Below are 144179 nucleotides of genomic sequence, written 5' to 3'. Positions count from 1 at the left end.
AGTGAAGAGGGAAGACAACAGATGGAACTCCCAAATTATTTAACGTGTGATTTTGTCGGCAATAAAAACAAATGATGCTAGTGAATGCATTCGAAATAAATATACAGTGTCACATATTTCATATCTTATCTTCGTGAAATAAATGTAACCTCTGCGGTAGGAAATAATTCTAAAAAGTATAAAAACGAAGCGAATTATTACTTTTGATAACAGTAAAGTGTAGCAAGAGGAGCATACGCTAATGTAATAATTTCAAATTCACTTTCAATAATTCAACAGTCAATTTCAACAATTCAACAGTCACTATCAACAATTCAACAGTCACTTTCAACAATTCAACAGTCACTGCCACGAATTCCACAGTCACTTTCAACAATTCCACAGTCACTTTCAACAATTCCACAGTCGCTTTCAACAGTTCCACAGTCGCTTTTAACAATTCCACAGTCGCTTTTAACAATTCCACAGTCGCTATCAATAATTCCACAGTCACTATAAAAAATTGCAGTGGTACTATTAACAATTTCACAGTCACTTTCAAAATTCCACAGGCACTATCAACAATTCCAAAGTCACTTTCATCAATTCCACAGTCACTATCAATAATTCCAGTCACTTTCAGCAATTCCTCACTCACTATCAATAATTCCACAGGCATTATCAACAATTCCACAGTCACTATCAATAATTCCAGTCACTTTCAACAATTCCTCACTCACTATCAATAATTCCACAGGCATTATCAACAATTCCACAGGCACTATCAACAATTCCAAAGTCACTTTCAACAATTCCACGGTCAATTTCAACAATTGCGTATTGAATTTCAATAATGCCACAGTCACTATCAACAATTACATAGTTACTATCAACACGTTCACAGTCACATTCAACAATTCCACAGTCACTTTTAACACTTCTTCAGTCACTTTCAACAATTCCAAAAATATCAACAATTCAACAGTTTCCATTAAACCATTCCCCAGTCGCTATTTACAATTTGAAGGTCAGTATTAACAATTCTAAAGCAATCAACAATTCCACAATCACTTTCAACAAAACACAGTCACTATTAACAATTTGACAGTCACTATAAAAAATGCCACAGTCACTTTCAACATTTCCACAGTCACTATCAACAATTCCATAGTCACTTTTAACAAGTCAACAGTCATATTGAACAATTCCAAAGTTGCTATAAACAATTCAGAAAGTTCTTTCAAATAGCCACACGATAGCATTCGCCCGATTTAAAGAAGAGAAAAGTGTTTCTCCATGCGTTAGTTTGTTCGAAGGATTTGAATTATATCATGTGAAAACATAGACACAACATAATTTAGAAAAAAACATGATTTGTAAAGATCTATTTTGGACTGAAGTCATATATAGATAAAGAAGATGTGGTTTGAGTGCCAATGAGACAATTATCCATGCATGTTATTGATCGTACAACAATTCATTGCATACCATTATGAATTTTACAGCTAGATCAAGTTCTTTTGTTAAAATTTGGCATATTGTCAATAAACCATTTCTAGAAATGACATTTATATTTTGGACATCAGTTTTTTTTTTTTTAAACTAACGCTTCTTCATTTGTGTTTATATAAAATGAATTAAAACTATCTTCATCTTCATCTTGAGCAGTAGAATGTGTTGTTCACGTTCTCTGTTATTTGGTACCTCCCTTAGAGAAGCTGTTTCACATGCAGATTAATCTCACATGCTGAACCCCATACATGAAATGATTGTTAGTTACATTTAAATGCTCTCAATGGGTTTAGTTCTTTTCCATTTAAAAATTCTAGTAACTAATTATTTGAAATCCAAATCGAACTAAATAAATGACATTAGACATATCTGCCGGTAACCTTTAGTATAACTATATAGCTGATGTAGCTAAAGTAAGATGAGAAATCATCATCAACCATTTGATTTGTTCGGTTAATCAATTAGGAGAACTATTTTTACCGTTTTGAATATTCTTCGGATTTCAGTATTTTTTTGATTTTACTTTTTTCTATTTATTTATTATTCAGAGGTTCGCTGTTAAGTTTAAAAAATCTGATTTAAAAAATATACAAAATATCCACTGGCATGTCTATCAATAAAATATGTTTCACGTTTATTCATTGATTTTAGATGTCCGAACACGTAAAACAATAAATTATTTTTAACCGGTGAGCTCCTGATTGATATTGATTTTACACCATGTACATATTTGTATAATTTGTTATTTTTATCAACAATGTAACAGTCCATCTCATTTGTTTTATTAGTTGTGATCTGCGTAAGATCACCACTACCAGATTACCCTTGCCTGTGATTATTTGTTTTGCATGCTTTCTATTGTACTGCATTTTTTGGCGAGTATGTCAAATCCACAATAAAACTTTGCAAATTTGATACGGAAAAGATTGATAATCAAATTAGATGCCAACAAAACGAATACGCGTCTATGCGTTGTATCAAAATCAAGACCTTTTAGCGTTTGGCCCTATGATTTTCATCCCTACACTAGGACGACAGGATATAAACAAAATGTCTTTTCCTGGGCTCATTGGGGACATATAGTGTTTAGTATACATTGAAATGATTGTGTGGCCTTCTGTTATAGATGCTATGAAGCTTAAATATTTTTTTTATATAATATGGAACAATTGGTTTGTTAAAAAGTTATTTCATTCGGACTTGGTGTGTCAGCGATGACCGGATGCACACCGCATCCTCATGTGATAACTTCAACAAATATATAAACTCTTGGTTGTGTTGACCCTGTCCAATACTGTACATAACATCGCAAATTCTTCTTAGAAATTGTAAAAACATGAATCGTTTACACTTAAATCATTTTCTATGCATCTTTTTTATAAGAAGTTATTTGGTAAGAGTAGGTACTTGTTTAAATTTAAAGTAAAATGCTTGAGTTCCTATATTTCATTCATTTAGAGATATTTAAATTATTATAAAAAAAACAATAAAAGCAATCAGATAATTGATTTATATACTTTTATGTGACCTACTGCATTACACTATTTACCAAATTTGTTATTACATGAGCAACACGACGGGTGCCACATGTGGAGTAAGATATGTGTACCCTTCCGGAGCACGTGAGATCACCCTTTGTTTTCGGTGGGATTCGTGCTGCTACTAATGTGTGTCTGTTTGTCTTTTTCATTTTTAGCCATGGCGTAGTCAGTCTATTTTCGATTGATGAGTTTGTCCTTCTGGTATCTTTCGTCCCTCTTTTTTAGCTGATGAAAAAATTATCAACATGAATTTCAAATTTGTTATTACATAAAATTATTTGAATAGCAGTAATATTAGTATATACAGTGAACACATATAGAAAATCGCTCCAATAACGATGAGACTCCAGGTTTTTTCAATATCCATAAAATTCAATTATTTTTTTGATTATGCATATATACATATAGCATGAATATATCGTATCAAAAAACTTTTCAAAATCTACTTAGGTCTCAAATTGTAACTTTTCAACAAAAATCGTAGAAAATATAGTTTAAAAGGGCACAGAGTGGTGACTAGACTCGCTGATCTCTTCATCGTCTTCTATATTTACGGATGGCTCAAAGTGTTGGTGTGATATTCATTTATATCTATTTATTAATTAATTAATATATACGCATAATTTTATGAAAATTTTGAGATAAAGAATATCTCGGCAACGCCCTGTGCTCTCTAATATGAAATTGAAAAGTGACAGTTTAAGCCCTCCGTACATAAAGAATACTTTTATTTAAACAACATCTGTATATATTTAAAGGCTTTCATTTTATATCCCATTGCATTGATATTGAAAGACAAGGGGTCTCACTGTTATTTGCAGCGGACTGCAATATGTTTCCACTTTAGATTTTGAGCCCTTTATAAACTAAGAAGATTAAAGGTTTATCCACATGTGTGTTGCTGTCATTAGTATATATATATATAGTAACTAACGATACGCATATTATTATGAAGATTGAACGAACGGGAATATCTAGCAAACGCCCAATGCATGTTAACTTGCATTTCTGACAATCTTTATTTGAAAGTTGACACTTCCAGCATTCTGTGCATACAGAAGATGACATATGTCTTGGTAACACCATCTGTATATACTCAAATTCAATAATTGTATTCAAAGTTGGATATTGAAATGGTATTGTTTTTATGCCTTAGGTTTTTTTTGGTCCATACGACATTAACGAGGAGTTGCGTTTGGTGGTATGTTCAACTTCTTTAACATTGACCTTCCATGAGTACATCTTAGGTGATAATTGTCCTCTAGACTCTTCCTGTCTCTTTTTTCCGTTTATGAGACCATCCGAATTTTTGTTCCGGTTGATATATAAAAATGCAAGTATTAAACATGAGCGTTTTGCTACAAAATTTCATTTGTTATAGAAATCATTCGTTATTTTCTAATATTCAGCAATTATATTCTACAAATCCTAAGTCATTACATTTAAGATTGTATATATCAATGGGACGTACACGTTTACAGATTCATGCTGCGAATATTACACAAACACTTCCTCAGACTTGTTTTTGTAACATGTGTAGATGAGTTTTAAACCAATAAAATGCATTGTACTCTTAACATATCTTCCTTGTTTGATAATAATATCTAATTATCCTTTTAATAATTATTGATGATTCAATCACAAAACAATTGTTGTCAAATAAGGGGGCTACTATTTTTTTTAGTTTTATGCGGAGGTTAGGATGACAAATTCGCCCTGCCTTTTATTTAATTGTAATCTCTATCTATGTCTTTTTATTATCGTTCTACTTGTTCCTGCCTTTTTTCTTATGTTATTATCTTGATAATTTTTAAAATCAATTGTCATTCTTAGTGTCTCATCCTGCCTTTTGATAACTCTAAATTCCTGTCCTGCCTATTCCCCCCCCCATATATCATCAAAACACCCCCACCCCCTCCCCACCAAGTTAACCTGATATATTTATGTTTGTCATTCTAAGATGACTTGAATGATAAACAGGGTAATCCACAAAATTCCCTGCCGTTTTAGAAAGTTTGAATAAAGTAAACGATGAATAAATTTCATTTAAATTCTGGTTTGTCGTGATAAAACATATCAAATGAAATAAATGGTTAGACCCCAGGGGTCAATCATACCCCTGCTATTCTAAAATTTCTAGTATTTTTAGTTTCTAAAAAATGGCCGTACTTTCCGTCCCTTAACATTATACATTATGGTTTGTCATACCGAGATGATTTGAATGATATATAGCGTAATTCCAGGGATCACCGAACCCCTGTCATGTAAGAAAGTCCAAATACATGTATGGTAGTGGTAAACATCCATACCTCCAAATATTATATATGTTGGTTTGTCGTTGCTTAGCTCGTCAGATGAAATAATAGATGTTTTAAATACTCAACCCCTGTCATTTGAGAAAATTCGATTATCTGGTCAGTGGTCAATATCACTACCCTTAAATCATACATAAAAATTCTGGTTTGTCCTTGTCACGCACATCAAATGAAATAAAGAGCAAATGTTTAAAACCACAGGCATTTTCTAGTTTCTACTGTGAGCATAATGACAATACCTTCCATGTAATGTTTTAAGATAATGTATTTTTTTTAAATATATTGTACTTTTATTGTACTTTTAACATATCTTCCTTCTCTGACAATACGTTTAACGTTGTGACTAACTAAATGTATTATTGATAATCGTAAAACTAACGAGTTATTATTAGTCTAACAAACAAAAAAAAACAAAAAACAAAAAAACAACGGGCGATTGACATTAAGTACCTATTTGTATATAGTGGATACAAAATTATCACGGTAAAAATAAAATTGTGTAAAATAGTGTAAATCATTTGAAAGTTGACGATATATAGTGGCTACAATGAATGATTTCATAACACCAACGGTAACAGAAAACTGTATATTTACCTTTAGGTGTCTTCTGGTTGAATGTCTGATCTCCTTTTGTTCGTATCAATTAAAATATTCATTTAATCAATGTTTAAGTTTTCATGAAAAATAGTAAAGATAGTATTTGAAAATTGGCCAGCTTAAAACGTTGGTTTTACTGTCGCAAATTGATTTCACCTAGCGACGTGTATAGCAGATCTCGTGAGCGGATATTTGCAACAGTAAAACCAAGTTTCACGCAGGCTAAGCTTCCAATACAATACTGGTTTCATACTGTAATGCAGAACAATATAAATCAGTCATTATCTCGGTGTCAAATTTCATAAATGGAAATATAGAAAAATTGTGTTACTGTCGTATGTATGTATCCGGGGCCAAATTTAAACACCTGACATGTCTATGCATCTTGTATGTCTCAGAATATCAACACAAATAGATAAAAAAATCTGAACCATTGATAAAATAACAAAAAATTGCATCAGAACTATATGAATGAAATTTTGATTCATGAATTGACCCACGAAAAGTTTTGTGTAAAACAGTTTGGGTAGAATGGTTACTAGAACGTTGGCTACTATAAAAACTCCACAAATAACTCCCCATTTCTTGTAGCATTAAAGTTTTATGAACACAAAATCGCGAAAAAAAGTTTCTAACAAAGAAAACTGACTTCTTCATCAACATGAAAAGCACTCAGCATACGGTTTATGTTATCAATCGCACATCACCCTTTTATGGAATAGGAGAATCAAATACAATGTAATAAGGTAAACTTTATTCTATTGATGCTACGGTAAACAGAACACACAAGACATAATTATCAAAATGATTATATTCTATTCATTAAAATAATTATAATAATACCGATATCTTTCATTTCAAGCAGTAACTGTAAATATTGAATCATACCAATTAATAATTCGATCATTAGAGATAATCGCAGGACTGTGGTTGGTATTGCCTAGTCGTTACTTTTCTCGGTAGTGTTTTCAGACCAGCTGTTGCTTGTATTTTTGTCATTTCACCCTCTGTCTACCATACAGATTTTTTGTATTGTGTGATTTAAACAATAAAGAATATTGGGCGAAAAAATAGAATAGAGACAATTTGGGCCAAACAATGAAAAACAGAGAATAATATACGAGATGCTAAAATATAAGGAATACAGCTCGAGATTAAAGGCAAGCAATATAATGAATAAAGAAAAATAGCTAAACACAATTAAGAATACAGAAATAAAGAACCCCCGACAACCAATCTATAATTCTAAATAAAAAAACAAGCCTACATCATATACATTTCCAAAGCTTGAATTAATTTATTACTTTTACTTTATTTTGTTTTTATGATAATTTGTATTTGCTTAGTTTCACAACTATTCATTTTTGGGCATAACAAATGTACATCTTTTTTTTACTGTGTATGGCTTTTTCATCATTTAATAGTTAAACACAATATTTGTATAAATCAAAAGGTAATTTCAATTTCATTCGTAATTCTTTTTTGAAGACATATTTTGATATTCCGTTGAAACCACATAATTTAGAATGTTTTATAATTCCATAAACAAATATACGGAGAAAGGGAAACAACTATAATGACACCAGGTAAATTACATTATATTCACTTTAAGATAAAATGAAAACAGTATTACTGTAACAGCACGTTTTGCCGTTATATTGTCTTTTTCTTCATTTAATAACACCATCAGTTCCCCCTTTTTAGAATGAAGGAAAATAAAAAAAAAAACTGAACATGTTAAAATACGATCAATTTAACTGAGAACATCTTCTATTGATTTTAATTCACACACACAATCTCTTATGTGTGTACAGAAAAAACTTCTTACTAATACAGTTGTAAGATCAATTGTTTTACACACACAATCCCTTATGTGTGTGCAGAGCAGTTCATTTTATTAGTTCTTGTTTTGTAATGCAATTATTTATTTTCTATGCAGTGTTGAAAGTTATAATATTCTAAACATGAAAATTAATCATGATAGAGACAATAATATCGTCGATCTTTAAGTGAAATACACCATTCAAGAGGTGAACATAGTGAACAGACTGATTGTTTGTCAATACAGTAATATATGAAAATGATAGTTTTGTGATTCATGCTGTTTATTTATATAATTGATATATAATACTGTCACCAAACTATGATACCAACACAAATAAATATTAAGCTGATGTAATTAAGGCCGGTCCAGTCAGAGATATTTCACAAGTAGCAGCTAGCGGGATATCTATAGTCTAAATAAAATCAAGTAAATAACAATTCTGTTGTGTAAATTAGTATTTCGGGATGTAACGTGTAAACACTGGAGCATCTGTAATTTAATCAAATGATAACAATAGTCAACAAAGGGTCTTGGCGGAACTTTAAGGTCTAAATTTCCAAACGTCTCACATTGTATTGAAAAGTGAATGTGCATGATAACGTACACGAAGGTTACCAGGAACACTTTAGTATGCTCGAGATAGCATAACACAATCATTAAAGGATGTCTCGATTTGCCAAGTCAGTCAGCACAAGCATTCTATTATTAGTTGACTGATTGTATAATGAACTTAACTTTAACCATTATGACACATAATTCTATTAATATAGAAAAATGTAAAAATATCGACAAACCCACTATACATGGGATCCACCGGTCGACATACGATGGTATACGATAGACATCGGGGTACATTCTGCATTTCATGTTTTTGTCCTTTTGGAAATTTGGTACATGTATAATAGCTGTTACATTTTTGATAGTTCATTGAGTTTTTTTCCACTACTCCCATCTAGGTTTAATGAAGGACTTTCACATTATACATAGACCAATTGTTTTTTATTGAGACCGTACGAATTATTTCTTGTTATAAAAATGTTAAGGTTGTGTGATTAGATGTCTGTTTATTCTGTATCGTTAGGCTGCTGTCTGAGTAGGATTTAAAAAATGATTATCCTGATATTTTGTAAGAATTGAAAATAAATAAGATAGGATAAAAATGAATATTTTGTAACACTATTGGAAAGTAGGACACTGTTGTAAAAACAACTTTGACGAGGTGCTGGAAAAAAACATCCCTGTTTGAGGGTTTGAATTGAGTTATCAAACAATATAAAGTAATAGGCGGACAAAATAGAATAGAGATAAATTGAACCAAACAATAAAAATAGATATAAAACTGGGTGCTAAAATATGAGGAATATAGCTCTAGAGTAATGGCAAACAGTATAGTGCTGGAGATACATTACTTAAGGATAACAAAATACAGGTTTGAAGAACCCAAACCCAGACAACCAATATATTGTCCTAAATGCCATACCAATCCTGCATCATATACATTTCGAAGCTCGATTAATTCATAACATTTTCTTGTCTTTTTTATATTAATTTGTATATGCCTATCTATTTATGCAGACTAACCATAACTATTTGTTTCCTTGTATAGCGAACGCTAAACCCTTTATTTTGTATGGCTTTTTCGTCATCATATAGTTAAAAAATAATTGTCCAAATCTAAAGGTAGAAATTGTAATTTCATTGGATTATCTTGTTTTTCAAGAGATATTTGGGTATTCCGTAATAACCACATAATTTAGAATTTATTATCATTCCATAAACAAATAAACGGAGAAGGGGAAACAACTACAATGACATCAGGTAAATTGCTCTATATATAAATGAAAACATAATTACATTGAAATTCTAGTTGTGTTCTTTCTATAGCAATATTTTATCTTTAACGTTTAATGTTGTATTACATCATATATAGTCAATTAGATAAATCAAACACGTCCGTTCACTACTTGTCATTTGGTAGGGCTTATTTTCTTTAGGCACTAGTTTGCTGTGTAGTGTTTTGTAGATGTTATTTTCGTCACCCCTTTATTCATCGCATGTTTGGCTGTTGTAATGTCTTTTTTTTAATTTTCTATTTGATCTAATTGATATCATCATTTGCTTCCCCTTTTCGAAATGAAGGAAAATGTATACGATCAATTTAAGAGTGACATGATTTTCAATCGATATGCAGGCAAACTTATTCCTTTGTTACGAATGATCTGCAAACAGATGTGTTCTTTCTATGTGAGGTCATGATGCATGGTCGCCTTTTGTCATGGTGTCCGAATTGGTAATTCAGAGGAAAGCTAGAAAATTCGACGTCATACTCGTATTTTAACTGAGGTCGCGGAAATAACATTTTACGTTAACAACGTCAATACATCCCCTGTAACTGTATCGTATGCTCCTTAGCTCTAGAATATTTTAAACGGTGCAATCTATATGTCTCAAACTGTGTCAGATGTCGTAATCTAAAATTGATTAAGTTCTCACTAGACGCAATTAAAAAGAAAAAAAATATATGCGATAAATTTTCAGAACTAAATCATAACAAACGTTTGGTATTTGTCTGTCGTCATTTCATAATATGTGATTGATTTGGTGTATTCAAATTTTGTGATATTACCACATGGATGTCTGGTCTTGATAGCAGTTAATAAAATATTTACAAATACCATATTGGTAAAATTATGAGTTAGCTAGGATTCAGGAAGGCAATCACTAAGAGCCTTGGTGTAGTGGTTCGGGCATCAGACTACTAACACAAAGGTTCCTGGCTCTATTCCCTTCTGGGAAGAAAATTTCAGGAACTGAATTTTCGGCTCTCCATTAAACCATTAGCGAGTATGAACTTGAGGAAATGATGATAGTCCGTCGGAAGGAGACGATAAATGACTGACACGTGTTATGAGAGAGCCATATTTCTTGCAAGTTGAAGACACTTTTGTAGATTTCGAAAAAAGTGCAGGCTAATGTCGCTACAAGGCAGCATTCTCATGCATGATGTCTTTTAAGAACTAGAACGGAGTAATACAATTCATTAAGTGGTGAAATATATACCTTTATCCGAGGAATTCAAGAACAAGTTGACTATTTAAAATCCACGAGTTGACATTGACGGTCAACATATTGCCATCAGGTTCTCATAAATCTCTTGCAATCTTTTTTACAATTATAAAGAATTCTCCTCTTCCATCGCGGTGATACTTGTAGAGGTACAGTACAAGGCTTTGATAGAAGACAGTTATGTTAAAAGGCAAAGTTGGATCGGGCTACTTTTTAGGGTCATCTTGGATTTATAGCTCTCTGACGTGTTTGCTACTTCTACATTATTGGCTTTGAAATATTCTGATTTGAGCGTTCCTGATGACGGACGCATGCAATGTGTATTGTGTTTTTTTATTCCTTACATAGTATTAATGTACCTGTTAGACACTACTATATTAGACATGTCACCGGATTTATTATAAATTGTAAGCTAAACGATGGATACCACGTGTGGAGCTGGAGTTGTTTACCCTTCAGAATCTTCGGAGATCTTCTCAATTTTTGGTAGGGTCGGTGTTGCTCAATCTTTATATTTCTATATTGTTTTTGTAGACTTCTTTTTAGTCTTGTTGTCATTTTGACTTTCTTTTTAGTTTAGTATGTCTGTTTTTTTATGCATTTTACACATACAGATATTCATATAAAACAATACAAAACACTTCACATCCTAATAAACCAGATGAAGTGGGATCAAATGAAAGTGCAAAATCTGCAAGGAGTTTTGTTCTCACAACCAACCTCCTCCAACCCTCGGAATGTTTTTTTTCAATCCTGAATTGCCTGCGGCGAATGCAAGCCATGAATATTATTTTTATTGTTTCATACATGGATTTTTATCTTCATAAAGACAACTATGGACGTTTTTGTTTCATCAATTCTTTGACGATGACGATTTATAATAAAAAAATCTAATTAACAAAACTGACTTCGTCATGGCAAAAAAAGACAAACAGACAAATATAAGTACATAAAACACAACGTAGAAAACTAAAGACTAAGCAACACGAACCTCGCCAAAACTGGGGGTGATCTCAGGTGCTCCGGAAGGGTAGGCAGATCCTGTTCCATGCGTGGCACCCGTCGTGTTGCTAATGTTATTAGAAATCCGGTAATTATTCTCATTCGGCAGGTCACATATCGTAAAAAGGGAACGGTATTGTAGTTACAACGTAAAAACATATCCGATATAATCTGTGAAACGGATTATCCATAACGGTAAACCAGCTCGCGATGACGTCCGTGAACTTTACAAAGGAATGAATTCTACTTCTCCATTCTGAACTTTTGGTCGTATAGCTTCCTCTTCTATTAAGGAAATCATGATAGGAAATACAAGCCCGGGGATATCGTATCAATTGGGAGAAATATTTTCCGTATGCAAGTACGTACTGTTTGAATGTTGCTACATAGAAATGGAAAGTTTATAAATGACATCATCTCTTTCGTCGTAAATTTTTGTTTTAAAACCGACCGAATTGTCAATTTATCAATGTAAGTCAAGATATGAGGCAGTCTTAACTTTATCTATTGTATCTTTTATTTCTATTTCGATGGGATAGATGCGTTCAACATAGTCAATAAATTTTAAATTATTTGGTGAGATTACTTCTTATCTTTCTTTCAAAGAAGTTCCTGTATGAAATCAGCTTCATAATAATAAAGAAATAAGTCAACAAGAAGAGGGGCTCACTCGGTTCCCATTGGAATGATGACAATCTGTTGAAAAACACGACCTCCGAACGTAACAAATAAGTTGTCAATCCTGAATTCAAGCATCTTTATGTTGTCATTTACAGTTCATTTGTTGATTGAAACAGAGTGATTCTTTACAATAACATAAACGGAAACAATAGTTCTGCACCAGAAAGATCTATCCCTCCCTAGGACAATATACCTGTATCTACGTTGGCCATTCTTTTTTTTTGAAAAAATCAATACCAACACTATCAATCTGTCTTTTAGTTGGGAATGAGGAAGACTTGTGTAAAGTGTACAAAGTCAAATGTTTTAATACAAATGCAAGTTGACAGAGTCTCAAATTGCATGTACTCCTTACTTTATTTTAGCATCCATATCTGATTCATGCCACCTCTAAAACAGGCAGCTTCACAATATCTTTGAAACCCGGCTTTAATTTCTTATAAAATAGATGTTAATTATTCAGAGGTTTCTTAGAGTACTTGGAAAACCCAGTAATATACCGTTGTTTGTAAAGACACCTATGTAGTTGAGGTATTCAATACACTGATGGACAATCCAGTTGTTAACCATTGGTTGAAATTTCAAAGGAACATAGAACAGACTTATGATTTTCCAGGATGTTCTCTTCTGTAAGTGTCGTGAGGATATATGTTCAGTTTCCTAGTGAACATATTTATCATGCAGTGTATGTAATGAGATTTACACATAAAAACGATGGTATTAGGGTCTTTAAAGATTGGCGTTGCATGTGTATTGATAGACCCATTCAATGTCTTACTTCCGAATTGTATCAACGACCTCACAACCATAATCCATTTGGAAAGAGTATCTACTTTTTCGTTTTCGCGTTTAGCCCATTGCCTGGAATAATCCTCGACTGAATTCATCAGTATTTTGAAGTTGTGTTTCCAATTGATAAATTTAGGCTCACGATATTTCGTATAGGTAGAAGACATGTTTTATACAAACCTTTTATTTTGGATAAAAAGGATTTTTCTAATGAAATAATTTATGATGAAGAACATTGCCCAAGTTAACGCAATCGAGACCTTTGTTGGCAAAGGGAAGTTAAGAAAATATCTTTCCTCTTGTTTATCTTTTCTAATGCGAACTGGTTAAAAAAGTCTGCAACTTGCAATATCCTAAAAGATACATGTAACATTGAATAGGATTTAATGAGGGTTTTCAACAGTTTTTTTCCAAACATAAATTGAACAAAGAATGAAGTTTTGAAAAGGGAAATGAATTATGTTTCGTTTGTATGTAATGAATGCCTAATAGCTTTTGTTTAAATGGCAGCAGGTCACTAAAAGAGACATTATGCACAGTATGTGATGTATAATGACGATGACCTGGCTGCGTATACGTCGAGAAGTAGGTTTGAAAAAAATCATCACATTCACCGAGCTACAGGAAGGACTTCATATAAACCTATACCATCAATTGTATCAATGAAACCTTAAAGTGTCACAGTTCCCCATTGTTGTATCCAGTAGTCCTCTTTTTGTCAACGGAAAGGCGTTGCAAGATGAGGTTTTTAAGTCATGTGGTATCTATATATTTTCTAAAAATGCAAACTGTCATAGAAACGTTGGAATGATTAGGCTGATTTAAATGCTAGTAAAGAATTTCACTTGCATTGTTGTTGATGTCTTATATATATGGACGCACATACGTTTGTTTAGCCTTGCTGTTGTTAAACTGACGCATATCAATCCGCACTCTAATCCGTAGATGGCATTATAAGATTAACAACATAGATCAACAAGAACCCCACCAAAACCAGGCGTTGTTCTCTAGTACTCCCGTGGGGTATGCAGATTCTGCAATGTTATGGATTTTGTATAGAGTGTTTAGACTTTATTGTTGTTTTCTATATCCTCATTTATCATGTTCTTAATAATAGTATGAAACAAGAATGTGTCCCCAGTACACGAATGCTCCACTCGCACTATCATTTTCCATGTTCAGTGGACCGTGACATTGGGGTAAAAACTCTAATTTGGCAATAAAATAAGAAAGATCATATCATAGCGAACATGTGTACCAAGTTAGAAGTCGATTGGACTTCAATTTCTTCAAAAACTACCTTGACCAAAAACTTTAACCTGTAGTGGGACAGACGGACGGACGGACAGACGAAGTGACGAACGGACGAACATACGAACGGATGAACAGAAGAACGGACGAGCAGACGCACAGACTAGAAAACATAATGCCCCCTACTATTGTAGGTGGGGCATAAAAATATCTTCGCTCCTTTTGAACTTCATGCTGTTCATAATATTACTACATTATGGGTTAATTTCGTCTAAGTTAAATTAATATCAAAATATAGACCTGGACCAAAAATCAAGCTAACATGCTGCGGCAATTTCCGTAGTGGGATAAAATACAAAATATTTGGACTGGCATTGCTTCACTAGAGCTTGTTCAATATAAAAACAAATTTGATAAAACTTTTATACTTTTAAACTAGCAAGTCGAATTAGGATTTTTTGCCACACATATTCCATTTTATATAAACTGTGAGTCATAATCAGAGGCTATGGTTGTCCATTTCAAAAAGATATAATAAACTATTTTGTTTTTAAGAGACCCACAGTATATGACATAATAGTAGTGCTTAAAGGAAACTTACAATGTTAGATCTACTTGCTTTTGTGACAATGCTGCAATTCAGGGATATTGAAAAATAATGGCAGATTATCGTTTTAATCCAACGAGGCAATAACTAGGTTTGTAACATTTACTTGATAGTTTCCAACAACAATAAAAAGAAATCACTGTTGTTTCAATTAGTCTTCTAAAATCATGTATAGTTACTTCTATTGTCATGGATAAATGATAACAGATGATTTTGATATTATTAAAGTTCTTTGTAAACAGATGCTGTATACAGTATAACAGTACTTTGATCTGTTTATTTATTTCATTGTGTTAGTCATGTATGATTTTCTTTAAAATTTTAGTTCATTCATATGTTTGGTGTGACTTCAATTTTCATTGAACTAGTACACATTTTATTTAGAGGCAAGCTGAGGCCCTTTCACGTGTGTGGGACTATGTCGCTGTGTTGTGGACTCATTGGTTACCATCGGCTGTCTTCTGCTCTTTTGTCGGGAATTTGTCTCTTTGACACTTTTCCCATTTCCATTCTCAATTTATTCTTACTTCTATTGTCACGGATGTATGAATACAGATTATTTTGACAGTATTAAAGTACTTTGATCAGTGTATAACATGTTATCATACTTTTGTTGTCATTGATGTATGATAACAGATAATGTAGACAGCTATTCAAAACTGGTCTAATTATTTAAGAGTTTCAAACGTCTGTTGTTATAGACGCATAATACCATGTTGTACACAGCATTTACTAGTTTTGATATGCGTATTACTTTAGTCTGTTTTGGTTTTTTCATTTCTTTTTCTATCGCCACTATTGACCTAGTATTTGGTATCTTAGCAATCGTTATGTAAAGTAAGCATAACATCAATTGTTACATAGTGTTACAACACAGTCTTCCTTTAGAATATTTAAGCTAGTGGTCGTTTTTGATTGATGATAAAGCAGATATGACTTGTGCTGTAAAGTTGTTTTTAAGGCGACATGTGGAAGCTTGCCTTTCCGGAGCACATGAGCACACCTAAGCTATTGATGGGGTTCGTGTTTCTCAGTCTTTGATTTTGGGCTTAAACATTAGGTTCATATATGTTGCGTTCATTTTATTATTTCCATTTTGTGCCTTATACATGCACTATTTTGGATTCTAATATGACGTCCTTATTACGCTTTGTAAACAAAGCCGTGTTCTAATGAGCATAAAAAATATGTTTCACACATGCGCACGAACTTACTGTGTAAATAACGTTATTTCCATCGTTATCCTTTTAAATCTTTACATTTAAGCACTTAGCATAAACTTTTATTATATAGGTTTATAAAACAACATATATTTATCTTGCTCGTAGTTTTTGAACTTATCAAATATGAAATGTAATGCACAGACTCCTCGGGGAGGAAACGGGAAAAGCAAAACATTCTTACTGTTTTTTTGTACGCTTCGACCTATAAAAATACTGTATTTGTCCTATTAGAATTGAAATAATTCCTTCGTGTCATGCTCTATGCTCATTTTAACATGGGTAGGCATTAAAGTTGACCATATTTTACATCTCGCTAACGCTCAGTGTAAAATATCGACAAATATAATGCCTACCCATGTTAAAATGAGCATAGAGCATGGCACGAAGGAATTATTTCTTTAATAGTAAGGCTAATATTGGCTAATGTGCTATCAAAAATTATTCGAAATAGTAGAAATACTTGGTATAAAAACTTCTTATCCCAATGATAATTGTGACTAAGTTTGGTGTAATTTTTATTGATTATCATCGATATGGTAATATTTATAAATTTACTGTTCACAAAATACTAAGGCTTTTCTACCTAAGGCATAGATAACCTTAGCTGTATATGGCAAAACCTTTAGGAATTTTGGTTCTCAATGCTCTTCAACTTCGTACTTTATTTGGCCTTTTTAAGTTTTTGGGATTCGAGCGTCACTGATGAGTCTTTTGTAGACGACATGCGCGTCTGGCGTATATACAAAATTTAGTCCTGGTATCTATGATGAGTTAATTTAGTCTTGTACTTTCAGCGAAAAAAAAAGTTGCGACGACGACGGACTCCAAATGATGAGAATATCTTTTGGTCAGGTAACAAAAGGCGACACTGTCTAATGTCGTCTCGTACAGAAACACATTTTCATTGCGGGCCGTTCGAATAGAAGGATTAAGATTGTGTGCATTTCGTCTAAAAATTATTAGAGTAACAGATTTCCTACCAAATATTGTGCAATACAATATTGATTCCCTATCTACAGTTAAACTTTAAACATTTAAAACGCTCGGCGAGCTTGGAGTTTAAAATTTGAAAATTAAACTGTCTCTAGTGGATAAATAATGTATCACTCACGATTCAGTTGTATGATTTGTATGTATCAAGGTATTTGATGTATATGTTGTTCGTTGTTATTCTTGTTCGTTTGCATCCAGTTGTTTTCGTTTATTTTGGCACGGCTGTGTAATTTCCTAGATGCAGATATTTTGAGTTGACTGTTTGGAAGGACGTCACACTCGTATACACAATCGTTGGTTTGTTGTTATTAATTTTATAAAAAAAAATCAGATCTGTATTTACTAGATATGTAGTTGGAAAAGATAAAAAGAAGTATATCTATTTATTTTCTAATAACATCAAACTGTAAGATAAGAAAATAAATGTTAATTTATTAAAGTGAATAAGAATCATTCAGGAAATCGTTTTGACTTCACTTTACCATTAACATGATCACATGATAAAGCGAATACATTTAGTACGAAAGGGTACATATAACATATGATCTACATTGTATATTGATATAATTTATAAAAATAAACATCGAAGCTAACTAATTGCTGCTCAAGAACACAAGTGCATCAATGTAAGCATTGAATAGCTAGGTTCAAAAAGACTTCCTCACTACAACAATAGCAATAATTTCAGCCGTTTAGAAGTTTTGACATTCTTTTTTCTGCTGATCTACATACATCATCACATTGCAAAGCCTCGTTATAATAATGATAAGCTATGTCATTATGACCAGCTATCGCATAACATACGCCAAGTATTGTTAAACTATTAGAAAGTTCTGGTAAATGCCTGCAGTTTGATATTTTTGATAAATCAGTTAATGCCTGTTGTCTGTTAAAAGAATCACCAATATGATGATAGCAAAGAAATCTAAGGCAGTGACACATTGCAACCGATATTATATTGAAAGAAGTGTCTTGGACCTCCAGCTGTAGTTCCTGTGGTATTAATGACGAGTGCGTTACGTACTCTACATAATTTGTTATAGCTAGTCTCATTCTGTCATTCAATGACATTGTATGATGTAATGTTTGTCTGTAACTATGATTGTGTTTTTCACATTCTTTATCTAAACAATTGAATGCCAAATAAAATCTTGATATAGCAAAATCAATCAGTCGTAATGTAGCTTTGAACTGTCCAGTTGCATAAAAATATGAAGCGTATAACAACCAACCCGAAGTAGCATCTGCCCTGGTGCCATCTTGTAAATGTCTATGATACCATTTGCGTACGTTGTACGTGTTTTGTATTGTTTCGTGGAGGTGGTAGTAGTTGTGATATAAATTGACTGGCTCTAGCATAATATAATTGACATACACCTGTTGTAAATGACGATGATTCCGAGTTGATGAAAGATTCAGTTAATGTAAGTACTTTATAACAGCTCGAAATGTTAGTTGGTGGCGTTCTAATTCTATCTATTCTATAGAAGAGAAAGTCTAACATCATAAACGAAGATTCACACTTTGGATATAATATACGGTGAGTTTCATGCTGAAATAAATTTGTCAACAATCCACCTATCCCTCCAATTTTTATACTCTCAAGTACGCTAACTAGTATCTTATTGTTATTTTGATTAATCTTTCCTAAGAACATATTTTGTGCAGGTATGAAATAGTTCGGACAAAAGCAGATGTTTACCCATGACATTAATTTATCTAAACAAAGAGAAAAACAATGAAACAATTTAGATAACTGAAAAGTATCAATATCTTCCTCCTCCGAGACCCAGAATAAGGTCATCTTCAGAAAGTAGGAACACAACAAATCGTTGACATACATATTTGTGTTAACGGTACACTTCAACGTTAATTTGAGTAGACCGTAACATAATAATTGAGTGAAATTAAACGAATGTATTAGCATTTTTTCTGCCACAGAGAAAGACAATCTCCATAGAAGGTCATTGTCTGGTAAAGTTTTAGGTCCTATAGGTACTAATAAGCATCCATAATTTATAATCCTGTCAATTACGAAATTAGGGGGCCACTGCCGTCGATGACGTGATGCCCATGGAATAACGCTGTGCGGTAGATATTTACTGCGTAAACAGTATGCAACATCAATCGTCTGTTGTTTGTCTGATAGACAGGGACCGTGTACACATACCGGTCTCGTTAATACCGAACTCTTATTCATATCAATGAAGTTGTCAACTGATACATACTTCCTTCCAGATTTGAGTTTGGTTATCTTTCCGGTAATTTTCTCCTCTATTTTACCGTTAGAAAGTACCACGATGGGGTCATCTTGCTCTATTGCTACATATCTGAGTCTAGCAAATCCAGGATAGTCAACATCTGTTTCCATAACTAGTGTCCTACGTTGTATTGGGTGTTTAATGTTACTTATATTCTGGATTACGTCTGCGTCTTCTCTTACGTACATTATATCTATGTCACTTCCTGGTAAATCGAGACCTTCTGCTAAACTTCCACTTGATATTTTTGTTCCACAAGTCCATAGTGCATTGTCGAAAATATCTTTCAAGATGAACAGTCGTTGTCTCGTTCGTATATCTATTTCAGTACTAATTTTTTTTACTAAATGTTCGTAAAGCGATTTCTCTCGAAGATCATTTTCGATCCAAAGCAAGTCATCTACAAAACAATACATATCTTTACCGATCTATGATAATGCCGCTCGTTAACTGAAGTTATCTGCTATAAGCAATCATTCTTATTGGAAGGTTAGTATTGAGTAGTATACAAACACACTTGACACATAGTTTTGTATGGTTGATAGTCGATATATGAGTTTAACGTACATTTTTGAAACCTCACAGATTTAAATATGATTGTGAAACTAAGTATTATTTTGTTACATTTAAATGTAAGTCTTTAGTAGACTGAATAAAAGGCCAAATAAAGTACGTAGTTGAAGATCATAGACCAAGACCTTTTACATACCGGAACCCCTATGGTTAACCCGGTTTTTGTTAGGGAACAATCATTTAACTTCAAAAGAGGAGTGGGGTTATTTAAATAAAAAATATGATCCCCAATTTGGTCCGAGTACACTGTTATCGTCCCTTGATTTTCGTTGTCCACGAATATAGTCCCTAGTGTGGACAGTGTGTTACTTGTTAATTTTTATCATACCCCTTTCAAATTTATTTATTTATGTTTCATGCCTTTAGTAGCAAGAAGGGGGATAACATTACACTGTAAAAAAAAATGATTGATGAATTATAATGTAAAGTAGTGATTTGGTCCAGTTGAAAAAGGTCAAAAATTAGCATTTCGGAAGCTGTCAAAAGATTTCAAGACCCCCTTCACATAAAATTGTCCATATTTTGAGTTAGAGCTGATGAAGTTTTCTATAATTTTGATATAATTTGTCCCAAAAGTGGTACAACACACTGTAAAAATATTTTAGAGAAAGCGCAGGTGTTTTTTTTTTTAATTTCCATTTATTGTCTAAAAGAAATGCACTACGAAATAACTGTGTACTCGGACCTTAGATGAAGAAGAAAAAGAATCTGGCTAAGCATACGACGAAAAAAATAATATTCTAAATAAATGTTTAACTATACCTTATAGTGTAAAATAAGAAAAATAAAAATAACTTGAATGATAGCCTTGAAACACTAAAAGTTCAAACTTCACACTTTGCGGGAAAAAAGTTATGAATCGGACTCGGAAGTGAAATGGTTGCTCCCTTAGGGATTCTGCTTCACAGTCATTAGTTTCCTGTGTATTAAATTGATAACTTCATTGCTACTTAGTCATTTTTCTATATTGGTCTGGGTCTTGTCTGTTTTTCGTTTTTGTTCTTCAGTTGTATTACACCAAAACAAAGTTGACATCAGTCATCGTCTGGGATTATATGCAAAGTGATAGTGGTTACCTGTATTGCTGTCAGTACAATTCTGTAAATATTCCAGATATTCATTTGAAGATTTGTCAGGATATCTAAGGTTTATTATCCACTGTTCTTTTCTCTTCCTTCTTTCCAAACAAGCTGTATACACTCGTTCAAACTGTCTAATTGTTAGTCCGAAAACATCATTTGTAATAACCATCCCTCCATCAAAGGACTGGCTAAGTAATGGTGTATGTTTACGCTTTCCACGATATGGAAAACGTTTCACACCGTATATTTCCCAATACGTGACTTTCCTTATTCCATATAAATTTTCATCGTCACAAATGTCTTGGTTTCTTGAATTTGCGTTCATGGTGCCCCTAGACAGGAAAGAATTACAAATGAATAAGATACCTTAAGAACGTTACAATTATTCACATTCAACTACGTTGTGCATTGAGTTTAAACTTGTATAAGTCCCCAATTATAATAATTAATACATATATTATGAACCTAGTCAAGTATTTGACAGTTGTTTTCCCTTTCCATGGTGTGTGTGTATAAGCAATTGAGTTTTTACATTTGATATATGAAACTATCCGTTTGAATTTTTTTCTACAGTTCGGTATTTTTGTTTAGCGTTTCATAATTAAATAAACATAGTCAGTTCAGGTGTAAAACTTGATTGCTTAATGCTAACTACATGTAAACACAGTAACTTTTCACAGTTTGTGAGAACATTTATATGTATTAACGTTTTTTCCGTGTTTAAATTAGTAAGTGTAACAACCAGCAGTACTGCATTCATTTGTCTTGTCAAGTGAATATTGTGTTTTCCGAATCAATTAGGTTTTTCAGACCGACACAACTTTTCTCCATGTCCGGTTTTAAATGCTTGAAATTAATATATATGTTTTGGAATGCAAATTATTTTGATTTGACTGCAATTGACGATTAGTATGAAGACGAAACATGCATTTTTAGTATAATATTAGTAGTCTATGATGATTTTTCTTGACAAAACTGTGACCGATGAACAGAAACCAACGCAAAGTACTCAATTAAAGATTCTTTACTTGGAACAGACACAAACTAATGTGATGGGATTAACAATGTTTTCGAGCAAATACCAATAGTGTAACCGAAAATCATACGAACAATCTATTAAAATCAGTGGCGTGTTTCCTAATCTCATTACAAAGTAACACACACAAGTCAATAGAGGAAACACACAGCGAACTAATCTGCGATGAGTCATGGTTACTTAGAGCTCGTTCAAACACACAGAACAAATATAAGTTTGTTATAAGTCTAGTTTATTGTGGACCATTAGTGGTAAGTCAATGATGTTTGGTATGGAGTTGTATTAACATTAGCACATTCCATTTACACAAACCATCAGTCATGGTTTACCCACGACATAACTTAAACTTAATTCTAGACAAGGTTTCTTTCTAAAATAATATTTATCTCTTCTTTGTATTGGAAAATGTTAATGAATATCGACAGAACATGGAAGAAGGAAACATGGATAGATCCGTAAATAAATGTTTAACATATGTACATGCATATACTATTTTCTATTATCATTATTACATGTATTAGAAAGAAAGAATAATACGGTTTGTAGTTAAAGTACACCCGTTCATGTTTTTTCAACATTATTGTTTTGGATAAAATGTTGTATTTATGCCATTTATTTACATATCTGGTAAGATACATACACGACAGAAATAATTTTGAGGTTGATAACTTTGACTAATAGAAACATTTCTTAAAGCAACTATAAAAATATAATGGTAATATTTCGATTTTTTTGTGTGTTTATTCAACATGTAATTTAATTGCCAATTTATACAATGAATTTCGTTGTTAGGGAATCATGTCAGCTGAAGTAAATAAAGGGGGTTGATCTCCACTTAAGAATGGAAACAGGGAATATGTCGAAGAGACAACAACCCGACAAAAGATACGTAAACAACTCAATGCCGCCAATGGGTCTTCAACACATCGAAAATTCACGCACCCACAGGGTGTTTTTATCGTACCCCTAAACAAATATGTGCATTATTTGCTTACAATAGTTTTTTTATAACAAAGAGGCATTTCACAAGCACATTTACCTTGTTATAAAGCGGTTTAACCAACGCATTATAACGTATCAAAGATACCAGGCATATAAGTTCAACAGGTACAAACAATATATTAAAACTGTGTTAAAAAAATGAAATCGGCGTACTCATAGCCGTTTGGTCTTTACCTAACCCCTATAAAAATCTATCAAAAACAAAAACGAAAACTACTTAGTAATACACAAAAAAAATGGAAAAATTACAAAAAAAAAATGCATATGCAATCAGCAATGTTAGTGAACTCTTGTGTTTTATAATCAAATGTATGACAAACTTAATATAGAAGATAACATTTAACAATAATAAGATAATTTCACTTTCAATTTTGTTGATCGAGATAGAACATGCCAGTTTTTTGTCCGTCTTGTACGTTATAAAAATTGTAAATTATAAAATTTAATGTTATAAGCCCTATAAATACTGTATTCATCACTTCATTTCTGTATAAAATTCAAAGAATTGAATAGTGCAAAAACGGTTTAAAAGAAAGTCAAGCTAACAGAAAACACACAGATAATACCAAGGGATGTGCGTCATTACTTCGTTCATATTTAAGGAACTAAGATATTCACATCTTAATCATTAAATAACAGAGACTTGCAAAAGAGCACTTGAAATAATCAGCACCCAAGTTTAACATGTTTGAGGAAAATAAAACAGAAACGCCAATAACTTATACGCATATCACCAAATATGCTGTTTATGATTGGTAATCATATGTGAATGATACGTTACAATTGATTTGAGAATTGAATAATCGTATCTTAGAAGAAGTACGTAAGATACTGTGTCAAAATATTTTTACTGGTATGATCTAAAAGTATTCGATTAAAACTTGAACGTATTATCCAATCAATTAAGGCAAAAGTAATAAACTGTTGTTCAAATTGATTTAATTGATAAAAAAAGGCTGACCGAGACAAACAACACACAGATGTAATCATTTGAACTCCAAAAGGAGTACGACGAGTATGTGTGGATGCATATACATACTCCATTCAACATTTCCATCTTACCGTTTTTAATGGGCTGCTGGCTATTGGATCACTATTTGCTCTGAAAATATACACACAAGGTGTATGTTGCAAGGGAGAAGACCAGCCTAGTTGGCTATATATTTGTTGATTCCCAGTATAAGAAGACTGATTTATAGTAGGAGTTTCAGAAACCTGAAACTAAATGAGGAAAACTTCCGGTTTGAAACCTTATAAATACTTGTGCTAACTCTATCTGATTTCGTTCCTATCAAAACAGGATGGGCGGGCACAAATGTGTTGAACATTTTTGTAAATATTGTAACAAGGAAATTGAAACACAATTTGTTGAATAATATTTTGAAACCAAACTGCGTTTTTGATGTTTATATAACAGACATTTTCTGTTTGTCCTTTAATGCACTTTGATATTTCTTATAATTTTTTATCCGATATTATAAGCAATTAGCACATATCAGTGTTTAATGCAAAACATCCTACGTTATAAATCATTTTCAAATAAAAAGTAAACTGCATTGCTTGTTTCTAAATGGAAGGTTATACAGATTAAAGAAAAGTATAAATAACAACAATTTTTTTTTTACTTACCTGTGTATAATTATGATATTACAAATGCCGTATTTTTTTTTTCAAAGTTGATGTTTTTTTCTTAAATTGTTTAGCATTTCACAGCTGTAATATATTTGTACTGTACTGTAATGTGTGTCACCAATAGATATAGGAAGATGTGGTGTGAGTGCCAATGAGACAACTCTCAATCCAAGTCTTTTGATTGAGTTAAGCCATTCAAATTTATATGTTATAATGTGTTTTTCTATGTTGTGATGTAACACTAATGTTTCAGATAAGGGTGAAGGTTTGGTAATAGTTTGCACCTGTCTCTGATGTTTTGTGGTTGTCGTTATTTTCCCGTTTGAATGGTTTTACATTATTTAGTTTGTGTTCGGTGTTAGCCAAATCTCCGTGTTGATGACCATATCTAGGGCTATAATGGTTTAATTCATAAATTGTCTCTCATATCACATCTTCCTATATCTATAATCTATCATGACCAATACATAAAAAGATCAGGAGAAAGGATATTTAGTATCAATCCAATGTGTCAGCTATCTGTAAGATGCATGACAACAATTGGAAATATCAAGTATGAGCGTACGGCTTTCAAGGATGACACAACCAATGCCTTACGAATTCAATGTGTGATTACTTACACCAAATATGGTAGCATGTGAACAGTCAATATAGTTTTTTTTCTAAGATTCTGTTAATCTTTTCTCAAATGTAATGTCTCAGTTTTTAGTTTTGCATTGAATAGAATAAAGAATGTCAGTTTCGCATTAATGTGATAAACAAACAGTTTACTTAATCCATAAAAACAAAATTTTGTCGGTCTTTTTTTTTTAATATCATTATATAGAGAATAATACATGGCAAAATCCGTATCATATGTCGTATCATCCCGAGACATCAATATCAGCCCAAGGGCCTTTAGGCCTGAGGGATGATATAAGTCGAGGGTGATACGGCATGTGATACGGATTTTGCCATGTATTATATGCTTTATCATATATTTCAACAGAAGAGTATTATATTATATGAACTGTTTTCTGATCCATAGATTAGCACTGGGTTACCTTCAGTTCTGCTTTTGTCTTGTTTCAAAGCCTTAAAATAACTGCTTATACAAAGCACATGGGTTACCTTACCATTTGCCTGCTGCTGTTTTAAAAATATTTTGTTTATTATTGTATTTATTTGTCATAATGAGTGTTTTGTATTTTTTATAGTTGCATTTAGTGTGCCAAAAAATATTACGTCACATACAATGTGAAAACTTGACGTTCGTGACGTTACATACCAAACAATGACGTCATTAAAAAAAATGACCTATTTTGAGGATTTTTTTTCTGAAGCAAAAAAAACCCAAAAAACTTACTTTATGTGAAAAAAAAAGGTATGCGATACGGGGTATGCGATACGGGTTTAGCTATGCGATACGGGTAATGCGATACAGGGTAGGTGATACAGACTGGAAAAACAACCTTTATTAGATATACAAAATAGCTTTATTTTGTACTAAATATATGATAAACATTTGTATCTGAATACTTTACTATAGCAGCTATGTTTGTCTTATCTCAAAATATGTTGACTGATATATATATACTTTTTCACTCTTTTGGTCTTTTGGAAAATGTTGTTTGTGCTGTTTTTAGACCCTTCTACAACGAAATTTGTTTGACATGCACACGTATAAAAAATGCGGTTTTTATCCAACGCAGTAGGTTTGAACGTAGTTTTCAATTTAGACTCGTATATATATTGATGGCGATCCGATGGATACATCTGTTGTAGGGTTGTCACTGACTCAGACGTACTTATGAATATAATTATTTTCTGTGACTGTATCTTACATAAATTTGTAGGATCCTTTACTATAGATAATTTAGCTGATCTGTAACAATAACATCTTCATGCCTTATATATCATGTACTGTAGTACGCCGCTAGATTAAAACTGACGTGGAAAGGTAACATATGGCCACCGAAAGCTCTTTTTTGAGAGCCCAGGTGGTCGTGTGGTCTAGCGGGACGGCTGCAGTGCAGGCGATTTGGTGTCACGATATCACAGTAGCATGGGTTCGAATCCCGGCGAGGGAAGAACCAAAAATTTGCGAAAGCAAATTTACAGATCTAACATTGTTGGGTTGATGTTTAGACGAGTTGTATATATATATATATATATATATATAAATATATAAGTAGGACCCTGAACCACGATGGTACACCGAACGGTGATTACTCTGATGTGCGATGGTTTGACATTGAAGTAGATTTTTCATTACGCTGAGGTGTGATAATGATAAGTGCGATGATCTACACACACTACATGTTCAAACCTTTCTTTATTGTCGATGTATATGTCAATTTGTAAGGTAGAAGAAGTTTTCCAGGTTTTAAAGTTAATTAGAGGCTTGTAAACTTTAGAACTAATATATGAAAAACTACAAGGATTGATGAATAGGGGGGATTAAACTTTCTGTAGTGAACTATTTTTCTTAAAATCTACAAACGGTTCCTTTTAACGTACGACCAGATGTGACATTCTCTTACTACATTACGCGTTCGCATACAGACACTCTGTATAAAAATAATGATAATAAATTTCATCGGTGGAACCAGCTGGTAAAGATAAAATGTTAATGTTTAATTATGTTCACAGGCAGAAAATCATATAGAGGACAATTTCTCATTATATTTAATATGCAACTGTTATGAAGAACAGTCATAGATATAAATGTACTTGCTTTAAAAAACATAATCATTTACTGCTTATGACAATTGCACATCTGTAGATTTTACACTAGACATCATACATCAAATACACAATCGCACATCAGTGAACAGACTTCGGAGTAGACCATCGTACGCGTACTTCAGCGTGAGCATCGCACCTCCGAGACCTACATATGCATGTATGAAATCGTGTATAGGAATAAATCTTAGGATTCCATACATAGTTGCATTGTTTAAATTGTTGTTTTGATTTCTACCAATGGGTAACTAATTTATTTTATTCGTTATAATTTTATATTTCCGAACCTTTTACATTGGAAATTAAAGAAAATTACAGGAAATTTGGATAAGAGGGAATTACAGAGTTATTTTTCTGAAATAAAAATCAGTTATATTGGTAGTCGATCAATACGATTGAAATAAGCATAGATAATAATTTCTCAATTAAATACATAGTTTTCACGTTTTTATCAACAAATGTGTAATGTAAGTCAGTGTACCGGATATACGATAATTAGTATATAGTAAAGTGTTAGTGATACGTATCGGGTAATATCAATTGCATTGGTTATTTTTAGAAATATAGATATGTGAAACTATGGAAATTTTAAACTCATTTGGTATTTTCCATGGCCAAGTGAGGCTGTTAAAATGCAGGGTCCCCAAGTATGCGACCTGGGCTTCTTAGGTATTTATATATCAGGAAATAACTGAATGGAAATATTTATTATTGTTAAAAAAATGAATAAAAACCAATCATAAGTTTTAAACACTTGAAATACTTGATAAATGTACTGTAGGAAAACGAAACTCAATATCAATGATTAATTTTTAATATATTAATTTTAGTACATGTGTACCACTTTCAAAACATCATTCCTGCAAAGTTTTTTTTATTCTAGAGATACAATAACGTAACTTGATGATGATATGCGAATTGTGATATTCACGTACAGAAAAACTTTATTTAAGAATTGAATGCTTCTTTTTGAAAATTTATTGGGTGGTAAAAGCGTTGACCGAAGTACATTTTGTATGAAGCGCGGAAGCGCTTCATTCTAAAAATGTACGCACGGTCAACGCTTTTACAACCCTATAAAGTTTCAAAAAGAAGTATTCAATACTTATAATTACATTTTTTTTAGCTAAAATCATGAAAACACGATTTTTATCCAGTTTTATTTAATTCACCTGTGCACTTTTTTGTGGAACCTCGTGCTATCTTGCATGATAAATGTTATTGTCTGATGCAATTGTTTACGGAATAACATGTTAGCCAATCAGAATAACGTATTATAATGAAACTTACATCTAATGTAATTATTATCTATAGTTTGTCAATTTGAAACAAGTATGTAAGTTTTTAAATGCAACTTGGCCGATGTAACAGTATATAAGTTGTACAAGAATATATATACGATATATAAGAACTTGAACTGTAATGTGATAACCTTACCTTTCTCTACTGAAGATACAATAGTCGTACACTTTGTCGAATACTCAACCTCCATGAGTGTACGCTGTACTTATAAATGTTATAGGAATATGAAAATAAAAGAATAAAATATTTCCTGCAGAAACTCTACGTAATGATTGTCTTAGAGCTATATCGATTGGCTCATAACCAAAAACAGAGATGAACATATATTTAACATACACGTACATTGATTTTAGTTGTTTCCGTTTCTGATTTTTTATAATGTTTGTTATTAACTTTCAATAATATTTCTTGACATGCGTCTTTTTTTGCACTGTGGTACTAAGTGACGTTTGAAATATCAATCCAACACTCTTATCATGTTATTAGTCAAAATTCCGGCATGTTAGTACATCTATCCTAAGTGATTTCGTTATGCAAACGATAACCTAAAAATATATTTTCCATTTTTTGTTTTAATAAGGTGTATTAGATCTACCAATTGAGCACAGTGAATAGAAGTGTCAATTGTATGACAATTGGGTTTTGATAAATCGTCGTTTCTTTTTTCTTTTTGCCACGGCGTCGTAACTTTGATTTCGACATTTATTATTTCCCTTATTATTTTTATTATATTCAGCCTCTTTTTGGTTACTCGTAATTAAACAAGTACTTACCAACACATCAATATAAAAAAAGATGTGATATGTGTGTGGTCTTTATCGAAAGCTGATAGCATCTATAAATGCTGTAGATCGAAGAAGCTGAGAGTATATTAAATATTCATTTCATGTAGGATGCGAAGGTGAAAGGGGTCGAACGTGAATGGGCGCGAACGGACCCGGATTTGATTATTTATAAAGAATCTCTATAAAATATATCAGTGATCGACGTCGATAGTAAACAAGTTAACCTGGAATTAATAGTACACAGCAAATATACCTTATTTAGAGCATGTGTACATGCATGTTTAGAGTATACTGCAAAACAGTAAACAAAAAATAACGGACTAAGGAAAAAATGAGGAGGCCTTAAAATTAATTGTCCTGTTAACCAATTCATGACTTTTGATACCTTTCCTGAAATTCTACAGTCATAAAATCTTTCACAAAGATTTATTACAACAGTTTACATACTTTAAACCAGCCTGTAAATGACCGCGAATTTTTGGGTGTGTTCTATCTATCATAATATAGCTAGATGAGGCTTACGTAGACGAAACGCGCGTCTGACGTATTTAATTATAAATTTGGTACCTTTGATAACTATTAACACAATTAGTCAATGAGATGATATAGTTTACTTTGAATGTACAGTTGTATTTTTTAATCTGATAAGATGGACGGAAGCGAAAGATCTTCCTGATTGATGAAATGTTAACGACTTGTTCAGATGAAATTTGCTATTGATTGTGGTAAAACAAAGAGATAGAAAAGTACTAATTAAAATTATAAATCTCTCCAGTAAATTCCAATGAAGCATGTAGTAGAAAAAAAGAATTTGGTGAAAGTAAAACCAAGATTTTTTTTTTAATATTTTTGTTATAAAATGTTCAAACCCTTGATTCTTTTTAAATCATAATTACGCTTTGTAAAATATAAGTTGTGTTCTAATTAGCACAAAATATGTTCCACAAAAGGTTATATTCCTGTTATGAAAGAGTCAGATACGGATATAATTGCAAAACATTATGCACATTGTTGTTAGAAGCTGAAAGAAAATATGAAATACAATCTTTCACATTAAAAATCACTTTTTGAACAGTTTATCTTTTTTTAACAAATATCATATGAAATCAACTGAAATAATCGCTTTTACAAAACATGTTAATTATTGAAGATAAAGGATTACTGACAGTTTTGATATACTAATTAAACTAATAAACTTAACTGGAATTACGATGATCCCAATATGGCGACGGATTAATTATGTAAAATCTTTTCAGTCACTTTTCTCAAATGTAGCCTATTGTTGTGAGGAGTGCCTCAGCTGCAAGTTGTCTCTATACTATTACCGTGATATTTGAATCGTAACGGTATACTTTAATTGGAAAGCGCTTAGAAAATTGCCGTCGAAAAAACCGAGATGATAGTCGTAACTCCACGGCATTTGTATTGTTTGGTAGTCGTACTTTTGGTATCAGATAATAGTAACTGAAAAATAATAAACGTGTCTGAAACTCGCTGTAATTGAATGCACCTGTCCTAAGTCAAGAATCTGATGTTCAGTAGATGTTGATGTTGTTCATAAGTGTTTCTCGTTTCTCTTTCTTTATATAGATTAGTCCGTTGGAATGGTTTCACACTAGTATTTTTTTTTGGGGGGGAGGGGTCCGTTATAGCTTGCTGTATCAAGGCTCCGTGTTTAAGACAGTGCTTTGACCTATAATAGTTTAATTCTATGAATCGTGACTTGGATGGAGAGTTGTCTCATTTGCAATCCTACCACATCTTCTTATATCGGGTATCTTCGTCTAGCTTTTCAATGTTATTTCTGATGGCTAAAAACGGCAATATCCAGTATAACGATGACATAAATGCAAAAGAAAAAGAAAAACGAAGCAATTTACGGGTATATATCGAAGACAAATTTACTTGTATATCTCGATTAAACTGACAACAATATGCCTCACCTTTAGATATATACATGTACCTTGTTAAAGATTTGAAAAATGAAGCAGATATCGTGACAGTAATTGTGGTAAATAAACATTTTAATTTTCTTTCGAAGTTTCAATGTTGTGTGCGCGTTACGAGTGTATAGTGGATTGGGTATTACCAATATCCCATATCAATAAATTGCAATCCCTTACAATCGCTTCTAATAAAAAGCCCGTATACCATGTATACTGCAATTCAATATGCCATATTTCTTGCCTTAGAAATCGCATATATCAAATGAACATAATTTATAAAAATCCCAAATTAACCACCCATTTCCCAACAGAGAATTTTAGGTTTTTGATGACGTAATTCGTAACATACCTTAATTTAAAAAAAAATACTCATTGTTATCTCCCGTTGGCCATTTAACTTGTAAATTAAACAAAAATCGTATACTTTGACGTATGTAATACACCTTAACTTGGTCGTCGTAAAATTGTGTTTGTCTCCCTTTTTCAATTAAGTTCAAATCTATTTAAAATAGCATACATTTACTATACGACCTAACGTTTACACTAGTATTATATCTGAACGGAAGAAAATGCCAACTTTGTTCGAATTCGCAGGGGACATAGGTATATTTTGAATGATATGAATTTAACAATGTTTTCTATTTTCGTACTAAAAGAGTTTCTTTTCAACTAATTTGTGAATATCGCGTGCCACGTTCAGAGAGTATACGGAAAAATTAGTGTTTGAACATATTTATTCTAAAAAGGATAAAGTTGATCAAAGATGAAGGACATTTTACAAGTTCAGTAATTTAGGTAATTAAAATATATACATGTAGTGTTTTTTTCTAATATTTAGGCATATTGAAATACCCGGATTATTTTATCATTAATTTAGATCGTTTTGGGTGTTTTGATTGCCATTAACATGATTTAAGGCTTTTGTTAATATTTGTAAGAATACCAAACATATTTGTTTTGTCTTATGATTCAGTTTTTATCTATTTTTTAATGAATGATCTGTCTCGTGTGTGCCACAATCTATCAAGAAAATTATTACCTGGAAAATTAATTATGGCAAGTAAAAAAAAAACATATCGAGGTGTGATAAATTTGCCATGTTTAGAATCCTTTGAAGGATGCAGATTCGAGAGTGTCAACAGGTTTGTTACGAACGGACAGACATACGGACCGACAGCGCGATTGAAGGTAGCATTGTGTAACTATTACCCTTGAAGCATCCCTAGTGAAAGGTTATTACTCTAGAAAAAAGAAAGCTGTCGCGGGAAAAGAAAAGTTCGGCGTTCCGAATGAAAAACCCAAACGCGAGATACGGTATCAAATGGTGCATAATTGGTTATAATATCACAATAATTTATGTTAACGAAGCGTGACTTGATGCTAAGATTAGTGGACCTTTTTACTACAATCAGCGTATAAACTTAAGAAATTGACTATCACAGTCAATGTTGTACCTTCTTAGCTGTCAATCAAAACAATACATAACCATAATAGGTGAACCACGCCGAGAAGGGTTTTCGGAAATAGTGATCTTTATATTTTTCCCCTGTTGCATTGCCTAAGCGACAACGTAAGCTGAATGGAGCAGCATAATTGATTCGTTTAAAGTTTCTGTCGTATCAATTTGGGTAGCTATCATACCATATCTGCATAATGATAAAAGAGGGACGAAAGATACCAGAGGGACAGTCAACTTCATAGATTGAAAATAAACTGACAACGCCATGGCTTAAAACAAAAGGACAAAAGGACAAATAAAAGTACAGCATACATAACATAGAAAACTAAAAACTAAACAACACGAACCCCACAAAAACTGGGGTGATCTCAGGTGCTCTGGAAGGGTAAGATAAATTTTCCACATGTGGCACCCATCGTGTTGCTTATGTTATAAAAAATCCGGTGTTTAATTCGGTAGTTCACATTCGTGAAACGATGAACCTGAGCTTTGCTTTTTTTAGTTGGTTTTTAGGTTGATTTTCTTTTCTGAGTCATTATCTTTTTTTTTATTACTAATATATCGTTATTGTTCAGTATAACATGTTTATTTTAAATCAAACTTGATGCACACAAATGTTTTCGAAGTGACGACGTAAAACTTGCCACTAGATACCAATAATCAGACTGAAAAGTCTTTAACATGTTAACTGACTGAGAAACACAAAAATGTTTCGAATTTTCAGTTTTTACAATCCAATTTTCAGATCAAAGCCCGTGCTGTAATGTATATAAGTTGAGTCTGTTTAAATTTCACTCACATACACGAGTTGGTATAAACAAATGAAAAGGAATCGTACTCTCTTAATTTACCGCAAGGACTGTAATTTGAATAATTGACTGACAAGGTTTTTAAATATTTTTACAAACTTGGTTTCATCATTGATCGTAAATGAGGTCCTTGCTATTTACTAAATTTGATATATCCCCCTACCAAATAGATATGATTGTATAAAAAGAACTTTGTGTTATCTCATAAATATAGAACAACCATACATTGTCTCGAAATATCAATGCTTAGAAACAGCCTCGCTTTCTTCCTGTTTCTAAGCCTGTACCAATAACATTGATATTTCAAGACAATGTATTCTTATTCTGTATCCAATTTGTATTTATTAAGTCATTGATTATTTAGATAAACAAAAATATGGGGGAGGGGGAGACCCTGTCTGTCGTGGAAATTTTGTTTTGAATATTATCTAATGGGCAGAAATATCTTCATTTTAAATTCCCATCAACCCCGAACCCCTCCCCACCGGCCTCACCCAAAGAGACAACCACAATTTATATTATGTCTTATAAGTCCGTATAATTGTAAGCCTAAGTCTCTTGCGTTAACGTTTGAAACGTAAAATTCTCTAATGTAACATATAAGACGGAGGTGGCTGTTGGTTTCTCCCTTTATAACTATATAAGTCATAACATCGATCTGATCTTTGGTTTTCAAAATTATTGAATGGGGATGGTTTTGTTTTAGTTCCAGCATCACGCAAGAAGTGACCCCAACCCCTTACCCGTGCCCTCTACATGCCCATTTTGTTTTAAGTACGAGTCCCATTTTGTTTATATTCAAAGATCCAGAAATTTTGAAAAAAAAGGAAATGGGGAGGCTTACTAATATCTAAACGTTTATTCTAAAATCATGCACGAAATAAACAATATTTTCATTTTCAACAGTCTTGAAATTGTTGTACATGTGTCATAAATGGGCCTTATTAAGCTGACTATGCGGTATGGACTTTTCTTATTGTTGACGGCCGTTCGGTGACAAATAGTTGTTTATTTCTGTGTCAATTGGTCTCTTTTTTAAAATTGTCTTATTGGCAATCATACGACATTTTTTTTTTATAATTAATCACTTATTTAATTGTATGCAACTACTTATACAATGACTTCCATATCTCGTTGCTTCCTTTCAAGTTACCTCTTCTCAAATATCCATATTTTGGGGCATTCCTACACATGCTACAGTTGGGTGCAGACCAAGGATTACATTATGAAAGTAAACTCAAGTTCACACAGCGTGCACATATTTCGTAAATTTACTTTAATTTTCGGGTCAACCTGTAAACGCGCGTTTACAATAATTACGTTGACGCTGACAAATGGAAATGTCTAATGTCTACGCGAGTAAACGGGCGTTTACTCTGTGTCCGTTTAGTCAGACGTTTACCTCAGATTTTACAAATTTATTTGTACGTGCACATAATAGTGAACGGGAAATTACTACAAATTTCATAAATGTATTTTTACGTGCACATGGAAGTAAACGCGCGTTTTTTCCCGCTAACTGATTGTGTAAATTAAGAAATGAACTTCGTGCCGTCCATTTGAACATTTATTTTATTAAAACTACTTTTATTTTAGTATTTTACGTCTATGCGTTTCAAACCAGAACAATTCAAAAACACTAAAGTTTAAATCAAAATAATAATTCTTATTAGATTTGAAAAAAATACTGATAAGCAGACTTTCTACTGTGAAAGTACTTTAATTCGTGGGTATCAATTTTCGTGGTTTGAGCTATATTCACATGTTCGTGGGTTTTTAAATTCGTGGATTTTAGTTTTCTAAAAAAAAATATAATAATTGAAAATTTAAAGCCTTTAGAAACGAAGGTTACCACTATTCTGAATGGAAGGAAATTGCAAAGACATCGACCCGGGTAAATCGTAGTTATAACACTAATTAACACATGATAAAGCGATCAACAGATTAAAGACCATAAAAGGTGTTAATTAGGCCATAAACATGTCACCTAAAGAAAACAGTAACATAAACAAATGCCATCAACATATCTTGAATTGTCAAATAATTCTTACCAAAATTAAGCCAGCATTTAATTATTCTTTCCCATATGTACGATAATTGAGGATATAAAATGAACACTTTATCATACCAGCATATCAATACCGGAAATCTGACTTTCATCGATCAAAAATATTTATTATGAGAACTAAAAGATCACAAGTTGTACAGTTTAGATTATTAGAGATTAAATGGGTATAATCCTGCATGCAGTTTTAGTTCTAAATCCTGTATGCAGTTGTAGTTCAATGACTGCTATTAAAGTATTCTCAGATTTGGCGTTATTCTAAATGTTCTCTAGATCATAAAAGTAGTCAAACCGTCCTACCGACGGAGATCACTTAATGTCTTAATTTAGACAATGGTTGTTTTATTTCGTTGGACACTTAAATTCGTGGATAAAGTCATCCACGAAAACCACGAAAATTGGTACCCCACGAATAAAAGTACTTTCACAGTATATTTTCTTTTCAGAAGTTACATGTACAAATGTCGAGGCGGGTAGAAAGGTTATCTAACTCATCGAGAAAATATTTGTATATGATGGAATATAAACATCATTGTTTACGTTGATTCTTTCCATATTTTCCACCGTCTCTTAATCCTAGCTCGAGGGATATTTATAGAGTGTTGTATAAGTATGTACGTTTGTACCATCGCTTCAATTTAGACAGACTTGTCCATAACGATTAGAAATGATATTTGGGACGTCCGAAAAATATACTCGATTTGAACATGAATGGAATCTTGCCACTGGACGTTAAGCTACAAACAAAATCAATCAACTTACGTACTTTACTTAAAGCATACTATTCCAAGAAGAGAACTTCTCATACTTTTCAATATTAAGTACAGTGTACATGAATCAGTCATGTGAGTGTTGAATGATTCTGTTAAATAGTTTTGTTTAAAATACAAACCATCACGAACTACTGACATGAAAATATTACTCATTTGCTATGCGGCGATAAAGTTTACACAATAAAGTGCAAAAATAGTCAGTTTTTGGTAGATGCCGACAAAGAATTCAGTTGTTAGGTTCAATCTGAGGTATTAAAACTACTGCACTTTGTTTACAATTGAATATTTTGAATAAAAATAGGACAGACATGCTGGTTCCAATATTGCTGTTAATTGTATTATACTGTCCATAATGATATAGAATGATATATAACTGAATGACGACGCTCCTATATAGATGACTTGATAAAGGTCAAATATGGTCAGTTTTGGTAAATGAGATTACATTTTTTGTTTTACGAGTAATCCTGAGTCAGCCTGTCTGAGATGTGAAAACTGTTTGATTTTGGTAATAATAAAATTAATTGAATAAAAGGACATACTTGAACTATATTTTAGTGACGACATTTGTTTTTTAATATGAATAATTTTGATTAAATTTATTTAAAAAAGTGTTATAATATTATTAATTAACTATAATCATCAACATGACAATCGAAAATGACCAGTTGGTCATTTAATTTTGTCCCTTATCATTTGATATTTCAAGTCGATGTTTCTAGGATACGATGATAACCTGCTTAAATGAGCGTTTACCACAAACAATAAACGTGCGTTTTCTTTTGAAGAAAATAAAAGGCGCATTTTTTCACGTTAACGTGGAAGTAAACGCGAAAGTAAACGCCTACATGTAATGCTTGGTCTGGACCCAACTGTAGTGTCTGGAGTTTTCTGTGTTTTAAGATAGTTCGTTTTCCCCATTTTCAAATGTCTTTAACCTATTACCGCCTTTTAATTTAATGATACTCTGGTATGTAGCTGTTAACATTAGCACTATCACTCATATATAGATATTGGAAATTCGTCAGGCACGCATTTCTTCTTCACAAAACTTATGAGTGACGCTCAGATAAAAATAGTCAGAAAGTCAATAAATTATAAAATTAAAGAGCGTCGATGACACAAATCTAAAAAATACTTTTATTACATACAGCTAAGGTTATTTATGCCTGGTATAAGCAAATCCTTAGTATTCAAAATATTCATACTTCCGAAAACAGTAAATTTATAAAAATGAACTTGTAATTGATATCTAAATCAACACAGAAGTGCAGACTAAACACAGAATTAAATCAAACATGTAGAACAACATAGGGCAGCACATAAAGTTAAGTTTAGTTTAGTTTAAACATATTTATTTATTGTGGATTGGGAAACAAGTAGTTGCAACTTGTAGTAATTCCTGTCCACTTTGCGGATCTAGTGCTGACTTGAAGCGGTATTAGCCTGTTCTTTTTCGAAATCTACAAGAGTGTTTTTACGTGCAAGAGATATCTCTCGCTCCTAACACGGGTCAGCCTTTCTTTTTTATCTCTTCCGACGTACTATCATCGTTTCCTGAAGGCCATACTCGCAAAGGTGCCAAGGGAGAGCCCAACATGTAGTCCCTGAAATTGTCATCCCAAAACCAGAATTGAACCAGGAACTTTTCTTTTAGTAGACCGATGCACTAACCACTACACTACGAAACATACAAACAGCACAACAGAACCACGCTTTGTCTGACACACGAGTGAATTGACGTCACACAAGTGCCATCATAGGAAAACTTCTAAAAACTGGACATAGTAAAGTATAACGTTTGCAATTATTGTTCTTGATGTTAATTAAGCAATGTGTTAGTAATTCGATAATTAATTGTATTATCTAGCTATGTCGGTATTGCTACGTACTACAACGTACGTTTTAAAACAAAATAAAATCTTATAAATGATTTGGTTGGTTACTTATCTATACTTTTAAATACGAATACTGTATTTATCTTCTTAGAATCGATATAATTCCTTCACTCAATGTTATATGCTCATGTTATAATGGGTACATGTGTAGGCAAAATAGTTGAGCACAGTTTTCTAACGCTATGTAAAATATCAACCAATGAAATGCATACTCATGTTTAATTGAGCATAATACTTAACATGAATAAATTATTTAGTGATTTAAGCGTTTAAAGAAAAAATTGTCATACCACTCTGTACCATAGATCTTCTATTCAGCTGATTGACATTTATAGCCTTTAAATCGTGCACTCATGTAGCAATTTTAAGCAAGGAGACATTTCCAAGACATGCCATAAACTGTACAGAAGCAGCCATGATTATTAATACATAATTGCCATATATATCTAAATATGCCGTCTACTCTGATGTGAGTTTCTAGTTACTTTTTTCACCCCTGATCATTAGAAAAACAGAAATGTGCTTCCAAAAATTACGCATCGCAGAGTAATGTTGATATTCATGTTTGAATTCGGGCATTCACAAGACTCGTCTTTACTTTTTTTAATTTTTTTAGAGATAACTATAAATTTATAAAGATAGAATGTATATAAAACATATTAAACTTTTGAATATTATTTGTTAATGTCGCGATTGAACTTTTTAACAACTTCCCTGCTATATTATAAATGACATTTTTAACAAAGTGTATCGTCTGTACGTTTTATGTTCTTCTATATCACTGTGTTAATGTTTCAACGAGGCATACATTATCTGCTACCATAGTTTATTTATGCAATCACACAACACACAAAAGATATAGAAGTTGTCAAAACGATGTCTTTATAGCAGGATATATGGATCCCGGGAAATACATATATCAAGTAAAAACAACTTAGTATTAGTCATTCTATGTTGATGATGGACTTTTCAAAAAGGAAGAAGAGAATTAAGGAAAAAAGAAGAAATTAACTAAAATAGAATACAGTTATACATGTTATAGTACAAGGAAAATAATCAGAAATAGTCCAATTCCGAAATTCATGTAGGTGTTTAGTTTCAACACGTTTCCAGTAGAAGACAAACAGCATGTTGGTTCTCCACAGCATTGGGCTAAACACGTATCTTTTTTCCATGTACAAGATGGATTTTTCTTAGAACAGCAATCAACCGGACAATTTGATGTTGTTTCTCCTACTTCACATTTAAGATTAAAGCAAGTATCGGGTATAGTATTAAGATCCCTTTTTCGTCTGCTGTATGACTGCTCACAAAATTTTTTAAAACATAAAATATGTGCCCAACAAAGCCCAGGGATGTTATATATCATTCTTAATCCCTGAAGGCACTTTTTCCGGTTTGTATCTTGACCATCACAATCACCACATTTGAATTCGTTTTTATATTTACTAGCTTTACTAATGCCGTTGTCTTCTCCGCATTTACTACAATAGCTATTGCTACTAGCGGATTGATAAGTGTTACCATCGCATGAGGGAGTATTTCCAGGAATATTACAATTGTTGCAGCAACTGTACCAGTGAGTTCCAGATGTTCCACCCCACTTGAAAACTTGACATTTTCCTTCTGCTGGCTGGTCACCAGCAGCTCGGATCGGTCTATTTTTAATGAAATCTGAAAGTAAAATTTAGTAACAGTTATATGCTAATGCCACTTTAACAGATTTCGTAAAAAAATAATATCCTAGAATGTCAAGTTGATATGCAATATTATTTGATTCAAATGTAGAAATATTGAGATGTGTATGTTAATGCCCTTACCTAATTAGATCTTAAACTTATAATACAAAATCTATACTATCCCGACATTTACGTTTGATCTTCGCCACTACCATGTGTGTTATACTGTAACATTCCTATGTTTTGATTGTTTGAGATGAAACACAGAGCTCGATCGCATCTGGGATCAAACACTTAAACAAAACTAAGTATCTTTGAATGTATATATATTTCCCTAAAATATGTTTGCACTTTGGATACTATGGATTCATGTTATTTCGATGGTACCAATTCGTAATTTGTTCGTTTGATCATGTGTACAGGTTTACTACTAATTCAAATGGTCAACGAATTCCAAGTGTTCTACATGTTTTGTTTGCAGAGTTTGATAAAACAATGAAATCAGATATCCACACAGACACAACCTTACTTCAACAACTGAAATACTTATACACATGAAAATAAATGAATCCACAGTATCAGACAAAAATTATCAAGGTAGCATTAGGCCTTCAACAATACATATAATAGTCCATTGCGTGAGGAGCCCATTCAAACTATCCACCGAAAACGTACTTACTTTTAAATGTTCTAGTTGAATATGATGTTCCTTTGAAATGATTTGTACGCTTTCCAGTTTCGCTGTCATAACTTAAACCTTGTATAATTAATCCTGAAAAATGTATTTTAACCTCATCATCATAGCAGTCAAAAGCAATAACAAACTAAGATTTAAAACCATACAACCTATTCATTCATATCCATGATTTGTTTTGTGTGATAGCAATTCTAACTCATGGAACAAAATAAGTTGCAAAAAAAGAAATTACCTTCTTTCTCTCATCGCAATTGCAACAGTGTCGTGTTTTGTCTCTCAAAGGAATATTATTTATTTGCTATTTCAAAACCTATACGCCTAAGTCTTTTTTACGTATTGAAAATGACGTTTGTGTTTATGAATTGAATAATAAGAGTTGTTGATGTTTTGATCTTAGTATGATTTATTCTATTCTTAAAATAGTATGTAAGAATGGAAAACGTTTCGGGATTTGAAAATATCTTACTTTTATATTTCAAAACATTTTATCCCCCACCACAACAATTGACTGTTGACATAAAGGCAACAGTAAATTACCACTCTTCCACAATCATAAATGGATTAACCGAAAAACTGAAAAACAAAAATCGGGGTTACAACCCAAAGTCAAATCTGAAAATATGTCATAAATTTTCTATGTCTTAATGAAGTAAAATAAGCTAATATACACAAACAATAGGTTTTTGGACTTTAAATACATTATTCACGTTGTCAAGTGTTTGTGTGATTGTGATTGTATGTGTGCGTTTCAAATGAATTTGAATGAATGTCAATGCCATTCCTTTAAAGAAAATATTATATTTCGTGTTGTATTGTTTTGTATTTAAACAAAACTGGTAGAATTACGTACACCTATTATTTACTTTAGAGATACATTAATACCAACATGTATTATAAAACAGCGTTTTCCATTTGTTATTGTTTATTATCAATTTTTGAATTTTGACGTCCCCTTGTCACCATTTATGGTGTATATGTTTCATCTTTTATATAAGCTTTGGATTTCAAATGTTTTGGCCACGAGCATCACTGAAGAGACATGTATTGACAAAATGCGCATCTGGTGCAAGAAAATTGGTACCGTTAATTTTATTACTACCACTGGGTCGATGCCTCTGCTGGTGGACTATTAGTCCCCGAGGGTATCACTAGCCCAGTAGCCAGTACTTCGGTATTGGCATGAAAATACGGATTTTTTGTGTTATTAAAATTTGCTGTTACAAAATATTAGAAATTATTATAAATTAAGGAATGTATCTCCCTCATGCAAAGCTCTGATTCCTTTCATGGATTTGGCTATACTTTTGTTACCTTTTGGATTATAGCTCTCCATCTTTTATTTAAGCTTTGGGTTTCGAATATTTTGGCCACGAGCATCACTGAAGAGACATGTATTGTCGAAATGCGCATCTAGTGCAAGAAAATTGGTACCATTATTTTAGTGTGTACAAGTTGTAATGTTGTACAAATTATAATGTTTACAGATTGTTTGTACAAGTTATCAGTATTTTTTAACTGCTCAACATAAATCGATGATGCAAGCGCACATTCTTTTGTTTCACAGACTTCCCTCATATTTTTACAACTACAGGTAACAGTATAATACTGACCATTTATACGAGAAACATGACTTTTTCTGGATATCAATATTGTATGAGGAGAACAAACCATTCAGGTATCTTCATTTTCAGTTTGAGGACAAAGAGAATATCAATTATTGTTAGGTTGGAAAAGTATAAATTTGAATTTAAACTGGTACATTTGAGAAGATAAACCTGTATCAGCTGGTTCAAGACATTATGTGTCAGAACACTTATAATTTGTACAAAAATCCTGTACAATTTATAATTTGTTCAAACTTACACCTTGTACAGAAGAGGGACGAAAGATACCAAAGGGACAGTCAAACTCATAAATCTAAAACAAACTGACAACGCCATGGCTAAAAATGAAAAAGACAATCAGAAAAACAATATTACACATGACACAACATAGAAAACTAAAGAATAAACAACACGAACCCCACCAAAAACTAGGGGTGATCTCAGGTGCTCCGGAAGGGTAAGCAGATCCTGCTCCACATGCGGCACCCGTCGTGTTGCTTATGTGATTACAAATCCGGTAAATAGTCTAATTCGGTAGGTCAAATTCATGAAAGGGAAGGTGATTGTAGTTACGACGTAAGGAACATATCCGATATCAATTGTGAAATGGTTATTCCATAACGGTCAACCAACTCGTGATGGCGTCCGTAAAATTTACGAAGGGATGATTTCAACTTCACCATTCAACAGAACATATATATCTCAACTTGTTCGATTCGCTCATGTATATATGTAACAACTTATCTGATTTTAAGGAAAGAAATATCTGCACTACTATAATATTATTACAACAGGTTTTTTGAGATGAAAAAATAGTCAACCAATTTAAGATTAGTTACAGGGACATTGTTCCTATTAGTCGTAAATATAAAACATAGCATATTTTGGTATGAATATTGATTCCCTCATAGTGTCTTCGTATCGAACATAAATACATTTATTCTAAAACCAGTTGTTGACATCATACATGCTATGTTTATCTCGTTTATTTAAAATATGTCTATAGTCGAATTTAAATGGGGTCTGTATCGAAGAGACAACAACCAGATAAAAAAAAAGCCTTGTAGTCAAGGCTTTGAGAGTCCTACTACTACTCTATATCTAATATAAATGAGTAAAAAAGAGCATTTTATCACCAGAAATAAAATAGACAGAAATACAAGGAATTCATTTATAGGCTTAAATGATCTTTTAACCATATGCGTGCACAAATATATGATTAAACATCAATGCATTTGTTGTTATTTCATTGCATTTCATATTAAACGATTTATTGAAACATTGGAGTTTTACACCATTGTTAGCCCTTGTGTACAACTAAGTGTGGGTCATAGTTACTTCATTTGATGTAGAATATTATCAATTTCAAAAAACTATTTGCACAGATTAGAAACATATAGGAATGATAAAAAAAAACATACTTTTTGAGTATCCTGGTTGTTAGAAGTCTGAACTTGTATTCAATTAAAACAAAATGATAAGAAACCAACAGAAATATATTAACAACACGAAAATAAGACAAGAATATACAATATATATAATAATGTTAACATACCTTTACTATTTTCATTTTTTATAGACATACCATCAAAAGCTGTGCTATGTCGTTTGAACCCTGTTATAAAACCAGGGTTGCAAATCAATATAGGCAGCATATCGGTGCACAACAACTTCATCATTTTCGGATAGAAATACTATAAGAGTAAATGTTCAACTGTTTATAAAGTACTAATAACCGTATGACCGAATTTCCAAAAAGGAGTGGTTTAAATTTGTATGGATGGACTAAATAATCGTCAGTGTATAACTAACGTCTCACAATTGCATTTAAATACACACTTTTTGCAAGTAGTTATTTCTAATGCTTGGGTATTAAACAAAATTAGTATGCAATTTATAGAACCGATTTTCCTCTTCATTTACAAAAACCCATTCACGGTCTAAAATGTAACCTTTTGCATGTTAATTGTGAAATTGGGCCCAAAGTATGTAATCGATATGCAAAATTGACAGTTTGATAAAAAAAAAATGAAATAAACAAAGACTGTAAAACCACAAAAGAATCAAAGTATATGGGTGCTTAAACTGTATGATGCGTTTTTGATGCAAATAAAATGTATATGACCTTCGTGCAACTTGAATACTGACTGCGATCTGAACTATACACTTTAACCTTTTTTGTTTATTTGGTAAAACTAGAAATACTAATATCTACTTGATTGCCGATAATGGTAAATCATTACGTATCATTAATTAAATTTCATATACATTCTGTACTAGTTGATAGAATCCATATATTTTTGCGGAAGATCGTCAATCACCTTTTCAGAATTTTGATTTATTGTGCAATATACCTTTCTATAAATACGGAAGAAAACGAGTCGATTGTTCATCCCTTTTTAGCTCACCTGGCCCAATGGGTCAAGTGAGCTTTTTTCACCACTTGGCGTCCGTCGCCGGTCGTCGTCGTAGTCCGTCGTTAGCTTTTACAAAAATCTTCTCCTCTGAAACTACTGGGTCAAATTAAACCAAACTTGGCCACAATCATCAACGAGGTATTTAGTTTAAAATATATGTCCGATGACCCCGCCAACCAACCAATATGGCCGCCATGGCTAACAATAGAACATAGGGGTAAAATGCAGTTTTTTGCTTATAATTCTAAAACCAAAGCATTCAGAGCAAATCTGACTAAGTAAAATTGTTAATCAGGTCACGATTTTTCTGCCCTGAAATTTTCAGATGAAATGGACAACTCGTTGTTGGCTTGCTTTGCCTGAATTGATAATTTTAAGGAAATTTTGCTGTTTTTGGTTACTATCTTGAATATTATTATAGATAGAGATAAACTGTAAACAGCAATAATGTTCAACAAAGTGAGATTTACTAATAAGTCAACATGACCGAAATTGTCAGTTGACCCCTTTAGGAGTTATTGCCCTTCATAGTCCATTTTTAACAATTTTATGTAAATCTCAGTAATCTTTTACAAAAATCTTCTCCTCTGAAACTGCTTGGCTAAATTAATCCAAACTTCGCCACAATCATCTTTGGGGTATTTAGTTAAAAAGATGTGTCCGGCGACCCCACCATCTAACCAAGATGGACGCCACGGCTAAAAATAGAACATAGGGGTAAAATGCAGTTTTTGGCTTATAATTCAAAAACCAAAGCATTCAGAGCAAATCTGACGAGGTAAAATTGTTTAATAGGTCAAGATCTATCTGCCCTGTTATTTTCAGATGAATCGGACAACCCGTTGCTGGGTTGCTGCCCCTGAATTGGTTATTTTAAGGAAATGTTGCTGTTTTTGGTTACTATCTTGAATATTATTATAGAAAGAGATAACTGTAAACAACAATAATGTTCAGCAAAGTAAGATTTACAATATCACGTTTATATTAAAATTCTGCACGAAATGAACAAAAGTTTCCGTTAATTAGTTTATAACTGCATTATCGGATTAAATAGTTGATACTTTTATAGCCGGGTTGAATGGCGTTCCGGCTAAATAGGAATCAAGAAGGAATGATTCGCTCCTTTAAACTTTTATTTTAGCAGACCGGCAAGGCCGAACAACAAACTCCAACTTAAATGTAATGTAGCATACAAATAATAACAATATATATAAGAACACGCAATTAAAAGATAAAGTAGATTAACAGTTGACAAATTAGAAATAATAATAGATTAAAAGTGTAATAAGTGTCCGTATTTGTAAATTATAGTGCACATTGTCACCGAGAATGAATACTAACATGAGTAAAGGTACATGCATTTAAGTCCTTTGTCCAAGATTATGACACATAATCTTTGTAAAACACTTATGCCTAAATTTACGACAAAGTCTAGAATTATTATTATAATAAAATAAATGCAAAACCTTTATAAATGCATTTATTCTTAGATGCATGACATTTTTATTAGTTGTCATTGTCTTTGAACTAGCTGTCAGTTAATTACAAGTACAATGTACTGTCATATCTGTTTCTAGTGTCTTTTTATTGTTGGGGTGTACAAGTACCCGACCACGTCCACTGGTATTTTTGTTCATCTGATGAGTTAAGCCTTTTTCAACTGATTTTTATAGTTCGTTCGTATGTTATACTATAAATCCACTGTCCTCGGTGGGAGGGAGGGTTGGAATCCCACTAACAGGTTTAACCCCGCTAGAGTATGTATGTATGTGACTGTCCCAAGCCAGGAGCCTGTAGTACAGTGGTTGTCGTTTGTTTATGTGTTACATATTTGTTATTCGTTTTTTTATATATAGATATAGCCGTTAGTTTTCTCGTTTAAATTCTTTTACATTTTCATTTACAAGGTGCCTTCTAAAGCTGACTATGCGTTATGGGTTTTCCTAATTGTTTGAGGCTGTATGGTGACCTATAGTTGTTAATTTCTATGTCATTTTTGGTCTCTTGTGGAGAGTTGCCTCATTGGCATTCATACCACATCTTCTTTTTCTATATTTATACTAAATATGCATAAAAACAATCGATTATTGAATACTGTTTTAAAACTATTGTCATACTGCACATATAGTCCTGTCATATTTTTATTGGTGGATATGAGTGATCATAAAGCCCTTTTCCTTTGCCTTTCAACAAAAATGCTTACAGTTTACTTTTGGAGTGAAATCTATGATTCCGGTTAAAATAGCCGTTTATATTTTTCTCGTGGATTTTCTTTTTTCTCTGTTTTACACTCATATAATATGTGATTTAAAAAATTAAATTTAAATGTTTTGATCAAATACCCATGCATTTAAGTACGTTTCTAAAAACAATGTGGATGGTAAAGGATTTAGAATAGTTACCAGTTTATTGTTTCTATTGTTTATTTTGTTTATTGTAACTTTTGTCTATTGTTACTTTTGTTTATTGTTTTTATTATCCTTACTTAAATGGCGTGTATAGTCTTACAAAGCATTTGACGGACTGAAAAAATAAATATATTATATATATGAAAATTGATAAATTACCTCAGAAGGTATAGATGTAGATCATCACAGTCGGAACTGATTTAATAACAAATATTTTTATAATTATAAAACAAGTATGTTGTGCTTCAGAAAAATTCATGACAATTAGGTAATAAAATTGAGAATGGAAATAGGGAATGCGTCAAAGAGACAACAACCCGACCATAGACAAAACAACAGCAGAAGGTCACCAACAGGTCTTCAATGTAGCGTGAAATTCCCGCACCCGGAGGCGTCCTTCAGCTAGCCCCTAAACAAATATATCCTAGTTCAGTGATAATGAACGCCATACTAATTTCCAAGTTGTATACAAGAAACCAAAATTAACAAAATTTAAGACTAACAAATTAAAGGCCAGAGGCTCCTGACTTGGGACAGGCGCAAAAATACGGCGGGGTTAAACATATTTATGAAATCTGAACCCTCCTCCTATACCTCTAGCCAATGTAGAAAAGTAAATGCATAACAATATGCACATTTAAAATTCAATTCAAGAGAAGTCCGAGTCTGATGTCAGAAGAGGTAACCAAAGAAAATAAACAAAATGACAATAAAACATAAATAACAACAGACTACTAGCAGTAAACTGACATGCCAGCTCCAGACTCCAATTAAACTGATTGAAAGATTATGATTTCATCATATGATATCAGGCACGATCCTTCCCGTTAGGGGTTTAGTATCATACCATCATAACATATATGAGAAGAACGTAACCCGTGTCATGCCAACAAATGTTTTTTTTTTAAATGTGTTTAGTTCCGATGCAAAGACCCTTTAAGTGAATCAATATTATTGTTCCAAGAAACATTGTAGGAGTAGTTTCTAAAATTAAATGCTGACTTTCAAAAATACAATCATGTACTTTTGGAATGAAATAAATATCTTGAAATTGACACGGTTATGTAAGATGATGCTAAACAAAGATAACCGTATGCGTTAGGGCTTCGTCTTTTCATGTTTTTGTTTGGGTTGGTATTTCTTTTTTGCGATATACACTTTTTACTTGACTTAAATAAGTTTATTTTCAATATTTCTTTTTTTGCGATATACACTTTTTACTTGACTTTAATAAGTTTATTTTCAATATCAAATATATGCTTCCGCAGCAGGAAATTTGTTGTATTATTTTCAGCCTAGTTTAATTGACACACACACTTTTGTTTTCTATCCTTCGAAAAGAGCGTAACGTCGTCAAATTGTAAGCCGTTAATTTTGTTTTCTTTTAACTTTTAGAAAGTCAACTGGATTCAATGTTGGTAAAGTTTGTGCCTCTATTAATATTCAATGACAAAATAGAAAAATATGTATCAACAACATATCATATCAATTGAAATACAGGTAAATGGACTTGCAATAGGAGATTAGATTATAAGTAGACTATATTAACGCATTTGGACGATTGTAAGAGATTTCTACACAAATGTATAACCAAGATATACGTAGTATAGTGGATGCAAAATATCAAAAGGTCGTTCTTTTTGAATTGCTAAAAAATTAAAAATGAGTTTTCAATGAATATATCTATTATTGATCTAAAGTCTCACTGAATTTTGTCAAAGCTATAAAGACCTACAGCAATTGGTCAGTGTTATTCCATCTGTGTTGATATTATTTAGTATTATGTGGAATTGTGCACCCACTAGTCTACGTATGTATTGTTAATAAAGTTAATGAGTTTAGAACTTGTTTTTATTTCATTTTCCTGGGCTGAATAATATTTTAATAGAGGTTTTAATAAAAAAAAAAATAACAAATGTCGAATTTCAAGGTAAGTTCAATAGAGGAAAGTCCACAAAAACCCACTCAAGCAAGATGAGTCCATGTCAACTAATAGAACAAATAAGAAAAGACTCATTTCTGTCTTGATAATGGCCTTTTCAGCAGAAAATATGGATTACACCTACTTATAAAACAATATGTAGCTGAATCTGACATGCGTGACATGCAACACGATGATATTGCTTCAGTTATTTTTTAGTCACTGTGTCGTATTATTGTTGGGATAAGCATCATTTTGCACATTAGTTGTGCGAGAAACATTGTGTCTTTTCATTTTTCTGTATACATTTTTTGAATATCTTTTTTTGATATTGTTCAAGATCATGTCTTCTTTAAAGTTTCATGGCGTTGATGTACGATATATTTTTAGTTTTATGAATTTCACAATAAGTCTAAGGTGCACATATTTATACAATGAATGGTGTGAACGTAAAACATGTAAAATCATGAATTTGATAATATATTTTTATATAAACCTATGGGATTATTTTATAGACCCTTGTCTGATGTTAAAGACTAAACGTTTGTGTCATCGTCTAGACATGTTTCATGGCATAATTGTATCTGCACTATCACCTACGTATACAATTTGCCTCCTGTAAGTCCGAGTTGAAAACGTACAAGGAGTATGTATTTTAGTATCATTTAAAAAAAAAAGAACCAATGTGTTAGGATTATTTTGGTATATGTGTACTCATATTCAACGTAGGGATATTATAGAGGAAACATATCTGTTTATTGTTCTCTTTTGTTTTTTGTATATGTTCTACATATATATTGATGATCAAGCTTTACTTAGTAGTATATTTATTAACTTAATGTTACATTTTATTATATTTTAGGCATGTGAAATATGCATCCGCATAATTGACTATGAATTGTATTCTTTTGCGACCTTCAAAATTTTAACCTTGTTTTTTGTTAATGTGTACATACCATGAAATACATTTGTGAAGAACAAAAGGTATAACACGTCACCACAGTTTGAATTTTACAATATACTGCATGTACTAATAATCAATGGTGGCAATACACAAGTTTAAAGTCCACATTATCATAAAATATAGTAAGTAGCAAACACTTGCAAATAGACATTCATTTGCAAAGCAAATCCATATGATTAAAAGAATCTGAACTTATCGGAAAATGAAAAAAACGTGTAGTTGCACAAATTTATTTTGATGGAAATGATGACAAAAGTCGAAACCTTATTTCAAACACTAGAATTAGGTGACTGTTCAAATATTCACAAAGGCAATCAAACTATAAAGCAGTTCATAATCAAGTTAAAAGTTTTAAGGTACTAATATTTTTTTGGGTGAACTATTTTTGAAATAACAGAAATTGGACAAAAAATAATAAAATTCGTGTATTTGCCAGAATAAATGATTTTGATAAGAAAAAAAGACTCTGAAATTTGTATACCGATTGAGCAATTATCTACCTTAGTACCGTGTATCTAATTGCATAATATATAGAAAATACATTGCCTTGTATCGTTTCTTTTGTTGACTAGTAGACATCAAAATTATGATTTACTGTGTTCATTCATGGGAGTAAACTTTGTCACCACCTATAACAATCATGCAATGCACTTATGCGTGGGAGATTAATTAGAAATAGATATACATGTACAGCATTTTACACATTTGGTCTATGTGATTCTGAGAAAACGTTGTGTTTCTAAAAATTAAATGCGCACCTAAGAAATTACGATACATGTATTTCAACAATCAAACAAAGCAAATATGCTGATCATTTAATTGTGTTGTTTTACATACAGAAATACAGTGTAGACTTAAGATCAATCACGTACATTTGGCAATCTTTGTCATGTTTGTTGAATTTCGTTTTATTTTTTTTATAATTTAATAAGCCTAGGTCATATCTTCCTCAATGCTCTTCTTTTCAAATTTGTTTTATATGCAATATATATTTGCATTAGAAGAGTATGCAGGAACATTTTAAATGAGAATTTACGGCAAATGACCGTTTTCTAGCCACCAAGGTTTTAAAATAAATGTTTATTGATTTGAATTGTGTTATTCTAGAATAAAAACAAATAAACTGATGTTATTTTGTTTAGGCTTTTTGCTATCAATTATGTTTGTATTTACTTTAAATATAATATAACTATCTACAATGCAAGTGTGATAACATTCGAATACAATTCAGTGTCAAATTGTGTGCATTTAAAAGTCTTAACTCAAAGTCTCATTTCGAATAGTAATCAATTGTTTGAAATCTAGAATTGACCTGATGATCTTTACATTACAAATATGTTTATTTATCCTGCAATTCGGTGTCTAAACTAACAAACTATGTGTTAATGTACGGTATCTATAATACTAAAATAACGAGGTCCAATTTGTCAGCCGTCATCACGTAAAAACGACGAATCAAAGAATTCAGCTTTATATATATTAACAACTATAGTACAAAGGTGTAGATTAAAAATTAAACCACTCCAGGCCCTTTTGTTTTCCACGTAATTAATATCACTAATAATTAAGAAGTTCAGGGTCAAGTCCGATACCGATACCGATAGTATATTCACCTGTTACCTATTACCTTATCTGTACGTTCCGCATCTGCCAGGCGCACCAATAAACGTTGTATTCAGGATTAATATGCTATATACACGGGTCATAATGACAGGGTTGACACTACTAGATTGTCAAATTGCTACCTATTGTTGAATTTTAATCAGTGAGACTTTCTAAGATAACAATACGAATACTAAAAATTTGGACTAACAATAAGGCGTATAGGTACAGTTTTCAATTTGTTAGCGGGCATGACGTAAAAAAGCGAATCAAAGAATATTCAACTTTATTTATAACTAATATAGGACAATGCTGTTGATTAAAAAATACTCCATTCCAGGACCTTTTGTTTTCCAAATAATTAATATTACCAATAATTGAGAAGTTCCAGTTCGACGGGTTCAAACAGAAAGATTTGAAAGCAGAGAAAACTGTGCATCTTATAATCGGCATTACTTTATCAGATGACAATATTAATACTAAAATAAGGCTTGCGCATAGTTATATACTTTAATTCAGTCACGGACCCGCGATATCACGGGTGTGTTTTAGTAATTATATAAGATTCTTCTGTATTTAATTGACAGGGTGTGCCTTAAAATGCATCTAAGCACATTTTAATATGTTTCTTAACCTTGCTAAAGGTTGCATTAGCCCTTTTTTGCAGTTTCTTATCAATACAGTTGATTTTTAAAGACACTAAACAGTTCTTGTCTATGAACTTAACATATATTTATCAACGACGCTGAAGATACATTGAAAAAAGGACAACCAAAAATATTTTTCGAAGAGTAACTGGTAATGCCATTGCAAAAATATGAAACATAAAACATACATTTAGCTGACTATGCGGTATTGGCTTTGCTCATTGTTTAAGGCGTTATGGTTACCTATAAATGTTAATTTATGTGTCATACTTGTCTCTTGTGGAGAGTTGGTGTCATTGACAATCATACAACATCTTCTTTTTTATACAGATTTAATTTCAGAGGAAATTGATTCTTCGTGAGAAACAACATTCATCTTAATTCATATAAAGAATTTTTTCAAAAGTCACGCAGTAAATGTATCGTTTATTTCGCTATTAAAATTGAACAATTTTTACCGGCAATCATTAAGACAGAGAATATAATTTCGTAGGGAGTGCTATGGCGTGAAACGTTGCTAATATATCATACATGTCATATATAGTTTAAATGGTTTAATTTAAAATAAATCCTATAAATGTATATCAGTTTTACCTTACCAATTGTGCATTCTCAGAATAGATATTGTATTATTTGAGGAACGTAACAAAATGTGCTGACAAGCATTTGTAGGCACACCTTGTTATTTAAATTTAGGAGAATGATTTTAAAGAATTTTGCGTACATTTATACATATAAGGTAATGTTTGAGTGACGACCTTTAAAACACAAAATCACTGTGTTACACGATAATTTTTATAAACATGAAATTTAAACAATGTATATTTTGCATCACGCAATTAATGGTATTTATACGCTGTGTATCGACTATATACTTAACTAAGATATTCGACTTGAATACATTTAACTGGTTATCTGGATAGTAATAACTTCATGTACCTATCCTACGAAAGGTATACTTTGCTCATAAAGAATAAACAGAAAACAACGAACAATTAATTAATCCAATAATTGACATATTTTGTTTTCTAAATCTGCATAAAACTGCACAAATCTAATAACAATTACAATGTAGCTAACAAAAAATGAACTCACTGATCAACTAAAGGAACTAACAATCGTATAACATACATGTAGGATTATGATCTGAATGAAAAATATCAGAATTTAAATAGTGAGGTGAACAACCCATTCTTAAACCCAAGACTCTTAAATACTTGATGACTTCTTGATTTCAAATTGCCTAATTTCCTAAATGCAAATGCAGCATAGACGGTAGTGTCATTGGAAATTGAGTCAACCAACAGTACATTGACCCAATATTAGTAAAACAGGGGAGAAAATGTTTTATTGGGATTAATTTAAATGTTTGCTTGATGCATAATTAACCCATATCAACGTTAATTAGATCTTTTTGACCGAATGTACAACTTCTTTTTATTTGTAAGTCTATGGAAAGGTAGCATTTTGATACATTTAATATAATTTCATACGGTTGAACGTAGAACATAAGAGTGAAATTATTTTCTTTTGTCTTTTCATGATGTATATAGCTGTCGTACCTATCGTGTGGTCAGTTTCCCGCATAAACGGGCGTTTCAGTCATTCAGCACGACAGCGCCAAAGCGATCGGTCCCATTTTAAACACTTGGTAAATTAATTTGTTGTTTATGGCTGCAAATGAGGAGTTAGATGTTCATGACCGTGAGGATTCGCTGAGTGATGTGATGCAAGCTGTAAAAACGTTAGCAAAACATCAGCCCTTTCGTGACCCCAAGTCATGGTACAATGGACAAGCCTAGTAACATGGTCAAGTCAGTGAAGCCAGTCAAGCCAGCGCGAGTGGTAATCAGCGAGGAAATCAACAACGTAAAGGAGCTTGTTATGGATGTGGATCGTTTCAGCAGCGGCGAAGTCGTGTAGCTTTCACTTTAAATTTGAGTTTTGTATTCTTTATACTTTCACAGTAAAGGTTTTTCAAAGGCATATATTATCATGGGGTGACGTACATGAGACTAGTATTATTTAGTGATGTTTAATACAGAATGAAGGTTCTTACAAGAGAATAACAATGATAAATATCAAATAAACGGCATGGTATTAGAAAGTATCACTGGGTAGAGTATTCGCATTGCCTCATTCATTTATTTTTATATGTCAAAACATACGATTAATTATCAACAGCGATAACAAGGGGGATGAAAATACAAAGTGCACATTAAAATCTTTTAAAGTGAGAGAGAAACTGGTTAAAAAGAGTCAACCAAAAAATACAAAGAAAACTGAGTGTCACGAATCGTGTTTCACTAGTAACTATTAAGAATTATATGTAAAAATACAATTTATTAATCATGTGTGTAACATATGCAAACTGATTGGGGAATTGCTAAACCAGACTTTATAATAATAACCTACTTAATCTTGGTGTTTAAATATAAGTTTAAATTCTTTATCGTAATTCTTGGAATTCCTATTTATTAAGATGAACCAGTACTTGAACCGTGTTAAAGTAAGGCAACAGTATAAAATCTGTGTATGAAGTAAATCATTTCAAAAACGTTTTTACTACTAAATAGGGTAAGTTCCGTTTCTCTATTAATCAATTTAGTTATGTAAAATAAAGTTTTTCAAACATGTTAGAAAATGAATATATCCAGGTTAACACATAAATAAAAAGACTACATGTTCATTAATTCATATCCCTCTTTTTTAATGGGTCGATATACTGATGGTATAGCATGTATATATACAGTTATACTTAATAAAACATCGATTAAGGTTTGTTTTGGTTTCATTTTTGCCAATACTTTTCAGTTACAAAGGAAGCAGCCCATTTCTCACTAATGTAGTATTTAGAAAAAAAAAGTGTTTTAGTTGAAATAAAAAAACAAATACATGTGTGTTCCTCAATCTATATTAATGAATTTCTACATGCACAATAGACTTTATATTATTAAGTTATAAAATTTCATTTGAGAAAATTATCAATTTAATTGACAATGCCATTTCGTAGTCAAAATGACCAACAATTGTCCTCTTCACAATCGAAATAAATATGCTAAAATCCGCCTGCGTTATGGTAAAAATACAAAATCTTATAAAATAAAAGGAGATTATTTTACAACGATAACGATACTGTGGTACACATCACCCCGTGGACCGTATAACATAATGGTTTTATACTTGGTAAAATGCTTCGCCGTCAAGTGTTGTTGATTATTATTCTAATCATTCTATTCTGTGTTATCCCAACTTATCTAGGAAATATATTAGAAGTTTTAAAATTATGTAGGAAATGTAGTAATCACTTTGTTTATCTGCCGTCACCGTGATTTGTTTATATCGCATGCTTACCAAAGTTTGCTTCTACTGATTGAAATAAACGTATACATCACACTACACATAACCAGAAAAGTCTCCCTTTTGATTTTAAAGCATTTTTGATTAATCATGTCTGAACAATAGACTCCGGCTGGGGAGGCCCTTCATCCCGAAGTCATTTTTTTAGGAGTCAATCATTCCGTACGGCCAATTGTTTGTCAATGGTCCATCATGAAAATATGTTACTTGTGTGAGTAATATCATTAATATGAAACTTGATCAGCCTTATGGCTTGACATTTAGAGCGACGACTTTGTATAGTGGTTCTGGACACACTGAAGGTGTTCATTTTCCCTTTCCATTGTTTTTTGGTTGATTTGGGGGAAAGGTGAAGTTTAAGGTTGCTGTCAACTGTTATCTCCATTTCAAATTTGTTGTGAACTATTTTGGCCAAAACCGAGGTGTTGTTAACATGTTAATAGACCCCCTAGTGCCCCCCTCATAGGAGATAGGCGTATATTGAATTGCTATAAACCTGTTTGATTTAATACATTTGATACCTTTTATGAAGATCAAAAAGACAACAATGATTTATTCTATACATTATGCAATCAATGTGAAACAAATGTGTATATCGTTAATTAATCTGATAGCATTAACATGTAGACATTTATTGAATGGATACAAACGAATAAACTATTATGTCATCGTTTAATATTATTATAACATTTCAAGTAACTCTATACATAATGCATGTACTTTTAAATCTTACAAGTGTATCCTGTCTCATAATGTTTAGTTCTCAACCATTGTCATCGAACACTTATTGTTAAATTCAATGTGAACGTCACGATATAGGGCAGACTTCATTGTATCTTTTTTGTCCTTTGTTCTATTGTTGTGTTCATATCCGTAGCCAGAGGGGTTCGAGGGGTTCGGCCCCCCCTTGGAAAACAGATAAGCACTGTTAAAGTCAATGTTATGTTTGAATTGTGACTGTTAAAGTCGAGTTTGTGAGTCCAACGAACCCTCCCTTGAACATTCCTGGCTACGGGCCTGATGTATATAATTGGATAGATACGTTGCTATAATTCACCCCACTTTGAATTGTAAAAATGAGGACCGATGTGAACAAATTGTGATTTAAGGTATAATTGTCTTCGAAAAACATATTGTGATAAGTTCACCATACTGATCATTCTGATATAGAAAAAAATGATAGATTTTATATAAAAATCAGGATAAACTTGTTACTCAGTGTGCTGATACAGAAAAGGTAATGGAAAAAACATAAGCAAGTGGTGTGATAACAAAATCAGGATAAATTAGTTACACAGTGTGCGATTGTTCTAATACGGAATTTATTCGGTCAATAAAATTCATATCGGGTCCTCATAAGATGATATTGTAAAATTTTATAAGATTTTTTTTACATTTGTAAGATTTGTTTAATGTTTATATGTTGAGTTCGCTTTTTTCGCATTAAGCTGGTGTCAGGTTTATGTTGTGAGCTTTGAAACAGTTCCGAACATCTGATTTAGCGTTATTTGCACAAAACAACAGCAATATATGAAAACAAAATCTTGAAATCTCTATTCAATATCAATGATATTTGTCAATGATTTTAAAGTACAAAATTCCATAATGCAATTCATTATAATTACTTAGAAGGATTGTTTTGCATTTAACGTTTTTTTATATATAGTATGTGTACAGTCATGTATATGTTTATGATATACTTATAAGCTGTATCAATTCTGGTTTGAAATAAACTATTACACTAATAAACGGGTTTTTTTTACTCGCTTGGTCATAAATACAAAATATAATGTATACATATTACAAAACTCTAAGAATTGTTTCATTTCAGGGAGAAGTTGAGTTTAAAGCAATGAATCAGTATTTCGTATATCTCGTTAGACGGTTGATACTGTCGATCAAATATCTGCTGAATTTTGGAGACAGACTGAATTCAATAAATAAGACTATTTTACACATTGCAAGGTGGTCGGTATGGTATATCAAATATCGATTTAATTTTGGAGACAATTTGCATACCGTACGATTATCCCTCCAACCCCTCAATGCCAATCCAGAAGCTGCAAACTACAATATTACAGCTCTAGGAAACGGGATAGTGGCTCATATGAATCAGATTCAAATAAATCAGGAAAATGGTAATGATAATGGTATACGTATTGTTGAAATTGAGGTTGATGTTGTACTCCCACTGGATATTACAACTATGACTATAAATAGAAATGGCAATGGAGACCTTGGATGGTTCTTTCGGTGGATAGAAATTGATGGTGGACATCGGTTTTCATTTCATAAAACGATCACGGTTGATGGTTTTTCCAGTAGAAAAGATACGCTTCTACCTCAAGATGAAAGCAGTCAATACAATTTGGATCTGCGAAATTTTCATCTTGCTGAGCAAAAACTCAAATATGGATATGAATTGTACAATGGTGGTGACATAGAACTACCTGTTAAGGTATATGAAGATGTTTTTTCTATTCTTAATCTTCCGACATTTTTATGTACAATGGCTTATAATTTACTAATTTTGCTATTTATTAAATTGTATGACATTCAACAGTTCAAACGAGCAAAACAGGGAGATGCGAAGGACACCAAGGTAGAACATGAACTGAAAACGTCACAATTCAAAAAGAATAATAAGATGCAAAATTTGGCAACACGAATCTACTATACAATGATACTGATCTCAAGTGTAACTGTTATACTTTAATAAGGCAATCCATTAGATGGAGTATCTTATTAGGATGAGGGGCCTTCTTCAAATATCATATATGACATTAATTTGATCTATAAAAACGAAAAACACACAGTCATACCGATGTGATGTGTCCAATACAAACAAAAAAATCAAAAACATTCAATGATTGCCCTTATTAGATTTGTATATTTCCATTTTACAGTGGTGTGGACACACAACAAATGCCTTACTAATTCATATGTAGTTATCTTCTTGTTTATTAGTTTTGCTTTTAAAGACTTGTATAAATCTTTTAAAAAATTCAAGTAAAATTCAAAAGAGAAAATCTCCAATCTAATGTGTAGACAAAGATCGCATCAATGAATGGTATTTGATCTCAAATGGGCAACAAATGTCATAATCCTGACTTGATGCAGGCATGTATCTTATGAACATGGTTTTATAGATAGCATAACCCCTCACTTATAGTCTATATAAACTATAGATTAAATTCGTATTTATCTTGGTTTTAAGGGAAAAAAATGCCTTAAACAATCGACAATCTATATCGACCTGTATTTATATTTGTCCTCTCGATCATTTCACATCTCCAAATTTCTCTATATTTGTTATATTTGTTCAAAGCATTACGCAAGACAGTCATTAAAATCATCCTTCAAGGCCTATAATATGAGGTCAACTTACAATGTCTGCAATTTCAATTATATTGGGTTGTTGACTCGGTAATGATTTAATCTGAAAGTGTTTTTCTAGGCACATTCATTCAGATAAAAGGCTTTAAGAAAAAAAATGGTATAACGTGTCATTCAATGGCATCAAATGAATGGATATTTGCAGATTTACTGTTCGAATTTTCTTTCCATCTATTATAGTTTCAAGATAATGAACACAGTGGTAAAATTCGTACGTTAGGGCTGTTACAAGAAATCATGTCAAAGTTTTTAATGTAAATTGATAGTAGGCAGATCTTATCATTCATATCGTTTAGATCTTGTCATATTTGCTCTGCTTTTGGTAGTTTATAGGACTATAGATACGCCTTGTATTTAACTCGTAGGTTTTTTGGTTAGCCATGTCGACGTTGGTCACGCTGGTTAGCATGTATTTTTAGCGGACACACTTTGTTATTTACTTACCAACGTGATAATCTGTAAAGTTTGTCTCATGGGTAAATGGTTACCAGTGATGACAATAGTTCACTCGATCCATCGGTTGCTGATCATCAATTACAGATGTACAGTGATCCGTAACTGCTTACATCAATATTATTTGGTCTCATTGTATCAATCAAATATCCCATTTTGTGTTATATTTACCTATCTACGGTGTATTTCTTTCAGATGCTTTAATCATACGTCATTACTTGGATGTATTGTATGAATTATAAATGTCCATTGTTGGCTTATTTTATTTTCAAGCAACACTTTATTATCGTGATCAATGTCATTTGTTAACAAATTGTCTTAAAATATAATCAAAAGAATGTCATTTATCACAACAATTTAAAATTATTTTCAACGTTTATGAATATCGCATAATACCATTTTGATTACATTATGAAGATCGTTACAAGATAAATCAAATTGTAAGGTTCCGAAACACACTGTATCCACTGGATTCCCGAAAAAGTAAAATTCCACAGCGTCTCAAAATTTGCATAGCTGCACATGTACTTAAATAAACGAATGAATGTTTCACAAGTTGTTCTTTGAATATCTCTACAGATAAGGAATTTGCCAATGGACGAAAACTTCTCATTATACTATTTTGTGGTAAGTATTCAAAATTAACACTTTTTAAATTACTTTTTCTCATAATGATTTTGTCTTGTGCAACATTTACAGGTTGCACATTTAATTCATGTTAACGGGGAAAATGTAGAATACCATACATACCTTTTAAACAAAATACATAAATATTATAAAAGATGTCACACTCAATACTGCTAATTCACCATTATAACAAAAAGATGTGGTGTGATTCCTAATGCGACAACTATCCACGAGAGATCAAATACCATATATATGTCATACATGTAATATGGCCTTTAAATATATGCAGAAGGCATACCGCTTTATCAGCTATAAAACATTACAAATTTAAAACAATTCAGACGGCCTTATTTATTTATTTTTTGTTTTAACTGTGAAATACAGCAACAAACGACAACCTCCTGTACGAGCTCTTGATTTGGGAAAGACAAACATGAAATGTGGTGGGGTTCAACGTCTTGACCTTGTTTTTTTGATATATTTATTCATTGCTATTAAAGGAATGTTGGCATGCTTTTTCCCAGATCGTTACTGGTATTTTTATGATACTTTTTCTCAATGGCACCATCCAGAGTATCGGGAACAACTAATTCTGCATTTAATGTTTTCCTCCAGTATTGAGTGACAAAATATTTTTAACAAATCAAATGAGCGAATTTCCTCTCACGTTAATATATAAGACAAATAATAATGATTTGAAAAGTTAGTTAATACATTTTTTTCAGAAAAATAGTGTACTGCCGGAAGCTAGATTGTTAATATCCAAAGAAATCGTAATCTTGAAGAATTGGCTTCCAAAAAGATGGAGAGCGTTTGTCGAAATAAACCAAGCTTACCAAATGTATTTCAAAACACCAAGAGTAAGTATAAATGAAAATGTAGCATGTATATCGCACACACGTTTTGAAGGAATTTTTATATGTATAATATTTTATTTCTGAATTGAATTATACTATCATTTGATACTAATTGAAATGTCAATTTTCAAAAGATGTTGTATTTGTGTTACGCACAAAAGTTATAGTGTCAAAGTTGGATCTAAGTTTTTCGAGTGATGTCATTTTTTCGAGTGTAATTCGGGCTTATTCGAGTGGTAACACATGCGGTAAGTTCAATTAACTATTTCAACATTTTTTTATCAACAAAGAAGATCAATTTCCATGTATTTAACCAAAAACATTCAGTGTTTGTTATTGTCCGGGCTTTTAATCAAATGGTCCGGTTTTTTTTATAGAAAGTTTGAAGAGAAAAAAATGTATTCTACACTAACCTTTAAACAGAATTAGTTAGAAGGGATATAGTTACGATACTGTTGTCAGGTCATTAAAGATTGAATATATAAAAAAGAAGATGTGGAATGATTGCCAATGAGACAACTATCCACAAAAGACCAAAATGACACAAACATTAACAACTATATGTAACCGTACGGCCTTATATGTTGGCTTTAATATTGATTCACTTTTAGGGTATTTGCATCGGAACTAAACACATTTATTAAAAAAAACAGTTGTTGGCATGACACAGGTTATGTTCTTCTCATATAATTGATGATAGTATGATACTTAACCTCTAACGGGAGGGATTGTGCCTGATATTCATATGATGAAAACGTATTCTTTCAATAAGTTTAATTTGGGTCTGGAGCTAGCATGTCCGTAAACTGCTAGTAGTCTGTTGTTATTCATGTATTATTTTCATTTTATTTACTTTCTTTTGTCACATCTTCTGACACCGGGCTCGGACTTCTCTTGAACTGAATTTTAATGTGCGTATTGTTTTCCGTTTACTTTTCTACATTGGTTAGATGTAATGGGGAGATCTCATTAACATGTTTAACCCTGCCGCAATTTTTCGCCTGTCCCAAGTCTGGAGCCTCTGGCCTTTGTTAGTCTTGTATGATTTTTAATTTTAGTTTCTTGTGTATAATTCGGAGTTGAGTAAGACGTCCATTATCACTGTACTAGTAAACATATTTTTTTAAGGGGCCAGTTGAAGGACGCTTACAGGTGCGGGAGTTTCATGCTACATTGAAGACCCATTGGTGGCCTTCGGCTTTTGTCTGCTCTATGGTCGGGTTGTTGTCGCTTTGACGCATTCACCTTTTTCTTTCTCAATTCCATAATAAATGACTTTTTCTAGTTTAGTGCTGTAATAAAGTAAAGGACAGTATCAAAAACGTATTACAAAGTTGATCAAAATGAAGCCTCTTTCAATTAAATTTCGGTTCGGGAAGCCTTCGTCAACTACTTTCCAGTATATAGTACAGGGAACTCATATTCATTTTAACTTAATTTCATGCTACTTTTGATTTCACATGTTAATAATATTTCTTGTGATGAACTCCAGAGATTAACAAACAGGTGTTAGGATGTTAATAGACGAAAGTGAAGAACCAGAAAAATGCTTTTTAATAAAAGATATTCCAATAAAAGATGCCTTAGCTTACTCCGTCCCATAAAAAAACATTTACGCACACACTTAATCCACCCATTTGTTATTGCCATTGAAAATTAAACTTGACTAAAATTTCATATTTAATCAATAATGAAATGAATATTTCTTTAGCTTAAATATAATCCTTAAAAAATGATAGAAACAGTCAAAATGCGTATTTTATATGATATCACAAGCTAGAGGGTCAAGTGCCTTGAATGACACCAGGAACAACATGGTAATGTCTTGATAGATATCCATTTGTTTCTTTGTTTTGGCACTTTTTTTTATTGAAAGGAAGTTTTCAGGGTGTTAAGTTGGTATATGACCAATCATTACATATGAATAATCAGCCTTCTCTTCACAGCAGTAGCATTGAAAAAAAAATAATAATACAATATACACGATACAAGACAAATCTATAATACTAAAATTACGAGGTCCAATTTGTCAGCCGTCATCACGTAAAAACGATGAATCAAAGAATTCAACCTTATATATAACTAATATAGTACAATAGTGTTGATTAAAAATTACACCACTCCAGGCCCATTTGTTTTCCACGTAATTAATACTGCCAATAAATAAGAAGTTCCGAGTCGAGTCCGACACCGATACCAATAGTATATTCAACTGTTACCTATTCCTACATGATCTGTATGTTCCGCATTTGACATGCGCACCACCAAACGGTGTATTTAGAATTTTGCTGTATACTGTTAAAAAGTACTCCACGGCCCTTTTGTTTTTGCAAATTAATAATATTACCAATAATTGATAGGTTTCAGGTCGACGGGTTCAACATGTTCAAACAGAAAGATTTTGAAAACAGAGAAAACTGTGCATCTTATAATCGGCATGACTTGATCAGATGACAATACCAATACTAAAATAAGGCATACGCATAGTTATATACTTTGATTCAGTCACGGACCCGCAATATCACGGGTGTGTTCTATTAGTTAATGAAATATGTCGAATGTTTATTCTTTTTAAAACGAACATGTATCTCACCTTATGCAATATATACATGTACGTCTCAATCCGAAATGTCTATGCTGACAATATATTATTGACATCACACTTATATACTGTACAATAATAATATTTGAGAAAAAGATAATATACAACGGAACGAATCTTGTTTATGAAATGCAAGTGTTAGTATACCATCTGCCTTGAAAGTATTTTATTTGAACCTTTATTCTATAGTTTTTAAACGTAAATACACTAACAAATACGGTAAATCACGTCATCTCAGAATGACAGTCTGTTTGTTTACATTTTTGATCATATTCACTCGAAAAAATGGGTCACACTAAAAAAAAAGCCCGATCAAATCACTCGAAAAAGCCGGACAATATCCCTACCGTTTAACGTTTGACAAATGCTGTCTTCGTAAAACACAGTTTCGGAGTTTTGCTATGATCTGAAAACTATCAACACTTATTATGACAACCAACATCTATAAAGATAACATTATAACTAAAGTGTTTGCTTAACACCACCTACCAACCAAAGTCATTGTTTGTTCATTGCATTTACAATATTTATAGATTATCGTTGGTTAGTCATCTCAACGCGATTGATTTTTTCGCTTGAGCTGGTACGATGAAAATGTGAAAATCAATCGAGTTGAGATGACAATTGCTTATCTGTTTATTGCTATTTTACCAATTACGACGAATTTTATTAACAACGCCAAATGCACCCTCAACTTCTAGCGATAATTTGTTATATCACTTGACTCCGCTGAGAAAGGAAATTATCAGGCAGCATGGTCAGAGGAAAATTTTGTAAAGTAGCGATAATCAAACTGTATTAAATATCAGTATGTATTTATTAATAAGTGTAAAATTAAATTTCCAGGGTAACATCAATTGGGAAGACAATCGGAACTTTGCTCAGCAAAGACTTAATCAGTGCAACTCATCGTTAATAAAGCGGGTTAATGAACCAAATGAGATTGCAGGCATCATGAATCTGTAAGAAAGACGTCATTTATCTATAGTATATTTGTTGGTTTCAGTTCGAAAAAAATATAACTAAGATAAGTTGTATGCTACTTTGTGACTCTACAACGGCAATCAATATGAGGCAAAATGTCTACTCTAGGTTTCTCTGTTCACCAGTATTATCAAACAGTAGAAATAGAACACAAATCTGATATATTTTTAATAAATTTAGTATATTATTTCAATTGTATTTCCGAGCCTATAGAGGTAACACAATGATTCAATCAAATAAAAAAGGACAACAATGAATTTTACAGTTACGATTGGAATACAGTCAAACGATCTCTTAATGAACAAGACCTAATTTGAAAGACAGCATGTCAAAATTGGCATTGAGGTGAAAGACATTACAAATATATACTTACATACCTTTACGCATGATTATGAAACATGTTGCATTCCGCTTCCTTCTTGATGTTCCTGTCCCAATCAAGAGGCCTGTTTTTAAATGATTTTTCATGGTAGTTTTGAGTCATAATTGATTGTACATGCTTTTGCTTTATATTTTAAGTCTGCCTCGGCATGGCCTGGATGCAATTGATGACGTCGATAACGTGATACGCGAAGGGAGATTATACATCACTGAAATCAACATACCGAGAGATTTAGCGGTAATGTACATAGTAAAATATCATTTCAAATCTTTCACTCACCAACTAACATCTTGGTCGGTAAATCATTTACTTCAACAATCTTAAATTTGTATCAGGATTGTCACAAAAACGCAGGTTAAATAGTGTCAAATTATTATGCTTCTGTACATTTTCTGATTATAATGACTAGAGACTACAACCATGATTGTTACCTTCCATTCAACCTGTTTTGTAATTAAAAATGCTACCGATGATTCCTTGTCAATTAAACACATCTGAATCAAGAATTGCAGACAGAGTAAAGAATGACAAAAAAAAAGTATTGTACATTCCTTTCAGACGCTATTTAGTAAGTCTTTATGAAGCATTCGAGAGGTACAATTGTATACAGCAAAACAATGAAAGTAAGGCTTTTGGATATCTTCATTCGGATATCGAACACAATTGAAGGAAATATTTATTCCTAATTTCCAAAACTCAACAATTCTTCATATATTTCAGGCTATGAATTACGACTTCTTTTTAATATTTCGCCTCCTTTCACTTTTCTGGTCATGAAAGTGTAGCGTATTTAAATTTGTAAAAACTTTTCCTCGCCGTGCTTGTAGACAATTTGGGCAAAGTACTTGTGAGGTTTTAAATGTTGTTCAATTTCATATACGACTTTGTCTTTTGCATTTCATCTTTTAAGAATTATAAATGAAACTTATGAACTAGTAATCAAAACTTATGTCATATCTTATTGACTGGCATTACTATAGGACATTTATTTGTTTCTTTGAGTTGATATATTAGTGTATTCATATGTATGTTTGTAGATTCCTAGTCCAGTAGTGTTATTCGAAAAGACAGACAATGATTTTCTTCCTGTTGCTATTCTTCTGAATGTTGCTAATGGAGAACAAGTTGTAAGAGTTAACTACATTATCACAAATAAAAAAAAACTCAATTGTTAAAATCAATTCACTTTATGCATCAATCAACAGCTGAACACATAAAAAAAATAATGTGATAGAACAACTACTTCTAACATCAAAGTTAGTTGCATTATTCATAAAAATCAGTTTAAAATCTAAATCATTCCAGGCCTTCTTGTCGGTTGCTGAGGGAAAAAAATCCTTATCAACCAAGGAAAAATGTACCTCAAAATGACAAAATTTCAATGATGAACAGCTCATTTATTATTGCAGATACTTTAAATAGTTTATCATTAACCGAACAACAGAATATGCTTATTAAAAATATATTGATTCAGATAAATCATATACAGTGACCTAATTCAATTTGTTTGCACATACCATTTAGTAATTGAGCAGTCACTAAAATCTACGAATTTAGGGACGAATACTTCAAATGATTTTCTATAGATACAGAGATTGGGTAGGGGTTCATTACTATGTTCATTATATTTATTGAAAATTTGGGTTTTATGTTAAAAATTGGGGATTGAGAACTAATTTATTTTATAGAATATACTTTGAGTAAATAAGTGAAAACTCTTTTTAATCAGAAGTGAACATATAACTTTATTCAATTCAATTTAAAGTAAAGGTTAGAGGACAAAATACTACATTTTGGTCGAAAAACCTTAATTTTTGAATGAAGTGTACTTTAGGCAGATGCTAAGTATCAGTGGCAGTACTACTGTTGTTCTTTCGTATGCATACTTCAAATCTGTTTTAAAGAAAAAAAGGTTGTGATATTTTCTTTTTAGAGTTTTTTTTGTTGCTATATATATATATATATATATATATATATATATATAAATATATATATACAACTCGTCTAAACATCAACCCAACAATGTTAGATCTGTAAATTTGCTTTCGCAAATTTTTGGTTCTTCCCTCGCCGGGATTCGAACCCATGCTACTGTGATATCGTGACACCAAATCGCCTGCACTGCAGCCGTCCCGCTAGACCACACGACCACCTGGGCTCTCAAATATATATATATATATATATAGACAATTGCTTATTGCCTTCAATAAAGTCATGAAAGTATAGATACTTGTCGTCTTTGGCCAAACCTGATTAGTTCCGCATGTATTCAAAATATTTTAAATAAATGTGTTAACTTTGAATTGTTTGAACTATAAATCATTTGTGTTTTGAAGGTTTGAGTCAATAACCATTAAGTTTCACATCAAAATATGATACAGTTGTAAAAATATTTGTAAACAATATATTTTATAAACAAAAATAAGAAAAATGCAGTTCTTAGGCCAAAAATACTACATTTGTCTATATATACATGTATATATATGAAACATACTTTTATTTAAGTGTATATGTCAGACTTAACTCAAAGGCAGATGAACATTTTTTTTTCTTCTTCGGCAAATTATTAAAAGCCAATATTTCAAAGAGCAAAATACTTTTTTTGGAAATTCAAATCACAATCCAACTTTTGGAAAAATGATACAATGCATATGAAATGTGAAAAAATAGGTTAACAGGTAAATTGATTAACATTCAGGCTTGAATATCCTAACCATTTGAAAAAATAAGATTTCCCATAATGGAATTTTAGAACAAAACTTCACAAAAAAAGCCTACCCATTGGAATGTCTTATAGTATTTGACTTTCCTTGCTTAGATATTTATTTTCCTAAGGTACTAATCCAAATCGGGAATGTTCAAGGCCTGGTCATATCTAAGACAATGCAAGATAAAAAAAAAATAGACATTAACACAAAATCAAAAAGACATGATTATATGCAAGGAAATACTTTTATTGCTGTTCTTCATCTTGCATTTTGCTCATTGCTGATGTGATACTTTACAGAAAGAAAAAAAAGTCCATCTCTTTGTTCAAAAGACTGGTGATAGTACTGTTTGGGATATATTAATAGGTCAAACTTTTAAATTTAAAATACAGCTTTGAACATGTTGCAATTGTAAAGATATGCATAGAAATAACGCTAATGACTCTTTAATTAGCCGTTAAATTTAATGAAACGTTCGTACAACCGGCTGAATCTTTATTACTCATTATAGTTACGTCACAAACGCTTTAAACCAGAGTGTCGCCAAGAACATTGTACATAATACATGAACATCGGAATTAACATGTCATTACCTGCAATTATAATTAGGTGTGATATGGTGTCTTTCCAAATTATGAATTTGAAAAATACAGATGCACATGATTTTACTGAATATTTCCATTATGTCTTATATTTTCAAATGCACATGCTCAGCATGACGTTTCTATTACATTTTGATTTGGTTTTATATTACCGGAGGATACTTATTTAAAAAAAAAATTGCAGACATTTTAGTCATCAGCAGGTTCATAATGCAACATTTCTATTAATTGATATTTCTTAATCTCATGTGTTTGGATTAAAGGTAACTCAACCAGACGACGATCAAAATGCTTGGAGATTAGCAAAGATGTGGGCCAATTTAGCGGATGCATCGATGCAACTGAGCGTTGTCCATTTAGGTATGCATGATTTAGATTTTTTTAACTTTAAACAGAGGCAGAGATAGTAAACAAATATATGAACAGTTCCAATGATAAATCTATTTAGAATGTAAGAGATATTTTGGTAATGGTCAACCAGATCGTGATTGCGTATATGAATTTTTGATAACATCAGATACGGATGACAAGGCTTTAAAGTTGATACTCCATACGCGCGTTTCATGTTCAAAAGACACATCATTGACGCTGAGATCAAAATAGTTAGTGAGCCAAACAATTGTAAAGTTGAAAAGTATTGAAGGCCTAAAAAGTTCAAAAAAGTTATGCCAAATGCGGCTCAGTTACACTATACCTGGGATTAGAAAAGCATTAGTATTTCGAATAGTTCCTACTTTTACAAACAGTAAATTAAAAAATAAAATGACCATATAATTGATATTAACGTCAACACCGAAGTGTTTAACTTTAATTCAGAAGTGGACAAAAACCGATTTTTTGCAATACAAATGATATATCTATATTCATATTCCATTGATATAACAATTTTTAATACATTGCAGGGCTAACTCATCTATTAATGGAAGGCGTTGTTATTTGTGTTCAACGCAATCTCTCGTCAAGACACCCGATATATAAATTGCTTGTTCCACATTTTTATTACAACCTTGCAATCAACGAGTAAGTGTCAAAAGCTTTTTGCTATACAAAGGAAGGGTAATTTGTATGCATAGTAATTGAGTTTGAAAAAAAAAATAGAAAATGTACCAAAAAAGTGAAATCTCAAATATACAAAACTCCGAGGAAAATTCAAAACGTCCCTAATCAAATGGCAAAATCGAATGACAACTGTCATATTCCTGACTTGGTACAGGCATTTTGTAATGTAAACAAATGGTGGATTGAACCCAGTTTTATGGCGTTAAACCTCTCACTTGTATGATAGTGGCATTAAAATTCTATAATTTTTACAACGATGGGTGAACAGTACTGGCGTACTATGTAAAAGTATCATAATAGCGGTACAGCAGTCATCACTGTGTCACAATCTCAAAACAAACAAATATTAAACAAAAAACATAAAAAACATCTATTAAATTTAACAACCACATGCATTGCTTACTTATATTTGTATTTTAAATCAACCCATTAAGGATTACAATACTTGAAGTCCGTTGCCTAAATGGCAAGGTTCAATTCAATTCTAATGTAAAGTCGCGTGTTTGGCGTCAGAATAAAAATATCACACAGGAAGATAATTTTGTCGTTCAAAGTATTTTCAAAATTATGATTTCACATGGGGAATGGTGGTATACGTAGTTGAAAAAGCAAAAGTGCGTATAAAATTAATATTAGAAAAAGATTAAGATTTAGAATTATTAGATCCAGAAGGTCTTTAGCAATTTTAAGAATCCACAAATGGTTAATACCAATACGCGAGTAAACAGTTTCCCATCAACTCTAGTGTAGAGTCGCGCGTATTTGACGTCACACAGAAAGAGATATAACATTATTTTGTCGTTCAAGTATTTTTGGAATTGTAGTAGAACAATAACATAATGGCATTATGATAAAATAAAAACACCATGGCGGGATCTTTAAAAGAACAGAGCCACATTATCATGTATCAAATAAACATAGAAGGTTTACACACCAGCAAAAATGAAAGATAATACAAATAACACGTTGACGGTATATATTAGTACCGAGTCACGTCAAACAACCGTTTTAGGATGTCCATGACTAGCTAGTTAGAATTTAAAAAGAAATATCGAATCTTCTTGCATCTAGTGCAAAACTGTAAATAACACATAGTATGATTCATTTTTTTTTAGAATAGCGATATACATAACTTTTACTTAAAAAATAAAGCTAGTTTAATATAACCACATATGTGAAAAGGTTTATCTAAATATTTGAAAACTTATTCGCAGATTTTATACATGTTTCATTCTTTTTTTTTTAAATTCATTCAAAGCAGAATTTTAGTGTTTAATTAATCCGCCATCAATTATCTTATTTTTGCAGAATGGCACGCGATCTTCTGTTTGTTCCTGGAGGATACCTTAACACAACAATAAACATTCATTCAGCTGGTGTTTTACAATTGATTAAACAAAGGTGTGTGTTTAAACTTATAGAGGAATTATGTATATGTAAGAACATGGTAATCCTCTTCTTCATGGTTAAGTACGAGCGTTAGCGAGTACTAATCATGAAGAAGAGGGTTATCATGTTCTTACAAACTTAGAACATATAAACTCTATTCTTGATTAATTATATGTACTGTGTTAAATGGTATACATGAACACAGTTCTTGAAAATATGGCCAAACAAATAACCCCTCTAGCTAACTGTCTTGCTCTAATGACTATTAAAAGTATTATCATTTTCAAGTCAGTAACATGTATGCATCTTTAAGTCTAAAATGAATCAACTTGTTGGAATTGGAACTTTTGAATTAAAAGAAGAAGTGTCCGAGAATGATTTAATGCTTTTACCTACTCAGGACCTTGTAAAATATGAAAACGAGCCGGTCGTGTGTGAGGCTGCGGCCCCGCGTAGATTTTCTGTTCCATTGTCGGATTCAGACTTACAAGAGAGAATTCTTAAAGCTATTCCGAAAAAGACTAGAAATAACAACAAGTGGGCTTTAGGCGTCTGGGTTGCGTGGACTTTAGAAAGAAATTTGTATCAAGAAACAATAACTGATGGTGGTAATGCAATACCAAGTGATCCGAATTTACTCTCAAATGAACTTTTAAACTATTGGATGGCACACTTTATACAAGAATGTAGACGTGTTGATACCAGTCCTTATCCACCAAATTCATTGGTCCAGTTAGCATCAGGCATTCAAAGGTAAGTTACAAATTTTAAATTTCAATATATATAACACCAGGACAGCCGTTACAAGTAAAATCATCAAAATCAACATTTTATTGGAATTGTAGTCCACAGCTTCCACAATCCAGTATATAGCGTTTGATGTAGATGTTACATTGTACTAAAACTATGAAAATGTAATTTTATGAATTGCATTTGTGTTGATTTTGATATTTGTTTTTGTAACCGCTGTCTTGGAGTTCGGTATAGTTAAACGGGTTGGTGGAAAAGGGGGGGCAACAACTGTTGAAATACGTTCGTTTACTTGTTTTAAGGGAGCAAACATTTGATTTCGAGTGGAAAAGGGGGGTTTGCATTCTGGGTTTTTCAATACATATTGGAGACGAACTTTTACCTGAATCCTCATTTTACATTTACTGTGTCATATATATCTTGCCTTTTTTTTACTTTTTGTCATGGGTCATACTGCTTTTTTTGCAAAAGGTTTCACCTGTCCTTTTACATTTGATTTTAGCCCCTCTCCTTAAAAATAGTTTACTTTTAAAATGTATCGTAACTTGTTTTGTGGAAGCAACATTTGAGGCAGGAATTCTAGGCAGGGGGCTTATAAAAAAAATCATCAATTGATTTTTTACTGCATATCAGAAAACCTTTCTCCTGCATTTTCGTTTACAAGTACTGTCAAAAAGGACAAGCCTGTCATAATCATCCTACCAGTTTGATTTTATAACACTGCTCAATCTGCATTTTTTCCTAAAATGTTCGATCGTATTTTTTTACTTAAAATATCTTCCCCTCCCCCTCCCCTCCCCCAAACCTCCAAAAATCAAAAGGGTGTTCCCTTGTTTTTTTTAAGGTAAAATCCTTTCCTTTTGTGTGTTTTTTTCTCTATTCGATACCATTTATATACCCCAAACCCTTCAACCAAAAAATATATTATAAAAAGGTGTTATTTTAAAACTACTATTATGGACAAAAAAAATACAATAAAATAATTTGACAGTTATTTTTCGGATATTCTAATAATTTTATTCTGCTTGCCAATAATTATGTATCCCAATGTTATTATTTCCGAATATGCTTAAATTGTCTCAACCTATACTTTCAATATACTGTTTTTAATAGATAATTGAGATATGATGTATTCGTGAAGAGACAGCAAACAAACAATAATTAATTCTAAGACATACTATTACAGTTTAAATTAGTCTAGTTTTAACATGGCTAATTTCATTTTGTATTGATTTACTAAAAAGCTGTATATTCAACTCATTCGGCCAATTTTGGAAAGCAAACTCATACATGTATACATTTCTTGTCTTCTGGGGTCGTCTCCCACCCCCTCGCTCGGGAGATAAAACTCGCGTTTAAAAAAACACGAATGACAATTTTAATCTCAATTTTAACTACGTTTTTAAACTACAATGAAACCAGTGTAAACAGAACCTTGAAGGAATCGAAAACCCACCTAAACTTAACATATATGATCCTAAGTCCAGTCATATAAAATTTTATGCGATGTGAATCTGTTAAACCGAACATCTAACAAAATCTAACAAAAAATTGAAGTACCAAGGAGGTCGTACTAGACAGGTTTCACTGTATTGCAATTCGTCGTCGGTTATTTTACTTTTCTGAAAAATAATTTCTTCTTCAACCAATTCATCTTTAAAAAAGTTCTACTAATCCTTTATAAGTCTTTATATGTATTAAAACAAAGAGTAAAACCACCACTTTTTGTAGGTATCTGAGAACAGATTGTAACAGAAATGACGTGAGCCTCTTTGAAAAGGATTCATCTACATTTGCGTTTTTTAGAAAATGTCTTGACAGTCGAATGAAAGAACTAACCAATAATGGTATTGGAACTAACGTAAAAAGGGCAGACCCTATATTAACAACAGACGAGGAGGCCATGTGGGATAGTGGAGTTTTTAATTGTAACACTTCAAATGGGCTAACCAATATAGTTTTTTTCTACAACTGCAAGTTATTTGGATTTCGTGCTTTAGATGAACACAAACAACTTGATGCTAGTCAATTTCGAATTTCTGTGGACACAATTGGTAATAAATTACTCCATTATACCGGGAGGCTGTGTAGGAATGTACAAGGTGGCCTGAATAACAGAAACGTTGATGTCAAACGCAGAACTCAGAAAAGTGACCCAACAAACCCAAGATGCCTAGTTACAATTTATGAGAAATACTTGTCACTTATTCCACGTGAAGGTAGGTTTTACCGTAAACCGCTACCACATAAAGCTAGCGATGGTTCTATTCGCTTTAGCGTCCAGCCGATTGGTATTAACACATTGTCTAGCAAAATGAAGGAATTATTTAAGGCTGCGGGAATTTCAACTACTGATCGTAATATCACCAACCATTCTGGGAAAGTTACATGCTGCACCACACTTTTCAATGCCGGATTTTCCGATTCAACTGTAAAATCAAGAAGTGGTCACCGATCAACGGCCGTCGACACATATAAACGCCCGTTAGAAACATTACAGGATAATGTAAGCAAGGCATTACAGCCGCCAGTACCCACAAGCAAAAACGTTAAGCAAGAAAATGACTTGTCCATTGCCAAAAGTAACCAGCTCAGTTTCGAAGACAAAGAAAACGATAATAGTACCATGACAATAAATGTGCCAAATTGTATAAACAAAGTTGTCATTTTCAAAAATGGAAAAAGATATTGTTTAGAAATTTGAACTGCTTGTGTATTAAAGAATATTTATTACAGTTAAATTTATACAAATAATTGAATCTTGATTAAAAAGCCTGGGGTCATAACTATTTTTTCAGTACACTGTCCTTGCTAATTGCCTCTAGGCAATATTGGCAACACTAATTGGCCCTTTGTAATTCAGAGCATAACAATAAGATAATCACTAAATAAGAACATGTTTTGTGTCATTCTTCACTGTTAAGAGGGTGAAAATCCTTGCATTTCATTGGTCGAAAGCACTTTACTATGTTCTAAAACTTATTAACAAATATCAGAGATAATACGCTGATTATAAGTACTTGTAAATCCGGTTACTTCTATTTGATATATTCAAATGTAATGTTTTTATATAGTTCAATACAAATTAATACTATCTATTGACTTACAAATGTTAAAGGGTTCATAACTAGTAAGTATGTCATGGAAATTTAAAAAAAAATGTAGTTACGAAGTTTAAAACACCAAATTATGATAATCTAAAAAAAGGTCGAGATATCATAAACACGTGGGAAAAACATGGGAAAAACGTGAACAGTTATAAAAGTGTTTTGAATCTGTCGTTTTACACTAACAATAAGGACAATAAGATTCCTCTAATAAGGTTTGTTAATGAACTTGATGCATGAAGCATTATGATTAAATTTCGACCAGACTATGTATATTGACCTCTGTGACAAATATATATAGAAAAAGATAATTGTCTCGTAAAACTAAAAGCGAAGGTTCGCCTTCATCTTTTGCAAATACTTCCCCAAACATCAGCTATAAAAACTCACTGACTAACTACTAGCATGTTAATCAATAACAATTATTCAACTCTATTTTAATCCGCACTTTAAAAAAACTTTAGTTTGACTTATATATAGTAATAAATGTATGTAGTTATTTGATGACTGATGCAGTCCTTAAACAATCATTCTTTCACACTTTGGTGAAAACATATATACAAATATTCTAAACATGAAGCTAAACAGACCTAATGAAATCGCCGTTATATGATCGAACTTGTTGTCTCTTACTTAAAAAATCTAAAGATATATGTATCTCTGTTAGGTTACTGACAGTCTTATGGAGTCATTGGATGGCTTATATTCTAAAATACGCACGACAGGTTTATAGGTATATATACAAAAGGTATCCACTCATTGTAAATTTGTTTCGTTTGAACTTTTTGTAATATGTATAAATTATCTAGTATATTTACATAATTACACCTTATGTAAGACTCCTGGATTTTGATCGGTTGATAGCCAGTGTATTTTTCACCAATTTACTGTAATCCAATGAATATCGTTCATTTTTTAACGCCGCCAGAGTATTTGCCAAAAGGATATACCGGTTTTACCATCTCTGCCGTGGTATTTGCCAAAGAATACTATATCCGACTGGACACTTGTAACATCACGATCATCAATGCGTTTTGAACATTAACATTCGGTGTAATTAAACAGATATAGCACGTTCTTGAGGGGTATTTGCAAGAAAAAAAAACAGTCTTGAGAATGAATTTCCCTCGCCTTAGGGCTCGCGAAATTAAACATTCTCTCGACTGGTCCTTTTTCGCAAATACCCCTCCTTACAAATGTAACATGATATATCTGTTTAAGATAACATTATAATAAAAAAAAATAGTCTTATCAGCACCTTTTGATATATGCAAAAATTCAAATGAACAAAAATGTAGCCTTTTTTTTTCATTCGTTTTGGAGTTAAAAAAACTACAAACTTGACAACTTCCTGTTGACATTAAATCAGAATTCCAGTGAAAAAGCCACATGCTAACGTCTCCTGAAAACAGGACAATGGTGTTTGTTTTAAAGTTTTAGTTTTTTATCCTTCACAAGTCCATCAGGTTGACAAAGATAATGAAAATGCATTGTAAATTCATTTATGTGGAATTATAGGTTGGGCGATTGGAATATGAATATCGATGGCACGTTTCCAGTAGACCTACAAGAAAGAGGAGTAAGTACATGTTGTATAGAATTAATGTTACACTACGTTTCTAATTTAATTTACTCTGAAATAGTTAAAATTGTTTTTGGCATGCTTGCATGCTTGTATAGGTATGTCTAAAGTTTGTTTTGAAAGTCATTTTTAGTCATGTAAAATAGGGCCTTTAAACTTGTCAAGTGAGTTATTTTCGACTTTTGAATTTTGAAACAATACACATTTGTAAAAAATAATATGACTTTGAATTATAATTATTAATGTTCTACTTTCTTTAAACCTATGATGAGTCTTTCCTATCCATGACAGTGTTGTATAATGATATCCCCCTTGATCAACATATTTCAATTCTAATGTGTTCGACTGCAGCGGGTATGTTTAATATTTGATGGAAAGATTCAACTTGAAATAAGAAGGTATTGTCCAGTCTTCAAATTAGGATCAACTCAATATTATACTTTAAAATTCTTTTATATTCCTCGCTATTGCATGGTTTATCCACACATCTATATGGTAAATAATAGAGCAAGTATAACGTCTTTGCAGCTTATAAATCAAGATGCTAATGGACGTAACCAGGTTAACATACCAGGGTTTTTCTATGCCGAAGATGGTTTGCGACTATACAATGCAATACACAGTTATGTAGAACAATATGTTCATCACTACTATTCAGGAGTAAATGACGACGGTAAGGTACTTTTCAACTTGTAAAATTAAAATATTAAACCTTGGTTAACAAATTCAAAGAGATGGAATCAGTTTATGATGTTTACAGCAGATTTCAGTCAGTATGTAGCTAATGGTAATATCTTTGGTTAGCTTGCTTGTTAGCTGAACCGTGAAGTCATTGTTAGGTTAGGTAAATTACCCTCCTTTAATAGTAGACTAGCCCAACAGATAACCAATCTATCTCTCTGTAGGACTTAGCTACTTTAAAAGGAGGGTAGTAAACCTTACCTTACAATGACTTCACGGTTCAGCTAACAAGCAAGCTAACCAAAGATATTACTATTAGCTACATACTGACTGAAATCTGCTGTAAAACAATCTATATACTTTTGTTGAACATAAGATTTTAACTTGTTGAGTTACGGGACTTTGTTACTAAAACAGGGGTGTGGATTTTTAAAATGTCGCGCCGTATCTCAAATACGATTTATGAGTATTGCTTAGAAATTTACACACGTTTAAGCTATATCAATCGAAAGGTCTGAATTGTTTGGTGATGATTCAAAGTTTAATTTTTAGATTTATTGAGTTTTTGTAAAAAAAAAAAAAGGGGGGTCACCTGTTGCGCTGTATGTCAAAACAAGATTAATGATTATTGCTTAAATTTTACACACTTCTACGTTATATTTATCTTAAGATCTGTATAATTTTTGGTGATGAATCAAACATGTAAAAATCTTATTTTAGAGTTTTTTTGTTGTAAAAAAGATTTTGTTGTGAAATAAAGTTTGTTTTTACAACAAAAAATCAATAACTCTAAAACAAAATTTTAATTCATCACCAAACATTATACACACAAAAGACACAAGACGACGGGCGTATCATACGCACGTGGCGCAGCTCTATTATAGTACGTTCTTACATTTAACTTAAACTTTTAGTCCACTGTCACATATTAGGAGTATGGTTGGAATCCCGGAATTATGTTAAACCCCGACACATTTTGTGTACATATCCCTGGTCAGGAGCCTGTAATTCTGTGGTTGTCGTTTTTTGCTTTGTTACCTGCTTTTTTTTGTTATTTATATAGTATATAAATGAGGACTTTATTTTTTTCGTTTTATTTTTACATTTGTCACTGCGGGGTGTTCTATATCTGACTATGCGGTACGGGCCTTGTTGAGGTCCATTCAGTGACCAATAGTTGTGCATTTTTGCTTCAGTAAGTCTGATTTGAAGAGTTATCTTATTGGAAATCAGACCCCATTTTCTTTCTGTATATCAAATGTTAAAACTGATAAATTATTTTGTCGGTAATTAGCTTCTTTTAAGAGTAGTATCATCTGTTACCGTAAACGATTCGAGAAATTAAAATGCACTCTATATAACTGAATTACACAAAGATGAATAAAACAGGATATAGGAGGATGTGGAATGAGACAACTCTCCATCCAACTAACAATTGATAAAAATAAATCATTATAGGTCAAGGTACGGCCTTCAATACGAACATTGGCTCACGCCGAACAGCAAGCAATAAAGGGACCCTTTAGGTTACATATGTTGTTAACAATTCCATGATTGGTGCCAAATGTGGACAGCATCTATTTTTCTGTCCAGAGCCCCATGGATTTCAAGTATTTCTTTGATTGAAACCGTGATTCATCAAATTTAAATAGCTGCGTTTGTTCTACATTTGTATGTTTAACTAGATTGAAAGTTATTATTTATCAAAAGTATATAAAATCAATAATAAAATAAACACGTTTTACTTTACAATTTACAATATAAAGTATATAAAAGAAACGTCACTTTATCTGTAAAATGTATCTGAATGTCTGATCTAGTTTTGTCTTTACCCTATTTTTGATGAATCAAAATGGAAAACATATACGTATGTTTAAACGTGTGATTTGTTCTAAGTAAACATTTAATTTCAAATATTTAATTAAAGTTTAACCATCACTTACGGTTTTGATTCAGTACACATAACATATCGACTTATGTTATAGTCACTAGAATCCCGAATCTTCAATACTATTATCATATATGAGTCATTTTTAGAAGAGACGTTTCTAGCATACACAGGTTCAGCCTGGTATCTATGATGAGTTTATTGGTGAATGTTATTTAAATTTACATGTGCCACTTAAATCTGTATAAATAAATGAAACAAAACACACAAAGAAACATGTTTATGTGATACTCATTATAATCAGTACATTGCATATTCTTCTTTATTCAGAAATTTTCTGCTCCGACCAATCATTTAATAAAATATAGTATTTGTTAACATTTATTTTATTTTATTTTTGTTTCTTAATAATATTTGATCGTTGTTTGCATTACTTTTATCAAGTTTCATGAAGGTGATCGTCATTACTAATTTTCATTTCATGAATTACAAAATGTAAGCAATAACTGATACATGTTTAATTATGTCATCCTGAAAACTTTCGAAGTAAAATCATAGTTTATACTTAAAAAGTATAATATACATGGTTTGTTTGCAAAAACTAATATGTTTATTGCTTGATTAAAGATATCATGGATAGGTTGTTAGGCGACACTGAGATACAGGCCTTTTACACAGAATTAGTGCTACCACGTGCACAAGAAAATGGAGGAATTGGAATGAAGGTGAGTAAACTACCAAATTAAATTTCACGGTTAATGTTTTAATTATTCTCACCTCGACAAAATAGAGAAAAAAAACGTGCGATAAAGGTATTGTATTTTTGATCAAAGCAGCATCTACCATTATTATATTGTAATTTTGAAAATTTAAAGGGGCACTATATATTATAACTGTCAAATTTATGTTCACCAATATGACTCAAATTCTCAAATTTTATTTAAAACAATGTAAACCCTTTTCCAAACTATTAAAAGTATAACATAAACAATTTACAGTCCATTGTCTAAATATGATTCAGCTTCGTTTCGTGTGAATTTTACCAATGACGCTTTCTTATTAAATTTCGTTTGACCTTCTAGGACCATATAAGCGATGTAAATATAAACATGGATTTAAATAGATTAAGCAACTCGTGTAGTTGGATTTTTATATGCTACTTAAACTTGTATTATAGATTAAAAATGTATTTTTATCGTCGTTTTTTCCTTAAAAAAGAGAATGATTTTTTTTGTGGATCGGATCAGTCAATCAACTTTTTTACATTTGTTTCACTTTCAATGTTGACATTTTTTTTCCTTTAAAAAACCGTACACGGACAATGCATGCGTTATTTTATCTCTTTCTATGGGGTAAAAAAAAACAGGTTAATGAGGTCGAGTTGTTCTCTTGCAATTGAATAATTCATTTTCAATTTTTATTAGCTTAATTTAACAAAATTGAATCAGCGTGAAAGAAATTCATTAAAACAATAGATATACGATAATTAGAAGGAAATATTTGAAGTAGTATTTGTGAAAACATATTATACATGTTATAACGTATACATTAAAGTATCGGAAGAAACAACAACACTAAGTGTTTGGTACTTAATTGCAACAGAAAATGTTTTAGTTCTTATCTATAGCATTCAGCCCAAATTATACACAGGATAAACTCCCATAAAATCTAACCTTAGGGAAACTATAAATCAGCATTTTTAATTTCTTATGGAAATTAACACTGGAAAGGGAATGAACTCGGCAAAATTGGTAAAAGTTTGTATTTGAATAAATTATATAAACTTCTGCTCATGATATGTTTTTCATTTATGCAATTGCAAATGAATGGCTGTTTGACCATTTTGGAGAAAAAAATAATTATGAATATTTGTTATTGTGTATATCTGTGAATTATACTTGTTCAGCATCTACTTTGCTTAAAGAAACTTTTAACCAGAAAAGCAATATTTGCTAAATTAGTTTTATTCAATTTGAGATTGTTTTAACCTTAATATGTTGAAAAATCTAATAAACAGTCAAGTAATGTAATGATAAAAGATACCTTTAAAGTTGTTTGTTATACTCTAAAGACGGTGAAAAAATAAAAGAATCAATCCACTCTCTTGAATAGAAGCAGTAAAATTTTAATTTCATACCAATTGTTAATGATAGTTCTGTCTTTTTGGGCAGAGTTATCTCCCATATCAATGCAGTTTTGAAACCATTATTTTTTAGTTCTCCTCAAGTTAGATTTTATGGTACTTTTTTTCTGTGTATATTGGGGTATAATGCTAAAAATTAAAACTTTTGATTTGACTGATCTAGTCGTTGTTTCCATTTCAGTGAGTAAAATTTGTATAAAATACTCAATTTGAACCTACATATATAACAAGCAAATTTAATAAATGATATAGAAGGCTTATTAATTTTTCGCCACGGATTAACCCTGGTGGTGTATTACTGTTCTTTCGATAGAAAATACATCCTCTTACATACTTATCAAATAATTTCTACTTTATTTTACAGGGAGTTCCAGGAAACAACGGCAGATTCGAGACTACTGGCCAGCTTATTGATACCCTAACATCAACAATATTCATATGCTCGGTTATGCATGCTGCTACGAATTTTCCACAGTATGATCAATATGGATTTCCCCCAAATTATTCAACGTTACTTCATGGAGGTCCACCTCAAAATGCGGTATTGTTTGTCTAAATTTGTTTATCAATTATACTCGTGTTTTATGTAAGCATTCCATATAATCTAAAGGTCGTAATAAAAAATATTTAAAATACTAGTAACATAAATGTTTGACTTTAAAATTAAATGAAAGCTATTTTATGATATGTGATCGATGATTTAATTACCACAATTCAAAAAAGGACCATACTTATACTAAAGAGGGACGAAAGATACCAGAGGGACATCTATACTCATACATAGAAAATAACACCATGTTTAACAAAGAAAAAGACAAACAGACAAACAATAAAACATACAACAAAACCTATGAAAAATAAAGACTAGTAAGCAACATGAAACTTGGTCTGATCTGTTGTGTCCGGAAGATCAAACAGATACTATTCCGCATGTAAAATGGGACATTGCATCAATATTGCCTATAGATAAACAAAATTAATCATGATTATTTGAAATATCTTTTTTTTTTCTATTTTTTTAAGACCGTAGTAACAAACAAAGATGTATTAGATTGTCTCCCATCAGTCAGAGAAACATTCGACATCATGACAAATTTTACTCTTCTCAGTCAAGAAACAACACAACCACTCGGACATTCTGAGGTTCAATTAATAGAAGACCCAAATGCTGTCACAATCCTTAAAACGTAAGTAGAATAGAGAGGAGTGTAACGTTCTTCGATCTTATAAAGAATTTCGGCTAATGCGAATGTATTGAAAAAGCTTTAATTCTAGCCTAGTATTTTGTAAATTTACCAATAACTGACTTTTTATCATGAATAATTTTCCTGTCATTTGATTTCTTTAAAACACAGAATGCAGTCGTGCTAAACTTTCTTCTAAAAAACTAAATAATAAATATGAGTAATTTATTTTAGAATAATAATGAAATATTTTTAGGAATGGACAATAACTAAATCAATGACCTATTAATTATAATTTGTCCATGGATGCAAAGTTAAGGTTTAGTACTGACAGAAACAGAACGAACGAGAATGGATCAAAATCGCTTAAAAAAAGAAAAAAAGCTCGTATTTGTGACCACATTGTGAATTTTTTTAATTGCCGTTTGATTCTATGTTTGGAAGCTTGAACCTCTAAGAACATATTATAAACATGGTTTCACATCCAAGCCTACATAGAGTTATTGATTTATAGAATAAAGTGTTTCCTAAAGTTGACTATTTTATACTGCTGTAAGATGTTTAAATAATGTCGTAATCAGATAAAATGTAAGTTATTTTTCATCAACATGTATGGCTGTAGAGTTTAAATACTGCTTGTTCTAAATCCTGTCGATGATTATATATTGACAATGCCCAATGCTATCTTTTTAAAGTCTGTGTAAGGCTTTATCTATTGGCTATTTACAAATTCCTTCTTTTTTGTTTTTGAAAACAAATATTATTAATTAGCTACATGTGATACATCTGGGGTTTTTTTTGTTATGGTTTTTTGTGTATTTAGTGTCCTTCTTCTGAGTCCATATGTTTTCTGACTGATTTTTTTAATTAATTCTTGTTGTGTCTTTACAACAGTGCTCAAAGTTAGAAAATGTTTAAAGGCTAGTTTTCAAAGGCCAAGTCAAAAGTCAAAAGTAAAAAAACAAAATAACCGAGCTCCGAATAAAATTCAGAACAGAAAGTATCTAAACAAATGGCACAATCAAATCTCAAACACATCAAACGAATAGACAACAACTGTAACATTCCTGACTTGTTACAGGCATTTTCTTCTGTATAAAATGTTTAATTTAACTTATTTCATAGCTAGCTAACCCTTTTACTGGTATGATAGTTGCATAAAATTTTATTTTATTGAAAACAATGTGTTAACAAAACAAACAGATTGATGAAATGTCAAACAAAGAGTTATACATCAGTCGACATTATGATATACTCTAAATCACTATTAAATCAAGCAAAAATTTACGACAAATATAACAAATCACATAAACAAACACGAAAGACAAAAATACAAAATTCACAAGTCTGTTATTTTGTGAAGCATGAATCAGGTGGTGTTCCCTTTTAATTTTAAAGTGTTTTTGATATGCCAATGGACTTTTATTTCATTAGGCTTTACGCCATATATTTTCCTCAGTTTTGCACATAACTCTATACTTAAGATACCTAAAGCTTTGAAAGTCAGAGATATAGTTGTTGAGAAAGCAATTGTCAGACATTTACAAACAAAACGTTCTTCATATCTTGTTTGCTCTACGTTGACGCCGCCCGATGACCTATGGTTGCTTTAACTATGTTAATTGGTCTCATTTGCAATAGTTCCATATCTTCTTATTCATTTTAGCCAATAAACACATACACATTTAAAAATGAGAAGGGTTATATTATTTTATTCCACAATTTGTTCAGTATAATTGCACAACGATTTCCTACCAAATCCTATTAAATATTTTTCTTAAAAGATATAATTATTTATTTGAATTAAAACATATTTCTTTCAAGCTACTTTCTATTATAGGTTCAGAGCGGATTTGACCACAATTGAACGGGAGATTAATGCGCGGAACCAAGCAATCATAGCAGGAAACCAGAATTTCGTTCCTTATACTAGACTTTTACCAAGCAATATTCCGAATTCAATAGCAATATGAAAAACAAAAATGTTGTAAATGCACATCAACATATAACCAAAATAATTGTTAGTTGATATATTAATCAAAACATTTGTTTGTAGTAACTAATCGTTATCATTTCCAAAAGGATGGATCGGAACTTTTACGTGTATGTTTTTGAACACTACAGTTATTTACATCGTCTTATTTAGGTATCCGGTGGAAATACGTGTGTTGACTATCTGTCAACCTCTCCTTATTATTGTATTAATAAACATGGGTTATTTTTTCGTAAATCTTCTTAGAATAAGGACACTAAATGTCTATTATAAAACATTAATTGTATAATGTATAGATCTCTTTATTAAAAAGACAACATACATGCCAAAAATCAAAACAGTTTATAGATTTAAATGGCTTTCTTCAGAAACATCTTTTTGAATATTTTGTAAATTAGAAATAACATATTTATCATGATTACATATCTATACGACAGAATACCTTAAAAACGTCTAAAAATGGTAACATGTGTGTCTTCTATGTTTAATCAAAAGGATATCGATACTGTGAATATTCTTCTTTGTAGTAATTAGATATTGAAAGATACTTACGTGTGTGTGTTTTTATAATAAAAAAGATGATAATACAAGCATTGTTGACCGTTTTATCTTTATTAAGTCCCACCTACGATAGTAGAGGGGCATTATGTTTTCTGGTCTGTGCGTCCGTTCGTCCGTCCGTTCGTCCGTCTGTCCCGCTTCATGTTAAAGTTTTTGGTCGAGGTAGTTTTTGATGAAGTTGAAGTCCAATCAACTTCAAACTTAGTACACATGTTCCCTATGATATGATCTTTTTTAATTTTAATGCCAAATTATAGTTTTTATCCCAATGTCATTGTCCAATGAACATAGAAAATGATAAGTGCGAGTGGGGCATTCGTGTACTGTGGGCACATTCTTGGTTTTACTTATTTTAATTCACGCACCGTTGTCAATATAATGGATTTCTATGCAACTGTCATAAAGGTGAGAGGTTAATACAGTTATAAAAACCAGGTTCAATCTACTATATCTACATGATCATATACCTGTACAAAGTCAAGAACATTACAGTTGTTATCTATTCGTTTCATGTGATTGGGCTTTAAAAGTTGCTATTTGATTAGGGACTTTCTTTTGTGAATTTCCCTCGGGTTAGTGCTTTAAAACCAGGTTTAATCCACTATTTTCTACATTTGAAAATGCCTGAACCAAGTCAGGATTATGACAGTTCTTTTGTTTTTTGATTTTGCCATGTGATTAAAAAACTTTCCGATAAGATTTTCCCCTAAGTTCATTATTTTTGTGATTTTATTTATACAATTATAGGTTGCATTTCTTTAAATATGGATCATACAACTCCATTTAGAGCTAATACTGTGACACTTTTAAAATGAAGTTTAGTGAAAATAAAATCCTAGAATGGAAAGTGGGTATGCGGCACATTTTCAACATTTATATGCCCTGAACTTGATAGAGTTAAAACTTATCCTGAGGCTAATAGTTATCAAAGGTACCGGGATTATAATTTAGTACGTCAGACGCGCGTTTCGTCTTCATAAGACATTAAACTTATCCTAAATTTGTGTACTAGCCCAACCTTTTCTTGTTGCCTACTTCTTAAATCATTTGTCTCCGCTTTAGTTTGTTTTTACACTGGTAACAGTCCCTTGTTATGTATCTATGAGATGAAATATAGAGATCATATCTCGGAACCAGTATGTCAACAAATAAAATCATTTATGAATATTATTTATCTCCCTACAAGAGGCATGGTTTGAGAAACACCTGTATTTACAAAGTGCAACCCATAATAGATAACACAAAGATGAGAGGCTAATACTACTCAAAATTGTTTGCTGGGGAAAATACACTCAGCTACGTATTATTTGACTACTTATAACTAATTCATTCTCCAAGTTTAATTATGGAAGCTATACTTATACCTTTATTGTATAGAAATTAGGGAAATAGATATAGTAAATGTTTTCGCTTTATAACATTCGGTTAACTTTCTAAGATATTTTGGATTTCAAGCAAGAAGGGTCCCCATTTGATATCAAGGAAGGATATGATATAATGCGTAGTTTCCCCCAAAAAATATATTTGAAGTTATTGTTCTAAATTAACTATTGGCATATTTGTTCGTTATAATATGTGTATAGTTTGAACAGTTCCGTCAGAATTTCAACAGAGATTACACCTTACCGCGAATCATTCCAATCGTTACAACTGATATGCGTTGATCTTTATGATAAATTCTATCAATTGCATTTCAAGGGTCACTGTTTTATCAATCGTTTTCAATCGTTACGGTCGATTTTGAGTTATTCAACTCACTCAACTGAAATAGCACAACTTTTTCATCAAGTTGAGGCAATTTAGGGGCTATTTTGAAAATAATTTATACATCAAACGTTTAGGCAGACTTCGTTAACACATCAAACGAAGCACTTTTTAGCTAACCTGGCCCGAAGGACCAAGTGATCTTTTCTCATCACTTGGCGTCCGGCGTGTCCGTCGTCGCTCGTCGTCGTCCTTCGTCTGGCGTTAACTTTTACAAAAATCTTCTCCTCTGAAACTACTGGGACAAATTAAACCAAATTTGGCCACATCGTCATAAGGGTATCTAGCTTGAAAAATGTGTCCGGTGACCCGGCCAACCACTTAAGATGGCCGACATGGCTAAAAATAGAACACAGGGGTAAAATACACTTTTTTTCTTGTATCTAAAAAAACAAAGCATTTAGCAATTCTGATATGGTGTAACATTGTTTATCAGGTCAAGATCTATCTGCCCTGAAATTTTCAGATGAATCAGACAATCCGGTGTTAGGTTGCTGCCCATAAATTGGTAATTTATAGGAATTTTTGCTGTTTTTGGTTATTATCTTGAATATTATTATAGATAGAGATAAACTGTAAACAGCAATAATGTTCAGCAAAGTAAGATTTATAAATAAGTCAACATGGCCAAAATGGACAGATGACCCCTTAAGGAGTTATTCCCCTTTATAGTCATTTTTAGCCATTTTTCGTAAATCTTAGTAATCTTTTACAAAAATCTTCTCCGAAACTGCTGGGCCAATTTAAACCAAATTTAGCCATAATCATCATAAGGGTATCCAGTTTGAAAAATGTGCCCAGTCACCCGGGCAACCAACCAAGATGGCTGCCATGTCTAAAAAAAAGAAAATAGGGGTAAAATGGGCTTTTATCTCAAAAACCACTCTGACATGGGTAAATATTGTTTATCAGGTCTAGATCTATCTGCCCTGAAATTTTCCGATGAATGGGACAAACGGTTGTTAGGGTGCTCCCCCTGAATTGGTAATTTTAAGGATTGTTTTGCTGTTTTCGGTTATTATCTTGAATATTATTATAGATAGAGATAAACTGTAAACAGTAATAATGTTCAGCAAAGTAAGATTTATAATGAGCGAACATGACCAAAATGGTCAGTTGACCACTTAAGGAGTTATTGCCCTTTATAGTCAATTTTTTACCATTTTTTGTAAATCTTAAAAATCATCTCCTCTGAAACTGCTGGGCCAAATTACCCATGATCATCATAAGGATATCTATTTTTAAAAATGTTTCCAGTGACCCGGCCAACCACTCAAGATGGTCGCCATGGCTAAAAATAGAACATAGGGGTTAAATGCAGTTTTTTGCTTTTATCTCGAAACCCAAAGCATTTAGAGCAATTCTAATATAGATTACATTGTTTATCAGGTCAAGATCTATCTGCCCTGAAATTTTCAGATGAATCGGACTACACGTTGTTAGGTTGCTGCCCCTAAATTGGTAATTTTAAGGAAATTTAGCTTTTTTTGGTTATTATCTTGAATATTATTAAAGATAGAGATTAACAGTTAACAGCAATAATTTACAGCAAAGTACCTATAAATAAGTTAACATAACCAAAATGGTCAATTGAACTCCTTAGGAGTTATTGCTGTTTATAGTCAATTTTTAACAATTTTCATAAAATTTGTAAAATTTTACTATCATTTTCCATTGTAACTACTGGGCCAAGTTCATTATAGATAGAGATAATTGTAAGCAGCAAGAATGTTCAGTAAAGTAAGATCTACAAACACATCACCATCACCAAAACACACAATTTTGTCATGAATCCATCTATGTCCTTAGTTTAATATTCACATAGACCAAGGTGAGCGACACAGGCTCTTTAGAGCCTCTAGTTATGATTTTTAAACCTTTTCCTCCATCAGCTCGTTACGGATGTCCTTAGTTTTTGCGATACTTTACCAAAAAATGAAGCTGTCTAAGTCACTCTTGTTCCGTATTTGACTAAAAGCAAAAAGATGTAATCACACTTATTAAAGATGTATTACCCAATATTATATTTTTTTTGTTTTATCAATCTATAGTGGTTTTTTTTAATTTATTGGACTAGTGTGATTTATATTTTTCTATGTGTGCTGTATTTATTTTCAATAAACATTGCGTCGTTTTCATTTACTGTTATATTATTCATATCAAAATTAAAATTAAAAACGTTACAAGTAATTAATATTAGTTTTACAATTAACATGATTCAGTAGAAAAAACGACAATTATGTATGTGATACCATTACAAGAAAACAAATATGGTTGTAATTTTGAGCAATTCAGGGTTGACATTTTATTGAAGATACATGTTTAATTTATCGAAACAGTATCTTAAATCAAGGAACATCGACCGAAAAAATGTCCAAGTCAAGATTACCTCCATCCAGTTTGTATATTCTTGCTGAGACATTTCACAGATGTATTGTTTGGGACACACCATTCTTCTTGACTATATATAAAAAAAAAAAATCGAAAGCAAATTTACAGATCTAACATTATTGGGTTGATGTTTAGACGAGTTGTATATACATAATGTACACAGCCATGCATCACCATCATTGCTGGTGATCCGTTGGGTACATCTGTTGTAGAGTTGTCACGGACTCAGACGTACTTATAAATATAATTATTTTCTGTGACTGTATCTTGCATTAATTTGTAGGATCCTTAATATACATGTAATAGATAATTGAGCTGATCTGTAAACATAATATATCCATGTCTTATATATCATGTACCGAAGTACGCCGCTAGATTAAAACTGACGAGGAAAGATAACACACGGCCACCAAAAGCTTTATTATTGTGAAGCCCAGGTGGTCGTGTGGTCTAGTGGGACGGCTGCAGTGCAGATGATTTGGTGTCACGATATCTCAGTAGCATGGGTTCGAATCCCGGCGAGGGAAGAACAAATAATTTGCGAAAGCAAATTTACATATCTAACATTGTTGGGTTGATGTTTAGACGAGTTGTATATGTATATCTATATATACCTCGTCTAAACATCAACCCAACAATGTTAGATCTGTAAATTTGCTTTCGAATTTATTGTGGTGTTTACAAAGTTTAACTCGGTGAAGCACTAATTACATGTAGATTTATTGCCATGTGTTCGTTTTAGATATTATAAATATTCAAACATAAATAAAAATTAATGACACCCAATTTCCTATTATTAAACATATAATTTGTTAGTAGGAGTGTGGTTGAACGACCGCGAGTACATGTAGTATATGCACAACCCACGCAATAAAACTATATTATGAAGCTGTTAACTACAAATGTATAATATGTCGTAATTGCTTCTCAATTATACATCAAATAAAAATTATATCATAAAATAAAATGTCACTGTAACATTATTTAACAGGTTTTTATTTAAGGGTTGTAATTAACTTCTTCTCAAATGATCACATCTCAGTAATTCGTGGATATTAAAGAACTCTTGATTTTTTTTTAATACAGTTTGTTATAACATATTTAAGTATTCTAAATTCTAAATTTCCTCGACGAATTAAACGGACGTTGTTTTTAATTTCAAAAGTAGAACAGATTGTAATCGGGTTAGGTTTGGTAATTTTTGTCAGATGTTCTTCTTGTTTTCTCCCCTACTAAACCTTGGGTAAAATAGTTTGCCCCATTTCATCCACATATTTATGATATCAGAATTCAATAGCTCTCAAAAAGGTTATTACCAAAATTCAAGCTGATTCTAGATTCAATATCAATTAATATATGTCAGACGTCCGGGATTACGTTCTTAACGGTCGACTTTGAATGATACTTTTAAGCTTATGTCATTAAAACTCCATTACAACTGAAAATAATTATATTCAAACAGCTGCATAATCAAGCACGCCGCCGTGTATATAAACAGTAACCACGATATTAAGCAAGGAATCCTGCTCTGCTTTATCGTATCGACTGAAATGTACATAGTTGTGATGCATCTAAATAAGATGTGTTTTGCTAAATATACTAAAACACAAAAAATCACGATCGCAAACATCAAGACATTATTATTTTAACGAAAACTCATCATCAAGAAAGCAAGCAGCTCACTGTTTCAAGTTAAGTATGTGAACAAGGGGTCTCAGTGGCCGAGTGGTCTTGGTAGTTACTGTTATAAACACTAGTCAACTCTGAGATAATGAGTTCGAATCCCGCTCGTATGGGTGCACTCGACTCAAATCTTAATAGACTAGGACTGTCAGCTTTCCTATCGAAAGTCGATGATTTTCTTAGGGCACTCGGGCTTCCACCACCCAAAAAAAAACTTACCGCCACGAATTGGCACAAAAAGCGGTGCTTAAAGTGGCATTAAAACACCAAAAAATAATCTATGTAACCTTTGTATTTGCATTGTTTTATGAAAATAAACTATATATTTATGTGTACAATACTATCGTAAGCTAAGGAAATTAATAAATCAAACTGTATCGATAGTAGACCTAACTTAAGGATGTTTGCTCCTCTACTTTTGATTTTTTGTCAGATTTTCGGAATCCTCTGGTTTTATCCATGTATTGTATTTAAAATATTTTGCCCACTTACCCCTACTTTTCTTTTCATAATTTTATTACATAAAGATTAAAAAAGGCCACATTTCAAAATATTATAAAATCCTTGTTATTTTTTCACAGTTTTTGAAACAATAAAGGTGCCAATGTTAAGTGAAAGAAAAATCTAGAGAGAATTATTTCCCGCCAAATTTTCATTGGCTAATATCTCAGAAACAAGCACACGGATCCTCCATTTTTTTCTGCTTTTTTAGTTTCTTTATTTTGATACTTTCAATTCATAACAGTCTTTTGAAAAGCTTGTTATTTTTAAACAGAGTAGCGAACATCCTTAATGTTTAATCATAAATCTTCAACATATATATTGTTGTGAGCACATATTCCTTATCAAGAACGAAGATCAGATCTGTACTTCTTATCGGGGCCTTTAATAGCTGACTATATGCGGTATGAGCTTTGCTCATTGTTGAAGGCCGTACGATGACCTATAATTGTTAATGTTTGTGTCATTTTGGTCTTTTGTGGATAGTTGTCTCATTGGCAATCATACCACACCTTCTTTTTTCTATTAGTGAAAAATTAGCACTTCATGATATTATAGCACACCATTAATTTATTTTGATAAAATTGTTTTTGGCTATTCTTCTCTATTTTTCTGTAATATGATGGTGCTTTATTCTTTAGTCTGTAAACCTAATTCAGACCCCAAACAAGTGTCAGAAGCTACAAAAAGTACTTAGATAAAGCATATCCGATGAACTAAAAAGATGTATTTTATAATATTCTCGAGGATTCCGTTTTTAGTGAACATTATAACTGGACCAACTATTACATATCTTGCTATTATTATGAATCTGTTTGCCGTTTATGGTCTTTTCGATAAGGCTATCAAGACGCCATCAACAATTATCATGCAAGGACTTGCTGTAGCCGACAGCCTGACTGCATTGTGTATTTACGGGTTCGAGCCGATGTTTGAAAGTTATTATGAAAATATTGGTAGACCTGGTTCCAACAACAATTTTACCATAGCTATTGCAAACTCGGAGGAAATCAATATTGACATAACAGATACGAAAAATCTATTGGATATCAAATATCCTTTGTGTGTCATACACTACTATGCTACACAGTTCGCCGACTGCTTCCATTTAGTTTCTGTTTTATTGACCGCGTCGCTCGGACTACAAAAAATGTTAGCTGTACTTAAACCTTTATGGAGTATCACAACAATAACCAACAAAAAGTCGGTTATCATATGTTGCATTTGTTTTGTAGTTGCAGTAGTAATAAGCGTACCTAGGATGTTGGTCGTTTCCTTTGAACCTGTAAGGGATAGTGCGTGTTATATATCAAAACCCAACGAAATACTTGAAGGTTATGTTTTAACATTTTATCCAATCTTATTCAATCTTCTATTGATTTTTGCACTCGGTACAATGCTAGTCTCTTCATGCTATATACTTTTCATATTGTGTAGCAGAAAACGAGTAAGGAGACATACGTCAGCCTCGATGTCGGAAAAGAAGTCATGTGTTCTTATCGTCACAGTGATGATCGTTTTCATACTTTCGGAAATACCTCGACTTGTCCTAAATACATCAGTGATCACGACGTATGCTTCAGATCTGGGAAAGAGAAACATTGCATGGAATAACAGTGAATAAGGTTAAAGAAGAAATTGAGAAAGAGTCAACTGTTTGCTTTAAAAGAGCCGAAGATAGTGTTTTGGCAACTATTTTATCTGATTTAAAAGTTTCTAATATCGAACATCTGAATAACGGAGTACAAACTGTTTGTGAGAAGAAGAATTATTCGGAAACGATTGATATGGACTACGTTGATTGGCTAATCGAATATGTTGAAAATCATGTATACAAATATTATGGACTGCAACTGAAATTCAGAATCAAAGAAAAATATGAAACTATGATAGAACATATATTCGAAAAGTTGTCATCATTAACTGAGACAAACTACCGTAAGGCTATCTCGAGAATAAAACCCACTTTAAACTGCTACGATAATATTATTAAAGCGGAAATCGTCATGATCACGTTAATTCTCAATTATAGTGAATGCTACGAGAGTTTAATTAACTCCCTTCACAATAATCTCCCTTTTCTTTTACTAGGTACATCTCCGTACAGCGAACCAATGAACTACGTGTTGAATATCATCTGGGGAAATATTGATATTAGCATAGAGAACTTCAAACTTTTAACAGAAATCTTAAAAATGTCAACCGTTTTAGGTTGTGCATCAAACTTCTTAATTTACATATTAATGAGCCAGAAATTAAGGCGAACTTTTGTTTTTAAATTGAATATTTGCAATTTTGTAAAGACAGTAAATGCCTTTAAAACGGAAACTTTAGTAACGTCCTTACGAAAAAAATAATTCAGACACAACTTTGTTAGAATTCATTTCATGTGCTACAATGTGCTATGGTCCGATACATGTATCTTCTTCTGGCTTAATTAAAGTGTTCTAGTCTAGTCAACTTATCATTAATTTTATTAGACTAAGTTATAATTTTTATTTGTGTATTTATAATAGATATATATTTTTTAATCCCGTCTCTCATAATTTTTTTTAGAATGGCACTACTATTTTAGATTATTGTATGTATTCGTGTATTATGTTATGTATTGTAATATTAATGATGAGACGTAAATAAACTATTTGTATTGTATTGTATTGCATTGTATTTACGTATCTTAAGGAAAGTTTTCTAGTCTAGTAGACTTATGATTAATTTTATTAGACTTAAGTTATATTTTTTATTTGTGTTTTAACGTATTATCATCAAAGTCTTCTAGTCAAGTAGACTTATGATTAATTTCATTAGACTAGGTTATAAGTAGCAACATTCCAGCAGCACCTGCATACGGGGTATATATCTCCCAATTGATACGATATTCCCGTGCTTGTATTTCCTATCATGATTTTCTTGATAGAGGGTTACTGCTTACAAGAAAGCTATTAAACCAAGAGTTCCAAGTGGTGAAGTTGAAATCATCCCTTCGTAAATTTTATGGACGCCATCACGAGTTATGGAATAACCGTTTCACAAATGATATCGGATATGTTCCTTACGTCGTAACTACAATCCCCTTCCCTTTCATGAATGTGACCTACAAAATTAGACTATTTACCGGATTTGTAATCACATAAGCAACACGACGGGTGCCACATGTGGAGCAGGATCTGCTTACCCTTCCGGGGCATCTGAGATCACCCCTAGTTTTTGGAGGGGTGTGTGTTGTTTATTCTTTAGTTTTCTATGTTGTGTCATGTGTACTATTGTTTTTCTGTTTGTCTTTTTCTTTTTTAGCCATGGCGTTGTCAGTTTGTTTTAGATTAATGAGTTTAACTATCCCTTTGGTATCTTTCGTCCCTCTTTTATAATTTTACGCTGAGATAACTATGTGTTGTAGTAATTTCAGATTTACGTATCTTAATGGAAGTCTTATAGTCTAGTTGACCTATGATAAATTTCATTAGACGAAGTTATAATTTAACTTGTATATTTACGTATCTAACATGTATGTCGTTTATATACAAAATTTGTCTAGGTGACAATATAATATTACAAAAAAAGTTGCCCCTATTCTATCACACGTTTTACATGTATAAGAAGAAAAGATAATGTATAATTGATACATTGTCAGTTCATTTTCGATCGATTGTTTGGCCTAACTGATATTCATGCGTCATCCACTGTTTGGTGCAATCACGCTTGATAGTAAAACAAGGTCATATAGATATAAATAAGTATCTTACGTAAATTGACATACAAGAATAACAAATGATTTACAGAGCAACGAAAAAACTCCATACCATACAGTTACTAAAGAACAAAGCATGAACCCCTTAATCTGTCACTATGACAAGTTTCATGCTTTTACCATAAAGTGATCAATTATTCTGGTATCCGCTGGACTGCTATGTCATGTATGTGTTGTAGTAATTTCAGATTTACGTTTCTAAATGGAAGTCATAACTTTTTATTTGAACATTTACGTACTATCTTAATAAAAGTCTTCTAGTCTAGTAGAATTATGATTAATTTTATTAAACTAAGTTATAAATTATATTTGTGCATTTACGTATCTTCATGAAAGTCTAGAAGACTTATGATTGATCTCATTAGACTAAGTTATAATTTTTATTTGTGCATTTACGTATCTTAATGAAAGTCTTATAGTCTAGTAGACTTATGATTAATTTTATCAGACTTAGTTATAATTTAACTTGTGTATTTACGTATCTAACATGCATGTCGTTGTTATATAAGATTTATCTAGGTGAGAATATAATATTACAAGAAAAGTTGCCCCTATTCTATCACACGTTTTACATGTATAAGAAGAAAAGATATTGTATAATTGATACATTGTCAGTTCATTTTCGATCGATTGTTTGGCCTAACTGATATTCATGCTTCATCCACTGTTTTTTGTGCAATCATGCTTGATAGTAAAATAAGGTTATATAAATATAAATAAGTATCTTACGTAAATTGACATACAAGAATAACAAATGATCGTACAGAGCAACGAAAAAACTCCATACAATACAGTTACTAAAGGACAAAGCTTCCTGAATGAGAACACATAGGCCAAAAATGCAGAACGTAAATAAAACTGTCGATTTTAAAATTATTTAATAGATGAAATGATTAAATGAAATACATGTAATGATTTTCTTTCTCTTAATGTGTAACAACAAAAAGGAAAGACGCACACAAATAAACATGAACCATGTTACTTTCACACACATAAAGACTCTCTCACAGGTATACATTTAGTAGAAGACAAGTATAAAACCATGAACTCGAATCAACTTGTCCATTTGATTTTTGTTAAGTGTTTTGAGATGTTTTCTAGGACTATGAATTCGAATTAATGATTTTCGCAATGTTCATTTTGAGACATATTCGGGAAATTTGTTTTTACTGTCATCACTTATATCAAAGAATGTAAAATTACAAAGAGATGGTGTTCCCTTTTGTAAAAAGGGCACAAAAAAATAGTGTAAAAAATCATCAATTAATATACAAATTAATTAATAAAAAAAGCCAGAACAAACGCTCAATTTTATCGTTTTAAAATGAGTTATCTTGTTGATAATGTCAGGAGTTTCCTATACATGGACAGATAAACAAAGTTAAGTAGGAATTTAAGTAGGATATTGCGTCACAATTACATAATCTGTTTTATATGTATGCAGCACGTTATTTGAATATCTAATATGTTGATCAATGGAATTAATCTCTTGAATTCCAGTTCCTGGTTGCTCCTTTTGGTCTCGTTCTGTTCCAAAGCCAAATTTGATAATCTGTTCCTAGACAAGTGTTCATAAACAATTTCATTCCATCTTGTGATATTTCAAGGCACTTTTTTGTCAGCACATGGTATAGTGTATTATCCTAAATAGAAGACACATAATTAGTTAGACCTTAAGTAAAGCAAACATTCATTATCCTATTTAGAAGAGAAATAAAATTAGATAGACCTTAAGTAAAACAAACATTATGTTAAGAGTATTGGGATTCTGAACATCACAGTGTATTTTGTGATTACATATACTTTAATATGAAATTGGTGGTGACACATAAACAAGAGATAATTAAGAATGGTCTGAAATGAAACTTTTAAAGCGATTAACAAACTTGCTATTTTTTTATACAAAGTGCGTCCATGCCACAAAAAAAGTGATTTGCAGAACGCTTCTGTTCCAAAATAGAAACTGTAATATTTCTGTGCTGACAGACAAGGTAACTTTGATATCTCTCATACCACACATACTTGTTTTATCAAGGATTTTATTATAAAAGATAGTAAATTCAGAAAACGTTAGTGTTGTCGCCTTTGGCCAACAAAAAGTACCGTCTTCCCTTCTAGAAGCTAGGGTCATTGTATTATTGATTTTAAAAATACACGATAATAAAGAGAAAAGAGATTACGACGACTGTTAACGTACATTAGTTGACAAACAAAATGGGTAAAACAGAAATATCAAAATTTAAGATTATACCTCTCTAAACTCCCATGCCTGGTTACCCCCCATCTGGTGACACGATTGAACTTGTATGACAGGGTTACCACTGTAATCAAAACACCCATAGTCACGTCGTATTTCTTTGGCTGTAGTCATATACCATAGCTAAAGAATGGAGGAAATAAAATCTTAATAACTATGAAAATATTTTGCGGTCTTCAGAATGTTGTTATATAATTTATCATGTTTGTTTCTGATCTATAGAAAAACAACACAACAGATAAAGAAATCAAAACATTAGGGAATGCATGCATTTTTAGAAGCTTTGCAGACCTCTTTCACACACAGAATGGTTATATTGCTGACGACTTTTTTTTTAATTTATTAATATTTCAAATTAAACAAAATTATCATAGATGCTATTGCTTTGTCAGAAAAGCGTAATGCTAAGAACATTGAATTATTATTTTTCGGTTCGATTTACTCAAGAATGTCAAGAGATAAGAAATGAATTTATTGAAGACAACCATCCATAGTTCTAATGACGTTTATATAAGCAAAGATTTGCAAACGTGATCCAAACAAATACAGTAAAGTTACCTCCGAAATGCATGACTACATGCTAAACAGTTTCTAAGAGAAAAAAACATAATAATTTACGATTGAAAAATGGTATGACAGAGAGCGCACAACGAAACTAATCGAAGTTTGGACTTCCAGAAATACGGATTTAAATCTTCTTTTTTTTTTTGGCGCTTCACACTCCAACTAGCGGGAAGGATGATGGAAAAGTATTCTTTATTTTGTTTTGGTAAAAACTGCTGTTGGACAGTCCTTTTTTTTTCTTCTTGATGCATATTTTCCTGCACTGTTAGTATTGAATGTCCAATTAATAACATAGCCCCCTTTTCTAACCAATTACAAAAGCTTATTATTTTGTTTCATAATGAAAATTCCGAACAAACGCAAACTGCATCTGTATGTTACAATGTATGATTAAACACCAGTATCCCCAAAAGTGATATCTGCAAAATTTACAATAATGTCCAACCAACGCAAATATTGAAGTCAAATATCGTCAAAATCCGTAATCTATTACAGATATGAAAATAAGTATTTAGATAAATTGTGCAATGCTGTTTTATTATAAGTCAGCATTATACACTTATGTTTCAAAAAATATGTTCAGATGGGCATTTAAAACAATTTAGTCAGGTCAGTTGATCGTTCGAATAATATAAAAATCCAATAAATTCGTATAATTATACTATTTACTGAAATCACTTTAAGCAATAAATAAAATAAAATTTTATAAGGCAAAAATCAGGTAATGTTACAAAAATAATAATGTTTAGAATCAATGACAAAAACATTACTACCAATCTTACATCTTGTGTTACTGAACAGTTTGCCATTGAAAGAGGCTTCCCTGTTTGTCCATAATCACAATTGCCTGCTAGGCAGTAAGGTCGAGTCTTTGCTTTTATCTGAAAATATATCATTACATAAATTTTCTAACAACGATTCCTCTTATAACATTTTGCAACTATTTCAGCTATCAAGCTAACTATTGTCTTCAAATATTTCCTTTGTACAGTTTTATTAACAGTTTTAAGGTGTTTTTTCAAAGATAAATCATCTGCTTGTAAAATGCGTGGTTCAAATTTTAACTCTTTCTTTGCACATGAACGTATGTTATCATTTGCTGCTTTTGCTGAGAGAATATGTGTTGCACAGGTTATATATACCAGTAACTTTCATAAATATGTAGTTTTGTTTATGTATGTGACCTTGTACTTGTTCCCAAATATGATGTATATGTTTTATCTTATAAAGACATAACTTCGGGATGTTACCAGCATATATACACATGGTAACGGTGATTTTTTTTATTCTCAGGGTCCTCAATAGAGGAGGAGTACAGAATTTAAGTATAAGTTTAAACTCTTTTTTTGGGGGGCATATATACATATGCATGCTGAAAATGTGCTTCACAGCTCTATCTTTGACCTTTGAATAAAATTATAGTGCACATCAATATTCTTTTCTAAGATATATCTCTACACGAAACTGCATAGTAAAAGTGGCACAGTTTTAGCAGTTAAATATAGGAAATTGCATTGTCTATTTTCTCAAAAATGCAACCTTTAGTAAATATGAATAGTATGGTAAGAAACAATTGTTATACTAGTAGTTATTCTAAAGATTGCACCGCAGAACATAGTATAATTGTATTTCCTTCTGAATATTTTCGGGAACTTTCAGAATTATATGTTTCAAACATTCAAGACAGGTAAGGGCCTAAATACTGATCTGTAATGAAGTAAGTTTTGCATGCAATGTATATGTGTGAACCAATAAACTTCATAAATCATAAATACCAGGCTTAAAATTTTGAACATCAGGCGCGAGTTTCGTTTACAAAGGACATTGTATCAGTGACGTTGGAATTAAAACATTAAAAAGCCAAACACAATCATGCAAAAAAATAGCAGAGAAGCAGTTCATTAAAAGGCAATACATATGAACATCTTTAAAATCTATCAATATATGTCTATTTCTTTATTAACCGTAATGGACTTAATATCAAGACTTTGATAAGAAAAATCTTAATTATATTTGTGTTGTGGCTTATTTAATTTTGTTTTGTAATCATTGGGTTTCTATCATTATGTATAGCCGATTACGATTCACCTTTGATGTAAACACAATTTTGAAGATACTGGCAAACGGCACACATCAATTCATTGAGTAACATTGTATGTTTATTTATATGATATAGGTATTTGCTTCTTCGAGTAAAATGGCATAGTTGATGTCTTATATCTATGAGTATGTTATATTGAACCCTACATTCTGAAATGAGTTTCAGAATCGACATTTGTATATACTATACCTGTCCATATGCCAATGATTCACCTGGTACCCACATTTCAGGATAAACATTTTTGAGGAACCACTCAAAACTCTGGCATTTCAATTTCTTCCGTAATTCAATTCTTGAAGTTATATTACCGTAATCTCCCTGCAATATAGGAGTAAATGTAAGCAATGTTCGGCAACCGTTTGGCCGTACAAACCTATAATACCGCCTTGTACCTTTCCTAGCCAATGGGACATAGTGTCACTAGTGACAGTGCGAGATGTCACTTTGTTTTTGTCAACTGCAGATTTTTGGAAAAGAGTAAGTAAAACTTAAGTTTAGGAAGTTCGCTAGTACGACCAATGATATATATGTATCATTTGCGCATCATCGAAAGCCAGCTTTGTCCAAAAGATTTGTAACTTTACTTTAAGTTAATTTAGGTAATATATGAGTAACCTTACTCTAAACTAAGCTAGATGAACATAAAATTCAAAATGTGTCATTCGAATGATTTACTCAAACAGTACAGATATTAATGCGGGTGCACATAATAAATGCCCATTGTATGCTCTCCATCAGGAATATGTCGACAGACAGAATGAAAAAGAATCAAACTATAAGATGCCAACGTAATGTGGAGTTGAAATAAAGTCTTGCAAGTGTAATATATTACCAGATTATGACCTATTCGGTCATAATAGTATTCTTTATAATCATCAAGCCACACTTCACATAAACGAACATTATTTTTCAACAGCACATTAACATTTGATCTCCATTTGTAAGGGGAACGTTTCCTGAATATATGTCCGACATGAGAACATGGTGTTGTTTCTAAAGTACCACCACACATCCATATCTACAATTAACACACAACATGATATTACAACAGGTGGTTTTTAATAAATATATATATTTTCGAGAATCATTTGCCAATTATGTGACAATAAAAAAAACGGTCAATGCAATGTAAGGCAAGAGAAATGTGCTTTCTTAGAGGCATGATTTTTTTATAAGTTGTTAGTGGCTTTGAACTAGCTGTCAGATAACTGCGAGTACTCTCAGATCTGGTCATTGTGTCTTTTTGTGTCGGGATGTATAAGTACCCGGCCACGTCTTTTCAACTGATTTTTATAGTTCGTTCTTATGTTGTACTTTTATACCACTGTCCCAGGTTAGGGGATGGTTGGGATCCTGCTAGAATGTTTAACCCCATCACATTATTTATGTATGTGCCTGTCCCTAGTCAGGAGCCTGTAATTCAGTGATTGTCGTTTGTTTATGTGTTACATATTTGTTTTTCTTTCATGTTTTTACATAAATAATAAGGCCGTTAGTTTTCTCGTTTGAATTGTTTTACATTGTCTTATCGGGGTCTTTTATAGCTGACTATGCGGTATGGGCTTTGTTCGTTGTTAAAGGCCGTACGGTGACCTATAGTTGTTAATGTTTGTGTCATTTTGGTCTTTTGTGAATAGTTGTCTCATTGGCAATCATACCACATCTTCTTTTTTATATTTTGTCTTGATGCCTGTTTTATTACTTATTTCTATAGTGATTATGATTATAAAGCAATGTTGACTGATGTACCCTGACGTTAGTGACGTTTCAATGAAAAAAAATCAATATTCTTAAAAGACATTAAAATTAGTGTAAATGCAAAGCTAACTACTAGTATATATATAATGCGAAACATACTCTAAATGATATTTCTAGATTTTCACCTCCCCATATATCCATTCCGTCATCATATGTTCCAATGTATGTAAAGTAAGCATGACTGATGGCAAATAATCCGCCAGCCATAGTTGGTGATCTACAATATGAGAATTCTTTTTGTATAAGCCAGATAATTCAGATATATTTCAAAATTAAAAACATATGACATAATTGTTTTCTTTATTAACTAGTGGCTCACATATTCCATCGGATAATTTCATTTTTATAAAGTTTTTATGAAATTTAACTACTCAAACGTTTGATTGTATGTCAACTTTTGAAACTAAGCCATACATTCATACAATATTTCTTCATGATTAATACGTAGATAGCAAAACAAAAGAAACATTCAGTTTTCATAAGAAAATATTTAACATAATAATGAGTTCATCAAGGCTTTTGTGAATTTAATTACCTAACTGGTGTATGGTCTTCGTAATTTCTTCGTTTCCGTTCTTCTTCGGGTATACCATGCCACGTAAAAACCATATTCCAATCAAATCCCCCGACATTAGTAGATTTTGAATCTTGGAACTGGAAGCCAAAAGTGTCATCGTTTATAACATCTATCACAGGTGTAACAACAGTGGTCCAGTTTTTGGCTATTCTATCTAACATTGGTTCCATCCAGCCTAAAATGATAATGCTATTTTAAATTGACTGTTGAATCCCCTTCCGTTTCATGAATGTGACCTTCCGAATTACACTATTTACCGGATTTGTTATCACATAAGCAACACGATGGGTGGCACATGAGGAGCAGGATCTGCTTACCCTTCCGGAGCACCTGATATTACCTTTAGTTTTTGGTGGGGTTCGTGTTGTTTATTCTTTAGTTTTCTATGTTGTGTCATGTGTACAATTGTTTGTCTTTTTCATTTCTAGCCATAGCGTTGTCAGTGTATTTTCGATTTATGAGTTTGACTGTCCCTTTGGTATCTTTCGTCCCTCTTTTGTATACCGGTGTAAGTAAAAAATCGATTTATAGAAAACAAATCCGGGTTATAAACTGAAACCGAGGGAAACACATCAAATCGGGATGTACTTAGGTACTTTTGATGTTGAATTGCCTATATAGCTACATCTACGGATATGAACGTACATAACTTATAATGCCTAGGTAACAAATAAAATTGCGGATTTAACGGAATATGTCACTCCAGTATACTATTTATTCTAGTATATACATAGTCTATAAACAATTTACCTTCAGCACATTCAATGTGAGAATCTAGAAAAACCAACACAGTGCCTGTTGCTGCTCTATATCCACGCAACCTCGCTCTGATCAGACCTTCTCTATTTAATGCTCTTACAACTTTTACTTTTGGAAAGTCCTCTAGATATTTTTCTAATGGTTCCGCTAAGTGAGCTGAAATTCGATTAATATTACAAATATCTGACACATATGGGTTTACTGTACACATTTTCAATGTAGAATAACACTTTAGGCAGCAACCATTTGATTCTCGGGGGGGGGGGGGGGGGCTATGTTTTTTTTTCTGTGCAAACTTTCATTTTCGCCTTCGGCGAAGAACAATCTATTTTTTTAGCGACAAACCGTAAACAATTTTTTTCTTTCAATTTTAGCATTACATATAGTGGCAGCTAAGGGTGACACAAACAATTTTTTTTTCTCAGGGTCAAAATCAAATTTTATGTTTCACCAAAACCTGGAAACAAACTTTTTTCCAAAAAAAAATATAGCCCCCCACCTAAAATCAAATGGTTGCTGCCTTACACTCTTAAAATCGTATCTGTAATGTTCAATTAAGAAAGTGTGTATAAATATTAGTCAGTCTGTTTTGTTCTTTGTTCGTAGGCGTAGTTGATGAATATTGTTTTACTCCAGTGTGTTATTTTTTTTTTTCGTATACAAACAAGCTAAGGCTCCATGTTGAAGGCCGTACATTTTGTACATTGACCTATAATGGTTAACTTTAATTTTTAAATTGTTATTTGCATGGAGAGCTAACTCATTGGTACTCACACCACATCTTACATGTTGTTGATCTGGATATTGAAATGACAAGGCACTTGCAATTTTGTATATCATAAACAATATCTTGTACCATATTTGATACATCATAATGATATGGTGTCAGTCCCAGGTTCCAGGCTTTACGTCAAGTCACGTTACAGTGCAGTGTGGCATACATGTTTATATATTTTTTTGCATTTTGTTATATCTGTATCAATAACTAGAACAATCTGTCCTTGATTTGTCTAGTTAACTGCAGTGTCTGCATAAAAATACTGTCATACTTTGCAAAAAATCATTAAATTTATCCTTTACACATCTGGTGGAGGATAATTGGTACCGTAAATCTTTTTACACAAATCACGTTTAGTCAGACTCCTCGTGACAGGTATTTGTGATTATTTCCATTTTGAACTTTAAAAACAACCGTTATTCAAAGTGGTTTTCTTGTTTTATTTTAATTTGGTTCGTCTTATTTTTTCATGAATGTATGCAAATACAGTCATCATGAATTGTGATCATTGTAGATATACAGTTCTAAGTAAAAATTTACTTACGCATGTCAGAGCAGTCGTCTGCCAGTATTACTTCTCTGAGCAGATGCTTTGGAGTTTTATTGATAATACTGTGGACGGATCGTAGTAGCACAGACCAAGCCTCGTTATGAAATGTAACAATAACACTAACATCGGGTAAGTTCTCAGGATATTTGATAAGTTTGCACCTAAAATTAATATTATATGTTAGTCTTAAAATGACTGTACTCAGGATAAACACATTAGGCATATTTCACAGTTTGTTTGATATGCGCGTGTCGACCGTGAAAAAGAGGCCACTTAAGGTAAGAGAGATCGATAATTATTCAAAAATCAGCTTAGTGTTTTAATCGGATTATATCGTTACGGAAATATCATCTTCGAAATTATCAAAATTAGTGTTTGTCAAACTGCTCTTGTATATCCAATGAAATGTACAGAATGTGCGTTTACAAAATTATTGCCTCCTCCGTCATTTTAATTTTTTTTAATTCCGAAAGTTCATATGAACGTTGGAGACAGATTAAAACAAAGGGTATTTATGATACATTACTTTTCATCTCTAGGGTCTTGTAAAGTTCTGTCTAATGATATACGGTTACTGAGATATTCGTTGAATGCATTGTTTTTCCATCCAGTTTTATAATCCCTCTTTTGTTCTTCAGATAACGAATCTTTACTAATATTGACTGGTTGTCCATTTTCTCCTGCAACAAAAATAATCATTATATTACTAAATGTCTCATAGTCTTCTCGTTTGGATGGGTTAACAATAGACTAAGTCAGTGTTGGGCCCTTTATATCTTGTAGTTTGGTGCGAGCAAAAGCTCCGTGTTGAATTGGAGACTTTACAATAATCTATAATGGTTTACTTTTACAAATTTTGACTTGGATAGAGAGTTGTCTCATTGGCATTCATATCCCATCTTCGTATATATCTATTATGGTTATGGCCCGTTTTCTATATCTAGATTATAGAGATATTTGTCGTATCACACTGCACGGAGTGAGATACAAAAAAGTAATACGAAAATGTATAAATTTGATGGGCTCATACATTTTCGTAATGATTAAATTAAAACGGAAAGTCCCTTAAAAATATAAAGATTAAAAGCTAAAAAAAATAAAAACAAATGGAATACAACTGGCATGGAATTATCTTGACTTGGTACAGGCCTTTATACACGTAGCTCTCTATGGGATATAAAACAAAGCTCTGTGTCGAAGGTCGTACATGGAACTACAATGTATACTAGTTTACTTTTTTGGAGTTTTTTCACATTGAAACTTGGATGGAGCGTTCTCTTAATTAGCACTCAAACAATATCTTCTAATTTCTTGTATCTTAGGCAGAAAACGGTGGATTAAACCTGGTTATATAGTTAGCTAAACCTCTCACTTGTATGACAGTTGTGAAAACAATCCACGATACAACAACAGGTGATGCCTATGACAAGGAATTATGCAAATGTCAAAGATACAATGTAGAGATTGTCAACACACGAGACCACTGAAAGACACATACAAATGTGTATAGTATGATGTATTCCCAACGGGACTTTAAATTAGTATTTCGAAGGAAGAGTTTATTATGTATGGTTGTGTGTGTGTCAATGGGCTGATGAGCCAATCTTGAATAGAAACTATGCTTGTATCCATAAATTGGTGCCAACATACTGCCCCCAATGAAAAAAAATAGTTTCGTCTTATTGTAAATGTAGATTTATATTTTAGAAGAACGGAAATTTAGAAGAAGAAGAAAATAAAATAAAGAAAAAGAAAATTGTGATAATTCTAATTTTGCACTTCAGGGATTAACATATAGATTCACATTAACATAAAATTTCTTTTTTTTTTTTTTTAGGTACTTAATCCTCTTTGCAAATTTACTTAGTTCATTGCAAATATTGATCGTAGTTAAATCTAAACTTCATAACCTTCATTTCTGTTATCTTATGGTGGATTAAACCTAGGTTTATAGCACTTCATCAGTGGCGGATCCAGAAATTTTCATAAGTGGGGGCCCACCGACTGACCTAAGAGGGGGCCCGCTCCAGTCACGCTTTTGTGATTCCCTATATAAGCAACCATTTTTTTTCCCTGCCCCCCCCCCCCCCCCCCCCCCCCCGTAAATCCGCCTATGTTCATATATACATGTAGCAAGTGCAAAATAATAATTGGGTTTTCAGCATATTGATATCGGAAACTATCAGTATTCATTTTACCTAATCCTTCCTTCACAAGTACGTCAAATTTTGGAAGGTCCTTCAATGGGGGTTTTATTTGTAATTTTTCATCTTTTTTATTTCCTTCATGTTTTTTTTCATCTAAATTCACATTTTGTTCCTGAATAATATCAATTTGTTGATCAACAGCTGGTTCCTTTATTTTGTCGTGTATTGGAAAATTAGGAGATTCCGGATTTTTATCATGGTCGTCTGGTGGTTCTAAAGGTTTTACATGGTCACGTGGCGGTATATTTTCATTGATGACTTGTCTCAATTTGACATCATAGACATCCATACTTTCTGTATCAGCGTCATTTGGTCCTGTCATATCTTCAACCATAAATATTGAATACCAGAGAAATCCGACTAAAAGTAATAGGAATATTGGTGCTGATAATTTCCGCCGGAGCAGTCGTACTAAGTTCATTATTCTGGCCCTAAAACAGATACAAATATCATGGATTATTAACATGAAATAAAGTAAATTATTTATTTTATAATTTTTTTTCATAATGTTATGTTTGTGGGATATTCATTTTACGTTTATATTGTTATGTAAACATTTGGTATCATGGTACAATAATTGTAAAATATAATATTTTAACGATTCTTTTCATTCATGTATTTTAAGTGCAGTTAATAAATAATCGTCCTTGTAATCATTTAGTGTTAAAATATTTAAATATTGACATGTCTTTTGAATGTGCTGTTTTGGTCTCGATGAAGTTTTGTATCAATTGTACGTGTCTTATATTCAAGGAACATTGTAGATGGATGTGAGGCGGAGGTTGGTTCTAAATTAAAATCTTTAGATTGTTTTAATAACTGTAGAGAATTAATGTAGTTTATATTATAATGCTTTTTTCAAAAAGATAAAATAATAGATGGTTCAACTTTTAAAAAAAAAATTAAAAAAAATACATTTTGTAGTTGAATTTGAATTGAATAGCATATTATACTAACGTATTTGAATCTGTTTCATATTCAAAAGAAGTATTTTTACATGAACAATATGCTTGTATAAAATTGAGATTGGAAATGGGGAATGTGTCAAAGAGACAACAACCCGACCATATAAAAAAAACCAGCAGAAGGTCATCAACAGGTCTTCAATGTAGCGAGAAATTCACGCACGCGGAGGCGTCCTTCAGCTGGCCCCTAAACAAATATATATAGGAATAATAATTAAAAATCTAACTGTCTTCTAGCTTTTCGTTTGAATGGTTTTACGCTAGTCATTCTTGGGGCTCATTAAAGCGTGATGTTCTGTGTGAGCCAAAGCTCTATATGTTGAAGGCCGTACTTTGACTTATAATAGTTAACTTTTACAAATGTTGACTTCGATGGAGAGTTTTCTCATTGGCACTCATACCACATCTTCTTGAACCAATAATGGTTATGGCCTGATTTCTGTTTCAAGTATTTAGAGATATTTCTCGTATCACCATGCACGGTGTGTGATACAAAAATAGTGATACCAAAAAGCATCAATATGATGGGCTAATCCAGCATCATGAGGCGGTATACTGTCATTTCTTCTTCTTCTTCCGAATACGGGAGTAGACTCCTAGTTAGGAGTGTAAAACTTCCCGGAACTTGTGTGCTATGTACATATGGACTTAATTTAAAAATAATATGACAAAGAAAAATCGTTATCAATAACAAATATACATTATGTTCAGTGGCTTTAAAGTTTAATAAGTTGCTTTGGATCCTTCAAGTGTTAGAGTGGATATGCCACTTTTGAAGGATTCCAGGGTGTCAGACATACCTATTGCTTCAGGTAGTGAGTTCCAGTCCGAAATAGTGCGAGGATAAAATGAAAATTTATAGAAATCTTTATTTGTGGATATTTGCCTAAATTTATGTTCCCCCTAGTGCGTCTATCAGAAATTGTTAAGTTGTCCTTAGGAACTTCAACTAACCCCCAATTTATTTTATACAGCATAGTTAATCTAGCCTTTTTCCTTCTTAATTCTAAATTGTCCCATTCCAATGATTTTATTAAATTTGAAACTGCTCCAGGTGATCTGTCTTTATAATCATTGAGGACAAACCTGGCTGCCTTACGCTGTACCTGCTCAACCTGAGTGATGTGTTGTTTTTTGTACGGACCCCAGACAGGGGAAGAGTATTCGACGACCGGACGGACAAGTGATGTGTACGTAAGGTTGTTAACCTTACGTGTGCAGTTTTTTAAGTTCCTACGAAGAAAACCTAAGGTTTTATTTGCCTTACAAGTAATATTGTTAATATGCGTTCCCCAATCAAGATCATGACTTATAGTTACGCCTAAATATTTACTGTCTTTTACTGCTTCTAAAATATGATTATGTAATATATAATCAAAAGTGGAAGGTTTACTTTTTTTAGAAATATGAATTACATAACACTTCTCAGGATTAAAATTCATTTGCCAATCCTCTTCCCATTTTACTAAACTAGACAAATCTTTTTGAAGTAATTGTGCATCAGAACTATTATTTACATTTCTATATAATAAACAGTCATCTGCAAAAGGTCTTGCATTGCAAGTTACATGTTCGGGTAGGTCATTTATAAAGAGTAAAAATAATGTTGGGCCTAAAACTGTTCCCTGAGGGACACCAGAATCAACTGCTAATTTTGAAGATTTTACACTGTTTAGTAGTACTTGCTGCTGCCTGTCAGCTAAAAAGTCATTTATCCCATTTCATGGGCTATTCTTCTGTTGGTCGTTTATAACTCTCAAAGGTTAAAAGGCAAATTTAAACGGAAAGTCCATTAAAAACTATAAAGACTAAAAAAAATGAATGATTATACTCAAAACCATAAAGTTTTAATTGTTTTGCAGCTATATATAAAAAAAAGAAGTTGTTTTACATCAATCAATAGTACGTAACATTAAAATTATCTAATTTTATAAACTACAAAACTATATCCTTTACATCGGTACCCATTTTCTTTTTGTACGCTGTATTTATTTGCACCTGTTGTAACCTGATGTTCAGTGCTTGTCGATTGTCGATTTGGTTCCAACGTACAATGTACTAGTGTTTCTTATTTCTCGATTTCTATATCAAGATTAGACCGTTGGTTTTTCCGTTTGAATTGTTTTACACTAGTCATATAGGGCCCGGGCCTTTATAGCTTACTGATCAATATGAATCAAAACACCCTGTTAAAGAACGTACTTTGACCTATATGGCTATAATGGTTTATTTTTATTTATTGAGACTTGTATGGCACTCATATAATATTATAGGGTTATTGCATGAATATTGGGGAATATTGTCTCGAGTAGAATCTTATATTGCACGAGCTTGCGAGTGCAATATATGTTCTACGAGGGACAATATTCCCCAATATTCATGCAATAACCCTTTTATTGTATAGCAATATAATATTTGAAAGTAAAAATTGGTTTATACTAAGATTTGGCTTTGATGACGTCATGCATTTTGACGATTTATTGCACTAGTGCAATATTAAAATTTATTGCACGCTAACTTTTGGTTACTTTCTGTGGGAAATATTATATTGCTATACAATAAAACGTCTTATTACATTTATATATAGGCCGTAGTGATAGTCCGACAGCTCAATAGTCCGACGGTTCGATGGTCCGACAGCTCGATGGTCCGACGGTTCGATAGTCCGACGGTTCGATAGTCCGACATATCATACCGGATATGATATAGATAGGTTACACTACAGACCTAAAAATGGTCCCTTAATCATTAAACTAAAACTTTTAGGAAATCCATTGAAGAATTAAAAAGTTATTTTAGTTTTAATATATCGACACATATACGGGCCCAGGTCGTTGGTGTATCCCGATATGGACTTCTTAGCCCCTAAGAAAGACCGTATACAATAAAGATCGACCTGTTTTGGAAGAGAAAGTCGCTTAATTACACCACATTCGCCAATTAGTTGAAGCGTTAAATAAAGAAAGATGCTTATTAAACACAGGGTACATTTTATATTTCAAAAACATTTACAGCTATAGGTATATTCGACGTTCCGAATCCTCTAGTCCTATTAAATAAACCTTCGTAGGTATATATCGTCTTTATTCGACGTTTTTAATCGGATCTTTTTACTATCAATTCTGAACGGGCTCCATTCTGAACCACGAGACTTTTGATTGTTAAAAAAAATAAATCCGATAAGACAGCTGTGAACGGATCCAGTGACGAGAAGACGGACCTTAGGACGAACGAACAAACTTATATTAAGCCTTCTGTGTCTTAACACAAAACCGGAAGTTAGATTTCTACTTCTAATTGAAGAAATCATCTTACTATAAGCACAATGGCACAAATCGACAATTCTACCAAAATAGCTTCCTGCGGGAGCTTATAAAAGCTCCTACATTTGAGGGAAATTCATTGTTTATTAATCAATATTATTAGTACCATCCAAATTTAGCTTAGCTATAAATGTTTCAGTATAAACCTGTGCGAGACGTATTGATTATGATCATTCTATTTGGTTAAAGTTGATTGATGTATATGCAGGTGCTTACCCTTCCGGAGCACATAGGATCACTCCGGTTTTTGGCGGCGTTCTAGTTTCTTAAGTCTTCAGTTTTCATATTTCTATGTTTTGCTTTGTGTACTATTGTTTGTCTATTTGTCTGGGTTTTTTTTTTGTAGCCATGGCGTTGTCAGTTTATTTTTGACTTATTAGTTTGAATGTCCCTCTGGTATCCTTCGCCTCTCTTTTATGAATTGCTATTTCATTTTTATGATTGTTTTTTCTGTATGATACGACACCTAAGTTAAATTACACATTTTGTCGGACTAAAAAATAATTTCTTTGTATATTCTTGTGATTCCTTACTTACTCAGTTGTTATTCATTAATATTGCTTACTAATTATCAAGGTTTACGCTTCATATTAAAATAAGACAATGTGTTTGTGATTGCCAACGACACAACTCTCCATACAAGACCACATGTCGTTAAAGTAAGCAATTATAGCTAGGTTACTGTATGATCTTCAACTTGGAGAATCGGATAACACTATAAAGCAATTGGGGGCTTCATAAAGGGCCCCTAAATTACCAGTATGACCAGTATAAAACAATTCAGATGAGACAACCAATAAAAGAAAAACAAGCGTGAATATACAGCAACAAACAAAAACCACAGCCGGGTTAAAAAATTTTCTGGATCCAAGATTCCCTTAGACAGTGGTGGTATACAGCACGATAAAAATCAGTTGAAAACGACCAAAAATCAGTTAAAAACGACCACAAATCATCAAATTGATATAGGCCAAATAAACATTTAACAATTATAATTATATTAAATAATTTGATAACAATTACACAATAAAACATACAGTACCATGAGTCCGTTTCCTGGTGTAAGTGGTATAGCGTTATCGCAAATATTTCTTTTGTTCTTTGCATTTTTGTTGGGTTTTTTTTTTTTGGGGGGGGGGGGGGGGGGGGGGTAACGGCATTTAGTTCTTGTATTTGCATTAGAAGAAGAATGTGTTACTAATCCGTTTGTGCTTTTTTTTGCATTTGTTGGTGATGTATTTCATTAATCAAATATTTTCATGCAAAACACTATAATCAAATTTGGAATGATATACTAGTATCTTTGAAAAATATCACAAATTGTCAGCAAAAATTCAGTAGTTTTCATAACTAAATAGTTTTATCAAAAAGTTCACTTTTAAAATTACACAATGTTTAAAGAAAATACAACAATGTGTCAAAACTGAACCACTCCATAGCACACTGCGTTCCAGTATTGGTCTAAATTTCTCGTTCCATTATTATATTCCTCTTTCAATCTCATCATCCGTGCTTCTAGACTTCGCCATTTGCTTTTTCTTTTCGTGTAAGTAGTCTGTAGTGTAACCTATTTAAATCATATCCGGTGTGATATGTCGGACTATCGAACCGTCGGACTATAGAACCGTCGGACTATCGAACTGTCGGATTATCGAACCGTCGGACTATTGAACCGTCGGACTATCGAACCGTCGGACTGTCGAGCGGTCCCCCATATATACATATCTACTAAATTTCAAGGATCTAGATCTCGATGTACTGTTTACATCTTATTCTTATTACGTGAGATTAGCGTCAGTTATATAGTATATGCATTCTGATCTGATAATCCCTAGAGCTTGGTAATCCCTTATAACTTTGTAACAATAAAGTATTGCATGTTTGCATAACTAGAAGACAAAAACTAATATAACAACGTCAGATAACTAATCCGTATTATCTTGAGACATAATTTAAAATGATTTTAATACCCTTTTCTGGTTATCTCTACATTTCATCACATTAATGAGAACGAACGCAGCAAAATCGGTATTTTAGATTACTGCACTTGACTTACACTTGCAACTCCCGTTAGCGCCCTGTGTCGCATAGGGCGCGAAGCCATTTCGTGTTTCTGTAATTTTTAAGTTTTTACAAGGATAGGTTGTTGGCCTATTGCTCAATCCCCAACCTGGAGAACCAGAGAATCTTTAACTCAATGCGTCTTTCCTATATAGATCCATTGCCGATTAAGGCTGACGAGTCAAATAATCTACCCGGAATTTTATATCAGAGTTTTCTTCTCCTATATGCCTTCCAAGTCTGGCGACTTTCATCTAGCCGGCTATTTACCCATAGCTGGGTACTGCACTTGACTACTGAATCAAAAACCATTGTGTTTGTTAAAAAGACGGGTGACACATGTGGACCTGTTTTCTGTGTTATGTTTTGTATTCTATCGTCTATCGTTATGTCCTTTTTCATATTTTCCAATGACATTGTTAGTTTTATTTCGCTTATACATGTATGCTTGAAGATTCATTTGGGTATTGTTTGCCTCTGTGTTATTCTAAATAATTATACTTTTAAATGCATAACTATAATTCCTGTTAAATGATTCAACATTGTATGATAGCTTAAACTTCGACACACTGGTTCCCTACTTGGATAGACCGATGCCCTACTTCGATAAACCTATGTTCTACTTCGATAAACCGTCTTCCTACTTCAACAAACCTATGTCCTACTTCGATAAACCGATGTCCTACTTCGATAAACCAATTTCCTATTTCGAAGAATCGATGTCCAACTTCGAAAAAACGATTTCCTACTTTCGACAAACCGATGTCCAACTTCAACAAACCAATCATGTTTGTAATTTTTCCAAATCTAAGCATTATTTTTTCTTTCTTTTGAAATTAGTATACAGCTTTTCATTTATAGATATTTATCTAAATATTCACAAACTCCTCTCTGGATTTCAAAACTTTAGTATTATTTAAAATTGATAATATTCTAAAACTTAAACAACTTTGCACAAGTATAGCCCCCAATTTTAGAGTTGGGTATAATATTTTCCACTGGACGTTAAGCAAACAGCTTATGTATAACCATCGATATAAAAGCGTGTACACTGTATGTTATCCTTGGTGGCATGGAATACGGAAGATTCATTTATTTAGTGCTATGTGTATACAATTTTTTTCGCTTAAACCTACGCTGTAACAAAAATTGTCTTGGGCATTGTTAAAAACAATAACACTTTTAGATATTTTGATTAAATGCAGTTAAAAGTTTTTTGTAACATCCCAATTTGTCATAATAAATTTAACTTGAGTCGAAATTATGAAATAAAAATAGATATGTCGTATAACTGTAATTTTACACTGATGGAAACATTCAAAATTGAAGTCCCAGAAGGTTTATAAAACAAAACTGAAATAAAAAATGCGGATTATTCCCTACTTTAAGTTTTAAACAGCAGAGTTAACATGTACTGTATATTATTGATATTAAGGCATTGTCACTAGATATTAAGCTTAATACCAATAAAACGTTTTAAATAGTTTTTTTATTCCATTAAGTCAAGGGAATTTTCGTTTTGAACTCAAGCCTTCCTTTTTACACGCCGACACAATGAATTATTACAAAGCAGAGACTCATTCTAACGGGTATATCATGTATCATAAAAAATGTGAAATTAGATTTGATTTTTTTTACGTATAAACGTCCATGCATTAAGTGGCGAATCCAGGAGGGAAATTGGGCGTACGCCTCCCCATTTTTAAGAGATAAAATAATTATATGGTCCTATTTTCTTGATTGGTTTGAATGCAATCGTCTCTTTTTCAAAAATCCTGGATCTGACCCTAGTATTGGTAGCTCATATATTTGTATTTCTTTTAAACTGAGTTTTAATATGCGTTTTGTTGTGTGTTTGCTTATTCCGCTTCGACTAGATGTAAAGGAAGAGGGTTGAGATCTCAAATAACATGTTTAATCCAGCATGTTTGTGTTCGTCCCTAGTTAGGAACCTGTACCCTTTGTTGATCGTGGTTTTTGTTTATTTGTATGTTTCAGAGTATAGTGTGGTCTTTTTTGCTGAAATAGTAAACATTATTGTTTAAGGGCCAGCTGACGACTGCCTCCTGTTGCGTGGTTTTCTCCCTGCGTTGAAAACTATTTAGCAGCCTTGTGCTGTTTTCTGTTCTTCGGTCGTTTTTTTTTTCTTAGGCACTTCTACTATCCTATTCTCAATAATTATATCTTGTATATGTAATATATACGTGTTTCTCGTTTCTCGTTTTGTTTATATAGATTAGACCGTTGGTTTTCCCGTTTGAATGATTTTACACTAGTAATTTTGGGGCCCTTTATAGCTTGTTGTTCGGTGTGAGCCAAGGCTCCGTGTTGAAGGCCGTACTTTAATCTATAATGGTTTACTTTTTAAATTGTTATTTGGATGGAGAGTTGTCTCATTGGCACTCACACCACATCTTCCTATATCTATAAACTGGAGATTTTACTCTCCAAAGACGGTGTAACAGTGTCGAAAAGAAAAACGAATCATCTCGGCACCAGACTCGATCCTAACTGTGAATTTTCATAATAGAACTTTTGGATTAGTATATATGCGAGAGCAAAAAGGGTAGACTGTAGAAATAGAATATGGTTACCCCTTATATACTTTCGTTTGTTTAGAATAATGAGATGTAAAAATACACAGCAACATATTCGATCAGAAAAAAATTGATTTATCGTGTAGAAAGAATGCAATGGCCGCTCCTGTGCATAAAAGACCCATGGCTAAATCTCTCTGAGGGTTCTTATTGGAATTTTGATCGACGGCATTGTTGTCCCTGTCCAGCATATTAACATAATTTCCCAGTGATAATCCAAACGCCAGGCATGGGAGAAGACTTTATAAGTTTGAATAACTTGTGTATCATCCCTTTTGCACATTTACGCAAATAAAATATGTTTAAACTAACGCCAGACACTTAACCCGGTGCATTTATTGTTTTTTTCACGTCCTGAACATGCATGACATGTTTTCATTGGATTTAAAGCAATCATCATCAATGGATTAATTTAATTAATCAATCAATCAATCCGTATATCAATCAATCAATCAATCAATCAATCAATTCTCTATAATGTTCATGTAATATTTGACACTCGCGATTACGTTTTTTTCTTTTGCTGAGTGTCCCCGATATAGTTCGAAAAGGTAAATTAAATTATTCTTCCACTCCTTTCAATATTCAATAGCTAAAAATAACAAATATTTTCCTCGGATGAAATGAAATAGGTCAAGACAAGACAGTGTAATTTCAAGATGCCTAAACTCAGCCATTGCAATCCATTTCAATGATATCTGCAATGTGCACAGGAAATTGAAATCTGTTTATACATAACGGATTTTTTAAATTGAAGATCAACAGGACGTGCCAATGAATACTCAAGCTGTTGCTATATGTTGCTACGTTTATTAGACGAATGTTAGATATTGTTCTTGTGACAGATCGATGTACTCATCAATGTACTATCTTAATTGAATAAAAACCGACTAATCGACATTATCGTATATTTGGATTATCTCAATTATCTCAAATACCCAAATAAGGTATGGTATGATTGCCAATTTGAGACATCACTTCACTAGAGACCACATGACGTAGATTTTTTACAACTTTAGACCACCATACGGTCTTCAACAATGAGCACAATCCTTCCCAGATGCAGATCCAGGATTTTGAAAAAAAGGAGGACCGACAAACTACACAACATTTGGAGAGAAACATGTAAAATGTCTTATCAACCATAAATAAAGTTTAGATACTACTTAGTAATTTCCAGCGGCAAATATTGCATGTATGTTCAAGACGAGAACAAATCAACTATAATTACAATGTTATAGAGGTCGTCTAGGATAAAGGGGAATCGGTTATATTTATTTCTTGATAACTTAAGGTCAATGGAAAACTTAATTGAAAAATAGCATTTTAAAATTTAGGATGGTTTAATCGCTTCATTGTCACACAAAATTATAATTATTGGTTCAGCTTTAAACTTGTAATATTAAAATAAAAGAAGATGTGATATATAAAAAATCTGCTTAAATCTGTGTAGGGAACACTCATTGAACTTCAAGGGATGTTTTTTTTTTGCTTTTTTTTTTTATCTCAGTCAAAAATTTAAATTTTATTTAGTTTTTCAAAGCTATCATTTAACTTATTTTGTTCAAAATTTAACACTCTCAGGTATGGGAAAATCTGGAGGCTCGCGGGTATAAGATTTTCAGAAAAAAATTAAACATTTTTTAAGCATGTTAAGTAGTTGTTCCTTTATCATATGATACAAAAATCATTCCAAAAAATCAATCCGTGTAGGCACCAGGTGACTTTTTGAATGTAAATATCACTGAAAAAACTCCTAATTATCTCCCTTTGGTGCAAAAATGCAATCTTTTGGCATTAACATTGAAATGTGTTTTTTAACTCATTGGTGACCTTTATTTTTTATTGTTTTCGAATAACCTGTACATAAACTACATACATGTACTTGCGATTTCTGTAATTTAGTTCTTTTTTAATTTCGATATTACCGCTATTTCTCCTATTAGTTCAACAGGAAAACAGGACATTAACAAAAATGTATGCCTCTTTCGAAGGCAGATTGTGAGCATAAATGAACGGTGACCCAATTTTACTATTAAGTACAAGCTAAAGTTCATTTATAGAAAAGTATAGCGAAATCCTTTATTAAATAAAACAAAATGATTTAGACCAGCGAGCCCACTTAAAATGTGACTTTTTTTCATAAGCAGTTTAAATTCAAGCTTTAGAGTACGTGAGCTAGTTGTGAACATTTTTACTTTTGTAATACTTCTGAATTTATATAATGAAAAAAAACAAGCCGAAGCATTGGAGACCGTTTCATTTTTTTTTAAAAAGAGGATAATTAAAACCTGTCACCAAAAATAAAAGACATTACAAGCAAATCACATAAACCAACAACTTCTCCGTCAATAAAGAAAAAGTACAAAATAAGACAATCAACAGCGAACAATATATGTTTCGAAAAACCAGACTTGATACAGACAAACATATGTATACATGTGTTACACTTAACTAATGTGACTACTATAATGTTATCTTCATTTGGCCATTTTTAATTTGCCGGCCATGTTTGATTTTTTAAGGTTATTATTTTGTTGTTGACTCAAACGGACGTCTTGAACTTTCGTTCCGTTCGATAAACAATTTAAATAAGGGAGCAATCATTTAACTTCACAAAGAATGGACAAGGGGGTGGATGGATGGGGGTATGTTTTCAGTTCCCCCAATTTGCCAAATAAAAATAATCTGGTCAAGCATAGGACACAACCATGTTCTGAATCCAGATTTTCCCATACCTTAGAGTGTTAAATTTTGAACAAAAAAATTTAATTGATAACGTTGAAAAACTAAATAAAATTAAAATTTCTGACTGAGACAAAAAACAAAACAATCCCTTGAAGTTCAATGAGTGTTCCCTAAGTACCAATTGTGAAATACAAATCATGTACGTAACAAGATCGTTATTTAACGTCCATCACCACGTTTTTTATGTTATTTCGAATAGACAGAAAAAATATTACAGTCATTTCTTATAATTTAATTCTAAATTCCATTTGAAACCGTAGAAAACCATGAAAAAATGTTGATGACGTTACTGATACATGACTAAATTATGTCTATGGGCTCATAACAAAATAACGTCAGCAAATCAAAAGACGCGTTACATCAAAAATTATATTATACTTTTATCATTTTTAACCTGGCATAACACTTGACCGACATGCTAAGTGAAACTGTAATGTGCTAGTTAAGTAGGAAATGGTCTGACGAAGGTCGAGCCCATCAGGCTTATATGTAAAATCGCATGTTTGTCGGAGAAGCAGCAAAAAAGAAGCTTAAAGTCTTTGTTCTGACAAGGAAGGGAGAACGTAGAAAGAAAGAGGAATACTAATTAGTAATTACCAGCGGCAAATATTTCTTGTATGTTCAAGACGAGAACAAATCAAACATAATTACAATGTTATTAATTTGGCTTTTTAACTATTTTGATCTGAGCGTCACTGATGAGTCTTATGTAGACGAAACGCGCGTCTGGCGTATAAAATTATAATCCTGGTACTTTTGATAACTATTATAGAGGTGGTCTAGAATAAAGGGGGGATCGGTTATATTTATTTCTTGATAACTTAAGGTAAATGGAAAACTTAATAGAAAAATAGCATTTTAAAACTAAGGTTCGTTTAATCGCTTCATTGTCACAAAAAAAATGATAATTATTGGTTCAGCTTTAAACTTGTAATATTAAAATAAACGAAGATGTGATACCAAAAGTCTGCTTTAATCTGTTCGTTTGTTCTATAACATTATAGTATTCAGTGACTTTTGAAGACTAGAGGTGTCGTATCGTATAAAAACTTAATTTGAAATAAAAAAATATTAGGCCACAACTTTACATTTTATTTCTTAAGTGTTTATAAAACCTTAGGGTCAAAAAGGTCCTACATAGTATATGCGTTTTTCCTCTATTTATATAATATGAAAAAGAATTATAATCCAACAAAACTAAATAAACTACGTTTTCTTACCTGATCAATGTTGAAAGATGAATACGCAGGATGATAATATTTTAGATAATCAATTTCATTGTCCATTTTTCAAATGAACAGCTGTTTCGTCATATATTCTCTTCATTGTCAAACTGCTTGATTCGATGCATACATTGATTTTCACTAGTTATTTATCGCACATGACACGTGGGACTTAGATTACGTTTTTACACCCTCAATCCGAATTTTATGCTTTTATGTCAATGTATTCCCATTGAGATAAGTTGTATTTTACTGTTCATGTTTAAAATTTACGATTTTTCTTCTTTTTGATAAAAGTGTAAATAGAAGGAAATACAAAAAAGGACTTTGGCATTATGTAATGCGGATATTTTTCTTCGAGTGATATATGTACTAAGATTTAATTTTTGATTGAATGATTGGTGTTTAACGCCTCGTTTTAGCACAAATGTTCTATTCCGTCGTTGTCAGTTTAAATTGATGAAGAAAGCCGGGGTGAACGGAGAGAACCAACAACCTTCGGTAGCTAAACTGATACACCTAGTCAATTAAGTAGTTATCAAAGGTACCAGGATTATAATTTAGTACGTCAGACGCGCGTTTCGTCTACATAAGACTCATCAGTGACGCTCATATCAAAATATTTATCAAGCCAAACAAGTACAAAGCCAATTAAGATTGCTTTGAGTCGAGGGCATCTGCAACCTGCAGGATTCGATCAGCACGTGTTGACAGGCTAGGGATGCAGAAGTTCGAATACTTACACTTGAAAACCGATTCCCCGTTTAAAATTTTAAAACAATTACGCACAATAAATGTACTAAAAGAGGGACGAAAGATACCAAAGGGACAGTCAAACTCGTAAATCTAAAACAAACTGACAACGCCATGGCTAAAAATGAAAAAGACAAACAGAAAAACAAAAGTACACATGACACAACATAGAAAACTAAAGAATAAACAACACGAACCCCACCAAAAACTAGGGGTGATCTCAGGTGCTCCGGAAGGGAAAGCAGATCCTGTTCCACATGCGGCACCCGTCGTGTTGCTTATGTGATTACAAATCCGGTAAATAGTCTAATTCGGTAGGTCAAATTCATGAAAGGGAAGGGGATTGTAGTTACGACGTAAGGAACATATCCGATATCATTTGTGAAACGGTTATTCCATAACGGTCAACCAACTCGTGATGGCGTCCGTAAAATTTACGAAGGGATGATTTCAACTTCACCATTTGGAACTCTTGGTTTAATAGCTTCCTTGTGGGCAGTAACCCTCTATCAAGAAAATCATGATAGGAAATGCAAGCATACGGGGTTTATACCTCAGACCACTTTCGAGTTCATCCGTCACCGGAAGAAACTCGTCAATTATACGCGCCTTTATCATCGTCATTTGTGCGTTTAGGGGCGTCGTCACTTCCTTCCAATTTTGAGCGAGTGGTTGGAAAACTATAATTCTATATTGTACGAATTATTCGGCAAATTGAATTCTCAAAATTGACAATCAACACTGCTGTCATTAGGGAAATGTCAGTACCTACAGAGCAACCATTATTTCTAGTTTATCCTGCACAAAGACGATCACTAAGACGCTTGATGAACGTAAATAGTGCAGGGATACAGGCGAGCCCCTCTATCTGGTAAATGACGTCATAAAGGCGTGTATAATTGACGAGTTTTTGCCGGTGACGGATGAACTCGAAAGTGGTCTGAGGTATATACCCCGTATGCAGGTGCTGCTGGAATGTTGCTACTTAAAAATGGAAAGTTCACAATTGGAAAGCTGAAATCATCTCTTTTGTCGTAAAGTTTTGTCTTCAACCGACCCTCATTGTCAATTTTTAGATGTAAGTCAAGATATGACTAAGATTGGACATGTTTATTTCTGTGTGTTTCTGCTACGAAACTAAAGTATTTATTATGAGTACTACAGTGTGTCAAACCACACAAGACCACAACTAATGACGAATATAAATGTAGTTCCTTGTTATGTGTAATGTGTTTCTTTTCCTTCTTTTCTTTATATATATAAAAAAGATGTGGTATGATTGCAAATGAGACAACCGCCAACAAGAGACCAAAATGACAGAGAAATTAACAATTGTAGGTCACCGTACGGCCTTCAACAATGAGCAAAGCCAATATTGCATAGTCAGCTATAAAAGGCCCCGAAATGACAATGTAAAACGTGAAAATAAACGGCCTTATTTATATAAAAAATTTACGAAAAACAAATATGTAACACATAAAAAAACGACAACCACTGAAATACAGGCTCCTGACTTGGGACAGGCACATACATACATAATGTGGCGGGTTTAAACATGTTAGTGGGATCCCAACCCTCCTCCTAACCTGGAACACTGCCGGTATAGCAGTACAACACTAGTTTTTTTATTCTGTCTACCTGTTCCTTTTTTTTAGTTTTTATAGAGAGGAAATGGAAGGAGAGAGTTAAAACAAATTGTCTGTACTGAGAAAGAGTGATTACGCCATTTGCAAACAAAGTATAAGTTATAGTTTTCGGAACATCTCTTGACTTCCATACAAGTATGGCTGCGTTTTGGAAATTTTATGACCTGTACAGAGGGGATTTCCCTGAAAGTTGGATATAATGCGCGACTTTAAAATACTGCACATATCAACACATACCAACAATTTTGCAAATTCGCAGTGTAATATTTTTTAATGTGAACAAACGTTATAAGGATATGCTAGGAAAATTAATAGAGGTGTACAGCTGTGGCTACTTTGTAGACGTTCTGTGTTGATATAGAAAGGATATAGATCTAATATATGTAAAACTAGTATATTTTGATAAAATTGCAGTTTAAAAAGTCCGTTATTTTGTACTGGTATATTTTTTGCTAATTATGTATCGCACTTCAATGCTTATATACGTTTAAGAGTGATTGTCCTTTCTTATTCTTTATTGGTATGTCAACGGTTGCAGTATAATTCTTTCCATTTTTAATATCTGATAAAACCATGTATATCGTGTCGATAGGGACTAATGAAAGGAGATTATTTCTTCTGTTATATAATATTACAAAATCTGTCAGTTGTATATGGTCTGCTTAGATATTTGCTTTAATTTAGTTGGATTGAACTTATGTCACATATCTATACAACTTCGTTCAAATGTTTTTTTCAAAGGTTTGTTTTGTCAAAAGATTTTTTTTCTTTCTGTTATTGATTTATTGATTTATTTGTAACGTCTTCACGTTTTGATTTATAGTAATATACTAGATCTACCACACCAATGAACGTTCGACATTTTATTATGGTTGAACCAAAAACTTTGACTAATAAAAGTTAAATTTGCTCAGTCAATTTTCGAAAAAAAAAATCAGTTATCTCCCTGTAGTGTTATGTACCACCTTATATTGACATTAGGTTTACAATAGCATGAACAGTTCATATACAGATACTCAGATACTGATTATTGTCTTGGGCATGATTTAAATATTTGCCACTGGACATCGATTAAACACCAATCAATAAGAATGGTACCGATGTTGGTTGTGGTCGAGTACGTCATCCAATTCCGTTATGCGTTTCCAATTGAATTATGCAAAAGGAACATACGAACAGCATATAGATCTGCCCACCCAACCAAAGAACAGTATAATTGTTTTTTTCGTGTACTTGTAGCAAGCTCTAATTTTAAAACAATCGCTTAACAGTACTTAACTAAAAATAGAAGTGACATTTCATACAAATTTATAACAGCTATGGCAATACATAAAATGAAATCTTATCCTATAATTTGGAATAATAATTAAAGTTTTATGTTTATTGTATGATGTATCTACTTAGTACTGACTACGACTTCTGAATTTCGTCTTAATTACAAACAGTTGATTGCGCGTGTGGTAATACGGCTTGAATATCACTACAGTTTCGCCTCATTTTTGTTACCAAAACAATATAATGTATTATGTTTTTCATGATCTTTTTTAAAATGTAGATCTCTGTTTTATTTAACCGAATCGGATATCAAAATGAGGTTCAACGCGCGTCTGGCGAACACCGTTTCATCCTGATATCTTAAATAATTGTATTGTGTCGTACAACACAGATACTAGTATGGACAAAACCGAGTTAAAATGCAAGTTTCGTTTGATATAAGATAATATGAATTGTATGTTTCATTACGTCAGACTATACCCCTGCCCATAAAAAAAAATGTTTATTTTTCTCAAACACCAGTGTTCACCCTTTTTTGTTGGTAGTGATCCGGTTGTTCAATGTAGTGGTCGTCGATTGGTTGTTATCGTGTTGTTGCCTGGGCGTTGTCGGTTATTTCAACTAAATAGTTTTGGATGTCTCAATTGTATCTGTCGCCTCTTTTTCTGAAGCACAAGCGTCTTAAGGAACAATCATCTTAAATGACACGTACATGCAAGACTGGATTATTTTAAAAAAATGTTGAGAGGCACTTTCGCATACTGATATCGATATAGAAGAAATGTTGGATCAACCTAATTTTCAAGTGTAAAAATAACTTAGTCTTGATAAACGCTTAGGTCTTGATAAATATTAATTAAATATTAAAAATGTTATCAAAACTGTTTAATCTAGTGAATTCCAATTTCTGGTTGGCCCTGGTGCTCCACCTCTGTTCCAAAGCCAGATTTGATGGTCAGTGCCTAAACAAGTGTTCATTAATAACGTTTGTCCATCTTGTGATATTTCAAGGCACTTCTGTGAAAATACATGGTACAGCGTATTATCCTAAAATAGCAAATAAAATTTGATTTGAATCAAATATACATGTACATTTGTACGTACATTATAAAGGACTAAATTTCAAAATGAGAGTATTACTACAAAACTGTGCTTTACTTTTAAAGATGTGCATTGTTTAATTTCGGTCAAAGCTACTATTGAAAGTAAGTCATTAGGACTGTTATCAGAATATTCATACGTAATTCTTAAATACATGATTTTTTATTCGTTGTTATCGATTTCAAGTAGTGTCCAGTAACTACATGTACGTGTACTTTTATATGTGTACCTTTGTGTTTTAATCAGTTGTTTCTGTGGTTTTATTTTATTAAGTAGATGGGCTTAGCTCTTTTCAACCGACTTTTATAGTGTGTTCTTACATGCATGTCCCTTATTTGAGAATGGTATATAATCGCGACCGCAAATATGTTTAATAATGCCCCATTTTTTATGTGACTGTTCAAATTCAGGAGCCTGTTTTTCAGTGGTTACCATTTCTTGCTGAAAATGACGTTTGCTTTTGTTTACGTTTATGTTCACAAATCAGATCGTTATTTTAGCGTATGAAATATTTCTCCTTTTTTCATTTCGGAACCTTTAATATCTAACTCTGGGCTATGGGTTATATTCAATGATGGAGGTCGCACGGGAGCATATAGTTGTACATGTACGTCATTTTGTTCTCTCATAGAGAGATGTTTCATTACCAGTGATACCATAGTTTCGTATTTGTATATAGAACTGATACATGTACCTCTCGATATTCCCATTCCTGGTTTCCTCTCATTTGGTGACATGATTCCATCTGTATACCAGGTTTCCCGCTATAATCAACGCATCCATTGTCTCGTTTTATTTCTTTTGTCGTAGTCAAATACATTACCTTCTGTATTAGAATTTTTTTTTTAAATGTTAAACAGTCTATCGATGTGTTTATTTGATTTCTAAAATCCGTGTTATAATTATTTTAGAAACTTACTTTTGATTTCTGATGGAGAATTTTCTCATTGCTTATTAGTTAAAACTTTTACAAATATGAATGGAAAATAATAGTCAAATTTTAATAAGTAAATTTAACACTATGCGTTTGTGACTGACTGACAAACAGAAAGAAAGAGGTCAAGAAAGAACATAAAACGCTAATCATGCACAGTATTACAAAATTTTGTGCATTTAATAAAAACAATCATCGAAATTCTATCAATGCAAATCAAATAAAACTAGGTTTTTAGTTTGTTGTGCGAGACGCGCATTTCGAATACGTACATTTTATAACTGACTATGCGGTTTGGGCTTTGCGCATTGTTGAAGGCCGTACGGTGACCTATAGTTGTTAATGTCTGTGTCATTTTGTCTTTTGTGGATAGTTGTCTCATTGGCAATCATACAACATCTTCTTTTTATATGTACGACTAATTAGTTTCACTTCAATCTAAACAGTTGAGAAATATCATTAAAATACTACACACCACAAATAAAAAATCAAACAACTAACAAACAAATAAAACAAAAAAAAACGAAATATAGACTTTTTTAATAAATATTTTATGGTAAAAAAGAAATGTGGCTTCATATCTTACATTATGTCCCGATGAACAATTGACCAGTGATATGGGCTTCCCTGTTTGTCCGTATTCACAATCACCCTTAAGGCAGTATGGTTGGGTTTTTGCTGCTATCTATGTACAAGAAACAATATCTATAAATGATATATGATATAAATGATATAATTAAATAATATAAATGATACAAGTACGTCAAAATTAAAAAAATCTAATATATGTGTCTCCGAGATAGGAATGGTTCTAAAGCTCTGTCAGTCCAACTACTTTAGGTTAATTCGTAAATTAGTCGACTTTGATTATGACCATATTTGTTTTTTTCCTCTTTTTACCTTTATTCCCTAAAATGAAACATGCATGAAGACGTCCATCTTGTTATTTATCATTGAACATGAGAAATCAAATTCGCCTTCAATATTGGAATTTGAAACCAGTGTGTCGAAGACGGACCAACAAATAAAAGGAAATAATTTATAAAAGAGGGCGGTATTGTTTTTACTCGTGCATCTTTATTAAAATCAGACATCTAAATGTTGTAAAAACATCGACTAAAATCAATATACAATGACAATTTTATATTGAAATACCATTTATATAATTACTCTATCAAAAACCCTGCGGAGTGCAACATACATTTGACATGTCGTGTTTCCGGTAATTAGTGCACATATAAATGTACATGTACAATGTTTTATACCTGTCCATAAGCCAATGATTCACCTGGTACCCACATTTCAGGATAAACATTTTTAAGGTACCACTCAAAACTCTTGCATTTCAATTTCTTCCGTAGTTCAATTCTTGAGGTAAGGTTACCATAATCTGATGGCTGTAAATAACATGACAATTAATTCAATCCACACAATATCTCATGAAAGCGCACATAACCACAATGGTTTATACACACTAAATATAAATTATGGAAAATAAAGTGACGTATAAGAAGGTACTCATGTACATGTGTTTTCAATAGAATAGATATAAAGGACAACGGTGCATATGTCAAAGATACAACAACCTGATCAAAGAGATGAAAATAGTCCATTTAAGGCAACAATTGGTCTTCAACGCAGCGAGACAATCCCGCACCGGCTTCGAGTTTCAGATAACCCTTTCACAATAATGTAATACAGTATAGAGTATAATTGGTTGGGATCCCGCTAACATGTTTAACTCAGCCACATTATTTATGTATGTGCCTGTCCCAAGTCAGGAGCCTGTAATTCAGCGGTTGTGTTTTTTTTTCGTTCAGTTTTTTTTAAAATAAATAAGGCCGTTAGTTTTCTCCTTTGAATTGTTTTATATGTTTTATCGGGACCTTTTATAGCTGACTATGCGGTATGGGCTTTGCTCATTGTTGAAGGCCGTACGGTGACCTATAGTTGTTAATGTCTGTGTCATTTTGGTCTTTTGTAGATAGTTGTCTCATTGGCAATCATACTACATCTTCCTATATCTAATCTCTGGAAAATATAAATGATCCAAAAACTATTTTCCTGATTGTCATTGAAGAACAGGATGACATAAAAGTTTACAGAGAGACCAGTCTCGAATGTGTACCAAGTAACTAAGTAAAACTGTATGTAAATCAGTGGATGTACATAATTTAAAACTAGACAAAGTGATGCCCCCGCAATCGATCCACCCTGAAGTAACTGTATTATAACAAAGTAAGTGTAGGACTTTCTTTGAGATATTATTGTGTCTGGGAGACACAGTTGATGCCCCGCAGATGCAAAATATTATTTTAAAAAAAAAATACACTGCATGAAAAGGTTAATTTGCATACATTGTACATATACAATGATAAACACAAACAAAGGCACATAATAAGGTAGTACCCAACACTTAATTGTACTAAAATTAATTTGGCTCGTTTAATTTTCATAACATTTTGTCAAAGTACTAACTTAGACCCTTTAACAAATAAAAAAAAATTTCTAAAACTTTGAATCAATCGTTTTGTCAGAAAAATTACACTGGTTATATAGCAATTTGACAAACACCAATTTTGATCATTGAGAAGCTTAATGTTCCTTTTACATCACAACGTAATAAAAACGTTTAGCTGACTTTACAGAGTTATCTCCCTGTAGTGTTAGGTACCACCTTAAGATGAACTTTACTACGCTGTGAATACGTCGATCTGTGCTATCTTTGTTGACATTAAATATTTATATTCCCCCATAAACATCCATGGTGTGGCAGGTAAGCGCTACCGCCTTTTACATATCATATAAAACGTGACTGTGTAAATTGTGCGAAATCGGCACGATGATTCTCTATTCTATTAAGCAATCGTTTTGAATTAATTCAATACAAATACAAAAAAATCCCAATATAATTAACCTTGACCATCGCGTTATTTTACAAGCGCGTGGTATTGAATGAAAAAATAGTTAAATTTGCAATGGTAAGTAAAGGCTTATATTTTTGTGCATGTCAATATGATTACTAGTAAAACATTTAACCGCCTATACCCCAAAAATTGCATACATGTAGTTCAACTATCTCCCCAAAAGAACTAATTTTAATAAAAATCAAAACCCTGACCACATGCACACCTTCAATACCGGTATATGTACAGCCAGCAAAGTGATATCTTTCTAGCAATCAAACTGTATGAGGAATTATCCGGAAACGCTCCTGTTATACAAGTAAAGATTGACACAACACACTTCTAAAAAGACCTGGAAATATTTTTTGATTTCAAACATGTTCTTCATTCTCGGGGACCAATAGGGGAAACAAAAGAGTGACAGCGGTAAGAATCAAAACAAATGTGATTTCAAAAAGAAGTTTCAGTTTCATCAATGTTTTTTAAAACACTCATTAGAAGTAGAATTATCATAATATGTGTTTCTAAGAAGCTTAAAATATATCTTGGAAAATGACTGACTGACATAAATGAAGCAGTGATATCTATGTCTAAGATAGTCTTCCCCTTAAGGTGGTACCCAACACTTGCAATAAATTAATTTGGCTCGTTTAATTTTCATAAAATTTGTCATAGTACTTACTTTGACCCTTTAACAAAAATATAAAAATTTTAAAAATTGAACCAACCGTTTTGTCAGAAAAATTACACTGGTTATATATAGCATTTTGACAAAACACCAATTTTGATCATTGAGAAGCTTAATATTCCTTTTACAACACAACGTAATTAAAACTTTTAGCTGAATTTACAGAGTAATCTCCCTGTAATGTAAGGTACCACCCTAATCAATGTCAATTAAAACATGTATGACTGACACAAATGAAGCACTGGAGTCGGTTTCAAAAACAATTACTGCTAAAATTGGTCGTAAGTCATGAACAATTGAGTGTAATCAATCTTAGTCGCAAGTTATTTTTTTGTGAAACCGACTCCTGATATTTAAGATTTGCCTCCCCTTAACCAACAAACATTATCTTACCGAATGTATGCCTATCTTGTCATAATAGTATTGTTTATACTCATCAAGCCACACTTCACATAAACGGATATTATTTTTCCGTAGTACGTCAACATCTTTTCTCCATTTGTAAGGGGAACGTTTCCTAAATATATGTCCGACATGAGAACATGGAGTTGTTTCTAAAGTACCACCACACATCCAAATCTACAATAAAAACATAATAATTAGAGTGAACTTAACTATATTATATATACTAGTAATGAATGATGCGGGTATAAATTGAATATTTCACAAACACCGTTTATCAAACTTTGCCGATCTTTGCAGTTTAGGATGAACATGTGATCACATTTCTGTGTAATAATACGACAAACTTTAACACTTAAACTGTTTTGAATTGCTATGGGTGGAGAAATCTCACATACATAAGGGACGACATCAAAAGATCGATGTAGGATAAAAAAAACTTCAAATAATTTGGGGGGGGGGGGGGGGGGTAACATTGCTGCAAGTTTTGTTAATTTAAAATTGATATTACATATATCCATATAGGAAATCAACTTTTCCCAAATTAAGTTAGGAGGGGGGGGCAGTCAAAAAACTATGTGAATTAAGTTTTTTATCCTACATTGAACGTTTGGTGTCGTCCCTAATAAATGATATATTTTAGATTTAGAATACTTGATCAAATGAGAATGCACAGTTTAGTTTGTTTATACATACAGTGGCCGTCTAAGTCTTGCAGTGAGATACGAGGCAATTCTTGTTACTTTGAGATGAAGAACAACAAAAGAAGCGCTGCCCCTTTGCAATTTGTGTGTTGTTTTGTTGCTGTCCATGTACGAGTTTTGTGTCCTGGATGGATATCCCATATCCTTTGTTTTTCTGTTGTACTATAACCCAAACTCAAATGTCTTCCCTTATATGATGCAAGTGTAAAGCCTATATGATGCAAGTGTAAAGAGTAAACATTAAATACATAACAAACCCTAAATGATATTTCTAGATTTTCACCTCCCCATATATCCATTCCGTCATCATATGTTCCAATGTAAGTAAAGTATGCACGACTGATCGCAAATAATCCACCAGCCATTGTCGGTGACCTACAAACATACATTGTATGTTAACATTAGTTCAGAGACCTACATGTATAAAGTAAGCATACGTTTCATTTGTTTAAAGCTACAACATTCACTAATTGGTTGTTATCTGCTAAACGCCCAGTGGCAAATATTTCCGACCTGGATATTCATGACGAAAGAATATCGAAGTTAAAAATGAATACAATTGGTGAGTTATGTAACAAGGACGAACCGGGATGAACATGGAATATTTAGCCTGCAACTCGAATCTAGGGTACATTTGATGGGGACATACAATGTACATTTAGCATTTTAAACGGCCACATACATGTATGTACACCCCAAAGAATGGTTGTTATGGTGCTTAAAGTAAAGAGAGCATCATACTCTCTCTTCGCAATGTATTGGTTAAAATTACGTCCAAGTTCTGATAGGGCCTTTTTTGCATACCCCCTTAAGAAGACCGCAGTATTTTGGAATGTTTTTAAGAATCTATTTGTGTATTTTTCTGACAGAAAGTCAAGTTTTAAAATGCGTTTTAAAAACATAAAGATGAGTAAACCAAACATTTCATTATAACTGTACTGATGGAAATTTACCTGTACGGCAAATACACTTCGAAATTTCTTCTTTTCTGTTCCTTTTCCGGTACAGAATGCCAATTAAAAACCATTTTCCAATCAAATCCCCCGGCAAACATGTCGTTAGGACCTTGGAATCGGAAGCCAAATGTGTCATCATCAATAATATCTATACACGGAGTAACAACAGTCGTCCAGTTTCTTTTTATTCTATCCAACATGGGTTCGATCCAGCCTAAAAATATTTTGAGTATCGTTTAAAAACTTTTCAATAATGCAAAATAAAGTTTTATTCCTAACATATAAACAACCTTCTTTATCTGAATAATTTTTTTTTCAACTTATGCAGATGCATTTCTCCCTCCCCCGATAATGACTTTATATAATCGTCAGAAAGTTGAAACAATTTTATTATTTTTATTATTATTTATTACACTTGCTATACGACGGATTCGTAGATAACATATTTTTGTTAACAAACCGTATGTTCTTTAAATACAATGCATTGACAGACCATCTTTTTAATAATTAAATTCATAACGTGTTATTTTCATTTTCCAATCGATTACCGTCCTAAATGTAGTATGATTATTTGAAACTTGATGTAATAAAAGGCTGGTAAGTTATTAGATCATAGTTATATATAAAAAATTATTTATGAACATTTGCTGATTTCGAAGATATCAAAAAGAGTACCATCTATACAGCGTGTTTAAATTGTATGCACTCAGGATTTTTTTTTGAACAATGAAAGAGCACACATCCCCCCGCCTTCACCCTTTTCCACCAAAAAAAGAAACACAGGATAGAATCATAAGCGCGATAAAAAAAAAAATACATCAAATACGCAGTCATGGAAGTTGTGGTCTCGAGAAAATGCTATTTTCTAAATCTTTAGTCGGGTTGATGTCTATTATGCAATCATACAACATTTTCGTATTTGTTCAAATATATGTTAGACATGTCATACCTTTAGCGCATTCGATATGTGAATCCAAGAACACCAGCACAGTCCCTGTTGCAACTCTGTATCCCCTTAGTCGGGCTCTAACAAGACCTTCCCTTCTTGAAGCTCTTACGATTTTTACGTTCGGATAATGCATTAGGTACTTTTCTAACGGCTCTCCCAAATGGGCTGAAAAGTAACCCATATTTAAATGATTTTAAAAGGTCGACGCTGATTATGTTTTACATAATTTTTTTTCTTCATTTTTTATATAGATAAGGCCGTTAGTTTTCTTGTTTGAGTTGTTTTACATATTAGTCATATCTGGGCCTTTTATAACTGACTATGCCGTTTTGGCTTTGCTCATTGCTGAAGCCGTACGGTGACCTATATGTATAGTTAATTGTAAATGTCTGTGTCATTTTGTTCTCTTGTGGACAGTTGTTTCATTGGCAATCATACCACATCTTCTTTTTTATATTGAAGCTTTTCTCCGTTTTATTTTCATACAATTGCATGTATGGATCTATATATGAAGCATTTACCAATCAATTAATTGTTTTAAAAGAAGAGCAAGTACACCTGAATCTTTTTGTATCAATGTCGAGTGTCGCCTATCATTGTTTGCTCCCTGTTCCCGTAAGCCATTTGTCATCTAAGTGGTTTCGTCTGTCTGTTCGTCCGATCGTGTTTCCGCCAAGTTAAAAAAATCAGTGCCGATCAATAACTATTAAAATAGTTATGTCCCTGGGAAATATTGATTATATATATAAAAAAAGATTTGGGTTGTTAGCGCTGTCATATGTACAATTATTGCCAGATATTTATTGCGCTGTGATATTTATAAAAGAAATTTGTATCTCTTGACAATGAATGCACAGATAAAAGATGTACAACGCAGGGCACATTGGAACTCTGTTCTTTTATTATATTTTAATTTAATTGTGATTTAAAGAATTCAAACAGTATTAACAATGACTTACGCATGTCAGAGAAGTCGTCTGCTAATATCACTTCTCTAAGAAGATGCTTTGGTGTTCTGTTGATAATACTGTGTACGGATCGTAGCAGAACAGACCAAGCCTCGTTATGAAATGTAACGATGACACTGACGTCGGGTAGATTTTCAGGATATTTGATAAGTTTGCACCTGGAAATAAAGATATGTTTTATCATTTGTATATGGCACTGACGTCCGAAAGGGACTTACGTTAGCATGGGGATAGTTTGTCTTCATAAATCGTTAACTAGCAGAAATGGGTCAGTCCGCTAAGATTTTTTAACAAAAAAGCAAATTTCGACGCAAAATTCAATTAAGTTATAAGATTTTTCAAAGAAATAAGATAACTTTATTGTGCTAGGCTCATAACGACTGCTTTAAATCTAGATGATATATTTTAATTGTTTTAAAAAATCAGAAAAAAAATGCATTCTAATATGATATGGCGAAAAAAGTACAATTTCCTCATTATTCACTTTAACTTTCTAAAAGTATTTTTAATATATATAGCTTTTCTAGTGCACATTCAAGGACCCTTTTTCTGTTAAAATTCAAAGTTGGTCTTATATATGCTGTTAATTTCAATGGTGTGCTGTTTCGTTGCCATTTACTTTAAAACTTCTCAAATTTAATTTTTAAATACTTTTCAATTCTTTGATCTTTCAGAGTTCTATCAAGTGAGATGCGGTTGCTGAGATAATCGTTGAATGCATTATTCTTCCATCCATTTTTATATTCCTCCTGTTCTTTTTCATTTAATAATCTTTTACTAATGTTGACTGGTTCCCCACCTTCTCCTACAGTATGAGAAAACCCATCGTATCATTACGTTATATTTAAAATACATGTACAGTAAAACCTGTCTTACCCGAACCTCTTTATGACTTGAAATTTATTCGGGTTTGGCAGATGTTTGGTTTCAAAGGCTCACAACGCATACACTTTGATATGACTGTGTTTTCAAATATTTTTTTTAGCCAGTTTTTCGGTTTATGCGGGATTCAGTTTAGTCAAGTTTGTCTTATCGGGGCCTTTTATAGCTGACTACTCGGTATGGGCTTTGCTCACTGTTGAAGGCCTTACGGTGACCTATACTATAGTTGTTAATGTCTGTGTCATTTCGGTCTTTTGTGGATAGTTCTCATTGGCAAGCATACCACATCTTCTTTTTTATATTAACTGTTTTCAATCACTTCACAATCATATGTTTTCTTATTCTCTATACTCTTCAAAAGAAGTTTATAAAAAAAATATCATGTCACTTCCTCTTTCAATAAACTCAAAATCGGTGTCACAATTATATTCGGAAAAGGAGATATGGTATAATTGCCAAGTGACAACTATCCACCGCAGTTCAAATGAAGTAGATGCTAGTTTAATCGTAAAATCATGATCAATGAGAAAAACCCATACCGTATAAGGTTGTATATGAAAAATATGAAACAATTCAACGGCTATATATGCATGTTTGCGGAATTTCGAATTCGTATTCTAGACGTTGTTGTTTTTATATTTACAGTCGTACATGTATTTTTCAAAGCCTTCATCCTTGTCGGCCTAGCCTTTCTTGAAGAATTTATCTTTTGTTTTAATTGTTCAATTGCTCTCGTCCTTATTATGCATGAAATACTTTCCACTGGACAGTTAACAAACAAAAATCAATCAATCAATAAAATTATCGTGTGTATCGTATGTTAAAAATAAAAATCATATTATTTTAGTAAAAGGTCAATGATGTTATATTGAGGCTGTTTAAAATGTTAAAATGCATGCTTTGCATGATGAATCGTTTTAAGATTCCACTCGCTCCATAACAATTCATGTGTGCGCCTGTCCCAAGTCGGGAGCTTCTGACCTTTGCTATTCGTGCATGTTTTCTTTTAATTCTAGTTCATTTGTACGTTTTTGATTTTAGTGTGACGGCTCAAATCTGGGTTCGGGATTATTCTCGCTATGGTATGGGCCCAATGGAGGCCTTGTGGTGCTTTCTGCTCTTTGGTTAGATTGTTGTCTCTTTGACACTTTCTCAATTTTCACTCTCAATTATGTCTATGATATTACTAGCGTGTGATCTAGCTTACATTTCATTTATACCATGTCAGTCTAGTGTAATATAATCAACGGTACCAATTTTGTTGCACCAGATGCGCATTTCGACAATACATGTCTCTTCAGTGATGCTCGTGGCCAAAATATTTGAAATCCAAAGCATATATAAAAGATGAAGAGCTATAATCTCAAAGGTCCAAAAAGTATAGCCAAATTCGTGAAAGGAATCAGAGCTTTGCATGAGGGAGATACATTCCTTAATTTATAATAATTTATAATATTTTGTAACAGCAAATTTTAATAACACAAAAAATCCGTATTTTCATGCCAGTACCGAAGTACTGGCTACTGGGCTGGTGATACCCTCGGGGACTAATAGTCCACCAGCAGAGGCTAATTAGTGTAAAGCAGTTTATCTTCATTTCTCATTAAAATACAATTGTTATGAAATTCGAATATCCAGCTAATAGCTTTCGTTTGATGTTACACAGTCTGTCGTGTAATAAACTGGCCATTGCTTGTTTTTGATTCATGGTGTTAGTTTTGCTGAAATGCTATCGCATGAACGTACATGCTATTTAATGTATTCGTTTATTTAAAATTCAAATCAGAATGACTGTAATTTTGGAATTTACTAGCTGTCTTCATTTATTGTCGCATTATTATAACTAAATCTGTACGTAATGGGTTTTTCTCATTTTTGAAGGCCGTATAATGTCCTATAGTAGTTATATTCTTTGACATTGTCGCATTATTAAAACTTACTATATACGTAATGGGTTTTGCTCATTTTTGAAGGGTGTATAATGTTATATTTTTTGACATGTTGTCTCTGGTGGAGAGTTTACTTGTCTCATTTGCAATCATACCACACATTCTTGTTTTCATATTCTTATATGATAATGATAAACAACTACACAAGTTTAGGTTTGCTAAGTGTTTCAACTTTGTAGTTTCGACTTTTTGAACTTATTAGATTAAAACCGATTAAAACATTACCTAATCCTTCTTTGACAAGAACGCCAACATCTGGAAACTCCTTTAACGGTGGATTAATTTGCAATTGTTCGTCTTTTTTATTTATTTCTTCATTGCTGCCAGCTAAGGTAACACTATAGTTATTCATAGTTTCAGTTGATTTTTCTAATTTTGAATTTATAAAATAAAACGAGCCTGAATTTTGATCATTATCATCTGGTGGTTGTAAAGGTTTTATATGTTCACGTGTCGGTCTGTCTATATTTGCAATAGCTTTCCTTAACTTTACGTCATAGAGATTCATATTCTCGGTGTCAGTGTTTTCAAGTCTTATCATATCTTCAAACAGGAGAAAAGAATACCACAGAACTGCGACTATAAATAACAATAGTATTAGAATCGATAATTTACGTTGGAGCAGTCGCATAACATTCATAATGATTCTTCGGGACCTGAAAATACAATAACAAAAATAAATTTAAACTTTGATCGGCAGTAGCACATTTGATTTATGAAAAAATAGGCATATTCTTTTCAGATATATAGTTGCCCTTCTTATAAATTTAGTTACAGAAACTGACTCTCATCAGTTCGGTGATTGTCCAAAGTGAAAAATTTGAAATAGGGTTTTTCCCGTTTTCTATTTGTAGTTATTATTTATAGATGGGAACTAGTATAACTAGTTCGGATACTGGTTTTGTAACAGTATGTACTATTTAGAAGTTTGATGTTGTACAGCAAAGTAAAATAAAATATTGTATCGCAAGAGAAAATAAGATGCTACTGTGAGCAACTAATCCTATATCTGTGTTTGTCTTGTTTATAGCCTATTGCATTTAGAGATTAAATGCTTTAAATTCGGACTGACCTAAGGGAGCCCGCTCCAGTCATGCTTCAGTGATTCCCTATATACTCAACCAAATTTTTCCCACGAAAGGGGGGGGGCGGCCCTCAAGGCCCCCTGGATCCGCCTATGGTTCTTCATGCAATATATTCTGTTATACATATAAACGACATTGCATTTACCATAATTTGGGGTAAACTAAGTTTGAGATAAGTAAATGCTTTTAGTCTAATAAAAAAATCGGACAAACAATACCGGACAAAAGAGAATATCGCAAGTATCATGCAGAATGCAATGTCGGGTTAGTGATAAATCGTTTTCTTGATTCGGATGATGTGGACTAACCTTTTTTTGTCAAATGCAACCCAATACAGCCTTTTGATTCAGCACAAGGTAAGGTGCATACAAATATAATTAATAGAAAAAAAACAAAGGAAATGGGGTTTCCATTCATGACACGCAATCGTTACTTGCACAATAAAAAGCAAACAAAAAGCAAAGGAACAGAGCTTGTATTTTTGTTCTCTATCTGAAAGTTACAGTGAGGCCTTCAACACGGAGCAAAATAACTCCCACCTCCTTGAAAGTCTAAGACGACCCCTAGCAGGGGCGGATGCAGGAATTTTCGAAAGGGGGGGGGTGCTAACCCAGGGCAAAGGGAGGGTGCAAAACATATGTCCCGATACAAATGCATTGATCGGCAAAAATAAAGGGGGGGTGCGCACCCCCGGAACCCCCTCTCTGGATCCGCCACTGACCCCTAGTATCATTTACACGGGAATTATATGCCAACAAATATTTGGATAGACCTTGTAAGATAAACACATTATCACGGACGGTGACTATTTTCCTGAATATGCATGTATTATATAGCAAAACATAACGGTATCAATTTACGAACAAGCTGTCGTCATTTTGTTTGTGTCTGTTATAATAGATACTTACACAAACAATATCTACATTTAATTTTTGTATATTTGATTGAAGTAAATCTTTTATGGTGCATTTGTCGATCAATATATCATCAAGTTACATGTATAAGAAGTGTATTATCATACAGTGTGCCTTGTAAACTAGATCAGTATGTTATTTTTATATATCTTTTCTCCTCAGTTTTAAACGACATCTGAATTCTTTCATGTAGTCCTACATAATATGTAACGTAAAAGAAGTTCGCTTCTCAGTTTCAAAATAACAAGCGTTTCAGACACATGAACGTTGTAACACTGGTATTTTTCTTTCATATATTTAAAAGAATTTGGACGGAAACTTTAGAAAGCAGGTGAGTGAAAAGTGATTTAACTTTAAAATTCAACATACTATATGCGGACAAATAATGAACACTATCTCTTATGATGCGTTTTGCCGATTTTCGCTAACTCTGTATATATAGCAATTATCCCAGCTAACACATAATATTGTCATGATATTATTGACTGGTTGTATATATGTTTGTTCAAAATATTTACCAAAAAATATTTTATAGACATTTTTTTTTGCATCAGAAATTATGCATGAATGATATTTTAACAATAATATTTCATCCCAATGTTTGATTGCTAATATAAAAACATTTTTTGTAAATATTTTTTTATAATAAATAATAAATATTCTTTTCTGGTGTTTTTAAAACGTTAAATATACAGTTTTATAAATTAGAAAAATTGTATGTCGATGCGATATTTCTTTCCAATATTCAAACAATATCTGATGAACATTTTTATATAACATTTAATATATATATATTTTAGATGTGTAAAAGAAATATTTATAAAACATTTTTGATTTACATCTATGTAAAGCATAGGTTTGATGTATAATAAAATATCTTTTTGATGTAACATCAATAGAAATTTCTTGTCCTAATCAAAAATATAAAAATGGTAATATCTATTGAATATTTCAATAACATCATAACAATATATTTTTCCGATTTTATTTATAAAATATTAGTTGAAGACTGTTTCATAAACGTGTTAAGATAATATGTTTAATAAATATGTGTAAGATGTATGATAGAAATGTTTTCCAAATGTTTGTTAGTGTTATTTGAGTGCAACACATGTTTGATATGAAAAAAGAAATATTTTATAAACATTTTTACATAATATTTTTAATTGATATTTGTAAGATGTACGACAAATGTTTTTCTAATGTTTGTTAGTGATATTTGTGTGAAGCCCATGATGTTTGTTATGAAAAAGGAAATATTTTTTATACATTTTATAATTTTTTAATCAGATTAACAGGAATGATCATGAATGTCTCCTCATTTTTGATAGAAAAATCTTAACAATTCTAATCTAACTTAGAGGAAAAATTCAAATCAAGTCAAAAAAAAAAATTATCTAGCGAATAACGATTATGTTTGAAGAGCATTGAGGACTCAGTAAAATCAGAATGATAAAGTCATACCAAATATATAGGACTACGATAATATGTGCCTAGAACTAGAAAATGTTTTGTATTTTGCCTAATTCAAAGATTTTTAAACAGTGTTTATAAAAAAAAATATCATTAATATTTCATGCCAATAAAGAAATATAAGCCAATAGTGTGCCAACAATATGCTAACGTATTAGGTACTTATCCCCCCCCCCCCCCCCCACCTTATACCGCATACTTGAAAATTATATTATTTCAATGTTCCAACAAAAAAATGTGCTCTTCCTTCTCTATATCTAACATTTTCAAATCTGTGTAGTCATTTAAATATATTTACCTAAATGATTGAATAATTTTATGCACAAACAAAAAATATTTAAAACCAGCCCAAAACAACAAATACAATTTGAATATACTTTCATTATTTTCATCTGCATTGTCACGAGGTAAGATGCATACTCTCCAAATGACAGTCGTCAGTCTACTGATTTTATATATTATTATATCTACTATTAGAATTTATGAAATGATTATGAATATAAAAAATAGTTCACAAACTGTAATTCAAAAAACATTTGGAAAACATCTCAAACATATCCTAGACATTAGAAGAATATTTTGTCCAGATGTTTAAAAGATGTTGTCTGGATATTTTCAATTGACACTGAATAATATCAAAATTATGCTATTTCAATATAAAATCAAGATATTTAAAAATAATGCTCTTTAAACATTCAGAACAAATATTTCCAGAAAATATGCTATTCACATGAGTACAGCCATACATATCACGTCAAAAACATGTTTTTGAATGATATTTTGGTGACATTTTGCATTATATTTTAAAAATATCAATAAAATGATTTTGTGCTACCTGGGATACTACGTTTACGTTTCCGATTTTCAAACTAAAAAAATCCCGTTTGAATGGTTTTACACTTGTAATTTTCGGGCCCTTTATAGCTTGTTGCTCGGGTCATATGCAGTATAACGTAATCAGAGATCAATATTTTAATTAGATTGGGTGTGACCCAAGGCTTCGTGTTGAAGGCCGTACATTGACGTATAATGGTTTACATTTTTAAAATTGTAATTTGGATGGAGAGTTGTCTCATTGGCACTCACACCACATATTCCTATATCTACGAACGATTCCACAGTAGACATTGTTAATTGGTACACGGACAGAAGCCTAAAAACATACGCAATTCACCTATATATATGCTGACAAATTGTTGATTCGACATATGAATTGGTATATTTTCATATACATGCATAATATGAATATAATAAATCAAATAATAAACAAACAATTGTCATATATATCAACTACACATCTTCTTACCTGATCAATGCTACAATATTATGTCGATGATGATATTTTAGATAACCAATTGAGTATTGTTCATTTAAGAAATGAACAGCTGTTTGTTGTATATTCTTTTCATTGTTATACTGCTTCATTTCATACATGTATTGGTTGTTTCTGCATTCATCCAAGATGACACGTGAGACAAGATAGACTATTTGTACAACTTTGATCACAAATCTATGTCAAGGAATACTATTTATTGAGTTAATTTGTATTCTATCGATTAGGTAAACAATTTTCTATTTTCCCTTTTATATACAATTAAGTCGAAAAGTGAATTAAATAAAAATAATCATATATTTAGTTGTAGTGTAATAAGTATTCTGCTATGATTATAAAACATAGCAGTTAAAATAAGTATGATTATGACAATGATACTCAAAATGATGAAGATGATAATGATTATTCCAATTGTAATGCAGGAAAAGGGAGAAGAATCGCTGCACTGTCGGGTTGTCTCCTCTTTCCCTCCAAAACGTTAGTAAACTTTTAAATATCGGGGAACTAACTTCTTTCACTAGGGATTTTTCTCGCTGCCTTTGGTGCATTTTAAGGGTTTAGCGTCTCTATCAGAATGGGGCTTCGGACAATATCTTCACTCGGTAATCTGGAGAATACTAGCTCGCTCATATTCAGGTCTAGGTTATACCTTCTGCTGTCGTGTCCCTCATCTCGGACACTTTCTCCTTTCGAGGCCAGGCGCTGGTGAATAAAATACAATGATGTTTTAATTATTTATTCCAAACAGCTATCTACATTGAAGTGTGATATGTTATCTGTGATCAGTGAACTAAATTGTAAACTTTGTTTTAACTTATTTCTGTTCATTATTTTTTTTTATAAATTTAAGTTAAGTTTTAAATACGAAACTAAGTTATTAAATCGGGAGCTAAATTCTTACTTTTAAACTGAGACTACTATAACTATATAGTAGTCTCAGTTTTAAAATACAATTTAAAATAGTTTATACTTTAACAATTTACATACCTGGTGAATAAAATACAATGATGTTTTAATTATTTATTCCAAACAGCTATCTACATTGAAGTGTGATATGTGATCTGTGATGTTGGGAGTTTGCGGTGTTCCCTTTTTAACCCCAACATCACGTGCTGATTGGAATTATTTTATTCACCTATGAAATTTAAGCGTCAATTTTGAATGTTCTAAAGTTACTTTTTATTGGTCAACTATTCTCTTTTTATGTTATAGATTTATATGATTGAAATGCATTTTATTTAGTTACGTAAAAGCAATTAAAGGATTATCAAAATCTTTACTTACTTTACACAAGGACTTATATATATATATACGTCCCTGCTTTACAGAATTATTAAGTGGACAATAGAAACACTATAAGGGTTATTTTCCTACGGCAAATTACAAACATTTTTATTCTTTTAAAAGATGACAGTTTATTTAATTTATTTCTCAACGTCATATTAATAGCTATGATCAAAAAAACAAAAGAACTCTAGAAATGAGATTAACTATATTATTTACAAAAAGACGAAACTATTTTTTAACTTAATCTTACGTCACCTACCTTGTCTTGGAGCTTTAGAAATGCAATATAATTCAATTTTATTTATTTTTTAGTTTATTTATCTAAGTTTACTTTATTTTATTTTCCTCTTCCAACATACAATTTTCCATCATTATATTTAGATAAATAACTATTGTTGACAATTGAGAGTCGAGAGTCTACAGTTGAGACATTTGAATCAGGGACTATCTCAAAAAAATAAAATAATTATTCTTGATTTACACTTTACAATAACAACTTTTATCATTGCTATCTAAGTGCGTATCAAACCTATTTGAAAAGAGGAATCCATAACCTTGAACACCACTAAACGTTCACATAATTAAATAATTTTACAAAAAATGAAAAAAAACGAGGGAGTTCTTACTAGTATACTCCTAGAATATTCCCATCCAGGGTCCGTCCATGCTACCTCACTCGATGAGTATATTATGTTTTGCAGTTCAGAGAAAACACTCAAAGTACATGTATCATGAATTTGAACGTCTGTATTGTATCTGTTAATTTTTTATGACATAGCGAAATATTAACAAAAACAAACGAGTCTTATACTAGTATATTTTGTTTATTTCAATTAGAATCATATTCTGAATTACTGCCAAAAGCCTTCTAAATCTTTGTAGATAGATGTAGATAGATCTTTATTCTCATTAACTAAATAACATAGTTACAGAGATGATAATATATACAATACAACATATTTTGCATGTGTGAAATATACATAAATAAATGTAGTTTAACCAGGAGGACAGACTTCCACTGATATATAGTTAATAAATCTACACAATTTTTCTAGCAAGACAATATTGACTGTAGTGAATACATTTTTAAATTTAAGAATATTAACATTTGTACAACAATAGTGTGGTAAATATTTATATCGTTCTTTTTTGAAAAAAGGACAAGACATTACATAATGGAATTCATCGCCGATGTCAGCAGATTCACAAAGGTGACATAGCCTCTCTTGTCTTTGAACATTTTGCCACCTCCCCGTCTCTACTGGCAAACGGTGATTGCCACATCTAAATTTACATAGTTTCAGTGCATTTTTTAACGATAAAACTGTAATATAATTTTCAAATTTAAGTTCTGTTTTGAATAATTTATAACATAAACCTTTTGATGATTGATTTACATTTGCAAACCATTCTTGTCTAAACTGATCTTTTAACTTTTGTTCAATACTTAATACAATCCAATTTTTTGAGATACAATCTTGATTTTGCCAAATGTTTGACATACCACAATTATCAAAGATACTTTTGATAAATAACAACCATTTGTTTTCAATTCCATACTTATTATAATTAATATATATCAACTTATATAACATTGACGAAATCTTGTTATCAAGTGTGTTATTAAGAAGGTTGCACCAAAATTTTATCATCCGTAATTTAACGTATAAAGAAATCGGATATCTTCCCAATTCCCCGTAAACCATAAAATTTGGAGTCGATCTTTTTAACCGTAAAACATGCTTACAAAAACTCAAATGTACTCTTTCCAAAATGTCAAGATTTTCGTATCCCCAGATTTCGGCCCCATATAAAAGTATAGGTAAAACAGCTTTGTCAAACATGTCAAGCTGGCATTCTATAGATAGATGGTTTGATCTACACTTCTTAATAACACAATACATAGCTTTAGTAGCTTGATCTCTAAGATATTTTCTAGTTGCAAGAAAAGATGCATTTCTAGAGAATATAACACCAAGGTATTTATAGTTCTTAACAATTTCTATCTCTTCTTTATTAATATAAAATTTCAAATTATTCTGTGGTCTACCTTTTGAAAATATCATAACCTTTGTCTTGTTAATATTAATTTTAAGTTTCCAGTTTTCACAATATTCTGAAAAACTATTTAGAAGTAATTGTAAATCTGTGCTTGTCTCAGCGAGTAAAATCGAGTCGTCAGCATACAATAAGACAAATATCTTAAAATAAATATCCAGTTCATCTTCTATATCAGATGTAATTGAATGTATACCTTTTAAATCACTATTTTCCAAAAATTCATGAAGATCATTTAAGTATAAAGAAAATAATAAAGGAGAAAGATTTTCCCCTTGGCGGACCCCAATATCACTAACAAACATGTCAGATGCTTCATTGTTATGTACAACTCTTGATTTCACATCTTTATACAAATTTTCTACAACTCTGAGAAATTGACCAGT

The 144179-nt window shown here is 32.2% G+C and overlaps 5 protein-coding genes across 6 annotated transcripts; 1 reads left to right on the top strand and 4 right to left on the bottom strand.

Annotated features, from left to right (window-relative positions):
- Nucleotides 1-18651: 18651 nt before the first annotated feature.
- Nucleotides 18652-21622, bottom strand: LOC134697881 (uncharacterized). Its single transcript, XM_063560168.1, has 2 exons — nucleotides 21292-21622; nucleotides 18652-20042 (listed from the first exon to the last, which is right to left on the bottom strand). The coding sequence occupies exons 1-2, from the start codon at nucleotides 21620-21622 to the stop codon at nucleotides 18652-18654; spliced, it is 1722 nt and encodes a 573-aa protein (XP_063416238.1).
- Nucleotides 21623-39421: 17799 nt separating this feature from the next.
- Nucleotides 39422-44431, bottom strand: LOC134696984 (uncharacterized). The gene is made up of 3 exons (XM_063558954.1): nucleotides 44264-44431; nucleotides 41087-41179; nucleotides 39422-40402 (listed from the first exon to the last, which is right to left on the bottom strand). Exons 1-3 carry the CDS (start codon nucleotides 44385-44387, stop codon nucleotides 39765-39767), a joined length of 855 nt encoding a protein of 284 aa, XP_063415024.1. The 5' UTR covers nucleotides 44388-44431; the 3' UTR covers nucleotides 39422-39764.
- A 12499-nt stretch (nucleotides 44432-56930) lies between these two features.
- Nucleotides 56931-84996, top strand: LOC134696211 (polyunsaturated fatty acid lipoxygenase ALOX12-like). Of its 2 annotated transcripts, none has more exons than XM_063557880.1 (16): nucleotides 56931-57136; nucleotides 57859-58485; nucleotides 60456-60503; nucleotides 61229-61363; nucleotides 64809-64924; nucleotides 65466-65565; nucleotides 66366-66455; nucleotides 68902-68998; nucleotides 69541-69658; nucleotides 71006-71098; nucleotides 76462-76522; nucleotides 77054-77198; nucleotides 79722-79819; nucleotides 81602-81778; nucleotides 82261-82424; nucleotides 84262-84996. In XM_063557880.1, exons 2-16 carry the CDS (start codon nucleotides 57880-57882, stop codon nucleotides 84392-84394), a joined length of 2181 nt encoding a protein of 726 aa, XP_063413950.1. In that variant the 5' UTR covers nucleotides 56931-57136; nucleotides 57859-57879; the 3' UTR covers nucleotides 84395-84996. The 2 variants fall into 2 exon arrangements, with proteins under 2 accessions (XP_063413950.1, XP_063413949.1); XM_063557879.1 differs by having other exon boundaries at nucleotides 56931-57264.
- Nucleotides 84997-95923: 10927 nt separating this feature from the next.
- LOC134696109 (polypeptide N-acetylgalactosaminyltransferase 5-like) lies at nucleotides 95924-119629 on the bottom strand. The gene is made up of 12 exons (XM_063557711.1): nucleotides 119528-119629; nucleotides 106605-107044; nucleotides 104933-105086; nucleotides 104401-104567; nucleotides 103070-103234; nucleotides 102278-102494; nucleotides 101842-101959; nucleotides 100817-101002; nucleotides 100174-100302; nucleotides 98666-98764; nucleotides 97314-97442; nucleotides 95924-96705 (listed from the first exon to the last, which is right to left on the bottom strand). The coding sequence occupies exons 2-12, from the start codon at nucleotides 107032-107034 to the stop codon at nucleotides 96544-96546; spliced, it is 1956 nt and encodes a 651-aa protein (XP_063413781.1). The 5' UTR covers nucleotides 107035-107044; nucleotides 119528-119629; the 3' UTR covers nucleotides 95924-96543.
- Nucleotides 119630-123343: 3714 nt separating this feature from the next.
- On the bottom strand, nucleotides 123344-136289 carry LOC134695742 (polypeptide N-acetylgalactosaminyltransferase 5-like). The gene is made up of 11 exons (XM_063557143.1): nucleotides 135869-136289; nucleotides 133464-133617; nucleotides 132804-132970; nucleotides 131845-132009; nucleotides 130893-131109; nucleotides 130197-130314; nucleotides 129227-129412; nucleotides 126505-126636; nucleotides 125826-125924; nucleotides 125000-125131; nucleotides 123344-124251 (listed from the first exon to the last, which is right to left on the bottom strand). The coding sequence occupies exons 1-11, from the start codon at nucleotides 136281-136283 to the stop codon at nucleotides 124090-124092; spliced, it is 1947 nt and encodes a 648-aa protein (XP_063413213.1). The 5' UTR covers nucleotides 136284-136289; the 3' UTR covers nucleotides 123344-124089.
- Between the last annotated feature and the right edge of the window lie 7890 nt (nucleotides 136290-144179).

The sequence above is a fragment of the Mytilus trossulus genome, chromosome 14 (genome assembly GCF_036588685.1).
Source record: "Mytilus trossulus isolate FHL-02 chromosome 14, PNRI_Mtr1.1.1.hap1, whole genome shotgun sequence".
In the NCBI taxonomy this organism is placed as follows: domain Eukaryota; kingdom Metazoa; phylum Mollusca; class Bivalvia; order Mytilida; family Mytilidae; genus Mytilus; species Mytilus trossulus.
Note: the sequence above shows the minus strand (reverse complement) of the source record. Positions and strands in the feature narration are given on the sequence as shown.

Bases quoted from the DNA above. Each gene is read 5' to 3' on its own strand.
- LOC134697881 (XM_063560168.1), bottom strand. From the start codon at position 21,622: ATGAACGCAAATTCAAGAAACCAAGACATTTGTGACGATGAAAATTTA. The intron at 20,043-21,291 runs GTAACCACTATC...ATTGTTTTGTAG, and splicing joins TTGTACTGACAGCAATACAG to ATGACTTGCTTTGGATCGAA.
- LOC134696984 (XM_063558954.1), bottom strand. From the start codon at position 44,387: ATGATGAAGTTGTTGTGCACCGATATGCTGCCTATATTGATTTGCAAC. The intron at 41,180-44,263 runs GTATGTTAACAT...TACATTTTTCAG, and splicing joins AAAAAATGAAAATAGTAAAG to GATTAATTATACAAGGTTTA. The intron at 40,403-41,086 runs GTAAGTACGTTT...TTTTACTTTCAG, and splicing joins TTCAACTAGAACATTTAAAA to ATTTCATTAAAAATAGACCG.
- LOC134696211 (XM_063557880.1), top strand. From the start codon at position 57,880: ATGAATCAGTATTTCGTATATCTCGTTAGACGGTTGATACTGTCGATC. The intron at 76,523-77,053 runs GTAAGTACATGT...ACGTCTTTGCAG, and splicing joins TAGACCTACAAGAAAGAGGA to CTTATAAATCAAGATGCTAA. The intron at 77,199-79,721 runs GTAAGGTACTTT...GCTTGATTAAAG, and splicing joins TTCAGGAGTAAATGACGACG to ATATCATGGATAGGTTGTTA.
- LOC134696109 (XM_063557711.1), bottom strand. From the start codon at position 107,034: ATGAACTTAGTACGACTGCTCCGGCGGAAATTATCAGCACCAATATTC. The intron at 103,235-104,400 runs GTAAGTAAATTT...ATCGAATTTCAG, and splicing joins AGACGACTGCTCTGACATGC to CTCACTTAGCGGAACCATTA. The intron at 102,495-103,069 runs GTAAATTGTTTA...TTATCATTTTAG, and splicing joins TCACATTGAATGTGCTGAAG to GCTGGATGGAACCAATGTTA.
- LOC134695742 (XM_063557143.1), bottom strand. From the start codon at position 136,283: ATGAATGTTATGCGACTGCTCCAACGTAAATTATCGATTCTAATACTA. The intron at 132,971-133,463 runs GTATTTAAAAAT...CTTTATTTCCAG, and splicing joins AAAGATCAAAGAATTGAAAA to GTGCAAACTTATCAAATATC. The intron at 129,413-130,196 runs GTTTGTTATGTA...TTTTTATTGTAG, and splicing joins ATCTAGAAATATCATTTAGG to ATTTGGATGTGTGGTGGTAC.